Below are 144,179 nucleotides of genomic sequence, written 5' to 3'. Positions count from 1 at the left end.
GTTTTCGTCCAGGATATCCCTGTACTTGGCCGCATTCATCTTTCCCTCAATTGCAACTAGTCGTCCTGTCCCTGCAGCTGAAAAACACCCCCACAGCATGATGGTGCCACCACCATGCTTCACTGTTGGGACTGTATTGGACAGGTGATGAGCAGTGCCTGGTTTTCTCCACACATACCGCTTAGAATTAAGGCCAAAAAGTTCTATCTTGGTCTCATCAGACCAGAGAATCTTATTTCTCACCATCTTGGAGTCGTTCGGGTGTTTTTTTAGCAAACTCCATGCGGACTTTCATGTGTCTTGCACTGAGGAGAGGCTTCCGTTGGGCCACTCTGCCAGCTTTCTCCCATCTCCTGACTGCATCTCTGGAGCTCAGCCACAGTGATCTTTGGGTTCTTCTTTACCTCTCCCACCAAGGCTCTTCTCCCCCGATAGCTCAGTTTGGCCGGACGGCCAGCTCTAGGAAGGGTTCTGGTCGTCCCAAACGTCTTCCATTTAAGGATTATGGAGGCCACTGTGCTCTTAGGAACCTTAAGTGCAGCAGAATTTTTTTTTGTAACCTTGGCCAGATCTGTGCCTTGCCACAATTCTGTCTCTGAGATCTTCAGACAGTTCCTTTGACCTCATGATTCTCATTTGCTCTGACATGCACTGTGAGCTGTAAGGTCTTATATAGACAGGTGTGTGGCTTTCCTAATCAAGTCCAACCAGTATAATCAAACACAGCTGGACTCAAATGAAGATGTAGAACAATATACCAAAGAGTGAAAAATGTAAGGGGGTCTAGATACTTTCCTTCCCCACTGTATACACAGTGCCTCGAAAAAGTATTCACACCTGTTAAAATTTACCACATTTTGTCATGTTACAACCAAAAACGTAAATGTATTTTATTGGGATTTTATGTGATAGACCAACACAAAGTGGCACATAATTATGAAGAAGAAGGAAAATGATAAATGGTTTTCAACATTTTTTACAAATAAATATCTGAAAAGAGTGGTGTGCATTTGTATTCAGCCCCCCCGAGTCAATACTTTGTAGAACCACCTTTCACTGAAATTACAGCTTCAAGTCTTTTTGGGCAGGTCTCTACCAGCTTTGCACATCTAGGAGAATGAAATGTTTGCCCATTCTTCTTTGCAAAATAGCTCAAGCTCTGTCAGAGTGGATGGAGAGCCTTTGACTGGGCCATTATAACACATGAATATGCTGTGATCCAAACCATTCCATTGTAGCTCTGGCTGTATGTTTAGGTCAATGCCATGCTGGAAGGTGAACCTCCGCCCCAGTCTCAAGTCTTTTGCAGACTAACATGTTTTCTTCTAATGCCGCGTACACACGACCAGACTTTATGGTATACTTTGTTCGGCGGACCGGAGGCCGTCGGACAATCCGATCGTGTGTAGGCTCCCGCGGACTTCTTTTTCCCAAAAGTCCGACGGACCTAGAAATTAAACAAGTTTCAAATCTTTCCTTCGTAACTCCGCCGGACTCAGTTCCTGACGGAAAGCCTGTTCATCTGTATGCTGGTCAGACGGACCAGATACGACGCAAGGGCAGGGTACTGCATCTCGCGCTCGCTGCAATAGGAAAAACAAATGTTCCTATTGCGTAGAGCGCAGGGCATACCAGGCCCCTAGGTTTGGTATGGATTTTAAGGGGAACCCCCTACGCCGAAAATACGGTGTGGGGTCCCCCCCAAAATCCATACCAGACCCCCGATCCGAGCATGCTGCCCGGCCAGTCAGGAAAGGGGGTGGGGGCGAGCGAGCGCCCCCCCCCTCCTGAATTGTACCAGGCCGCATGTCCTCAACATGGGGGTTGGGTGCTTTGGGGCAAGGGGGGCGCCCTGTGGCCCCCGCCACCCCAAAGCACCTTGTCCCCATGTTGATGAGGACAAGGGCCTCTTCCCGACAACCCTGGCCGTTGGTTGTCGGGGTCTGGGGGCGGGGGGCTTATCGGATTCCGGGAGCCCCCTTAAATAAGAAGGCCCTCAGATTCCGGCCCCCCCACCCTATGTGAATGAGTATGGGGCACATAGGGTGGTTAACAGAGTTATTTTATTGTAACCTAAACCTGCTTCTCCACAACTTTATCCCTGACCTGTCTGATGTGTTCCTTAGCCTTCATGATGCTGTTTGTTCACTAAGGTTCTCTAACAAACCTCTGAGGGCTTCACAGAACGGCTGTATTTATACTGAGATTAAATTACACACAAGTCGACTCTATTTACTAATTAGATAACTTCTGAAGGTAATTGGTTCCACTAAATTTTAGTTAGGGGTAGCAGAGTAATGGGGGCTGAATACAAATGCATGCCACACTTTTCACATATTTATTTGTAAAAAAATTTGAAAAAAATATATATATAATTTTCCTTCCACTTCACAATTATGTGCCACTTCTTGTTGGTCTATCACATAAAATCCCAATTAAATACATTTACATTGTTGGTTGTAACATGACAAAATGTGGAAAATTTCAAGGGGTATGAATACTTTTTCAAGGTACTGTACATAAATGCAATTGCATTGCTCAAATATCTTCTGGAGGCAACACAGGTCTCTTAATTGGCTGATAGGGGATGTCGTGGTTCTGTGCATGCACATGGAATCAGTCATTCCGACACAGCTGTAGTGTACATTCAATATTAGACTGCGAGCGAGCATGCAAGTGTGTCTTATTGCAGAACAGGCATAGCATATCTCTTCTGCAATAAAAAGCTACCTACATGCAATTATTTAGATGTAGATTTTGTTTACTTTAACCACTTCAGCCCCGGAAAGATTTACCCCCTTAATGACCAGAGCACTTTTTACAATTTGGCACTGCGCTGCTTTAACTGGTAATTGCGCAGTCGCTGTACACAAACGAAATTTGCGTCCTTTTTTCCCACAAATAGAGCTTTCTTTTGGTGGTATTTGATCACCTCTGGTATTTTTATTTTTTGCGATAGAGACGAAAAAAAAAGAAAATTTAAAAAAAAATGATATTTTCTACTTTGTTGTAAAAAATCCAATAAACTAAATTTTATGCCCTGTACACACGGTCGGATTTTCCGACGGAAAATGTGCGATCGGAGCTTGTTGTCGGAAATTCCGAACGTGTGTGGGCTCCATCGGACTTTTTCCATTGGATTTTCTGACACACAAAGTTTGAGAGCAGGCTATAAATTTTTCCGACAAAATCCGATCGCGTCAATTCCAAACGTGTGTGGACAATTCCGACGCACAAAGTGCCACACATGCTCAGAATAAATTCCAAGACGGAACTGCTCGGTCTGGTAAAATTAGCGTTCGGAATGGATATAGCACTTTTGTCACGCTGCAATGTTTTAAAATGTTTAATGCAGCGCACTCTCTTCTTCTTTATAATGCTAGAAGAATGAAGTTGTTTTGCTGCTCATATTCACACAGAGTTCTCACAAACTTCTTTCTTTATTATTTCTCGTGATTTCATCAATATAATATTTTTATTTGTCACATCTACCGAAAAAATATTATTTTTTTGATGTTTTTATATGAAATATGTTTTTTTTTTGATTTTTTTAAAGCCTGATCCTGTGTTTTCTTTTTCTTTTTTTTTTTTTTACTCCAGAATAGTTTTGTGTGTCAAGTTACCACAACTCCATTATTATCTTGTATTATTGAATCTCAAGGAGATTGTTTGGGGTCTCTTGTTAATTTGACATTGTATTTTTTAAATGTACCTGCCTCCTCACAAACAAACTGTCCTTTTTGAAGGAAAACACACACAGGCAAGTATAATAAAACAAATCAAAAATTTATTAAGGGCTCATAACCAAAGAAAGAGGGAGGCAACGCTGGAGAAACAGCAGAAATTGGCAAAGCCTTTGGTCCCCAGGACACACATCAATTATTTCCTGCAAAATTGTTGGCCTGAGTAGTCCATATATAAAGGAGTACAATCTGGTCCAGAAGTCCAAGAGATCATGAATAGCAGCAGATGACATGTATGTCCCCAGGCTGTGGTCATACAAGAGCCTGCATCTTTTGTCAGACCAGACTGAATCCAGGTCATCACTCTCTGGTCTTCCTTCCACGCTGTGTCTGTGATGGTGGAGTTGTGGCAGGAGGAGGAGGATGATGCAACTCACTCAGGTGGGTATTGGGTGTGATTTCTCCCCTCAACACCTTATTTAATGTTTGATAAATTAGTTCCTCACACATGAGGCGTTGGCCCTCCTGCATGCCCTGCAGTTTGGTGGCAGCCATGCAGGCAAAGACCTCTTCACGAGTGGGGGTGGCTCTGAGGGACGCAGAAGCCTCCTGAATCAGCCTGAGTGCTGAATCCTCCACTTTACTCCCCTTCCTGGGTCTTTGTTTGGAAGGCGGAGGGGAGGGACCTGCGATTCTGTCAGGCTCCTACTGGGCCGGGCCTTCTCCTGGCTGCCACTGAGCCCCGCCTCCTCCTGGCTACCACTAACTAATCCTGTGTGCCACATTCCAGCCTCCTCCTGGCTGAGGTGTTCCTGTGTATGAAAAAGGGACATAGTTTTAGTTTTTTCTTCATCAATCACACACAAATTTCATTTCATGACTGCAAATTGAATGTTAACAAATATAACAGACTATCATTCTGAGCCCAGCATTTTTCATTCTTGTCCCAATTATTTTTGGCCACTACTGTCTATTGATATGTAAAACACTTTATTAAATCAGCAATTAGTGATCAATAATAACATCTAGGAAACATCATTTATTTCTTGACCAGAAATCTGTAGAACAATGCTATACCTGGCTCCAGCTGGGCTCCTCCACTTCTTTCTGGTTGGAAGTCCCAGGTTGGACATCGGAAGCCTCAGCTGGGTCGGAAGATAGGGTGGAAGGAAGAGTGGAAGGAAGGGTTGAGAGGGATTCCCTGACTTCAGTCTGGTCTGACAGAAAACAAAGTCTCTCATAGTACCACAGCCTGGGGACATAAATGTCATCTGCTGCAGCTCTGGATCTCTGGGAATCCTGGACCTTCTTGCGCTCCCTAAGATATGTGCTCCTCAGGCCACCAATTTTTGCTTTTAAATAGGGGATGGTTGCTGTGGGGACCACCGGCTTCACCAACTCCAGCAGTTTCTCCACCGCTGCCTGCCTCTTTTGTTTATGATTATAATGCGGGTGTTTCACCTGCCACAGACAGGGCAGCTCCCTGTACTTGTCTATGAACAGGGGGAGGAAGTTGTGGTCACTGAAGCCATCCATTTTATCTGCAATACACAAGACAAACCCTAATGTCAGGCTAAAGTTTCCTAATCTTGTCCCAATATAGGCCTCAATCTATAAGCAGTATAGGCCCAAGTTTAAATGTTACCTTCGTTATCAAGATCGGCGCTTCCTATACTCCTTCCTCCGCTCACAGATCGTACATACGACGCACGCGTGTTACGCTTTATATACACTGCGCATGCGTGAAACTCCGCCCGCCCGACGTTCTTTCTAGTCTATTCCGCGCCCCTTCTCGTTCGGAGCAGTGGGGGAGAGCACATGGCGGAGACAGAGCAGGTGCGTGCTAATTACAGCAGCGAGGAGGAGGTGGAGGAAAGGCCGGAGCCAGAAACGTCACGATCCCAGAGGAGACGATTTAAGGCATCAAATATGGCCTTTGTGGAGATGGTGGAGATGGTCGACATACTGAAGAGGGCCGACTATGACGGGAAGTATGGACCTTACACCAACCCCAATGTCATGGACACATTATTCGTTCGGCCAATAAAACACCATGTTTTGTTCAGATGCAGTTCAATACATTTTTTCTGGCCTACTGCTCTTAAAATAATTTTGGTGTCTAGATGGGTTTGTAACTAGAATGAAATGCAAACTAGATTCTGTGTAAGGAGAGGACACTCAGCAGCTGTTTACACATCTGGACGCTGGAGCACTAGTGTGGGACACAAGAACACCCTTTTTATTAGGGGGCCCACACAGGTGCTTCAGTGTATACTATAGGGGTGTCTCCATCTGTGAAGCTTGTACAAAACAGGTACCGTATTTATCGGCGTATAACACGCACCGGCGTATAACACGCACCCCAATTTAGGAGGGAATTTTAAGGAAAAAAAAACTTTTAGGAGGGAAGTTGAAGGGAAAAAAACTTACATTTAAATGCCCATCATTGCAGCCTTCTCAGTGCAGCCTTGCCCCAGTGCAGCCATGTCAGTGCAGCCATGTCAGTGCAGCCTTCCCCAGTGCAGCCTTGTCAGTGCAGCCATGTCAGTGCAGCCATGTCAGTGCAGCCTTGTCAGTGCAGCCTTCCCCAGTACAGCCTTGTCAGTGCAGCCATGTCAGTGCAGCCATGTCAGTGCAGCCTTGTCAGTGCAGCCTTCCCCAGTGCAGCCTTGTCAGTGCAGCCATGTCAGTGCAGCCATGTCTGTGCAGCCTTCCCCAGTGCAGCCTTCCCCAGTGCAGCCTTGCCCCAGTGCAGCCTTCGATCAACGGTCCCTGCTTCCTGGGCTTCAAAATCGCCGACCGCGATTTGAAAATGGCGCCGCCGGCGCCGAAATACACAGAGCCGGTCCTCGGCTCTTTCCGGCGGCTCTCGTTTACTTTCGGCTCCACTCGTAGTCCCGAGCGGAGCTATCCGAGTAGGTTCGGATAGCTCCGCTCGGGACTATGAGTGGAGCCGAAAGTAAACGAGAGCCGCCGGAAAGAGCCGAGGACCGGCTCTGTGTATTTCGGCGCCGGCGGCGCCATTTTCAAATCGCGGTCGGCGATTTTGAAGTTTTGACAGCTCGGGATCGCAGGATATCGGCGTATAACACGCACCTGCGACTTTCCCCTGATTTTAAGGGGAAAAAAGTGCGTGTTATACGCCGATAAATACGGTAAGTATTCAAGCTTGAAAAAGGTAAACAATATTTCTTCATCTTGGAACTCTGCCAAAACAGACAATTGTACCCCACTTCCAAGCAATGTTTCATATTCCTATTTCTGCCATCAAATATCTGTGTGCTAAGTATACCTATTTTTTTTTACATAGGGGAGAAAAGACTCGGAGGACACCACTCATCAGAGGAGACAACAGACCCCCCACCTCATGAACAAGTGGAAATGCCACAAAGCCAACCAGAGGAGGAGGAGGAGGGAGACGTGATGGAAATTGTCACCACAACAGGTGAGTGTCTGCGACCGCAGACTCAGGTAAGAGATGGATGCCGGGATATTTATAATTAATGGTGCGTTTTTGTTTCTATATTTTAGGTGATCGTGATGTTGTGGATGAAGTTCATTTCACCAGTGAAAGTGCCCAGATTGTGATCGGGGAGATCATGGGATGTAATAGGGACTTGGAAAACATCAAGCAAAACATCAATGATGTTCAAAACAAAATAAAGAACATCACTGATGTTTTAGGGAGAGATTGAAACCCCTCGAAATCCCTAATTTTTTAGGCTTTCTTTCCCGAAAACTTTTTTCACATTTGTAACACATTCTCAAAAAGCCAAATTTTGAAGATGCACACAGTGTGTCAACATGTGCTATCTGCCATGACGGGAAATCAATGTACGCGTTTTGGGGGTGCAACCCCTTCCCATAATAAAGTAGCTGAGAGGAAGGGGTTGCACCCACAAAACACGTCCATTGATCCCCCATGATGGCAGCTAGCACATGTTGACATTCGGCAATTTTTGTGCATCTTCAAAATTTGGCTTTTCCAGGGGGGACTTGACCCCATCTAAACGCAATATCAAACACAGTTTATAAATACTCATGTCTGATATTGCCTTCAATTTCTACAAAAGTTGAACTTTGTAAGTTCCAGATTTGTGTATTTCTTGTTGGTTTTAAACATGCCTGTTTTACCTTAAAAGCACATTTCTACTTTTAGTAATGTGACCTAAAAATGTGTTATACAACAAACATGTTGGTTTGTTTTAAAAACCTTTTTTAAATACACATGTGATTGTGCTTGTATTAAAAAGATTGATAATCAACAATGTGTGGCTTCTTCTTTCAATGCTCATAAACATTTTTTTGTGGTAAAATTGGTGTTTTCAGTGACAATGGTGGTTACTTCCTAAGGACTAATGCCGCGTACACACGAGCGGACTTTCCGGCATACTTGGTCCGGCGGACCAGAGTGTGCCGGACAATCCGCCCGTGTGTGGGCGGCGGCGGACTTTTCCGGCGGACTTCTTCCCAAAAGCCCGCCGGACCTAGATTTTAAACATGTTTGAAATCTTTCCGTCGGACTCAGTTTCGGGTGGAAAGTCCGCTCGTGTGTGTGCTGGTCCGACGGAAAGCCCGCTCGTGTGTAGGCTGGTCCGACAGACCAAATACGACACGAGGGGATGGTATTGCATCTCGCGCTCGCTGCAATAGGAAAAACAAATCTTCCTATTGCGGCGAGCGCGGGGCATACCAGGCCCTTAGGTCTGGTATGGATTATAAAGGGGAACCCCGCTACGCCGAAAAAACGGCGTGGGGTCCCCCTAAAATCCATACCAGACCCCGATCCGAGCACGCAGCCTGGCCGGTCAGGAAAGGGGGTGGGGACGAGCGAGCGCCCCCCCCCCTCCTGAACCGTACCAGGCCGCATGCCCTCAACATGGGGGGTGGGTGCTTTGGGGGAGGGGGGCGCCCTGCGCCCCCCCCCCCCAAAGCACCTTGTCCCCATGTTGATGAGGACAAGGGCCTCTTCCCGACAACCCTGGCCGTTGGTTGTCGGGGTCTGCGGGCGGGGGCTTATCGGAATCTGGGAGCCCCCTTTAATAAGGGGGCCCCCAGATCCCGGCCCCCCACCCTATGTAAATGAGTATGGGGTACATGGTACCCCTACCCATTTACCTAGGAAAAAAGTGTAAGTAATAAAACACACTACACAGGTTTTTAAAATATTTTATTAAACAGCTCCGGGGGGGGGATCTTCCTCCGGCTTCGGGGGTCTTCTTCCGGCTTCGGGGGTCCCTCCGCTTCATCTTCTCCCGGCGTCCGGTTGGTTCTTCTCCGCTCTCCGGCCTCTTCTCCCGGTGTCGCAGGTCTTCGGCCGGCCCCTCCGCTCTCTTCATGTAGCTCTATTGCGAGCGGAGGTCCGGACTTCTGGGCTTCTTGGCTTCTTGGCTTCTTGGCTTCTCTTCTCTTCCCCCAGATGTTGACACGACGCTCTCTCCGGCTGGACTGGTCTCTGAGGGCTGCGTTGTGACTTATATAGGCGGAGACCCCGCCCCCATATGATGTCACAGTCCCTGGGCATGCTGGGACTGTGACGTTTTAGGGGGCGTGGTCGACCACGCCCCCTAAAACGTCACAGTCCCAGCATGCCCAGGGACTGTGACATCATATGGGGGCGGGGTCTCCGCCTATATAAGTCACAACGCAGCCCTCAGAGACCAGTCCAGCCGGAGAGAGCGTCGTGTCAACATCTGGGGGAAGAGAAGAGAAGAGAAGCCAAGAAGCCAAGAAGCCAAGAAGCCCAGAAGTCCGGACCTCCGCTCGCAATAGAGCTACATGAAGAGAGCGGAGGGGCCGGCCGAAGACCTGCGACACCGGGAGAAGAGGCCGGAGAGCGGAGAAGAACCAACCGGACGCCGGGAGAAGATGAAGCGGAGGGACCCCCGAAGCCGGAAGAAGACCCCCGAAGCCGGAGGAAGATCCCCCCCCCGGAGCTGTTTAATAAAATATTTTAAAAACCTGTGTAGTGTGTTTTATTACTTACACTTTTTTCCTAGGTAAATGGGTAGGGGTACCATGTACCCCATACTCATTTACATAGGGTGGGGGGCCGGGATCTGGGGGCCCCCTTATTAAAGGGGGCTCCCAGATTCCGATAAGCCCCCGCCCGCAGACCCCGACAACCAACGGCCAGGGTTGTCGGGAAGAGGCCCTTGTCCTCATCAACATGGGGACAAGGTGCTTTGGGGGGGGGGGGGCGCAGGGCGCCCCCCTCCCCCAAAGCACCCACCCCCCATGTTGAGGGCATGCGGCCTGGTACGGTTCAGGAGGGGGGGGGCGCTCGCTCGTCCCCACCCCCTTTCCTGACCGGCCAGGCTGCGTGCTCGGATCGGGGTCTGGTATGGATTTTAGGGGGACCCCACGCCGTTTTTTCGGCGTAGCGGGGTTCCCCTTTATAATCCATACCAGACCTAAGGGCCTGGTATGCCCCGCGACGGGGCTAGCAAGGTGTCAATCTCGCCGATAAAAGCGGCAAGATTGACATCCTTTTCTAGTCCCGTCGCACCTGAGTCACGTTCAAAATGAACGGACTTGTCCGTGTGTGGGCAAGTCCGTTCATTCTGAAAGTCCGCCGGAACTCCGGCGAAAGTCCGTCGGAAAGACGGGCGGACTTAGCCCGCCGGAAAGTCCCGGCGTGTGTGGGCAAGTCCGTCCGTTTTAAAGTCCGGCGCACCTGGCGGACAAAGTCCGTCGGAAAGTGTGCCGGACCAAGTAGGATAGAAAGTCCGCTCGTGTGTACGCGGCATAATCCACTTTGCACTACAAGTGTAGTTTCAGTGCAGTCTCAAGTGCACTTGTAGTGCAAAGTGTCTTTGCCTTTAGGAAATAACACCCAACAGTGCTTTTTAATTTTACACAATCACGCCATTTTCAGGACTCCCCAAATTGCAGTTATGGTCAGCTAAAAGAAACACAAGCAGTAAATGTAAGCAAATATTTGTTCAGTTTTAAAAAATGTCTCAGACATTGTCTGGCATATTGATGGCCCCCCTACCCGTAAAGTATTCCATGTATCTTATATGGACCTCGCGGGCACTCAGGGGGGGCAAGCCAGGACAGCCAGCTTCAAGCGCCGTCATGGTTGGTTCATTGAGATTAATTCTGGCTTCAGGCCCAACTGAACCAGCATAGTTCACAGAATTTCTCCTTAAAAAGTTGTGGAGAACACAGCAAACCAGGATGATGTGATTGAATTTATACTCCGCCATGTGTATCGGTGTAAGAAATAGGCGGAACCGGCTGGCCATTATTCCAAACATGTTCTCCACCACTCTTCTGGCTCTGGCCAGCCAGTAATTAAAAACCCTCTGGTCCGGGGTGAGGGTCCTCATAGGGAATGGCCGCATAAGATGGTCCCCCAGCGCAAACGCTTCATCCGCAATGAAGACGAATGGGAGTCCTTCCGCATTGTCTTCTGGAGGTGGCAAGTCCAAGCTGCCATTCTGGAGACGCCTGTAGAACTCCGAGTGGGTAATGACTCCACCATCTGACATCTGGCCATTCTTCCCCACGTCCACATACAGGAACTCGTAAGTAGCTGACACTACCGGCAACATCACAATACTGTTAAACCCCTTGTAGTTGTAATAGTATGACCCCGAGTTGGGTGGTGGGACGATGTGGATGTGTTTCCCATCAATTGCCCCTCCGCAGTTAGGAAAGTCAAAGTCAAAGTCAAAGTGGGAGGCCACAGTCTGCCATTCCTGTGGGTTGGAAGGAAACTGTGGAGTCAAACAAGAAAAAAAAAAAAATTTGCACATAAACATTAAAAGCAGATTAGACACAAACATTCTTGGCCAACATCAGTATAACATTTATTTTGGGGAGTATTTAAAGACAAAGGTATAAGGTCCACCTATCAGATTCCTCCCCCCTCTCATGGGCCATTTAAAAAAATGTATGGGGGGAGATATTTTGGACAGGTAACCCTCTCCACTTCATTGAGAGATGAATGCCTAAATAATGTGTATTACTTTGGCCAGTCCCTCCTTACTTTACACTATTGGCAGCTCACTGGACAGGTAAGAAGTGTCATAATACAAAGATATAAATACACACTGTACACATTTTAGCACATTTTTACATTCTGCTATTACCTATCAAGATAATAATAGGATACAAAAACTTTAAACAGTACCATTTGAAAGTATTCAGGCAGGCCCTTGCACTACATGCTTTGGGGAATTCATCCATAAATCTGACCACAAAAGAGGTGGGTATAGTGTGTATGGGTTTGGCAAAGTCAGCAGACATAGGATTGGTATCAGCTGAGTTAGCAGTTGGGGGGAGGAAGGGTTCCAAATAATTTTGGGACCCAAAAAAAAAGCCTCTGGCACTCTGCCAGAGTTTAAAGCACATATCACAATTTTCAACATTTTAGGGGGTATTTAGGGTAAAGCACTACTATGGAGCTGACAAAATACATTGTTAAGTGACTACACGAGGTGAATATAGGCCCAGGAGAGCATGCGGTGGAGGTAAGTGAAGGCAAATATGTATGAAGGACAAAAAAAGATTACATAAAAATCCTGCATGCATGAGGACAAAGGGGACATTCACAGCATATTACAATCATGGTAATTAGGGAATGAGGAAAGAAATACAATATATTATCAAACATTAAATACAATAAAATGTGATGTTAAAGGATAAAAATCTTACCTTAATATAGTCCTTCTGCGGGACCTGGATGATGGCAGAACAGGTCTCTGGGATAATGATCCCCAGAGCCTGGGGGGAGATGCCTGTCGAGAACTTAAGGTCCTGCAGGCTTCTCCCCGTCGCCAAGTACCGCAGGGTGCCGACTAGCCTCTGCTCCGGAGTGATGGCTTGCCTCATGCAGGTATCCTGCCTGCTGATATAGGGGGTCAGCAAAGCCAACAAACGGTGAAATACAGGGTCCGTCATCCGGAGAAAGTTCCTGAAATTGTCAGGATTATTCTCAGGGATCTCACGGAGCAAAGTCATGTGACAGAACTGGTCATCCTGGAGCAACCAATTCTTGGTCCATGAACTCCTCCCCACCCTGTTCATGGACTGGGCTTGTGTCAAAGTAAGGACCCAAACACCAAGCCCCCGCACAGCATGAACTCTACGATGAGTATGTACACGCAACATGGCTAGAAAACGGTCGGCTGGTCAGAACGAAATAACAGAACGCACTGAAGAACAGCAAGGCCTGTGAAGAGCGACCTGAAAATCAGTAACGAACTAACAGGAACACAATGACAAGTCAATGGTAACTCGCTGCACGCACTGAAGACCAGATACAAACCCACAAGCACAAACTGAACAGCAGAAATACGATTTGAAAACCACGAGTCTGAAAAAGTGCGAATCGTCTCTCACCAAACTTTTACTAACACGAGATTAGCAAAAGGAGCCCAAAGGGTGACGCGCTTAGTCTTGAACTGCCCTTTTATAGTCTCGTCGTACGTGGTGGACGTCACCGCGTTCTTGGCGTTCGGAAATTCCGACAACTTTGTGCGACCGTGTGTATGCAAAACAAGTTTGAGCCAACATCTGTCGGAAAAAATGCATGGATTTTGTTGTCCGAATGTCCCATCAATGTCCGACCATGTGTACGGGGAATTAGTCTTACATTTAGGCCAAAATATATTCAGCCACATGTCTTGGCTTAAAAAAAAATTCAATAAGCATATATTTATTGGTTTGCGCAAAGGTTATAGTGTCTACAAACTATTGTACATTTACTGGAATTTACGCAGCTTTTAGTTTATGACTACCTATCTCATTTCGTGAGGTGCTAAAATGGCAGGGCAGTACAAAACCCCTCCAAATTACCCCTTTTTGGAAAGTAGACACCCCAAGGAATTTGCTGGGAGACATGTTGAGCCCATTGAATATTTTATTTTTTTGTCATGGGTGATTGAAAAATGCCAAAAAAAAAAAAAAAAAAGGTGGTGATTGGTTTTCGGGGACCTGTACGTGGCTAGGCTCCCAAAAAGTCTTATGCCCCGTACACACGGTCGGACTTTGTTCGGACATTCCGACAACAAAATCCTAGGATTTTTTCCGACGGATGTTGGCTCAAACTTGTTTTGCTTACACACGGTCGCACAAAGTTGTCGGAATTTCCGATCGACAACCACGCGGTCACGTACACCACGTACGACGAGACTAGAAAAGGCCGGTTCAGAACCAAGCGCGGCACCCTTTGGGCTCCTTTTGCTAATCTCGTGTTAGTAAAAGTTTGGTGAGAGACGATTCGCGCTTTTTCAGACTCGTGGCTTTCAGATCGTTTTCTGCTGTTCAGTTTGTGCTTGTGGGTTTGTATCTGCTCTTCAGTACGTGCAGTCAGTTCGTATCAGAGTTTTCTGTGTGATCTTGCCTGCTCGTTGCTGTTTTTCAGGTCGCTCTTCACAGGCCTTGCTGTTCTTCAGTGCGTTCTGTTACTTCGTTCTGAGCAGCCGACCATTTTCTAGCCATGTTTCGTATGCGTACTCCTCGTAGAGTTCGTGCTGTGCGGGGGCTTGGTGTTGGGGTCCTGACCTTGACACAAGTCCAGTCCATGAACAGGGTGGGGAGGAGTTCATGGACCAAGAATTGGTTGCTCCAGCGTGACCAGTTCTCTCATATGCCTTTGCTCCGTGAGATCCGTGAGAATAATCCTGATGATTTCAGGAACTTTCTCAGGATGACGGACCCCGTGTTTCACCGTTTGTTGGCTTTGCTGACCCCTTATATTAGCAGGCAGGATACCTGCATTAGGCAAGCCATCACTCCGGAGCAGAGGTTGGTCGCTACCTTGCGGTATTTGGCCACAGGGAGAAGCCTGCAGGACCTCAAGTTCTCGACAGGCATCTCCCCCCAGGCTCTTCTTTGTGGACATTTACTGCTTGTGTTTGTTTGAGCTGACCCTGACAGAAATGTGTGGAGTGCAGAAAATGTCGTGATTGTGTAACCTTTTACAAAGCACTGTTGGCTGTTATTTACTAAATGCAAAGACACTTTTCACTACAAGTGCACTTGCAACTGCACTGAAACTGCACTTGTAGTGCAAAGTGGATTTCCCCTTAGGAAATAACCCCCATTTTCTCATAAAACAACAATTACATCACCCCAAAAGTGCTGTAGCATGAGACAATAATCCACACATTCTTGATGAACAATCTTTTTAATACCTGCACAATCACATGTGCATTTACCCAAGGTTTTTCTGACAAACCAACATGTTTGTTGTATAACAATTTTTGTGGTGTCATTATCCAAAATCAAAATGTGCATTTTATAGAAAACAGGCCTGTGTAAAACCCACAAGAAAGACACAAATCTTGATCTTACAAAGTTCACATTTGGTAGAACTGGAAGGCAATATCAGACATGAGTATTTAGGAACTGTGTTTGATATTGCGTTCAGATGGGGGGAAATCACCCCTGGAAAAGCCAAATTTGGAAGATGCACACAAATTTCCCAATGTCAACATGTGCTAGCTGCCATCACGGGGGATCAAGGGATGTGTTTTGGGGGAGAAAGCCCTTCCTCACCGCTACTTTATTATTGAGGAAGGGGTTGCACCCCCAAAACGCGTCCATTGATCTCCCGTGATGGCAGATAGCACATGTTGACACACTGTGTGCATCCTCCAAATTTGGCTTTGGGAAAAATCACAAAAACATTTAGCACATTGTAGCACACAAAAGAAGAAAGTGATTTGGAGGGGTTTTAAACTCGCTCCAAAACATCAATGATGTTTTTATATTTTGGAATAACATCATTGATGTTTTGCTTGATGTTTTCCAATTGTAAATTACACCCCATGATCTCCCCGATCACGATCTGGGCACTTTCGGATGTGAAAGGATCTGGATCCACAACCTCACGATCACCTAAAAAGAGAGGAAACCCAAAATAAATTAGGTCTAAAAAATATGCCGCCATCCATCTCTTATCGGAGCCTGTGGTTGCAGACACTCACCTGTTGTGGTGACTACTTCCACCACGTCTTCTTCCTCCTGCTCAGCTTGTGTTGGGTGGATTTCCCCTTCTTCCAGAGGGGGGAGGGGCTATGGTCTCCTCGGATGAGGGGTGTCCTCCGAGTCTTTTCTCCCCTATGTAAAACAAAAATGGTATAATTAGCACACAGATATTTAATGTCAGAACTATAAAGATGAAACATTGCTTGGAAGTGGGGTACAATTGTCTATTTTAGCAGAGTTCCAAGATGTAGCTTTTTTAGTGCCCTTTGTCAAGCTGCAATACTTTACCTGTTTGGTAAAAGCTTCACAGATGTAGCCCCCCCTATAGTATACACTGGGGCACCTGTGTGGCCCCCCTAATAAAAATGGTGTTCTTGTGTCCCACACTAGTGATCCAGTGTCCAGATGTGAAAACAGCTGCTCAGTGTCCTCTCCTTACACACAATCTAGTTTGCATTTCATTCTAGTAACAAAGCCATCTACACAACCCAATTCTTTGAAGACAAGTATAGGGCGTCAAAATGGTGGCCAAATGCATATGGCCTAAACAATGGTATTTTATCGTCCGAAATAACAATGTGTGATCCGAATGAAAAATGTGCCCATGAACATGAAAGTTGCCATTTTAAACTGTACAACAGTTCCTAAAAGCACATGGAGCAGCACGAACGTAATAAACATAAAGAATAGGAACACAGCACAACTACTTACTTTTTTGCAGCAATCTCCGGATCTTTCTGTACTGCTCGTGTTCTCGTAATTTCAGGTCCGACCACCGCTTCCTGAGCTGATCTTTCGATCGTCGTACCCCGAATTTCCGGTGCAGACTCCTGACCACTTTCGCCATGATCTTGGCCTTTCTGACATTGGGGTTGGGGTAAGGCCCATACTTTCCATCATAGTCGGCCTTCTTCAGGATATCCACCATCTCCAACATCTCCCCAAAGGACATATTTGAGTCCTTTAATCTCCTTCTGAATCGGGACGTTTCAGGCTCCAGCCTTTCCTCCTCCTCCTCCTCGTTGCTACAATTAGCACGATCCTGCTGTCTATCCGCCATGTGCTCTTCCCCCACTGCGCCGAACGAAAAGGGGCGGGGAATAGACTAGAAAGAACATCAGGGGCGGGCGGAGTTATACGCATGCGCAGTGTGTATAAATCGTAACGCGCGCGTCTTACGTACGATCTGTGAGCTGAGGAAGGAGCATCGGAGACGCCGATCGTGCTAACGAAAGTAGGATCTAAACTTGGGCCTATACTGCTTCGAAATGGGAGCCTATATTGTAACAAGATTAGGGGAATTTGGCCTGACATTAGGCTTTGTCTTGTGTTTTGTCTTACAGAGAAAATGGATGGGTTCAACGACCACAATTTCCTGCCCCTGTTCATAGACAAGTACAGGAAGCTGCCCTGTCTGTGGCAAGTGAGACACCCCCACTATAATCACAAACAGAAGAGGCAGGCAGCGCTGGAGAAACTGCTGGAGTTGGTGAAGCCGGTGGTCCCCACAGCAACCATCCCTTATTTGAAAGCTAAAATTGGTGGCCTGAGGAGCACTTATCTTAGGGAGCGCAAGAAGGTCACAGATTCCCAGAGGTCCGGAGCTGCAGCAGATGACGTTTATGTCCCCAGGCTGTGGTACTATGAGAGACTGCGATTTCTGTCAGACCACACTGAAGTCAGGGAATCCCTCTCCACTCTTCCTTCCACTCTTCCTTCCACCCCAGCTGAGGCTTCCGATGGCCAAAATGGGCCTTCCAGCCAGGAAGAAGTGGAGGAGCCCAGCTGGAGTCAGGTATAGCATTCTTCAACAGATTTCTGGGCAATAAAGAAATTATGTTTACTAGATGTTATTATTGATCACTAATTGCTGATTGAAAGTGTTTTACATATCAATAGACAGTAGTGGGCACCCAAAATTGGGAAAAGAATGAAAACTGCTGGGCTCAGAAGGATAGTCTGTTATATTTGTTAACATTCAATTTGCAGCAGTCAGGAGGTGAAAATTGTGTGTGATTGATGAATAAAAAACTAAAACTATGTCCCTTTTTCATACACAGGAAGACCTCAGCCAGGAGGAGGCTGTGGAATGTGGCAGTCAGGAGGAGGCGGGGATTATTAGTGTCAGCCAGGAGGAGGCGGGGATTAGTGGCAGCCAGGAGGAGGCGGGGCTAAGTGGCAGCCAAGAGAAGCCTGGGACAAGTCGCAGCCTGACTGAGTCTCAGGTCCCTCCCCTCCGCCTGCCATATAAACGAGCCAGGAAGGCCACTCCGAGTCCCGTGCAGGATTCAGCGTACAGGCTGATCCAGGAGGCTTCTGCGTCCCTCAGAGCCTTCCCCAGTCCAGAAGAGGCCTTTGCCTGCATGGCTGCCACAAAATTGCAGGGCATGCAGGAGGGTCAACGCAAGATCTCTGAGGACCTGATTTATAAAGTCCTTCGTAAGGGGGAGAGTGGGGAACTGACACACAAGACGGATGTCATTGAGAGGGACGATCCTCCTCCTCCTCCTGCTGCCACAACTCCACCACCACAGCCAAAGCCTGTAAGGAAGCGTGGAAGGAAGACCAAAGAGTGATTGCCCTGGGTTCAGTCTGGTCTGACAAAAGATGCAGTCTCTCGTATGACCACAGCCTGGGGACACAGATGTCATCTGCTGCTTTCCGGATCTCTGGGACTTCTGGACCAGACTGCCCTCCCTTATGATATGGACTCCTCAGGCCACCAATTTTGCTTTTAAATAATTGATGTCTGCCCTGGGGGTCCCAGGCTTCACCCACTTCTGCAGTTTCTCCAGCGTTGCCTCCCTCTTTGTTTAGTTGTGAGCCCTTACTAAAATTTTTTTGGGTAAATTCTACTCTCCTGTGTGTGTTTTCATCCAAAAAGGACAGTTTGTTGGTGACGATTCAGGTACATTTCTAAAGTACAATGTGAAATTAACAAGGGACAACAACACCAAACAATCTCCTACAGATTAAATAGAACAACATATCAATGGTGTTGTGGGAACTTGTCACCAAAAACACACACAAACATTTTCGGGAATACAAATCAAAATCACCAAAAAAAAAAAAAAATAAAAAAGAGAAACACAAAAAAAGAATCTACATTAAAGTCCAAAAAAAACAAAAAATTTTGTTGTCAGATGTGAGAAATCAAAATATATTGAGGGAATCCCGATAAATAGTAACAAAATAAGTTTGTGAGAAGTGTGTGTGAACATGAGCAGCAAAACTACTTAATTCTTGTGACATTATAAAGAAGAAGAGAGTGCGCTGTATTAAACCATTTTGAACATTGCAGCGTGACGAAAGTGCTGTATCCATTCCGAACGCTACGTTTACCAGAACGAGCTGTCCCGTGTCGGAATTTCTTCTGAGCATGCGTGGCACTTTGTGCGTCGGAACAGGCCACACACGGTTGGAATTGACGCGATCGGATTTTGTTGTCGGAAAATTTTATCTCCTGCTATCCAACTTTGTGTGTCGGAAAATCCGATGGAAAATGTCCGATGGCGCCCACACACGGTCGGAATTTCCGACAACACGCTCCGATCGGACATTGTCCATCGGAAAATCCGACCATGTGTACGGGGCATAACACATGTGGTATCCCCGTGCTCAGGAGAAGCAGCAGAATGCATTTTGGGGTGTAATTTCATATATAACCATGTGTGTGCAATATATCATTTACTTGCATTATGTAAAAAAACAACAACAAAAAACAAATACATTGTAATTTTCCCAAAACTTATGGCAAAATATAAAATATTCCATGGACTCAACATGCCTCTCAGCAAATAGCTTGGGTTGTCTACTTTCCAAAAATAGGTCATTTGGTGGTGGTGGTGGTGGTGGTGGTGGGGGGGGGGGTTTGAACTGTCCTGGCATTTTATGCCCAAGTACATTAGAAGCTTATGCCACACATCACCCACTCTTCTAACCACTTGAAACACCAAGCCCTGACACTTTTTGTTTACATAAAAAAATAAAAAAATTTTTACTAGAAAATTACTTTGAACCCCCAAACATATATTTATTTTAAAGCAGAGACCCTACAGATTAAAATGGTGTGGTGAGTGTTGAATTTTTTTTTCATAAAGTATTTGAGCAGTGATTTTTCAAACGCAATTTTTGGGGAAAAAAAAAAATGTAATGCACAAAAACACACTATATTGCTCAAATGTTTGGTGAAAAAATAAAAGATGATCTTATGCCAAGTACATAGATATCAAACACGACATGCCTTAAAATTACACACACCCGTGCTGCGGCGACAAACTATATACATTTTTAAAAGCCTTTACAGGTTATCCCTTTAGATTTAGAGAGCAAGTCTACTGCTAGAATTACTGCCCTCGATCTGACGTTTGCGGTGATACCTCACATGCATGGTGCAATCACTGTTTACATACGACACAAGCCACTTGCGTTCACCTTTGCAAGGGGGGAACAGGGGTGCTTTAATTTAATTTATTTTTTAATTATTCATTTTCCTTTTTTTTTTTTTTTTTTTTTTTTTTTTTTACACCGTCTCTTTCATTTTTTTTGTTTTTTCCATTCTTATTGGTATCATAGGGAATGTAAATATCCCCTATATAGCAATATGTAGTGACAGGTACTCTTTTTTGAAACATTTGGGGCCTATTAGACTTTAGATCTCTCCTCAGCCCTTAAAGCATCTGACCACACCAAAATCGGTGTGATAAGATGCTTTCCCAATGGCGCTGTTTATATTCGGCGAAACCGAAGTCATGAAATGCTCATAGCTTCCAGTTTTTTAGACAATAGAGATGATTGGAGCCATCCAAGTCTCCGATCAGCTCTATGGTCAGCTGGCAGAACCCACCGGGGAAACCGAGAAAATCATGGAAGGCGGCGTGCGTGCGCAGGGGGGGTGGACGTTCTCTCCCACTGCTTGTAAGAGCAGTCTAGCAACCAATTAGCCGCTAGATTGCTTTTACATGAAAAAGCCGACCGCCAGCTGAAAAAAAAAAAACTATACCAAGATGATACCAAAACCAGCACGCATCATTCTGGTATAAACACTCAAAGTCCAGCAACATACCAGTACGTCGCTGGTCCTTGGGCATATATTGTAATGTTCTTTTTTTTCCATGCAGGCTGTGGGTTAAATGAAAAAAGAGAACCTAACAGATTTCTTCATTCACATCGATCGGTGGTATGCCCACCATTAGAATACCGCCCTGCATCCACCCACTTCTAATGATGGGCATACATGTACCCTTCTTTTTTTCCATTCAGCCCATGGAAAAAAAAAAAAAAACGAACAGATTCCTCCATTCACATCGATCGATGTGGATGAAGAAATCTCTGCCAAGAAAAGTAAATAAAAATATATGCCGAAGCATAGGGGCAATTCGCCCCTAATGTTCACCCAATGCTAACAATAAATCACAGTATCAATAAAACATTAACTCAATAAAACAACTTTTTTTTTTTTTATTGTAATCTGTGCCAAAAAAAAAAGTAAAAAATATATGACAACGCATAGGGGCAATCCGCCCCTAAATGTCCCCCCCTGCATCCATGCTTAGGTATATATGCTGGGTTTTTTTTAACTGTGGTGGTGAAATCACCTCCTACAGTGCTGGAGTCACAGATTTACGTATCGTGAGAGCAAACCCTGTTGCTGTCAAAATAAATAAACCCATGCTGCAGCTGAATGGCGTATCTGCAAAGCAAATAATGGTTAACAATAAAACACAGTAACAGTACAGTATAACAGTAGAATGACATACATGCAAAGCAAACACAATGAAACACAGTAACAATAAAACATTACAGTTAAGCATAAAATACAGTAAAAAACAGGAGGATAACAATAGAGAGAACAACAATAAAACAACAACTATTTTTTGCTTTTTAATTTGTTATATTTTTCTTTCACTTTTACTGTAACGTTCCAGCTTAGTGTCTCTCAAAATGTGATGGCCCACTAACAACTTTCGAGACCCTGTGTGAAAGTGTGCCCTAGGACTGTGTATGCTGAACCCTATTCTAATACTCAACTAGTGTATGGTAGCAACGGAAACAGTCACTGATGCAGAGACCAGGTTGATCAAGACAGGAGGGACAATAATAGTGGGTGTCACGCCTATATCCACGTTTTCTACAGACACGACATCTTTGGGGTGATCTTTTGGTAGGGGTACCAGGGAGGACATCCAGAAAATGCCTCTCATGCAGCCGGCTCACTACATTTGGATTGGGAAGTTGGGCCACAGCACCATCTGGAAACAGATAGGCTGTGATGATCTCTTCCTGGAATTTACGGAAGGATCCAGTTCTTCCTGACGCTTTGTATAGCACATAAGCATTCAGCTGAGCCAACTGGAATAAATATACAGACTTTTTTTATACCAGCGTCTGGCCCTATGGGCAATTAAGTATGGCACCATCATCTGGTCATTGAAGTCCACCCCTCCCATGTTAAGGTTGTATTCGTGGACACAGAGGGGCTTCTCAACACCAGTCGCCGTTGTAATTTGGGCGTGAATGGAGGACAGAACGAAAACATTCCGTGTGTCCCTCCACTTCACTGCAAGCAATTTAAAAAAGTGGCACGCTTGTGTAATAATTGTCCACGTACCCCTTTCCGAATAAGGGTGACACCAAGTCCCAAACAATCTTACCGCTGCTCCCTATGTAGTCTGGACAGTCATGGGGCTCCACCCTGCTATCTTTTCCCTCGTAAACCAGAAAACTATATGTATAGCCTGTTGCCCTTTCACAGAGCTTATACATCTTGACCCCATTCCTGGCACGCTTGCTGGGGAAAAACTGTTTGAAAGCAAGGCAGCCAGAAAACTTAATCAGGGACTCATCAACGCAGATAACTTGATCGGGATTAAACAAGGCTGCAAATTGTTGGTTGAAGTGGTTTACAAGGGGCTGCATTTTGTGGATCTGATCATATCCAGAGTCAGCCCAAGGACGACAGTTCATTGTCGTTGAAGTGCATGAAACGCAAGATTTGCTCGTATCTAGTCCTGGTCATGAAAGCAAAGAACACGGGCATATGGTGAATTGGGTCAGTGGACCAATATGACCGCAACCCACTCGTTTTAGTAATGAGGAGGGATAGGCCCAGAAAGGTCTTAAATTCGGGAACCGTTATAGGTTACTAGCCAAATTCTCTGGCAAGGTTCAAATTTGGATTTGTGGTGATAAATTGATGAGCATATAAATTGCTTTGGTCCACAATAGATCTGTACAGATCTTCTGTGAAAAATAGCTCTTAACAGTCAAGGGTACTTCTATAAACAAATCTATTGTTTCCACCTGAATTTCAGGCCAGTGAATGGGGGAAGTACGGGCGCTGCAGAAGTGGCAGGCTGCCAATCAGGATTCGCAAACGCATCAGGAAGGACACTATGGGCTCTACGGGCCTGTCTTCGAATTCTTGGTGGCTGCGGGGCACTACTTGTGCTAGCCACCACACCAGCTTGAACTGCACTTATGGGGACTTGTCAGATCACCAAGAGTTACTGCAGTGCTGGTTTGTCTATGACCAGGATGTACTAGGCCGCTAGTGCTTGCCAGTTCACAGAAGGTTGAGCGGCACTAGTACTGGCTCTCTGCTCCATATGAGAACAATGCGGTTGTTGCAACTCAGAAACAGAAGAACGGTGTCGGGTACGCCTGACCTTAGCAGGGACCACTACTCCATCATCAGAGCTATCTGTCAGGGTGCAGCTGCTCTCTACAGGTTTATATACTGAGCCTGAAACTAACAGTGAGGCTTCCCCTTCGCTCTCATCTGTCATGCTCAGCATCGTGTAGGCCTCTTCACTAGTGTACCTCTTTATGGACATTTTGGTCACTAAATTCATAGGTACAGCTAGTGAAACTTACAGGTAAAAGAGCACCTGGTTATCAGCGACTGCTTGAATCTCTATAAAAAATGAACTGTTAGTGCTAGCAGGCATCAGGCGTGACTCTGCTAACGCTGCAGTTTTGTGTGCTGTGATTTGTAAGTGACAGTGATCTACTGATACTGCACTTGGGTGGGCTGGTCTGGGCAGAGGGGCTAAACGCAGGTGCTGGCAGGTGTCTGGGCTTATCCTGCTAACACCGCATTTTTGGGAACACTATACTATTGGGGACACTAGTATAGATCTGATCAGATCAAGGATATTGATCCGTTTAAACACTATTCTAGTAAGGGAGGTGTATGGTGTGTGCATGTGTATTAGTGCTACTGGCAATCAAGGGGTTAAAATCTGACGCTGTCTGGGATTGACGCTAACTGACGCTAACTAGCTAACCCATGACACTAATACAGTGATCAGAAAAAAGATCTGTACTGTAATGCATCAAGTGGCAGGGAGTGAAAGGGTTAATTGGGGTGATCAAGGAGTTAGGGGTTAAACCTTTATTAGGGACTATATGGCAGGTACCCTAAACCTATCTGGGACTACCGCTAACATCCTTAACGCTGATTAGTGTCACAAGTGACACCAGTACAGTGATCAGTGAAAAATCTGAAAACTGCACTTGGTGACACTGTGACAGGGAGTGAAAGTGTTAACTGGGGTGGGTGGTGGAGGGGACGGGCAATGAAGGGGTGAAAAGTGTGTCTATGTGTCCTGGTGTTTGTGTAGTGCTTGGTGTACTCACTATGGATGTCTTCTCCTCGCTCGCTGGAACAGAAAAAGGCTCCACGAGGAGAGATGACATATCCTCTGCCTGTGTTTACATTACACAGGCAGAGGAGGCATTTCATTCGCCAAAACCGATCAGCAGGTCCAGGCCAGAAATTATTGGCTTGGGCCTGTAGATCGATCGGTTCTGTAACAAATCCGATCACCACGGGGACGGCGGGGGCGCGTGTACCCCCTACTCGTGGGTGACGCACCAGTATGGTGGTTCGCGCAGTTGAGCCAACCTGCCACAGTATAATTGCGGTGGCTGGTCGGCAACTGGTTAAAGTATTACTAAACCCACAACAGTAAAATCAGTCTGTATACACAGTAAAGCACGCTTGTTATACTCACTGTGGAACCTAAGAGGTTACTCCTCTGCACTGTGTAAAAAGGCTGTTTGATCCTGTCTTTTCTGACCCTCCCCTTCTTCCATTGTCCCCAATCTATTTGCCGATAGAACAGAGCTTTGGGGACAAGCTGTACATGCTCAGTTATTATTATTATTATACAGGATTTATATAGCGCCAACAGTTTACGCAGCGCTTTACAATATAAAAGGGAGACAATACAGTTATAATACAATAAAATACAAGAGGATTAAGAGGGCCCTGCTCAGAAGAGCTTACAATCTAATAGGGTGGGGCAGGTGGTACAAAAGGTTGTAACTGTGAGGAATGAGCTGGTGGAAGTGGTAGGAGATTAGTTGGAGATGTGATAGGCTTTCCTGAAGAGATGAGTTTTCAGGGATAGCCTGAAGGTAGCAAGAGTAGGGGATTGCCGGATAGATGGAGGTAGCGAGTTCCAGAGGATGGGAGAGGCTCTGGAGAAATCCTGGAGACGAGCATGGGAGGAGGAGATGAGAGAGTTTGAAAGCAGGAGGTCTTGAGAAGAGTGGAGAGGTGGATTTGGGTGATATTTGGAGACAAGATTGGTGATGTAGCTCGGGGCAGAGTTGTGAATGGCTTTGTATGTTGTGGTTAGTATTTTGAATTTAATTCGCTAGGTGATTGGGAGCCAGTGTAGGGATTGGAGGAGAGGGTTGGCAGACACTGAGCGGTTGGTAAGGTGGATAAGTCTGGCAGCAGCATTCAATACACAGTTTGGTGTGTATTGCTAGAGAGGGTGCATGTGATCAGCACAGGGCCAATCAGCACTGTCCAGACAGAGGGTCAGGCGTCCTGTAGCCTCATAGGACAATCAGGGGAGAATGAAAACTCCTCCTACAAGCTGCTGATGAGAAAACAGAGTTAGGTACCTGGTAACTCTTTTTCTAAGAAGTCTTCCAGGGCAGCATCCGAGAGATAGGCTCCTCCTCCCTAAAACAGGAAACACATTAGTCCACCATTATAAATTTCACACTCTTACCTGTGTGCCTCAGTTATGTTAAAGCACCGAAGGAATTCCCTGTAAGCTGCAAGCTCCCCCTCTGTACCTGGTTTTTGTTGTTTCAAGGGTGGGAACTAGTGCTGCCCTGGAAGACTTCTTAGAAAAAGAGTTACCAGGTACCTAACTCTGTTTTCTCGAATCGTCTTCCAGGGCAGCATCCGAGAGGATATATCAAGCAATACTTACTAGGGTGGGGTTAGAGACTGGAGCACTTTACGACCAAATGCTTGGTCTTGGTCAGACAGCTGGTCTATGCGGTAGTGCTTAGCGAAAGTACTGAAGCTCGACCATGTCGCTGCCCTGCAGATCTGCTCCGGAGTTGCCCCTGCTTTCTCTGCGGCCGAGGTTGCCCAGGCTCTAGTTGAGTGCGCTCTGATTTCACTAGGTGGAGTGAGATTCTGTGCCTTATAGGTAATCTGTATGGCCATCCTTATCCATCTGCTGATGGTGCTTTTTGAAGCTTGTTTCCCTCTGTTGATTCCTGCATAGAGGATGAAGAGGGAGGTCGTTCTACGCCATTCTTTTGTTCTTTCGAGATACGCTATGAGCGTGTTCCTTACATCAAGTTTGCTGTAAATGTTTCTTTTCCTACTATCCATGGTTGTTGGAAGTGAGGGTATGACGATGTTTTGGGTTCTGTGAAATGTAGAAGAGACCTTGGGTAGAAAGGCCGGATCTGGAGAGAGAATTATCTTGTCCAGATGTATTAGACAGTATGGTTCTATTGAAGACAGAGCTTGGATCTCACTCACTCTTCTGGCGGATACTAAGGCCAGAAGGAGCGCAGTTTTTAACGTGAGGTTTTTGTCTGAGCTGTCCTCGATAGGTTCAAACGGAGGGGAAAGAAAGCCCTTAAGTACTGTGCCCATGTCCCAGGTGGGAGTTTTGTACAATTTGGCTGGTTTGGATCTTTTAAGAGCTATGAGGAATCGTCTTATCAGCGGGTCTTCCGCTAGTCTAGTATCCATGACCGAGGAAAGTGCTGCAACTTGTACTTTCAGGGTACTTGGTGATATGTTTTTGTCTGCACCATCTTGTAGGAAGTCCAAAACTATTGGAATTATCCCACCGTTGGAGATTGGTCTGTCTTCGTACCAAGAAACAAATTTTTTCCTTATTTTCTCATAGATGGCTCTCGTTACCGGCTTTCTGCTGTTTACGATGGTGTTGATTACTCTGTCTGACAGGCCTTTGTTCTGGAGTTTTACCCTCTCAGTAACCAAGCCGAGAGCTTCGAGATTTTGTGGTTCGGATGGTTGACTGGGCCTTGTGACAGTAGATCCGGGCGGTCCGTCAGTGTCAGCTGAGGTTGTATGCTGAGATTTTTTAAATGACTGAACCATGTTCTCCCCTGTAATGCTGGCTTGAAGGTTTTTAGCGCTTCCCCCACAGCTTTCAGCTCTCTCAAGTTTGAGGAGGCTCGTGCCCATTTGGGTGTCCATTTCCCTTGCGAGAACCGCCCTTCCATGTGGGCTCCCCATCCTAGGGCGCTTGCATCGGTGGTGATGCTGACTGGATTGACTTGAGCCCATCTGCGCCCCTCGATGACCCGAAGTGGGTTGAGCCACCAGTAGAGTGTTTGTTTGACTGTGGCGGGGACGGGAATGGATTTTTCTAGGGATGCTTGCCTGCCATCCCATTGGGACAGAATGTAGTTCTGTAAGGGTCGCATGTGAATTTGTGCCCAGGTGATGGCTGGAATGGAAGACGTCATCAGTCCTAGTATGGACATTCCGTGCCTGATCGTTGTGGAATGGTTCCTTAGCAGGGACGTAATTGCTTGTGTCATTTTTACGTCTTTTCCCTTTGTTAGGAAAATTTTTGACAGTCTGGAGTCCAGCACGTATCCCAGGTACACTACTCTCTGGCTTGGGATCATTTGCGATTTCTCTGCGTTTATTAACCATCCCAGGTTTTGCAGATAGATCATACTCTTGCGCAGGTTGTTTTCTAGGATTGCTGCTGAGTCCGCAAAGAACAGGAGGTCGTCTAAGTATGGTATTATTCCAATACCCTCTTGTCTTAGACCTTTTAGCGCTTCCGCCATTATTTTTGAGAATATTCTTGGAGCCGAGGAGATTCCGAAGGGGAGAGCTGTGTACTGTAGGTGCAGCGTAGCTGCTGGCCCCTGGATTGCGAACCTTAGAAACCTTTGGTGATCCTTCCTTATGGGGACATGTAGGTAGGCATCCTGTAAGTCTAGTGTTGCCATGAATGTCTCCTGCGGTAGGATGTTCCTGATTGAATAGATAGATTCCATTCTGAATCTCTTGTATCTTATTCCTCGGTTGAGTGGTTTGAGGTTTAGTATCAGCCTTAGTTTGCCTGATGGTTTTCTTTTTGCGAAGATGTGTGAGTAGAAGCCCTTCTGTTCCTCCTCTTGGGGAACGTGACAAATCACCTTCTGATCTAATAGTTTCTGTAGGGATTCTAGAAACACCTTTGCTTGATTGCTGTCCTTGGGTAGCATGGTCACTAAGTATTTGGTTGGGGGGCGGTTGGAGAATTCTATTGCGTAACCGTCCGCTATGGTGCGCAGTATGAATTTGTTTTCTGTTATCTCCTCCCATTGGTGGGAGAAAGCCGCCAATCTGCCCCCCACCTGAAGGCAGTCATTGTTTTTTGTTCTTTTGGGTATTAGGCTTGAGGATGAATTCACCTTTGCCTTTCTTGTTTTGTTGACCCCAGTGCTTTTTTGCCCCTGGCTTATTGAATTTCTTGAAATGCCGAAAGGGCGCCTTCCCTTGTCTCTTCTTGGTTTGAGGGAACCCCTTATTTTTTGCTGCAGTCCTATCCAGGACTGTTTCTAGTTCGGGACCAAACAGTAGGTCTCCAGTGAATGGTATGCCACATAAACGGTTCTTGGAAGGTGCACCCCCCCCCCAGGATTTTAACCACAGGGCTCTGCGGGCCGAGTTTAGTAGTGCCGTGGTCCTAGAGGATATTCTGACAGTTTCTGCTGAAGCATCTGCCAAGAAAGCTGCCGCTCTAGTTAGTGTGGGGATGGTTTTAATTAGTTCCTCCCTGGGTGTGTTGTTCTCCAATAGATCTTGCAGCTGGGTTAGCCAGATTAGCAAGGTTCGGGCTGTGCAGGTGGAAGCAATAGCCGGATTTAGGTTTGCCGCACCTGCTTCCCATGCCCTTTTCAGGAGAGCTTCTATTTTCTTGTCCATGGGGTCGCTGAGGGTACCTGCGTCATCAAAAGCCAAGTCCGATTTGTTCGTGATTTTTGCCAGAGAGGCATCCACCTTGGGGCATTTAGCCCAGGTTTTGGTGTCTGCTTCCGCAAACGGGTATCTGCGTTTGATTGTGGCGGGGATGAAAAGCTTTTTCTCTGGGTCTTCCCATTCCTTTTTGACTATGTCTTTAAGTGTTTGGTGTACCGGGAACGTTCTTGGCTTCTTGGGCTGGAGCCCTTTGTACATTCTGTCATGCATAGTGAGTTCTGCGGTTTTCTGTTCTTTAATGCCTAGAGTGTCAGTGATGGCTTTGAGAAGACTGTCTGTGTCCTCAGAAGGAAACAGGTTGCAGTCTGTCGTGTCATCTTCCTCCTCTGAGTCTGAACAGATACCGTCTTCTGATTCAGATTGTTCAGATTCATCTGAATCCACCTCTTGTTCTGCCTGTACCTTGTTCTCCCTTGGAATGTGTGTTCCGCTGGTAGATGGGATACTGGCCTGAGCGACACTTGCTGGCGTTTCTAATTTCTCTATAGCTGAGCGTAGTGGTGCCATGGTGCTCTGAATTTCTTTCTTAAAAGAATTGAGCAGGTCTTTCAAAAATCCCTGTGATTCTTTTGCCACCATTTTGTCTAAGCATTTCTGACACAGGGGCTTTTTCCAATCTGGGGAAAGCCTGTGGCTGCATGAGGCACATGTTTTGCCTTTAGCCTTCCTTTCCTCAGGGGTCTTTGCCTGCAAGCGAGCATAGAGAACAAAAAAAAACCCCGTGAGTTTAGGTGGTCAAAGGAACTGCCTGTAGATAGGCAGTAAAGAGGTTAAGACAGAGATAATTCAAGAATATTCTGGCTTACCTTGGAGCTGTCCTGATTTGCAGGATCTGCAGGGCAGGGTGGGGAAGCGTCAGACATGATCAGCCACCAGGATCCTCTGCTTAGAGGCCTTTTTATCTGCTTCCTGCATAAGCTCCGGCCCCGCCCCCGGCTGACCCCGTGCAGGTTGGTGGACACACCTGCACATGCCGCTGTATTGTAGAGTAACTGTGCTGGTAGTGAGGGGTAGCATTGAACAAATTTGCTATTTGTATTCTGTTTTCTTTCTCTTTTTTTTTTTTTTTTTTTATAAACTTCCCGCCCCTAGGTGTCCCTGCTCTATCTCCGTAGTAGATAGACTACGGGAAAATGGCCGCCAACCCGGAAGCGGAACTTCCTCGGCGCCATCTTGGTACACCCCCGACTTCCTGTAGCGGCCTGTGGCGGTGAGGACGCTGCTGCGCCGCCCGGAGAGCGGTGGATTCGTTTGGGGGGACAGCCGCAGCCACCAGGGACCTAATTTAGAAGGTGCAAAACCCTCCCTGCTAGACCCTCTGCTGCTGAGGTTTTCGGCAGCGGTCGGCGGCGGCGGCGGGGGGGGGGCGCCCATCTATGCATGTATCCATCCCCCCTGGCGGGCTCCAGATTCTGCGGAAAGCCAGAGGGGGGTGCTTGCGGAAGCATACACAGGCCTAACAGCGGCATGGGGTGGGGATGACAGAGTCCTCCTGCAGCCTGGGGGGATGATTGCAGACCCCTCAGTAGGGGCGAAATCTCAGGCTTTGAGCAATGTTGCCCAGTGCTGCGCCTGCTCGCCCTCCCAAAGCCCCTTGGGCTGTATGGGATGCTGGCAGGGGGTCTCCTGCAACAAGCACAGAGACAGGTGAAAATAAAATAACAAACGTTCTTGCAGCTCCTGTGGGTCCGGAGGAAACACAAACAACTGAGGCACACAGGTAAGAGTGTGAAATTTATAATGGTGGACTAATGTGTTTCCTGTTTTAGGGAGGAGGAGCCTATCTCTCGGATGCTGCCCTGGAAGACGATTCGAGAAAAAGGTATTTAGCATCTTATATTTACTAAAAACATTGCATTTCCGTGTTCTGTGTACTGTGGGAGACCAGATATAGTGAATGCAGAGTCCTGGGTTTAGTAACACCTTAAGGTTTAATCAGCTATTAAGGTGAACAGCTGTAAACAGCGCACTTCTTGGTATGTGAGGATGCCCATACCAAGAAGTATGGGCACTCATATCATACCTCCCAACTTTCTGAGATGGGAATGAGGGACACCTAGTAGCAAATGTGTGTAGGCATAGAACACACACACCCTTGCAGGCCCCCCATTAAAGGAGAATTGTACAAAAAAAATTATTGGTTAAACCCACAAGTGCTTTTTTTTACCACTGCTGTTCCTTTATATTGGCTTTTGGCATTTACAGATGCAGCAATTTAAAAATTGGATGAAAGGTTAAGCACTGTAAAACACTTTTTGATAGAGAAGTAGTGCATTTTATATACAGCTATATAGATCAGACCTAAATGAGGGACAAAATGAAAAGGAAAGAGGGACAGAGGAACTTTGTTCCGAATGAGAGACAGTCCCTTGAAATCAGGGACAGTTGGGAGCTATGTGGTAGCTACATATCTGCAGACAGAGATCATCTAAGACACTGCTGTCTGTGACTGCTGTGCTGCTCACTGTTCTACCTGGAGGTTCTAACATGAAAAAGCAAAGCTCTGCCTATAAAAATATGGCCACTTCTATACACAGCAATAGTGCAGAACAAGGTGTAGTCAGTAATGGGAAAAAAGCAGCTGTTGGGAGACCACAGGACACGAATCCTTTGCCCTCTTCCTTCTTTTCTTTAGGCACAGCTTCCAGAGTTCAGTTTCTTTTTAAAAACAACGTATAGTGGTTGCAGTTGGTGATCACAGAAGTCATATCCCAGAGTCCACAAGTTGCAGAAGCACTTAAAGTGGAACTTTAGTCATTTTTTCATCTTCCCATCTATTAAATCTTCTGCCCTTGTGGTTTTAACTTTGGATAGTAAAACATTTTTTTTTCTGCCAGTAAATACCTTATACAGCCCACTTCCTTTCTGGGAAAAAGCCTAGGCGTATGACATCATGCACAGCTCTCTCCCTCACTCTGGTGAGAGCTTGCCAGGAAGGGAGGGGGGATGATTAATAAGAGGGCCAATGAAAGCTGCAGAGCTGGAGGTATGCCTCTGTGTGTAAATCCAGGAAGTGAACAGGCAGCAGCTTCAGCTGCCCACAGTTAAAATGATTGCAGCCAGACTCAGTAAAGGGAGATTTCTGCGGCATGTTTGGCAAGTACAGAATCACAGTATATATAAAATAATATGCAAAGTGGTTGGAGGGAAGCTTCAGAATGGCAAAGATATTTTTATTAAAAATTATGTGAGCAGACTGCAGTTACTCTTTAATGTGGTTGTAAACCTCAGATGTGAAATATGAACAAAGTATATCCCTCTATAGTGTGTACTAGAGCTGCACGATTAATAGTTAAAAGCAAAAAAATCACAATCTCGATTCAAACCCCCTCACGACCCCTATGCAGAATTTACATGATTCATTCACGTAAGAACAGAGATGTTCTCTACTTAGTCCCGTTTCACACCAGTGCGCTGTGTGATAATCTCATGTGATTTGCACCGCACTGCAGTGCAAATCACATGTGATGTGAATTCAGTCATACAGATAGTATGGCTGAATTTGCATCGCATTCGAACCAAACTCGCACAGGACCCTTTTTTTGGTCCGCAACAGAATTGGATCGCATGGGTGTTTACACCCCATGTGATCCGATTCTTGTTCAAACTGACAATTCGCACTGTGATATGCGAACTGATTTGGGGGTATCAGTAACTTTCTATTGACACTCCCAGCAGCACGCATAGTGCAGTGCGACTTGCCTTGCAAGTCAGGTGTGATGCGGGAACCTGCAGTGGATTTGCAGGTTTCCCGCATCGCACTAGTGTGAACCGAGCCTCAAAGCTGTCAAAAAAAAAAAAAAAGCCTGCAAATGTTTATCAACATTGTCAGCGCTGGGAGATAACTATAAACAAAAGTATCTTTTAGGGCCAGTTCACACCACATGCAGTCCACTGCGTTTTCTTTCTGCATCAAAAATGCATGGAAAGGTTATATGGTTTTCAATGGCATAGTTCACTATGTCAGTGCTTGCAGTTCCAGTGCGTTGCATTTCTAGAAAAAAAAAAGAAGTATTACATGCTGAATTTTTCCTGCACTGGAATGCTGTAAATCGCACTGGAACACACTTGTCCTTATTTAAGGTTAAGAAAAAGGAGGGGAAAAAATGCACTTGACTGCATCAAAAACACGCACTCAGAAAAGCATCTGGAACGCATCCGGACTGCGTTTCTATTGTGTCAACTGGCCCTTAGTTCTTTTAGGGCCAGCTCACATCATAGAAACGCAGTCCAGATGCGTTCCAGATGCTTTTCTGAGTGCGTGTTTTTGATGCGTTCCAGTGCGTTTTGATGCATTTTTGGTGCGTTTTTGATGCAGTCCAGTGCTTCCCCCCCCTCTTTTTTCTTAACCTTAAATAAGGACAAGTGTGTTGCAGTGGTTTTTGGTGCATTTAGGTGCGTTCTGATGCGTTCCAGTGCGTTTTTGATGCATTTTACAGCGTTCCAGTACAGTCCAGTGCAGAAAAAATGCAGCATGTTCTACTTTTTTTTCTGGAACTGGAATGCACTGGAACTGTAAGCACTGGTGTGAACTATGCCATTGAAAACCATATAACCTACTTTCTATGCGTTTTTGATGCAGAAAAAAACGCACTGGACTCCATGTGGTGTGAACTGGCCCTTAGATAAGGGGTAGGCAACCTTTGAGATGTGGATATATACCCGGACAACATGGAGAAGATCAAAGATCACCGGGTGCCACCACCGTGTTAATAATAATTAACTAGCAAGCCCTTAATGAAAAGTAAAGACGGCATAAAGAAAACTTAGAAAAATATTATAAAACTAAGGTCACTGTAGAAATATAAACTTAGTCTACCTTAGAATTTAGCTTCATTTAGCTTGTTTACATCAGCATTTCCCTGTTCTTCCTCCCCATGAGACGATTGCGGGTATCCCCGCGGACATCGAGTCCGTGGGACCTGCGATCACACTCACGGAGATCACGGGGGGCGAGCACGCCGCAAGCTGCTTTTTAAAGGGCAACGTACAGGTACGTTAATATGCCTGTACGTGCCCTTCTGCTGACGTATATCGGCTTGAGCCGGTCGGCAAGCGGTTAAAGTGGATGTAAACCAGATTCATGAAATCTGACCTAGGCACATCTATCTGTAGTGTTTACTTATCTGTCTCCAAATCCCTGAGTCCCATGTCTTTCTGCTGTTTCATTACTCTGTTATCAGCATGATAACTTCTGAGAAGTTCTCCAAGATGGGAGGTAAAAGCTGAAATTTTGTGTTGGGGTGGATGCTATAAATAAACTTATCTTGTCACAGCACAGCTCTGAAAGGATCTTCATCTGAGGCTGTTAGATTGTTGTTCTGTGTGAGAAGTGCACTGCTCCTGGAGGAAGGATGTTCTGAACTTCTCCCCCAAGCTCTACTACACCTCCCTACTGATTACCTGCCCACCACTACACAGACACATCATCCTCCTCTCCTGCATTACCACCGAATGCGTCTGTGAGCTGCTGGGGCACTACAAGTACCAGCATGCCAGGAGAGCAGCAGGCAGCAGTGTGTTCAATTAGGCTGATTTCTAGATGTTGTGTGTGTGTGTGTATGTATATGCTTAATGTGTGTGTTTATATATGTATATTGTATATATACTGTGTGTGTCTATGTGTATGTATACTGTGCGTCTGTGCGTATACTGTATGCTCAACAGAAGTCGATCTAACAATCCCATGCCCATGAAAAATCAAATTCTTGGAATTCGGAGGCAGCAGATTGGTGCACTGCTGAGCTCGGCCTCGGATCAGGCAGCAGGGCAGGTAGTGCACACCTGTGTGTGTAGTGTAGTGGGCAGTGTAGTGGGCAGTTTAGTGTGTAGTGGGCAGTTTAGTGTGTAGTGTAGTGGGCAGTGTAGTGGGCAGTTTAGTGTGTAGTGGGCAGTGTAGTGTGTAGTGAGCAGTGTAGTGTGTAGTGGGCAGTTTAGTGTGTAGAGTAGTGGGCAGTGTAGTGTGTAGTGGTCAGTGTAGTGTGTAGTGGGCAGTGTAGTGTGTAGTGGTCAGTGTAGTGTGTAGTGGGCAGTGTAGTGTGTAGTGGGCAGTTTAGTGTGTAGTGGGCAGTGTAGTGTGTAGTTTAGTGTGTAGCGGGCAGTGTAGTGTGTAGTTTAGTGTGTAGTGGGCAGTGTAGTGTGTAGTGGGCAGTGTAGTGTGTAGTGGGCAGTTTAGTGTGTAGTGGGCAGTTTAGCGTGTAGTGGGCAGTGTAGTGTGTAGTGGGCAGTGTAGTGTGTAGTGGGCAGTGTAGTGTGTAGTTTAGTGTGTAGTGGGCAATGTAGTGTGTAGTTTAGTGTGTAGTGGGCAGTTTAGTGTGTAGTGGGCAGTGTAGTGTGTAGTGGGCAGTTTGGTGTGTAGTGGGCAGTTTAGTGTGTAGTGGGCAATGTAGTGTGTAGTGGGCAGTGTAGTGTGTAGTTTAGTGTGTAGTGGGCAGTGTAGTGTGTAGTTGGCAGTGTAGTGTGTAGTGGGCAGTGTAGTGTGTAGTTTAGTGTGTAGTGGGTAGTGTAGTGTGTAGTGGGCAGTGTAGTGTGTAGTGGGCAGTTTAGTGTGTAGTGGGCAGTTTAGCGTGTAGTGGGCAGTTTAGCGTGTAGTGTGTAGTGGGCAGTTTAGTGTGTAGTGAGCAGTGTAGTGTGTAGTGGGCAGTGTAGTGTGTAGTGTAATGTGTAGTGTAGTTTAGTGTGTAGTGGGCAGTTTTGTGTGTAATGGGCAGTGTAGTGTGTAGTGGGCAGTGTAGTGTGTAGTTTAGTGTGTAGTGGGCAGTGTAGTGTGTAGTGGGCAGCTTAGTGTGTAGTGGGCAGTGCAGTGTGTAGTTTAGTGTGTAATGGGCAGTGTAGTGTGTAGTGGGCAGTGTAGTGTGTAGTTTAGTGTGTAGTGGGCAGTGTAGTGTGTAGTTTAGTGTGTAGTGGGCAGTTTAGTGTGTAGTGGGCAGTGTAGTGTGTGGTGGGCAGTTTAGTGTGTAGTGGGCAGTTTAGTGTGTAGTGGGCAATGTAGTGTGTAGTGGGCAGTGTAGTGTGTAGTTTAGTGTGTAGTGGGCAGTGTAGTGTGTAGTTGGCAGTGTAGTGTGTAGTGGGCAGTTTAGTGTGTAGTGGGCAGTTTAGTGTGTAGTGGGCAGTGTAGTGTGTAGTGGGCAGTGTAGTGTGTAGTGGGCAGTGTAGTGTGCAGTTTAGTGTGTAGTGGGCAGTTTAGTGTGTAGTGGGCAGTGTAGTGTGTAGTTTAGTGTGTAGCGGGCAGTGTAGTGTGTAGTTTAGTGTGTAGTGGGCAGTGTAGTGTGTAGTGGGCAGTGTAGTGTGTAGTGGGCAGTTTAGTGTGTAGTGGGCAGTTTAGCGTGTAGTGGGCAGTGTAGTGTGTAGTGGGCAGTGTAGTGTGTAGTGGGCAGTGTAGTGTGTAGTTTAGTGTGTAGTGGGCAATGTAGTGTGTAGTTTAGTGTGTAGTGGGCAGTTTAGTGTGTAGTGGGCAGTGTAGTGTGTAGTGGGCAGTTTGGTGTGTAGTGGGCAGTTTAGTGTGTAGTGGGCAATGTAGTGTGTAGTGGGCAGTGTAGTGTGTAGTTTAGTGTGTAGTGGGCAGTGTAGTGTGTAGTTGGCAGTGTAGTGTGTAGTGGGCAGTGTAGTGTGTAGTTTAGTGTGTAGTGGGTAGTGTAGTGTGTAGTGGGCAGCTTAGTGTGTAGTGGGCAGTGCAGTGTGTAGTTTAGTGTGTAATGGGCAGTGTAGTGTGTAGTGGGCAGTGTAGTGTGTAGTTTAGTGTGTAGTGGGCAGTGTAGTGTGTAGTTTAGTGTGTAGTGGGCAGTTTAGTGTGTAGTGGGCAGTGTAGTGTGTGGTGGGCAGTTTAGTGTGTAGTGGGCAGTTTAGTGTGTAGTGGGCAATGTAGTGTGTAGTGGGCAGTGTAGTGTGTAGTTTAGTGTGTAGTGGGCAGTGCAGTGTGTAGTTGGCAGTGTAGTGTGTAGTGGGCAGTTTAGTGTGTAGTGGGCAGTTTAGTGTGTAGTGGGCAGTGTAGTGTGTAGTGGGCAGTGTAGTGTGTAGTGGGCAGTGTAGTGTGCAGTTTAGTGTGTAGTGGGCAGTTTAGTGTGTAGTGGGCAGTGTAGTGTGTAGTTTAGTGTGTAGCGGGCAGTGTAGTGTGTAGTTTAGTGTGTAGTGGGCAGTGTAGTGTGTAGTGGGCAGTGTAGTGTGTAGTGGGCAGTTTAGTGTGTAGTGGGCAGTTTAGCGTGTAGTGGGCAGTGTAGTGTGTAGTGGGCAGTGTAGTGTGTAGTGGGCAGTGTAGTGTGTAGTTTAGTGTGTAGTGGGCAATGTAGTGTGTAGTTTAGTGTGTAGTGGGCAGTTTAGTGTGTAGTGGGCAGTGTAGTGTGTAGTGGGCAGTTTGGTGTGTAGTGGGCAGTTTAGTGTGTAGTGGGCAATGTAGTGTGTAGTGGGCAGTGTAGTGTGTAGTTTAGTGTGTAGTGGGCAGTGTAGTGTGTAGTTGGCAGTGTAGTGTGTAGTGGGCAGTGTAGTGTGTAGTTTAGTGTGTAGTGGGTAGTGTAGTGTGTAGTGGGCAGTGTAGTGTGTAGTGGGCAGTTTAGTGTGTAGTGGGCAGTTTAGCGTGTAGTGGGCAGTTTAGCGTGTAGTGTGTAGTGGGCAGTTTAGTGTGTAGTGAGCAGTGTAGTGTGTAGTGGGCAGTGTAGTGTGTAGTGTAATGTGTAGTGTAGTTTAGTGTGTAGTGGGCAGTTTTGTGTGTAATGGGCAGTGTAGTGTGTAGTGGGCAGTGTAGTGTGTAGTTTAGTGTGTAGTGGGCAGTGTAGTGTGTAGTGGGCAGCTTATTGTGTAGTGGGCAGTGCAGTGTGTAGTTTAGTGTGTAATGGGCAGTGTAGTGTGTAGTGGGCAGTGTAGTGTGTAGTTTAGTGTGTAGTGGGCAGTGTAGTGTGTAGTTTAGTGTGTAGTGGGCAGTTTAGTGTGTAGTGGGCAGTGTAGTGTGTGGTGGGCAGTTTAGTGTGTAGTGGGCAGTTTAGTGTGTAGTGGGCAATGTAGTGTGTAGTGGGCAGTGTAGTGTGTAGTTTAGTGTGTAGTGGGCAGTGTAGTGTGTAGTTGGCAGTGTAGTGTGTAGTGGGCAGTTTAGTGTGTAGTGGGCAGTTTAGTGTGTAGTGGGCAGTGTAGTGTGTAGTGGGCAGTGTAGTGTGTAGTGGGCAGTGTAGTGTGCAGTTTAGTGTGTAGTGGGCAGTGTAGTGTGTAGTGGGCAGTGTAGTGTGTAGTTTAGTGTGTAGTGGGCAGTGTAGTGGGCAGTGTAGTGTGTAGTGGGCAGTTTAGTGTGTAGTGGGCAGTGTAGTGTGTAGTGAGCAGTGTAGTGTGTAGTGGTCAGTGTAGTTTAGTGTATAGTGGGCAGTGTAGTGTGTAGTGGGCAGTGTAGTGTGTAGTTTAGTGTGTAGTGGGCAGTTTAGTGTGTAGTGGGCAGTGTAGTGTGTAGTTTAGTGTGTAGTGGGCAGTTTAGTGTGTAGTGGGCAGTGTAGTGGGCAGTTTAGTTTGTAGTGGGCAGTGTAGTGTGTAGTGGGCAGTTTAGTGTGTAGTGGGCAGTTTAGTGTGTAGTGGGCAGTTTAGTGTGTAGTGGGCAATGTAGTGTGTAGTGGGCAGTGTAGTGTGTAGTTTGCAGTGTAGTGTGTAGTGGGCAGTTTAGTGTGTAGTGGGCAGTGTAATGTGTAGTGGGCAGTGTAGTGTGCAGTTTAGTGTGTAGTGGGCAGTTTAGTGTGTAGTGGGCAGTGTAGTTGGCAGTGTAGTGTGTAGTTTAGTGTGTAGTGGGCAGTGTAGTGTGTAGTGGGCAGTGTAGTGTGCAGTTTAGTGTGTAGTGGGCAGTGTAGTGTGTAGTGGGCAGTTTAGTGTGTAGTGGGCAGTGTAGTTTAGTGTGTAGTGGGCAGTGTAGTGTGTAGTGGGCAGTGTAGTGTGTGGTGGGCAGTTTAGTGTGTAGTGAGCAGTGTAGTGGGCAGTTTAGTGAGCAGTGTAGTGTGTAGTGGGCAGTGTACTGTTTAGTGTGTAGTGGGCAGTGTAGTGTGTAGTTTAGTGTGTAGTGGGCAGTGTAGTGTGTAGTTTAGTGTGTAGTGGGCAGTTTAGTGTGTAGTGGGCAGTGTAGTGGGCAGTTTAGTGTGTAGTGGGCAGTGTAGTGTGTAGTGGGCAGTTTAGTGTGTAGTGGGCAATGTAGTGTGTAGTGGGCAGTGTAGTGTGTAGTTTAGTGTGTAGTGGGCAGTGTAGTGTGTAGTTGGCAGTGTAGTGTGTAGTGGGCAGTTTAGTGTGTAGTGGGCAGTGTAGTGTGCAGTTTAGTGTGTAGTGGGCAGTTTAGTGTGTAGTGGGCACTGTAGTGTGTAGTGGGCAGTGTAGTGTGTAGTTTAGTGTGTATTGTGTAGTGGGCAGTGTAGTGTGCAGTTTAGTGTGTAGTGGGCAGTGTAGTGTGTAGTGGGCAGTGTAGTGTGTAGTTTAGTGTGTAGTGGGCAGTTAATGTGTAGTGGGCAGTGTAGTGTGTAGTGGGCAGTTTAGTGTGTAGTGGGCAGTTTAGTGTGTAGTGAGCAGTGTAGTGTGTAATGGGCAGTTTAGTGAGCAGTGTAGTGTGTAGTGGGTAGTGTAGTGGGCAGTTTAGTGTGTAGTGAGCAGTGTAGTGTGTAGTGGGCAGTGTAGTGTGTAGTGAGCAGTGTAGTATGTAGTGTAGTGGGCAGTTTAGTGTGTAGTGGGCAGTGTAGTGTAGTGAGCAGTGTGGTGTGTAGTGGGCAGCGTGGTGTGTAGTGGGCAGTGTAGTTTAGTGTGTAGTGAGCAGTGTGGTGATTAGTGGGCAGTGTAGTTTAGTGTGTAGTGGGCAGTGTAGTGTGTAGTGGGCAGTTTAGTGTGTAGTGGGCAGTGTAGTGTGCAGTTTAGTGTGTAGTGGGCAGTGTAGTGTGTAGTGGGCAGTTTAGTGTGTAGTGGGCAGTGTAGTGTGTAGCGAGCAGTGTAGTGGGCAGTGCAGTTTAGTGTGTAGTGGGCAGTGTAGTGTGTAGTGGGCAGTTTAGTGTGTAGTGAGCAGTGTAGTGTGTAGTGGGCAGTTTAGTGAGCAGTGTAGTGTGTAGTGGGTAGTGTAGTGTGTAGTTTAGTCTGTAGTGGGCAGTGTAGTGTGTAGTTTAGTGTGTAGTGAGCAGTTTAGTGTGTAGTGGGCAGTGTAGTGGGCAGTTTAGTGTGTAGTGGGCAGTGTAGTGTGTAGTGGGCAGTTTAGTGTGTAGTGGGCAGTTAAGTGTGTAGTGGGCAATGTAGTGTGTAGTGGGCAGTGTAGTGTGTAGTGGGCAGTGTAGTGTGTAGTGGGCAGTTTAGTGTGTAGTGGGCAGTGTAGTGTGCAGTTTAGTGTGTAGTGGGCAGTTTAGTGTGTAGTGGGCAGTGTAGTGTGCAGTTTAGTGTGTAGTGGGCAGTGTAGTGGGCAGTGTAGTGTGCAGTGGGCAGTTTAGTGTGTAGTGGGCAGTGTAGTGTGTAGTGAGCAGTGTAGTAGGCAGTGTAGTTTAGTGTGTAGTGGGCAGTGTAGTGTGTAGTGGGCAGTGTAGTGTGTAGTTTAGTGTGTAGTAGGCAGTTAATGTGTAGTGGGCAGTGTAGTGGGCAATTTAGTGTGTAGTGGGCAGTTTAATGGGTAGTGAGCAGTGTAGTGTGTAGTGGGCAGTTTAGTGAGCAGTGTAGTGTGTAGTGGGCAGTTTAGTGTGTAGTGTGTAGTGAGCAGTGTAGTGGGCAGTGTAGTGTGTAGTGAGCAGTGTAGTGGGCAGTGTAGTGTGTAGTGAGCAGTGTAGTATGTAGTGTAGTGGGCAGTGTAGTGTAGTGAGCAGTGTGGTGTGTAGTGGGCAGTGTGGTGTGTAGTGGGCAGTGTAGTTTAGTGTGTAGTGAGCAGTGTGGTGTGTAGTGGGCAGTGTAGTTTAGTGTGTAGTGGGCAGTGTAGTGTGTAGTGGGCAGTGTAGTGGGCAGTTTAGTGTGTAGTGGGCAGTGTAGTGTGTAGTGGGCAGTTTATTGTGTAGTGGGCAGTGTAGTGTGTAGTGGGCAGTTTAGTGTGTAGTGGGCAGTGTAGTGTGTAGTGGGCAGTTTAGTGTGTAGTGGGCAGTGTAGTGTGTAGTGGGCAGTTTAGTGTGTAGTGTAGTGTGTAGTGGGCAGTGTAGTGTGTAGTGGGCAGTTTAGTGTGTAGTGGGCAGTTTAGTGTGTAGTGTAGTGTGTAGTGGGCAGTTTAGTGTGTAGTGGGCAGTTTAGTGTGTAGTGTAGTGTGTAGTGGGCAGTTTAGTGTGTAGTGTAGTGTGTAGTGGGCAGTTTAGTGTGGTGTGTAGTGGGCAGTTTAGTGTGTAGTGTAGTGTGTAGTGGGCAGTTTAGTGTGTAGTGTAGTGGGCAGTTTAGTGTGGTGTGTAGTGGGCAGTTTAGTGTGTAGTGTAGTGTGTAGTGGGCAGTTTAGTGTGTAGTGGGCAGTTTAGTGTGTAGTGTAGTGTGTAGTGGGCAGTTTAGTGTGTAGTGTAGTGTGTAGTGGGCAGTTTAGTGTGGTGTGTAGTGGGCAGTTTAGTGTGTAGTGTAGTGTGTAGTGGGCAGTTTAGTGTGTAGTGTAGTGTAGTGGGCAGTTTAGTGTGGTGTGTAGTGGGCAGTTTAGTGTGTAGTGTAGTGTGTAGTGGGCAGTTTAGTGTGTAGTGTAGCGGACAGTGTAGTATAGTGGTTAGTGTAGGAATCAGGTTGGTCGGTACTTTTGTGGGAAGGGACTCGGAGTGCTAAAAGTCCTCAGGTTAGAGGGCTCAAATTACTTGCCTTGCCCCGGGCGCTGACAACGCACGCTACACCACTGGCTGGTAGGCCCCATAATCTCCTATGGCCCGGGGGCCCCATGAGTTGTCAGTCCGCCCCTGATATCGACCATCTGTTTTGAGCACCCCCTGGTGGTGTGTTTACAGTCTTAGCCTGCTGACAAGGGTAATAAGTGTCCCCATTGGAAGATCCCCTTTCTATTCCTGTTTTAGTGACACCTCTAAATATGTTATTTTCTCTCAGATTCAGCTTTGGTGACAATAGCCATGACTGAATGGTGGCTCATGAATGGCTCTCTTTTGATGACAGTTACATTTTACCAACGTATGCCAGAACCCTCTCTAAACCACGCTATAAATCAATACGTGAGTACTGAATTCTTACAAATGAACCAACGTATGCTTCCAGCCTTCTCCTTCCAATCAGCCTGGCGAAACTTCAATTACGTAAAAGCCACGTACTACAATTCCCGCGATGCTTTGCTCTAGGCGTATCATTAACTGCGCCACTGCTTGCTCTTCTCTGCAACCTAACTTAACAGCTGATCCGGCCACTCTCTCCTATTGGCTCCAGCAGCGATCGCTCTGCCAGAGGAGCGCCGCTCATTGGTCCATAACTTCTTTCCTCTCCCAGAGCGCGTTGCCAGGGAGCAGCAGTATGAAGTTAGTACGTCCAGCTGTATTCTACAAGCTACAGATGCGCACTTTGCGTGGCGCAGACCGTCTATTAGTTGATACGTTTACGGCAATTGCGTAGTGGGAGAGTGCCCGTTCTGAGAGACAGCCAGGGAGGTAAACACGGGTAACTGGACTGTCAGGGGGCCTGGCCGTTGGGGAAGGGGGGAACCGATAGAAAAACAATGCACTGGCCGCAGGTATGGCTATGTTCTATATACGTAATCGTTTAGAGAGTGCTGGTATGGTGCAGAGGCTGGGGTCTTTGTAGCACATAAGAGTGCTTGTTGTCCCTGAGGTATATGAGTGGGGTGCTACTATGAACACACATGTGCTGTGTTGGTATGTAGTGATGAATGTGTGTATTTAGACGTATATGTAATGATACGACTAGCAGGAGTTGGGTAATGGAAAGCAGCTAGTCAGAAGTTAAATTACAGGAACAGGCTTCCTCATACCTCTGCATTGCTATATTGTGCATTTATAAATAAAGCTCATTGATACGTCAGTTGTGTTCTTCTGTTCTAGCATGTCTACTGTAACAAATATGCCTCTCATGGGCCGATCTATAAAACCTGGAGCAGAAATGGAGTCGTTGCCTGTAGTAACCGGGCTTTAAAATGCATGACGGAATCCATGGGCAACAACGTCTTATGTTTTTCCCCAGTTCCCACCCCAATGTGTTTTTAGGCCTTTCAAATCATGTTAATGCTTAAAATAGTTTAGGAATCATTTATAGGTATGCGCAGAGGCGCTTGGTTTACCTAATGATGTTTCCATTTTACAGGTGTCCGGGAAACAGGCATGGCAATAATACAGCTTTGGTCCGTGGCACTGTGAATGCCCATGTCTTAGGTCCAGCATGGAAGGAATCAACATCACTCAGGATATCATCCACAGGCAGATCAGGGTATGAAGGACGATACTAAAACATGCAACGTCCAGATGTTTCCTATGTATATGTGTTATGTACGCTCATGTAGGCCAGAATCACACCTGCGCTCACAGGTTAGCCAATAGCCACTGTTGTAAAAGGTGCTAGTTCATGTCTGTCCAATCATATAGCTTATTGGTGACTAGTGAGTAAGGATGGGCTCAGGCGTGTTCGCAGCTCCACATTAGGGTTGCCACCTCATCCTTTTAAACCTGAACACATATGAATTACACAGGTTCTTTGGCTGATTAAGATGGTAATTAAGCTCACCCAGTGTCTTCTCTGCAGTAAATTAGCCTCAGAACCTGTGTATTTCATATGTGTTCGGGTTTAAAGGGATGAGGTGGCAACCCTACTCCACGTGCCCAAGCCCGGCATGAAGCTGACACTCCGCAGCGCTAATCACAGGCAGTAAGACATTTCCAGATCAGCCGCAGATCGCGGAATGTCTCACTGCCTGTGATTAGCCCTGTGGCAGTATAAGCTTCCTGGTGGGCTCGGGCATGTGGAGCTGCGAACACGCCAGAGCCCATCCTTACTAGAGATGGGCTCAAACGTGTTTGGCATCCTAGTCCTAACCCACCTACCCCATCCCGCCAGGGAGCCAACACTGCACACCGCTAATTGCGGTCAGTGAGACATTTCTAGGTATGTGCAGCTGTGGACAGGGAAATGTCTCACTGCCTATGATTAGCGGTGTGCAGTTTTGGCTTCCTGACTAGGATGCCGAACACACCTAAGCCCATCTCTATTGGTGACAATGGCAGAACATGAAAATCACATGATTGTTGAAAATGACACCGAAAGGTGTATATCCAGCTCTAGGGATAATGTACACAAGCATTGCATTTAGGCCTCCAGTGCAGAGCGCAGTGTTTAAAGCCTGGTACACACCACTAGTTCTTTTTCGTTCAACCCAGCATTAGTGCAGCGATCTCCCCTGCTGTTTCTTTGTGTTCTGACAGGGGGACTGCCCCTCCGCCAGAACACTTTGGTCAGCGCTAATCGGAAGTCGGTTGGCTGCTGGTTTTTCAGCATTCTCATTTAACAGAACCCAGCCAAACTGTCAGACCGGGTGCCATACACATGGGCCAAATGTCAGACGTTTTTTTAGTGAACCGGCCAATGTCGCCGACATTTGGCTCGTGTGTACTAGACTTAAGGCCTCTTTTTTTACACAGGCCGGATCCATTTTTCTCAGCAGGTGATCTGTTTGCTGATTCCCTGTAGAACTGAGTGGAGCAGGTGGGTGACAGGTCTGTGTCCACTCCACTTATGCAGAGCAGACACAGCCTGCTCTGCTCTTTTGGGCAGTGGGATGTAAACAGACTGGCTGTCCGTTTTTATATCTAACTGCCTTCTGATCCGGCCAGACGGAGGGGAATGAATCTCCTTCTGTTTTTTTGTTTTTTTTTGCCGGATTGGTTTGGAGGTAGGCAGGTGTAAATGGACAGAAGTCCGTTTTACATCTGCCACTCCATAGAGGTTAATGGAGGGTCTGATTGGGTCCACCTGAAAAACGGACAGACGGACCCGATCGGGCCGCTCATGTGAAAGGGGCCTAAGGCCCCATTTACACCTGAGCGTAGCTTTTTGAGGCAGAAAGTCGTGCGATTTTGGACAGGTCAAAAGGTCACCAATGTAAAAAGCAGAAAAACGCACTAGAAAATCTGCCTAAAAAAAAAAAAGTTCCAGAGCTGGTTTGAGCTTCAGGCATTTTGGAGTGGAGATGTGAACCATCTCCATAGAGAATAATTGATTTCTTTTTTTTTCTCCTCCAGCGTTTTGTAGCTTCAGGCTTCAAGTTACAAAACGCTCATTTGTAAATGGGGCCTTAGGCTCGGTTCACACTGGGGCGACTTGTCAGGCGACCTAGTCGCCTGACAAGTCGCCTCCCGTTCTGTGCTATGGAACCGTTCTAATCGGAGCGACGCAAGTCGCTCCGACTTAGAAAAAGGTTCCTGTATTACTTTGGGGGCGACTTGGGGCGACTTGCATAGACTTCTATGCAGAAGTCGTCTCGCAAGTCGCCCCGGCAGTCGTTTGCAGGTCGCCTCGCTGAGGCGACCTGCAAGTCGTGCCGCCCATGTGTGAACCGAGCCTTAGTGTGATAGGTGATCAGTGCATGCAGCCTGCAAAAATCGGGGATGAGCTCAGGTGTGTTCGGATCCTTGTGTGAAATCACACGAGCAAGCCAGCCAAGAAGCTGTCGCCTTTACTAGGCCAATCTGCAACTAGGGGATTCCCGTCCCCACAACCACATGTCTACAAAGGGCTGGGAATGGTCTGGTCGATTGGCCCAGTACAGTGAGAGCTTCCTATTGGACTTGCCCAGGTGGGTTCAGACCAGGGTCCAAACAGACCCGAGCTCATCTCCAGCAAAAATCAGTGACAAGCTGTGAAATGCGGTGGCTGTACGGAACTTCCTGCAAGTTCCAGTTCATAGACTCATACAGGGACAGATGCACAGCTTTGAACACTGTCTATGTGTTTCCACTTTCCAGGGCTATGCATTTGTCCTTGTACGGATGCACATGTTTGGATGTGTGAGAAGGTCCGTACAGCCTCTTTTGTCTTTCAAGCTGTCATTGATTTTTACAGTAACAACTGTGCATACAACACCTGTGCACACAACACATGTCACAAGCTGTCATTGCTTTTTACAGGAACACCTTTGCACAGAACACCTGTCATTCCCTGGGCATAAATGTGGCCCTCTGCATGGTTGTAGGGGTCTATATGCCTGTGGATGAGGCCTTAAATAAAAGGTGTCAGGAAATGTATTTTTATAATGTGCATTGATATATATTTTTTATGACGTTTTTACACATTATTATCACTTTTTATGTGATAACATGTACAAGCTTTAATCTCTATCAACAGTGTAACCCCAGAGTGCACATGTGTTGATTATTTTATCATTAAAGTTGAACGAAACCCTCTGATTTAAATATTTCCCAAAACAGTCATAATAAAGGCATGTCTTGAATGATAACTGTCACAGTTGCTTGTACTCTCAACCGAACTGTTAAGCCATCAAACAGCTGGTGTCATAGCTGTCACATGTGTAGCATCATGGCAACTGCAGATCAAACAGAGGCTAAAATGGCAGCTTCCTTGGCTGTAAAGGATTGGAGGGTTTATTTCTGCTTTTATTAAATTATTAAAGCGTAACTTCACCCAAAATTGGGAGTCCCGCTTGTTTGTTTGCCTCCTTCCTCTAACAACTGGCACTCTTTTGGGGGCTTTGACAGGTACCCGCTTTCACTTCCAGTCGAATCACCGCAGCAATCCGAGCTGAAGTTCAGTGCGCCCCCCCAGCTTTCTGGGCACATCACAGGTTCCAGAAGATTTTGGGACCATTCACAAAGCCAAAGCGTAACTCACATGCGCAGTGGGAAGCTGGCTGTGAAGCCTTAGGCCGGTTTCCCTAAGGCCCCTTTCACACTGGGGCAGTGGGTGCATCGGCGTTAAAGCGCCGCTATTTTTAGCGACACTTTATCGTCAATTTTGCGTCGCTATTCAGCCGCTAGCGGGGTGCTTTTACCCCCCCGCCAGCGGCCAAGCAAGGGTTAAAACCACCGGAAAGCGCTGCTGCAGCAGCGCTATGCCGGCGGTATAGCTGCACTGCCCCATTGATTTAAATGGGCAGGAGCGATGTATACACTGCTCCTTCATCGCACTAAAGATGCTGCTAGCAGGACTTTTTTTTTTACCGTCCTGCCAGTGCACCACTCCAGTGTGAAAGCCCTCGGGGCTTTCACATTGGAGAGACAGCAGCAGCTCTTTTTAGGGGCTTTGCAGGTGCTATTTTTAGCATTATAGCGCCTGCAAAGCGCCCCAGTATGAAAGGGGTCTTAGGATGCTGGTGCCTAGACCCGAAGCCCATTTAAGCATCAGTCAGGTGAGGACAGCGCTGGATCCCTGAAAAGGTTAGTGTCCTTATATTAAAAGTCAGCAGCAACAGTATTTGTAGCTGTTAATTTTTTGAGGGAGACTGGCGTCAGTTCATAGAAATCTGAATTCCTGTAAATGGACAATTTAAATGGGCATTTAAGCAATGCCTCATGGGACATGTAGTCCTGGGCAGGAGAAGGAACTATGTGATTCTAAAGGCAGAAGTTTTTTTTTTTTTTTTTTTTTTTTTTTTTTTTTTTAACCTTACTATAGGAGCACTCTATACTATACTATAATATATATTTTATTACTAATGTTTCACAGTATAAATTAACCCCTTATGGTAGTGATTATCTGCTGTTTTTGTACTATAAAGAGCTCATTTTTGTTTTTTTAACCCCATCATGACAGGTGATAAAAATGCATGCTGCTGCTTCTAAATGTTTTATGCTGGCCATACATGTATCAATTTACATTCAATGAATGAACAAATGTTTAGAAAATATCACTTGCATTTAACATTCAGTTTTAAAACAAATGTAATTTCTGAACGAAAAACAAATACTCTCTGAAAATTTGTTAGACCAAGAAAAGTTTTCTATTCTACTCCAAATTTTCTCATCACTGTGGTCAACAACGAACGTCAGTTTGACCCCACTAATGATTAGAAAATCCAACAAAATGGAAATTTTCCAAGGCAAAATTTGTTTGTGTATTGTCAGCATAAGTGACAGTAGGCGCAGGGTGTTTGTATCAAGCTACCTGCCTATGACAATGCAGTCTATCGTGCATAATATTATATTACAATCCTGTCTGAAAATCTGCAAAACAGTGTTTTAGGTCCTTTTTTTTTTTTTTTTTTTTTTTTTTTTTTTAAACATTTTTTTTTCTTTGAATAAGAATTTTGATCTCTGAATCTGATGATCTGTACCAGATTCAACCTCTAATAGTATATACTGTATATCTCTCAGAGTGGATTAAATATTATGTTCCCTAACCATATAACTGGTTACTTATATTTACCACTGTATATAGATATCCAAAAATAAACTTTACATATTAACTAAATTGTACACCACACTTCTTTGAGGTTTTTATCCGATTCATCAATATATCGGGCCAACTAATCGATTCTTGAAATAATTGTTAGTTGCAGCCCTAAATTATATCCACCAATTTAACTGTCTCCCAAAATACTTCCATTCAAGACATGCCTCTGGTGATGACTGTCACAGCTGCTAGTGTGCTTATGTTGGCCCTCAGCTGAACTTTCATTACTGGTGTCATAGGTGATCACATGTGCAACACAATGGCAGCTGCAGATCTAAATGGAGGCTAAAATGGCACCCTTCTTGGCTGTACAGATTGGGAGGGTTTAGTTACAAAATCGTAGAATGTCACAAGGGTAAATAAAAATCTAGGAGGAGAACCTGATCACATGATCTGTAAGTCACATGACCATTTTTCCTACAATCACAAAACTCTCTGTACTGCACTAACTAGATGCTGTGGCCTGCATTTTATGAATTGGCCACTAAATGCGGGTGGTGATGTGCATAATTCAGCATGTAACCACCAAGGATATCAGAGAGCTGATAGTGATATCCAATCTTCATTATGAATCGACCCCTAGTTTGGACAACATGTCTGTTATAAACGTATAGCTCAGGCAGGAGACAGGTTAGCTTCCCTGGGGGCCTTATAGCCTGACACTGAGCTGACAACAAAAGGGAACAGATCAAACGCCTATCCCTGAGTGGTAAGGCTGCACAATTACAAAAACTTTGGAGTTGTTTTTCTTGTTTTGGATATTTACTATGTGTGAATGTGAAAGTAATGCCCCGTACACACGGTCGGACTTTGTTTGGACATTCCAACAACAAAATCCATGGATTTTTTCCTACGGATGTTGGCTCAAACTTGTCTTGCATACGCACGGTCACACAAAGTTGTCGGAAAATCCGATCGTTCTAAACGCGGTGACGTAAAACACGTACGTCGGGACTATAAACGGGGCAGTGGCCAATAGCTTTCATCTCTTTATTTATTCTGAGCATGTGTGGCACTTTGTCCATCGGATTTGTGTACACACGATCGGAATTTCTGACAACGGATTTTGTTGTCGGAAAATTTTATATCCTGCTCTCAAACTTTGTGTGTCGGAAATTCCGATGGAAAATGTGTGATGGAGCCTACACACGGTCGGAATTTCCGACAACAAGGTCCTATCACACATTTTCCGTCAGAAAATCCGACCGTGTGTATGGAGCATTAGGCTGCATACACCTGTGTGAGGGCTGTGTTTTGCCTGCATGGGATGCACTGGTGTTCCCTGCATCTGGGTGCAGGCAGTCCCATTCATGTTAACTGGGATGCAGCAGTTGCAAGGACATGCACCCACACCAACACGGATGTGTCATGCATCCCATTAAGATGAATAGGACTGCCTGTACACTGTTGCACGGAACACCTGTGCAGGCACAACAGAGCCCCCACATGGGTGTATACTTAATTGTTATCCATGAGTGTAAATTTTTATAAATGTCCTAGTTTCTGTGTACTGTAGATAGATACATACAGCAGGTAAAATAAGTATTGAACACGTCACCATTTTTCTAGGTAAATATATTTCTAAAGGTGCTAGTGACATGACATTTTCATCACATGTTAGTAACAACCCATGCAATTCATACAACAAATAAGTTCAGAAATTAAGTTATGTATAATAAAATGGAATGACACAGGGAAAAGGTATTGAACATGCTAACTGAAATTTATTTAATACTTTGTACAAAATCCTTTGTTGGTAATGGCAGCTTCAAGACACCTCCTGTATGGAGAAACTAGTCTCATGCATTGCTCAGGTGTGATTTTGGCCCATTCTTCCACACAGTCTTCTAATCTTGAAGGTTATGTGGGCCTCTTCTATGAACTCTGATCTTTAGTTCTTTCCATAGATTTTCTATTGGATTGAAGCCAGGTGATTGGCTGGGCCATTCTAGCAGCTTTCTTTTCTTTTTTTTTAAACCAATTGAGAGTTTCCTTGGCTTTGTGTTTGGGATTATTGTCTTGCTGAAATGTCCGCCCTCATTTCATCTTCATCATTCTGGTAGATGGCAGCAGATTTTTTTTATCAAGAATGTCAGATACATTTTTCTATTCATCCTTCCTTCAATAACATGAAGTTTGCCGGTACCGTATACTGAAAAACAGCCCCACACCATGATGTTCCCACCTCCAAACTTCACTGTTGGTATAGTGTTTTTGGGGTGATGTGCATTGCCATTTGTCCTTCAAACATGGTGTGTATTACGACATCCAATGATGCATGGTGAGTGTGCATACAGGCCATGGCGGTTGAGTGCATTACTTATTTTTTTCTTTGAAACAATTGTACCTGTTAATTCCAGGTCTTTCTGAAGCTCTCCATAAGTGGTCCTTGGCTCTTGGATAACTCTTCAGATAATTCTTTTTCACTTGTCTGTCAGAAATCTTGCGAGGAGCACCTGGTCATGGCTGATTTATGGTGAAATTATGTTCTTTCCACTTACGGATTATGGCCCCAACAGTGCCTACTGGAACATTCAGAAGTTTAGTGCTCCTTCAGTAACCAATGCCATCAGTATGTTTTGCAACAGCCAAAGTTGTGAAGGTCTTGAGAGAGCTCTTTGCTTTTATCCATCATGAGATGTTTCCTGTGTGACACCTTGATAATAAGACACCTTTTTATACCGGTAGGCCATCAGTTGAGACTGAACCAGCTGATATTAATTTGCACTGACAAGGGGCAGGATTGCTTTCTACTTACTGATTGTTTTCAGCTGGTGTCTTAGCTTTCCATGCCTTTTTTTCACCTCCCTTTCTTCATGTTTTCAATACTTTTTTCCTTTTGTCAGTACATTTTATTACACATAACTTAATTTCTGAACTTATTTGTTTTGGTTTCTTTGTATGTATGGATTGCATGAGTTGTTACCGACGTGCTGAAAATGTCATGTCAATAGCACCTTTAGAAATATATTTACCTAGAAAAATAGTGAGGTGTTAATACTTATTTTACCCACTGTATGCGCATGGAGGCAGACACATTTGCTATTTTTACATGTGCATGGTTTTATTTTTTGCCTGTTAGTTCTTTGCTTTCCTGCCTGCCTTCCTGTCTGTCATTGTAAGTCAGTGGGTTAGGTCTTACCTGCATGAAATCTGTAAAACCCTTTTAATCTAAGCAAATTATCTTGATGATCATTGACAGTGGTTAAAGACAGGAAGATTTCCCTGGAAACAATAGGGATAACAAATCTATATGTTCTCAAATGGGTCACATGTCTGCCAACTCACTCCAAGATTCACTTGACATTGGCAATGGCAAGTGTACAGTGTTTTGATCAGGTTTGGGTCTGATTAATTTAGGAAGACTTCTTGAATGATTACTAAGGCCCTTTCAAACTACTGCGACTTTGCTGCGATTTCAGGGAGACTTAAGTTCTATCAACCTGCACTTGCATCAAAGTCAGACCAGTAGTGCAGGGACTATTTTGAAATCGGCACGACTGTCATTGGAAATCGCGGGGAACGACTTGTCCTGCGACTTTGCAGTTCCAAGTCGCAGGGCAAGTCGTACAAGTGTGAAAGGGGCCTAAAACCCCTGACTGCCTGAGGTATTTACAGTTGTCCTCTAAGAATTCGGTAACAGATAATTGCAGGTGGTCTTTAGGTTGCCCACTCTATGTAGTCCCCCGTTATCTCCTTAAAAATCTGCCCTGTTCTGTTTTGTACATTGGAGTGGCAGGGCATGGTGTATAAGATTATTTTTTTAAAAATCAGATCATTTTCTGTGTCCCTTAGAGAACCCATGAATACAGTATAGTCACACAAGGCAATGTGTACGGTATCATAATGGAGGATAACTGAAAGATGTTCAAACTCCATAAAGCTGAACATGGGCATTAAAAGGTAGTAGGATACACATGCATGATCCAATCACATTCAGGCAGCAGGAGCGTTCTGTCAAACTTCTGTCAGAATTGAGTATATAAGCCACACTGGCAGACACTGCCAGCTCCATCCAAAATTGTGGTTCCAGCAAGTTTTGACAGGGAAAAGAAAAAGTAAGAAGAAACATTGCAGGACATATTTGCAAAACAAGGCATTTCCCCATGTTTTATTCCTTTAAAGACCCTGCAAGTACAGAAGAATGTCAAAAACAAACAAAAATTCCCCACTCACTTGCCAGTCAGCCTGCAACAAACCAAACTGACCCTGTGTAACAGTTCATGTTAAAAACAAGAGGTTTAATTGCACACATTTTTACAGGGATGCACTGGATACCTTCAGCTGGCATTGTGCCCTTGCTGGGTGTTCTGTGCGTCCCTGTACCTTTTTGAGGGGTGGGCTCCCTCCAGGCATATCTGCCCTTAATCTATCCATTACTATATATGCTCTAACTTGAGAGACTCTCAAAATTATAGTGTTAAGACTGCAGTAGACTAGGGTGCCTTGACATGGCCACTGCAGCTTGGGCATACTGTATATTTGCAAATGTGTGCAATTAAACCCCTTGATTTTAACCACCCGCGGACCGCACACTATAGAGATACTGCAGCAGGGCGGCCACTCCGCACCGGATCCCGTACCTAGTACGTGATACGAGTGGCGGGGTAGAGAGCACACCTGCTGCCCTGACTGTGCTGCAATTGGCTGCAGCATCGACCAATCAGTGGCCAGCACCTGCCGATTGGCTCCGGACATTACTGAAGAGAGTCCTGTGTAGGTAAACAAACACAAGGCTCTCTTCTGACAGCAGCAATGTGCAAAGCAGAAAGAAAAAACATCACACACAGTAACACACGTTGGCCACACATTTTAAAGAAGAAGTAAAACTTCCATCTTTAAGTTTTGCCTATAGGTAAGCCTATAATAAGGCTTGCCTATAGGTAGTGTAAATGTCTCCTAAACATGCACCGTTTAGTAGATATTTACTGAACATACAGCCAGTCAAATCACTGGCGCATGTGCTCTGAAGGAGTGGCCACCCTTCCAGTTTTTTCAGAGCCCTGTGCTGTGACCGGAGGCTCCTGTCCGCATGCACGGGATGGCTAGTCACAGAGCCAAAGTCCGCAAACCAGGAAGGAAGACCGGGTGAAGATGGACACCATTGTTTTGAGGTAAGTTTCACATAATGTGCTAGTATGCAGTGCATAGTAGCACATTATGCCTTTGCCTTGCAGGTAAGAAAAAAGCACTTTACAACTGCTTTAACCCCTTGATCACCCTAGATGGTTACCACTTTCCTGCCAATATCATTAGTGCAGTGACAGTGCATATTTTTAGCCATGATAACTGTATTGGTGTCACTGGTTCCCCAAAAAGTGTCAGTTAGGTGTCCAATTTGTCCGCCGCAATATCACAGTCCTGCTATATGTCGCTGATCACCGCCATTACTAGTAAAAAAAATGTAAAATAAATAAAAATTCCACAAATATGTCCCATGGTTTGTAGACTCTATAACTTTTGCACAAACCAATCAATATATCCAATATATATTGTGATTTATTATTTTTACCAAAAATATGTAGCAGAATACATTTTGACCTGAATTGATGAAGAAATTTGATTGTTCACATTTTTTTTTATTGGATATGTTTTATAGCAGAAAGTAAAACATTGTTTGTTTTTTTTCTTTTGTTTTTTTTCAAAATCGTCAGTCTTTTTTTTGTTTAGAGTGCAAAAAAAACCACAGGTTGATCCAATACTACCAAAAAAAAACAATATTTGTGGGGGCGTGGACATACATTTTATCTGGGTACAGTGTCGCACGACCGCGCAATTGTCAGTTAAAGTAACGCAGTGCCATATCGCAAAAAATGGCCTGGTCATGAAGGAGGGGGTAAATCTTTCAGAGCTGAAGTGGTTAAAATGAACCCTTATGCCCTGTACACACGGTCGGATTTTCCGACGGAAAATGTGCGATCGGAGCGTGTTGTCCGAAAATCCAACCGTGTGTGGGCTCCATCTGACTTTTTCCATCGGATTTTCCAACACACAAAGTTTGAGAGCAGGCTATAAAATTTTCCGACAACAAAATCCGATCGCATCAATTCCAACCGTGTGTGGACAATTCCGACGCACAAAGTGTCACGCATGCTCAGAAGAAATTCCGAGACGGAACAGCTCGGTCTGGTAAAATTCGTGGTCGGAATGGATAGAGCACTTTCGTCAGGCTGCAATGTTAAAAATTGTTTAATGCAGCGCACTCTCTTCTTTATAATGCTAGAAGAATAAAGTAGTTTTGCTGCTCATATTCACACAGAGTTCTTACAAACTTATTTCTTTATTATTTATCATGATCCCCTCAATATATTTTGATTTGTCACATCTGAAAAAAATTTTTTTTGGTTATTTTTTTTTTTTTGGGTTTTACTCCAGAATATTTTTGTGTGTGTTTTGTGTGTCAAGTTACCACAACACCATTATTTTGTATTATTTAATCTCAAGGAGATTGCTTGGTTTTGGTGTCCCTTGTTAATTTCACATTGTATTTTTGAAATGTACCTGCCTCCTCACAAACAAACTGTCCTTTTTGAAATGGAAACACACATAGGTGAGGAAAATTGAAGCAAAAATTCCTTTATTAAGGGCTCAGAACCAAACAAAGAGGGAGGCAACGCTGGAGAAACAGCAGAAATTGGCGAAGCCTTGGACCCCAGGGCAGACATCAATTATTTTACGGCAAAATTGGTGGCCTGAGGAGTCCTTATGTAAGGGGGTGCAGTCTGGTCCAGAAGTCCCAGAGATCATGAAAGCAGCAGATGACATCTATGTCCCCAGGCTGTGGTACTACAAGAGCCTGCATATTTTGCCAGACCAGATTGAACCCAGGTCATCACTCTCTGGTCTTCCTTCCACGCTTCCTTCCCGGTTGTGGCTCTGGTGTTGGAGATGTGGCAGGAGGAGGAGTAGGACCTGGAGGAGGAGGAGGAGGAGGAGGAGGACCATGGGTGAGGTGACAAATGTGGGTTGCACATGTGAGTAGGCCCCTCAACCCCTTATTTAGAGCTTCCAAAATTAAAAACTCACATAGGAGTCATTGGCCCTCCTCCATCTGCATCATTTTGCATGCAGTTATGCCAGCAAAGTCCTCCTCCACACTGTGGGGTGTTCTGAGGGCCTCAGTAGCCTTCCAAAAGAGGCCTATGGCAGCCTCCTCCAGGTTACTCCTCTTCCTGCCACTTTGTCTTTGAAGGCGGAGGGTAGGGACCTGGATATCAGGCAGCCTGCTTGGCCTGGCCACCTCCTGGCTGAGACTTCCCTGTGTATGAAAAAGGGACATGGTTTTAGTTTTTGCATCATCAATCACAATCATAAATTAGTACTCCTAACTAACATCTATTTAACATCATTGATTGGACAACCAGAAATATTTAGAAGAATGCTATACCTGGCTCAAGCTGGGCTCCTCCACATGTTGCTGCCTGGAAGGCCCAGGTTGGGCGTCAGAAGCCTCAGCTGGGGGTGAAGAAAGCGTGGATGGAAGAGTGGAGAGTGCTGGCCTGGGTTCAGTCTGACCTGCCAGAAAATGCAGCCTGTCATAGTACCACAGCCTGGGGACATAAATGGCATCTGCAGCTCCTGATCTCTGGGAATCCTAGACCTTCTTGTGCTCCCTTAGATAAGTAATCCTCAGGCCACCAATTAGGATCTTCAAATAGATGATATCTGCCGTGGGGATCACCGACTTCACAAATTGCATCAACTTATCCAGCGCTGCCTTCCTCTTTGTTTGGTTCTTATATTCAGGGTGGTTTATCTGCCACAGACAGGGCAGGTCCCTGAATATATCAATGAAGATTGGCATAAAGTCCTGATCCTTCAAGATATCCATTTTCACTGCAAGACACAACACAAGACAAACCCTAATGTCAGCCTAAAGTCTTCTAAACTTGTGCAAATACAGGCCTCAATCTAGAAGCAGTATAGGCCCAATGTTAAATCTTACCTTCGCTATCACGATCGGCGCCTCTGTAACTCCTTCCTCCGCTCACAGATCGTACGTACTACGCATGCGTATTACGCTTTATAGACACTGCGCATGCGTGAAACTTCGCCCGCCCCTGACGTTCTTTCTAGTCTATTCCCCGCCCCTTCTCGTTCGGCGCAGTGGGGGAAGAGCACATGGCGGAGACACAGCAGGTGTCAGATAATTACTACAACGAGGAGGAGGAAAGCCCGGAGCCTGAAACGCCCCGATCCAGAAGGAGACGATTTAAGGCATCAAATTTGTCCTTTGGGGAGATGTTGGAGATGGTGGACATCCTGAAGAAGCTCGACTATGACAGGAAGTATGGACCTTACCCCAACCCCAATGTCAGAAAGGCCAAGATCATGGCAAAAGTGGTCAAAAGTCTTCACCGGAATTTCGGGGTACGTCGATCGAAAGATCAGTTCAGGAAGCGGAGGGTGGACCTCAAATTAAGGGAGCATGAGCAGTACAGAAGGATCAGGAGAGTGCTGCAAAAAAGTAAGTAGTTGTCCTGTGTTCCTATTCTTTATGTTTATTAGGTTCGTGCTGTTCCATGTGCTTTTCTTAACTGTTGTACAGTTTAAAATGGCAACTTTCATGTTCATGGACACATTATTCGTTCGTATGAAACATTGTTCATTTGGCCTAGAACACACCATTGTTTTGGCCATATGCATTTTAAAACATTTTTTATGGCCTACTTGTCTGAAAATAATTTGGTTGTGTAGATGGGTTTGTAACTAGAATGAAATGCAAACTAGATTCTGTGTAAGGAGAGGACACTCAGCAGCAGTTTTCACATCTGGATGCTGGAGCACTAGTGTGGGACACAAGAACACCCTTTTTATTAGGGGGCCCCACACAGGGGCTCCAGTGTATACTATAGGGGTGTCTCCATCTGTGAAGCTTGTACAAAACAGGTAAGTATTCAAGCTTGACAAAGGACAATAAAATTTCAACATCTTGGAACTCAGCCAAAATAGACAATTGTACCCCACTTCCAAGCAATGTTTCATATTTATAGTTCTGCCGTCAAATATCTGTGTGCTATACCTATTTGTTTTTACATAGGGGATAAAAGACTCGGACACCCCTCATCCGAGGAGACCACAGGCCCCCCACCTCTGGAAGAAGGGGAAATTCACCCAAGCAGAGCAGGAGGAGGAAGACGTGGTGGAAATTGTCACCACAACAGGTGAGTGTCTGCGACCACAGGCTCAGGTAGGAGATGGATGCCGGCATATTTATAATACATGGTGTGTTTTTGTTTCTATCTTTTTAGGTGATCGAGATGTTGTGGATCCAGGGCATTTCACCTCTGAAAGTGCACAGATCCTGATCGGGGAGATCATGGGGTGTAATAGGGACTTGGAAAACATCCAGAAAAACATTAATGATGTTCAAAAAAAAAATGAAGAACATCATTGATGTTTTAGGGAGAGTTTAAAACAAATCCAAATCCCTTTGTTTTTTGTGAGCTAAAAATTTATACCATTTTTTGACATATTTGCAAAAAAGCCAAATTTTGAAGATGCACACAGTGTGTCAACATGTGCTATCTGCCATCACTGGAGATCAATGGACGCGTTTTGGGGGTGCAACCCCATCCTCAATAATAAAGTAGCTGTGAGGAAGGGGTTGCACCCCAAAAACACGTCCCTTGATCCCCCGTGATGGCAGCTAGCACATGTTAACATTCGGCAATTTGTGTGCATCTTCAAAATTTGGCTTTTCCTGGGGTGACTTCACCCCATCTGAACGCAATATCAAACACAGTTTGTAAATACTCATGTATGATATTGCCTTCAAGTTCTCCCAAATGTGAACTTTGTAAGTTCAAGATTTGTGTCTTTCTTGTTGGTTTTAAATGGACATTGCTACTTTTTCGAATGTGACCCCAAAAATTGTTATACAGCAAACATGTCGGTTTGTTTTAAAAACCTTTTTCTAAATGCACATGTGATTGTGCTGGTATTAAAAAGATTGTTAATCAAGAATGTGTGGATTATTGTTTCAACGCTCCAAAACTTTTGTTGTGCTCTAATTGGTGTTTTCAGTGACAATGGGGGTTATGTCCTAAGGGCAAATCCACTTTGCACTACAAGTGCAGTTTCAACTGCACTTGTAGTGCAAAGTGTCTTTGCCTTTAGTAAATAACACCCAACAGTGCTTTGTAATGTTACACAATCACACCATTTTCAGGACTCGCCACATTTCTGTCAGGGTCAGCTAAAAAGAAACACAAGCAGTAAATTTCAACAAAGATTTTAGTAGTTTATTTTTTTTTTATTTGAAAAAGGTTTCAGACATTGTCTGGCATATTGATAGCCCCCCTACCCGCAAAGTAATCAAGGTATCTTAGCCGGACATCACGGGCACTCAGGGGGGGGCAAGCCAGGATGGCCACTTTCGAGCGCCGTCAGGGTTGTTTCGTTTAGAATTCCAGCCTCAGGCCCAACTGGGCCAGCATAGTTGGCAGAATGTTGCCGTAAAAAGTTGTGTAGAACACAGCACGCCAGGATGATATGATTCAGTTTGTACTCCGCCATGTGTATGGGTGTAAGAAATAGGTGGAACCAGCTGGCCATGATTCCAAACGTGTTCTCCACCACTCTTCTGGCTCTGGCCAGCCGGTAATTAAAAACCCTCTGGTCCGGGGTGAGGGTCCTCATAGGGAATGGCCGCATAAGATGGTCCCCCAGCGCAAACGCTTCATCCGCAACGAAGACGAATGGGAGTCCTTCCACATTGTCTTCTGGAGGTGGCAAGTCCAAGCTGCCATTCTGTAGACACCTGTAGAACTCCCTCTGGGCGATGACTCCACCATCAGACATCCGGCCATTCTTCCCCACGTCCACATACAGGAACGCGTAAGTAGCCGACACCACCGCCAACATCACAATACTATTGAACCCCTTATGGTTGAAATAGTATGACCCCGAGTTGGGTGGTGGGACGATGTGGACGTGTTTCCCATCAATTAGTTAGGAAAGTTCCACCGCTGGGCAAAGTGGGAGGCCACAGTCTGCCATTCCTGTGGGTTGGAAGGAAACTGTGGAGTCAAACAAGAAAAAAAAAATTTAGTCATTTTGCACATAATCAGGGAAAGCAGATTAGACACAAACATTCTTGGCCAACATCAAGATGACCTTTATTTGAGGGAGTTTTTAAAGACCAAAGCATAAGGTACACCTATCAGATTCCCCCTCCCCCCTCTCATGGGCCATTTCTAACATTTTAGGGGGGGGGGCTCTTGGACAGGTAACCCTCTCCACTTCATTGAGAGATGAATGCCTAAATAATGTGTATTTCTTTGGCCAGCCCCTCCTTTGTTACACTATTGACAGCCCACTGGACAGATAAGAAGTGTCATAATACAAAGATATAAATACAAATTGTACACATTTGAGCACATTTGGAAATTCCGCTATTACCTATCAAGATAATAATAGGATACAAAAACTTTAAACAGTACCATTTGAAAGTATTCAGGCAGGCCCTTGCACTACATGCTTTGGGGAATTCATCCATACATCTGACCACGAAAAGAGATGGGTATAGTGTGTATGGGTTTGGCAAAGTCAGCAGATAGATGATTAAGGATAGATAGAGAATTTGTATCAGCTGACTTAGCAGTTGGGGGGAGGGAGAGTTCCAAATGATTTGGGGACCCCCCAAAAAAAAGCCTCTGGCACTCTGCCAGAATTTAAAGCACAAATAACATTTTAAAACATTTTAGGGGGTGTTTGGGGTAAAGCACTACTATGGAGCTGATAAAATACATTGTTAAGTGACTACATGAGGTGAATATAGGGCTAGGAGACCATGCTGGGGAGGTAAGTGAAGGCAAATATGTATGAAGGACAAAAAAAAAATTAAAGAAAAATCCAACATGCATGAGGACAAAGGGGACATTCACAGCATATTCCAATCATGGTAATTAGGGAATGAGGAAAGAAATACAATATATTAACTAGGGGTGCGCATCTTCACTGGCCTCACGATTCGATTCGATTACGATTATCAAGTCAACGATTCGATTCGATTCCGCGATGCATCACGATGCATCACGATTACAGCGCAAGTCCACAGGTGCTCATGGTTTTCATCAAAAAAAATTAAAGTAGTCAGGAGAACTCCATTTTTTTTTATTCTATCTGTTCTTAAGAAAAAAAGAGACAGCAGAGGAGCTCCAGGCTCTCTTCCTAAATACTAAAGGAGATGATCAGAGACTGCGGACATGCTACAGGAGATGATCAGAGACTGCAGACAGACATGCTACAGGAGATGATCAGAGACTGCAGACAGACATGCTACAGGAGATGATCAGAGACTGCAGACAGACATGCTACAGGAGATGATCAGAGACTGCAGACAGACATGCTACAGGAGATGATCAGAGACTGCAGACAGACATGCTACAGGAGATGATCATAGACTGCGGACATGCTACAGGAGATGATCAGAGACTGCGGACATGCTACAGGAGATGATCAGAGACTGCGGACATGCTACAGGAGATGGTCACAGACTGCGGACATGCCACAGGAGATGGTCAGACACTGGGGACATGCCACAGGAGATGGTCAGACACTGGGGACATGGCACAGGAGATGGTCAGACACTGGGGACATGGCACAGGAGATGGTCAGACACTGGGGACATGGCACAGGAGATGGTCAGACACTGGGGACATGGCACAGGAGATGGTCAGACACTGGGGACATGGCACAGGAGATGGTCAGACACTGGGGACATGGCACAGGAGATGGTCAGTCACAGCGCCCCCCCCCCCCTCCCTACTTACATGCTGCTCTGGCAGCCTTTAATGAGCAGTGGGGCCGTTGTTCTGCCGGTTGTCACATCTCAGGATCTGCAGTGAATTCTCCCGGGAGAGCACTCCGTGCATAAAGCTGTTTTTAGTGTGTGTATATTCCGGTCATGTGACTCTCGGCCGCGCCTCCCTCCTCTCACGTCTTTCCTGATGTTAGCCCCGCCCGCCTCTCTTCCGACCTGATAGCTCCAGTCAGTGGGCGGAGCTGACACCAGGAGAGACTGAGAGGAGGGAGGCGTGGCTGAGAATCACATGACCGGATTATACACACACTAAAAACAGCTTTATGCACGGAGCGCTCTCCCGGGAGGGGGCGGGGCCAGACATCGATTTTTCGGGTCGCATGCATCGATGCCGCATCGGGGACACCCGAATCGCGATGCATCGATGCTGCGATTAATTTCAGCAGCCCTAATATTAACTAACATTAAATACAATAACGTGATATTAAAGGATAAATCTTACCTTTTTTAATATAGTCCTTCTGCAGGACCTGGATGATGGCAGAACAGATCTCTGGGATAATGATCCCCAGAGCCTGGGGGGAAATGCCTGTCGAGAATTTGAGGTCCTGCAGGCTTCTCCCCGTCGCCAATTACCGCAGGGTGGCGACTAGTCTCTGCTCCTGAGTGATGGCTTGCCTCATGCAGGTATCCTGCCTGCTAATATAAGGGGTCAGCAAAGCCAACAAATGGTGAAATATGGGGTCCGTCATCCGGAGAAAGTTCCTGAAATCATCAGGATTATTCTCACGGAGCAAAGGCATATGACAGAACTGGTCACGCTGGAGCAACCAATTCTTGGTCCATGAACTCCTGTTCATGGACTGGACTTGTGTCAAGGTCAGGACCCCAACACCAAGCCCCCGCACAGCACGAACTCTACGAGGAGTACGTATACACAACATGGGTAGAAAACGGTCGGCTGCTCAGAACGAAGTAACAGAACGCACTGAAGAACAGCAAGGCCTGTGAAGAGCGACCTGAAAATCAGTAACGAACGAACAAGAACACAATGATAAATCAATGCAAACTCACTGCACGCACTGAAGAGCAGATACAAACCCACAAGCACAAACTGAACCGCAGAAAACGATCTGAAAGCCACGAGTCTGAAAAAGTGCGAATCGTCTTTCACCAAACTTTTACTAACACGAGATTAGCAAAAGGAGCCCAAAGGGTGCCGCGCTTGGTTCGGACCTGCCCTTTTCTAGTCTCGTCGTACGTGGTGTACGTCACCGCGTTCTTGGCGATTGGAAATTCCGACAACTTTGTGCGACCGTGTGTATGCAAAACAAGTTTAAGCCAACATCCGTCGGAAAAAATCCATGGATTTTGTTGTCGGAATGTCCAATCGTGTGTACGGGGCATTAGTCAGGGTCAATTTTGTTTTTGTTGCAGGCTAGCTGGTAAGTGAGCTGAGAATGTTTGTTTTTAGTTTTTGACATGCGTTTCCCTATCATGGTCACCTTTGTTGAAAAGGCTAGCTGTAATTTGGGGTGGTTGCCATTTGTAAAGTACAGAAGAATACCTGTTGATCTGCCAGAAATGCACTCAGCTCCCAAGTCCTGTTGTGTGCTGAAAACGCACAGCATTTTTGTGAACTGAGTGGTGTCAGCCTGTCCAGTTTTCTTTTGCTAAACTACTTAAACAGAACCATCTCCTATTCTGCACTACATAGAGGCTAATCGTTCTATAGTCCTAGGATAACAATTAGAAGGCTTAATTAGAGTCATTGAGATAACACAATAAGTATAAACAAGACACAGGAGAGCTCTGAATTTATGACAAGACAGCTTTAATTACATTCTTGCCTTTTAATAAAGTATGTCCCACAATGTGCTGACTACTGGATTCTGTAAAAATTGTCACTCCAGTGCTGCCCTGTCATCTTCCCGCTCCTGAACATCTGGCAGCAGGATTCTCTCCCCCATTCACAGAGTGTGTTACAGGCAGTGCAATCGGTGAAAGAACTTTTCTTGGTGGAGGGGACGTGCCCCTGTCAGATCATCTTTAGTGCAGCTGAGCCCAGAAATCCGAAGTGGTTAACCCCAACAGTGCCAGGGGTTCAGCAGGAGGAAGAGTACAGGACAACCTTGCAGTGAAGATTTCTACAGAATCCAGCAGCCTGCACAGTGGGGCATACTATACCACATGTAAGTAATGTAACTAAAGTGGTAGAGAAGAAAATGTTTTAGCTAAACTTCAGCTTTAAAGTGGTTATAAAGTCAGAAGGTTTGTTTTATCTTACTGCATTCTATGCAGTAAAATAAAATACCTTCTGTGTGCAGCAGCCCCCCTAATACTTACCTGAGCCCATCTCTATCCAGCGATGTTGCAGGAGAGAGTCGACTGCCCCGGGTTCTTCCTCCTCATTGGCTGAGACAGCAGCAGAACGTCATTGGCTCCCCCTGCTGTCAATCAGTCAGTGAGCCAATGAGAACATAGAGGAGGCAGGGCCTAGCCAAATGGACACAGGGAGCTGCGGCTCAGGTGCCCCCATAGCAAGCTGCTTGCTGAGGGGGCACTCAGCAGGGGGGAGGGGCTAGGAGAGCCGAAGAGGGATGCCAGAACAAGAGCATCGGGACTTCTCTGTGCAAAACCACTGCACAGAGCAGGTAAGTATAACGTGTTTGTTATTTTTAACAAAAAAAAGTAGTATCACTTTTTAGCATCACTTTAAGTATCTTTTTGTAGCGGAACCTCAGAAATTCTATGAGCGGTGATGAAGCCTTAGTTAATTATGCTTTCATAAATTTTGTATGAGTATTGAAAATTAAAAAAACTGCATAAGGAACTTTTTTTGACAGCATCAACAAAACAGATGGCATTAGAAAAACATACACCTGCCACCCTACCCTCATCAATCACATCTTGTATCTAATGTGTTTACCTTCTTGGATTCGGAAGCTGACAGCAGCCCATGACTAGATCAATTATCAGCAGGAACAGCCTAAAGTGACTTTCCTTTGCAGATAAAACTAACCATACATTTTGTTACTAGTGCAGATGATTCAATGACTCCTAGTGATGATCGAGCAGTTTGAGGTTTATGAAGAAAAGATGAAAATTCTGTGAGTGATGAATGTCTCTTGCATGGGTTATAGAAGTTTTCTAAAACTTCTAGCTCCTATAGATTATTATCCCAATGTGGCTTTCATGGCAGAATGATCATTGAAGTGTTGAACAGATCTGTCAGCTTTATACTTACGTGAGTCCGTTTTCTAGCAATTTCAACTCCTTTTTGAAATTCTGATCAAACAGACCAACACAGCCTACCGCTAACCCTGCCATGTGTGTTTAAATATAATTGTTGGTGGTAGGTGTTCCTGATGCATTTAATTATTTTTGCTATAGTCTTTGAGAATGCATTCAAATGATAAAAACACTCTGTATGTATGGTCATTCTTAGTGAAAAATCTGCCCTTCCTTGCTTAGGTCAACAAAATAGCCACAATCTCCTACCCAAGTCAACTAATTAACAAATGCAGGTCACTGATAGAAAGAGGTTTGGTAATCCAGTAATACAGATATATTTTTATCATACTGGAAAATTTCTATGTGCAGCAAACTGCTCCCAAGATGCTCACAAATGCTTCTCAACATCCTTTTATTTACAATTACACAGCCCAGTTATTGCAGATGATACTCAGATCAGTTGCATCACGTGTTCCTTCAAGCCATGCAAAAATTCTTGCACTGATTAAATGTAACATTTGCATAATGTGGTATTAAACCCAAAAGGAATTTATTTATTATATTGCAGCCTACCAGTTTTTTAGATGTGGTGGCTGCATTCATTTTTTTTTAGGCTTTCTTTCTTTTATTTTAATCTGGTGATCCAGCCAGTAGGACTGTTTATCAAAAGAACAAACTCTCCTTGAAATGTAGCAGCTACAGGGATTAGACAAACCATTTGCAACTGACAAGGGTGCTTTCAATGGTCAGGTTTTATTTATTTATGTAAGATCTTTATCCCAAAAGGGAAAAAAAAAATGTTTGCTGTAACTGCATATAAAGTGTTATCTGAAGTTTGGCTTTGATTTGCTAGTGTATTTAAATGTCCAAAGGTGCTCCTGTTCTCCTTCATTCCGAGTGGGGACACTCCAGTACAGGAGGTGTATTACTGGCCAGATCCCCAGGTGAAAACAGAAGGGAAAAAAAAGCCTAAAAAAACAAATGTAGACACCACATCTAATGATTGGTAAGCTGCAATATATTACATTTTTGGTTTTGGGTTTAAAAACAATTTAAAGGAACCAGCCAAGATGGAAAAATGCATGCGTGAGAGCTATCATCCTTATTCTTCCTTCACTACTTAATAGGTCATTGACCTGAGAAGCATGTGCATATCTGTTGGAAAACTACATGTGAATATGTTCACTTGGGTCAGTAAGTTATAAAGCAGTGAAGCCATAACTAGGATGAAACTGAGGAACCTGCAGCTTCGAAAGCTATTCAGCAATTGCAGGTCACATATTCCTACCTTGACATATTCACTTTAAAGTGATAGTAAACCCCCATTTATGAAATCTGATCTGGGCACATATATCTGTAGTGTTTCGCTCGCCAAAGCCCTAAGTGCTGTGTCTTTCTGCTGCTCTGTTCCTCTGTTATAAGCATGATAACTTTTGACAAGCTCTCCAACACAGGAGATCAAAGCAGGCCGAAAATTTGTGTCCGGGAGGGAGCTTAGAGATAGATAAGCAGAGAGCTTGTCTATCCACAGTACAGCAAGTTTCTTCGTTCCTCTGCCAGTGTGGAGGGGGGTGTGTTCCTTTCCTCCCAATCAGCTCACACAGTGTATGCCTAGACTGCCCTCTCATTTCTGAAACAGGAGGAAAGATTTGTAACTCCATCTGCACTCTCTAAAGAATATATAAATGGAAAGACAGCAGATATACATGTAAAACTTATGTAGGAGGGTTTGTTTCATCTCTGTGTATCATCTGAGGCCAGTCACTTCACTGGGTATAGGAGAGGGTTTACATCCACTTTAAGCTTGTTTATCAGATTCATTTTGTATTATGCTAAAATTCTGTATTATGCTAAAATATAAATTAATCAAATACATAAATGTATTGTTTCTACCCTAGGAAAGGAAAGCTAGAAGCTTTCAGAGAAATCATCATGTATCAGATCCTTTAATTCGTCGACTGGGACTAGAGGCAGAACTACAGGTAATCTTTCTGGGAATTTGACTTTGTGGATGCTGAATGAGACTGGCAAGAAGACCTTTTTAATTATTTTACAAGCCCTTACCCATTAAATAATCTGTATTCTAAATTAATTTCAAACCATGTCAGTGATGGACCTATTCAAAACAGTTTGGTTAGAGGGATTAATGGAGAGGAATGATGAAGATACTAAAGTTGGGAACATATCCAGTAAAGCTCCGTTCACACTTGTACGACTTGTCATGCAACTTTGAACATCAAAGTCGCATGACAAGTTATTCCCCCATGTTTTCCAATGATAAGCTTTCCTATATGTGCGACTTAAAGTTGCAGCGACTTTAAAGTGGTTCATGCACTACTTTGGTCCAACTTTCATGCAGCTTAAGGCCCATAGACCTCAATGTTAGCCCTCAAAAGTTGCATGAAAGTCGTACCTGAATGTTATACAATGCAACAATTGTCCATTATCACTGGTCAAAGTCATGTTCAAGTTGCACCCATCCAAAGTCGGCGCAACTTTGGAATTGTGTGAATGGAGCCTAACTCAAACAGTGGATCGCACAGCTGGAAACAGAAGTTGTCAGAAACAAGTGGATGCTTCAAAATATCCTACTTATTGAGTCAAAGTATTGAAACAAGAAGATCAGTACAATAACATAAAAGCCAGCATTTTCAGAAGAGGTCAGTAATATCAACCTCCACATTTCTCTCCTGATAGATTTGAGGAAATTCTAATGGGATGAGATACATATGCTGCCAATTGCCCCTATAAGGTACATTGAAAAATGTAATTTAGTAGGGTGCCCATATACAGTATCTATACAACGTGTGCAAAGTTCTTGTCCTATTCTTTCATCACAAGACACTCATGGGCAAATGTACTGACACTGATAGTTTTAAAGTAAAGCTGAGACTGTAAACAAAGAAAAAAGCCGGGTTTGGGTGATTCTTTATTCACAATGTAAAGAACAAAGTAAGTCATAAGAATTTAATGTTATATGTGGTTTATAACAATGGTGGGACCAAAGATTTTACAGCCTTCTATGTTACCCCAACATTTCATATTCCTGATTTACCATGTACTTTGTATGAAAAAGTGTCCTGTTCTTTGTATTGCTTCCTTTGTGTGAGATCCCTGGTGTTCCTGCCAGTCCCTCTGCTTTCCTAATATAAACTGACCACACTAGGCATGAGAGCACAGTTTTCTGTCTGTGCTGAGAACTAAGCCTGCTCTCCTCCAATAATTAGACTTGTGCTGACATGCCCCCCTGCACAGCCATTCAGCCTAGATCAGCGTTCTACTGTTTCTCTTCCCCCAGCTCTCTAAGCTCCTTATGCAGCTGAGAACAGAGGGTATGTGATCACTTTTTTTTTTTTTTTGTTTGTTTTTGTTTTATTAAAGGGGGTATTTATAATTTTTTATAATTTGTGTATGTATGTATATATATATATATATATATATATATATATATATATATATATATATATATACACAAATGTTTTTTGCCTTTCATTTCTATTTTAAACTGAATGAATTGTTTTTTACAATAGCAACCAGTCCAGTTTCATCTTGTCTTGGTCTAACCAGCATGGTACATTATGATTGAATGGGTTACTGCATTTGAGAATTAGTACTGTCCATTGAGTAAGGGCGATTAACAAATATGAATGGTGGGCACACAGTTATCCAAATAAAGAGAGTAGAGTTATGTCTGCATATTTTATAATAAAATTAAGATGGGGTTGTACTAGGTGTAGGAGGTTTGAAGATGGCTACATTTATTCAATTCTGATTTTACAATCTCCTTTTAGGTTTTCCAACAAATGTGTAGTTCAGGAGTCTTAACTGTATAAAAAATTTAAATTAATTATGTAGGTAGCTAAAAGATTTTTCGGTCTGAATTTAATGTGCATGGACAACCTAATGGGGATTTTGCAGATACTGCGTAATCTGGTTATTAATGTGTATGGTAGCTTACTAGATCTCTAGGTACACATGCATGAATTTAGCAAAAAAAAAAAAAAAAAAAATGAAAATTGGTCTCAAAAGCTGAAAAATGCATGTCTACCATGTACAGTAAAACCAAGTAAATACAAGCTTTTTTTTATTTATTTATTTCATTTTTTTTATTTTTTTTTTTTTAAATCCTGATTCAATTTGCAAGCGTTGTCTCGCAAGATGAGCAGGATACAAGCCTCTGGGGTGTGCAGTACGGCATTTGGCCAGAGGTGCGGGGGCGCCGGTGACGCTCGGAGACACTCGGAAAAGCTCTGTTCCCGAGTGTCTCTGTGTGGTCTCCGAGTGTTTCCGAGTGTCTCCGGTGCCCCCCCCACCTCTTTCCACATGCGGTACTGCATACACCAGCAGTAAAACTGGAACGAATTATCTGAGTTTCCATTGATTCCTATGGGCAAACTCGCTTTGATATACGAGTGCTTTGGATTACAAGCATGCTTCTGGACCGAATTATGCTCATAATCCAAAGTAATACTGTACTATATTTTTATGTTGACATTCTCAAGAAGGAAATTGAGAAGGTACAACTCAATTTACAAACAACCAAACAATCTGAGTTCAGGAGGGACCTGGCCGATTTTGAAAAAGATCAGGTGTTTGATTTAACCATAAGGAGGGGAAGAAGTGGGTCCAGTAGGAGAGGACAAAGGTCCTGATCAAGAGGTAGGCAGGAGAGACTTGGGGATGAGCAAAAAGTTGAGGGGATCCCAAAAACTGTGACTTTTTTGGAACAGGAGGGGGAGGATGTCTCGGAAAACCGCCCCTCCCCCAGAAAACTTCACAAAACCAAAAAGCAAACAACAAGAGCAAGCCCTAGGAACACAGACAGGGTCACATACACACAGTCAGAGGAGGCAGAGCCTGCTCAGGAGCTACCGGAAACTGACATGAAAGTCATTAACCTTTCTACTTTTCCACTTGCCCCAAATCACATTAGCCTTCTCCAAAAAGGAATGTCGTTCTCACCTTCCGTTAACATGGATGAATTTTCAGTTTATAAAGATGTGGCTTTATTCCTACGAAAGGTACTTTTTAGAACCCTATATCAAAATAGGGATGCACCGCCTTCTGGGGACACACAATTTAAGTACAGAGGATCAACAAGCCCTTGATATCCTAAATGCTCTATTAGAGGAGAACGAAAATCTGGATGCCCCAAGTTGCCCCACTAGACGAATAGCTGATCTGACAATACGCTCTACCAAAATTCCTTCCCTAAGCAAAAATCGATGGCTTTACCTTTTCCTGGAAATGGTCCAGAAAGACTTGAGTAAAGTCGACTGGACACAAAAAGGAAAGTATAACCTAACAAAGGATGAGCGAGCCGCTCTGATGGAACTGAGGAAGGCAAAAAACATTATTTTAAAGAAGAGCGATAAAGGGGGAAATGTTGTCCTGATGGATGACAATTTCTTTGAGACAGAAGCAAAACGACTATTGGGTGACTCCTCAACGCACAGGAAACTTGACCGAGACCCTTTCCCTAAGGTGGTACAGAAGCCAAATGGCATCCTTACTGAAGCAAAGGAGGCAGCTATACTCAGCCAATGGGAGTTTGAACACCTAGTTCAATGTGCCTACTTTTTATATTATTCCAAAAGTGCACAAATGTCCCGAAAAACCACCTGGTAGGCCAATAGTCTCGGCAATCAAGGGTCCTTTGGAGAAAGTTGGGATATACCTGGACTCTCTCCTCAAAGAGATGGTTACCAGCCTCAGATCTTACGTACAAGACACCCGTCATGTACTATCGAAGATAGCTGATTTGGAGAATATTGGAGACTGCCTACTTGTAGGAGTAGACGTTGAGTCTCTCTACACCTCAATCCCACATGAATGTGGCATTCAAGCAGTGAAGGTCTTTCTTGAATTGAAATATCCAGAATTTGGATCTCAGAACGAGTTCTTAATAGAACTATTGGAATTCGCTCTGAAGAATAATTTCTTCCAGTTCTCTTCACACTATTACCAACAGATTAGGGGCACTTCGATGGGGGCCGCATGGGCACCAGCATACGCGTGCCTCCATCTTGGGCTATGGGAAGAGGAAGATGTTTTCACGTCACTAATGTACTCAGAACATGTGCATACATGGCTGAGGTACATAGATGATGCATTGGTCATCTGGAAGGGTACTAGAGAGGAAGTGCATACTTTCATCAACCTTCTAAATAAGAATGATCGTAACATTCGGTTAACTTATATTGTCGATGAGAAACAAATACCCTTCCTGGACCAGTACTTTTTGTAAAAAAACATCGGCCAATACTCTTTTAAGAGCTGATAGTCATCATCCCCCTTGGCTCAAAAATGGGATTCCGGTTGGCCAATTTCTAAGGATTAAAAGGAACTGTACCCGAAAAAGTGACCTAAAAAAGGAAAACGCTGACCTTCTTTTATAAAAGGTTCCGTGAACGAGGAAATTCCCATGGACAAATCTTACAGGGCAGGGTCAAAGCAGCATGCAGAAACAGAGAAAGTCTGCTTGCTTTGAAACCAACCCCAAAAAAAGAAAAACATGCTGACCCAAGCCCAGTAAGAATGATTACCCCTTACGGTGCCCAGTTGGAATCCATTCGTAGTATCTTGAAAAAACACTGGGGAATATTGCTGAATGGTCCTGGAATGAAGGAAATTGTAGGAATGTCGCCCAATTTAGTGGCAAAGAGGGCTAGAAATCTAGGGGACATTCTTATTCAATCAGAATTTGTAAAAGAGCCAAGCTCTAATTGGCTTTCGAATTACCCCAGGAGCAAAGGGATGTATCCATGCAGTGGGTGTCAAGTCTGCCCATTTGTGGACAGAACTACTATGTTCCACAATGCCCATGGACAGCAATCCTTTGAGATCCGGGATCTCATCATCTGTTCAACATAAGTAATTTATATGCTCACCTGTCAATGTCCAAAGATCTATGTTGGTAAAACCAAGAGATCTCTTAGGACTCGGATAGGTGAGCATTTACGTGAAATCAGGGGTGAGAGAGAAAGAGACTCAGAAAGGTCTCAGGAAAAACCACTAGCAAAGCACTTTGCCTTATACCATCAAGGCAAACCAGATGGGGGGACTTCAATCATATCCTCCTATAGAAGAAGAGGTGGATCTACCGATTGGGGTCCCTCGCTCCTTGGGGACTCAACACAGAGTTGAATTTACAGGTCTTTTTGGAAACTTAGGTAACCATCGTCTTTACCCCTTTATGATCAATACTCATGGTCTCTCCAGGTGGCAATCCCTACCTACTTATATTTGTGTTCACCCTTCTCATTTTCCTTCGTATTCTATTCTATTCTCTTTTCATGTCCCAAGTCTTGTTAAGGTTTTAGTTTATGATACTGTGTTTGTATCAAATTAATATAAAGAATGGCTGGGTTAAGTTTGATAGATCAATTTATTTATTGATAGATCAATATATACAAGAGAAGTTGCCTGTAGTAAAAATGTCATATCGCTGACCCTGCTATTTTGAGACTAAAAAACTTTGAGATTTCAAAGACACCTTGAACTTGCAGCCCCATGACAGCACAAAATATCGGAATAGATAAATGAAAGGAGATTTCACGTGGACTGTTCAATTTTATGGGAACCACTTCAGTTAGAAAGCGAAAGCATGAACCAGGCTTATTATGTATACAACAATGTGGGTGGCACTGTCGGGATGGTTCAGTAAATAAAAGGAAGCGACAGCCCCCAGCCACGCCTAGTCCAGACGAAGCTACACTAATTGGTTAGCGAAACGCGTTAATGTCACAGCGGTCATGTGACGCCAGCCCCAACGACACGCCCCATATCAACTACACCGCGGGATAGGAGAAGTGGGCTCCATCAACACTCGGCTTACACGCCACAGCTCACCGGCTTTACAAGCCTCGTACACTCAGCGGCTCCGCTGTGACAAGAGGGGATCATCTCATTATACGTGAGCCGCTAAGCAGTCACTGACGTGAGGAGACCTTGATCTGTGTATGGATGGAATGGGAAGCCTATATCAGCTACAAAGGTGGTAATGTACCGAAGCCCCATCTATTTCTCTTTCTCCTCTCCCATCTCAACTGAACTGGTCATTAGCAATTGTTGAAATAGCATGTGCCATAAATCAACGGCCTAAGCGTTCAAATGGAAAGATTATCACAAATGTCATTTGACTTGACAAGCAGAATTTTACAGTGACAGCCCTTGGTGGCTATATATGCATGCTATTTCTTTGGACATAATTATACGAGTTTGCAGGATAGGATTTGAATCTGCTGTTAGCTATATGACTTGTAGGACATTTGTGAAATAGCAGCAACTAGAGGATGCCTGGAGTTCATACTGAAGGAATCTTCCTGTAACTTGTCCTTATACTAAGGGATGTAATACAACTTTTAAGGCAACATGAAAATTTCCATATAGCAGTGTTTCAATTATCCATGAGACCGCATAACTTATCCAACCCATCTTGCACATATTTTATTAGCCATTCGTTGATATCATGCTTTAGGAGCCCCCGGGGGGCCACTCACAGTGACTTTGTTAGGAATCCCTTCGGGGATAATAGAATCTGGGATCATTCCCATTTTCCCCTTTTCATACATGTCGTGTACATCCATGTGATTTTATCGCATATCAATTTCATTGTGAATGGCAGACTGGTGTCCGGACCTGTTGTGTTGTGGTTGGTTTTATGTTTTTGTATGATGTGTTTATGTGTGTGTCTTTCCTTCTTACTGTAAGTGTTCACTATATTTTGCTTTCTTGGGTGATCTTCTGCGGAAGCACCTGGCGAAGCTTGCAGTGTGTAGCTGTTTTCATCTAATACAGGTGTATTTTAATGATTTTTGTAGCACGTTCCAAATATGGATATAATGCGTTTTGTAATGTTATAGATACATACCCAGGTGTAGACTATTTGTTGCCTAAGTAGTCACCTTTGATCCCGGTAGAGATACCGGGACCTGTTTCTTTTATATATTTTTATGTTGCTGCACTGTTCTACATTCGAATTAAAGTCTGTTTGCTTTTGTTTCTATAATCTTATGTAGGGGCATACTGGTTGTGTCAACTGCCTGGAATGGAACGAGAAGGGGGAGTAAGTATCTTGTGCAAAAGAATGTGTTACTTTCTGTGCTCCTCTTTGTTTTATCTGTTTATTTGTCTTGTGAAAGATCTTACATGTCCATTAAAAAACTATATTACCTCCTTTGTCACAAAAACATTGGTTTCTGTATTTTAGAGTGTGAAATGGACATGTATGGACAATATGAGCATTTTCACATTGCTCCAACTGTTAATTATGGGCACTACATTCTTTCCGTGAGAATGTCCACATGCATGAAGCTGCTCCCCGAATACCTTCCCCCTTGCAAATCCATTTAAAACTCACCTAAAACACATGCAAAATGAGTGACGATGTGGTTAAAGTGAAGCATCACCTGCCCATTATAAACTGGAGTAAAAGTGCCTCCCGATGGCCCACCCCCCAGCCAGGTATACTTGTCCATCTGTGCTTGCACTCACCCCCTTCCTGCTAAAGGAATACACTCTGAGTAAATATTGATGTTGGAGATTACCTGGGTGGATATCATCACTGCACCTCACAAGACAGTGTTTGGAATGGTGATTGGCTGCTCAGGTCTGAGCACTGTCACAAGGAGTAGGTCACATACTCCCCATACTCAGAAGCCCCAGTCCATTGGAGCAACAGTACAAGGGCTCTGATGGAGCAGATATGTGACGACAGAGTGCTGAAAGGTGAGTTTATCTTGCTATCGGGTGAGGCACTTTAAGACAAAGTGATTTTGAAGTGATTTGAAAAGAAAAAAAACATCCATTTTAAAGTGGAACAAAACCCATCAATTTAACAGTTTCAAAAAACAGTTGCATTCCCGGTATGTGCAGGGAATGGGACTGTCACATTGATTGTACTCTCAACCAAACTGTCAAACCATCAAATAGCTGGTGTCCTAACTAATCACATAGTACAGGATCGTGGCAGTTGAAGATCAAACAGAGGCCAAGATGGCAGCACCTTGCCTACAAGTGATAGGAGGATTTAGTTCTGCTTTAAAGTAAACAGAGAAATATGAACATGCTAGTTCCCTGGCAAGTATGCTTATGACAGTAGGGCACAGCTCCTTTTTTTTTTTTTTTTTTTTTTTTTTTTTAATGAAATTATGTGTATGTTAAAGTCTTTTAACAAAACTTGTGTGTAATGTAAGTCTTTCTTAATATTTTCTATTTGGGAAGTTTATGGGGTACGGACAGTTTTTTTTTTTTTTTTTAATATTGAGTCTCCTATTGGGATGTACCCTGTAAAGGTTTATGTTTGGGACTAGCCCAGTACTTTGTATAAAAGTCAGCAATGGCAGCCTTGATGTTTCTCTCAGGAAAGGATTCTTTTAAAGATACAGTAGGTCTGAATGGGCCCTAAATGTGTTGAACTGTTTGAACTAACCTGTGTGATCTGATTGGGGAGATTTTACCTTCAATGAGTCTATTATGAGCCCTCGAGTATTTGTTTTAAGTACCCCTTTTCTCCTTCAGACTTGGTTATTTAAACCCATATATGTATTCTATTCTCTTTTGTGCAGCTTGCTGGCCTCTGGCTCAGATGACCAGCATATGATGCTTTGGGATCCATTTCATCATAAGAAACTTCTGTCTATGCATACAGGGCACACTGCAAACATCTTCTCTGTCAAGGTGAGCAGTGTCACATGGGTGGATACTTGCAAAGTCATATACAATATAGTGGTTGACATAGCTTTCCTTTGTGGGGCCCGAAGTTGCTTGATCTCATGAACAAGCTCCACCAACTATCATTTTTCTTTCCGTTGTCAGGGCTACCTGGCCACCAATGCAGCCTCGTGAGACAGCAGAAAGGCAGTTGGCAGGGCTTAACAATAATTTTAAAGTGACATTAAGTGATATTCTTAGGCTACATTCATACTAGCCTCGTGTTTTTTTTTTTTTTTTTTTTTTTTCCCTTCTCTAAAAATAAAAAACGTTACACTTACCTGCCCTGTGCAGTGGTTTTGCACAGAGCAGCTCTGATCCTCCTCTTCTCGGGTCCTTATTCTGCTCTCCTGGCTCCTCCCTCCTGACGAGTGCCCCCACAGCAAGCAGCTTGCTATGGGGGCGCCACAAGCCGAGCTGCAGCTCCGTGTGTTCATTTAGTTAGGGAGCCCCGGTTCGGCCCCGCCCCCTCTTTTGATCGGCTAACTGACTTTGATTGACAGCAGCGGAAGCCAATGGTGCCACAGCTGTGTCTCAGCCAACCAGGAGGGAGCGTCACAGATGGCCGAGGCACTCGTGGACATCGCTGGACAATGATGGGGCTCAGGTAAGTATGAGGGGGTGCTGGGGCAGCTACTGCACACACAAGTTTTTTTATCTTAATGCATTAAGATAAAAAAACCTTCTGCCTTTACAACTCCTTTTAGGGCTTGTGTGAATTGTAGCAGCGGTTCTCATCGGCTAGGTGTGGCTGCCAGCCCCGTTCACTATTATGACAGGTTGCCAGCATACACAGCTGTTTGTGGCTCTTTGCACAGCCAATGATTACCTGCGGTTATCGCTGCTGGATGCATGGCGACCTTGTAAATATACAGTATGAAAAAAAACAATGAAAGCTTCCACACTACCTTTTAATAAAATGTGTAAATATATAATGTGATATGCTAAAAGTTAAATATTCTGCTCACACCTACATGCCTTCCCACAAAGTCGTGTAAACAAATAGCAATAATTATGCGATGTTCCCTAGGGGTATAATACTATATAAAGCTCTCTGTAACACAATGTTCCTATACATACATATACAACGTGCTTAAGAACAATACTATATCCAAACTATAAATCTAACCAATAATCCAAATTCAAATTTAGTGATAAGGTGATCAATAATATAAAAGTCTGTGAATATAGCTGCTATAGTCCCAATGCCACTTTTTTAAGACCGAGTACAAGTACCAATACTTTTTTTTTTTCAAGTACTCGCCGATACAGATTACCGATACTTTTTTTTTTTTTTTTTTTTTTTTTTTTTTTAATATCGTGACAGTGGCACTGTGCAGCACTGATGAGGTGTGGACTGTGTCAGTAGCTTTTTTTTTTTTTTTTTTTGTCTAAATATATGTATTCTTTATAATGCTTTCTTTTTTTTGGGGGGGGGGGGGCAGTCAGTGTTTATTCTATTTTATTTTTTACTTCAGAATATTTATTTATTGCAATGGTTTTTGTTTGTTTTTTTTTGTTTTTATTCAACCCTGTTGGGGGGTAGGGGGGCTCTAAACAGACCCCTGACATCTTCCCATTGAGACATGGAAAGGATAGAGATTCCCCAGTCCCTTTCTCTGCAGCCTCAGCTGCACTGAAGATGAATGGAGAGGAGACAGGCTCCTCTCCATTCATCCATTCATAAACTGAAGTATCGTAAACACAGTTTACGATGCTCAGTTTATAAATGGACAGAGTCAGTAATCACTCAGAAAAGGAAGGAGCTGGTAGATGGCATATTTACGGCTCCTTCCTCCATTTTTCCATGCTGAAAGATCTGGGTGGGGGGGTGGGGGGTACCGGAGAAGCGCATGGAGGGGGAGCAGAGGGGGACATGGGGGGACCGGAGGAGCACATGGGGGGGGGGGGCTGGGACTGGAGGAGCCCATGAAGGAACACAGAGGGGAGCCGGGGGAGCATACAAGGAACACTCAGGAACAATCGGTGCTGGGGAAGTTAAAATTAACCGATCTCCCTGTGTTCTTCTCCTCCTCTCCCCTCCCCTCCGTTGCTTTCAGCTGCTTTATTGAAAGCCACACAGAGAGATTGGTGATTATAACTTCCCCCGCTGCCGCACTGATTGTTCAGTTATTGGACTAGGCATCGGGAGCATTTGCAGGAGTATAAGTACACCTGCAAATACTCGGTATTGGGACCAATACTAATAGAAAGTGTCTTGTTCCCGAGTGTGACTATCTGTGTCCAAACGATATCTTCCTCTACTTTGTGTTCAAATAGTATCACAAAGCTACACCAACATGCAAGTGGATCCTGCCACCTTTACTCCAATGGGCTCAACTCAGGATATGGACCTAAAAAAACATAGGTTATTAGGTCTGATGAGATTTCTCCCCACATGGGGTAGAAGTGTGATCACCTTCATCTTCCTAGATATTCTTAGGGATGATTTCTTTCTTTATGTTAAACTTGATTGTCTATTTGTTTACTAGGCGAGCCACGACAAAATGGCTGCCACAATTGTTATTGGTCTCTTGACGACTTTACGTTTCGATTGTTATTGGTTACATTTATAATTTGGACATAATATTGTTCTTAAGCACGTTTTGTATGTATCTATAGAGCATTGTGCCACATAGTGAGCTTTATATAGGATTATACCCCTAGGGAGCGCTGCATAATTATTGCTATTTGTTTACATGACCTTGTAATATAGTGAATAGGGCCAGCGGCCACATCTTTCTGCTGAGAGCCGCAGCAGAAATCTGTGATTCCTGCTGCTACTTTTCGCACCAGCCCTAATCACCGGTGTGAATGTAGCCTTATTCTCCAAAAATAACCTATATACATCCATTACTCAATGGCTCTGTAACTTATTTTTTTATTAAATTGTTTTTCACTGTGTTTTTCTGCCCTCTTGTAACCATCTCTGTAGGTTCCCAAACCTCTCATTTTTTTTCCCCTCACTCCCGGAACAAGCAGTGCACTTTAGTTGCAGTCATGTGGACTGCTGTATGCCCATTATACATTCCATAGTCCTTAATCCGTCTTGGGAGTGAGTAAGAGAGGGAGCCTACATTCGTACCATGTACAGTGGGACTATGAGGAACAAACATAGCCTTCCTCTATTAGGAAGTCTGATCAAAGCATAAAACAAGTGCATATTTGGAGAACGCTGAGAGCAATAGACGTTATTTCTCTTTCGTTCATTGACAGACACAGCGCTCCATTATTCTGAACCATAGGGTTATACCGCCCCCTCCAGGAGTAGGACACTAGACAGAAAAAAAGACTTGGCTACGCCTATGGGTAGTCCTAGGTGGTATACCCCCCTCTCCTCTTCTATAGGCCTTTCAGGTTTTTTTCTGCCTAGTCAGAAGTAAGGACCTAGTTCCCTGCTGGGATCTCTAGTCCAGGGGATTTTTTTGTTTTTGTTATTTTCTTTTTTCCTGGATTTTTCTCCGGTGAGATCTACAATCAACTGTCGGGCTGGGCGACGGGCTGAACACTAAGATCCAGTGGTCTCCCTAGTCTGGCCAGCGAGCGCATGCAGACCGCAGCTACGCGTTAGGTCGGCCGCGACATAGCCCCACTGAATGGGGGTTGGCCCTGCGAATTAAATGTCTTGCGAGGTCGCATACGACCAGGTATCTGCCTGATTCGTAGCGATCCTCATGGCCCACACAACAGCCCCCCACTTTTTGGATACACTGTCCCCACCTTCCATCCTCGGGGTTGCTACTGGGGGGTGTCCCTTGGGCCCGCCTGCTGCAGTTGGGCCTAGGTGGGGGATGACCAGACGTCCACGTTCAGGGGACCCTTCCGTAATTTAGTTTCCGTTCAGGGTGGCCCTTCCATAATTTAGGCCACGGCTTTGCAGCCTGCCGACCGGGTGCTGGGTAGGCGACCCCAGGGCAGGCGGTGGAGGCTGCCGCTTTCTGTTTTTGGGTGTCTGCCCTCTGTTCAGCGGCTCAAACTGGTCCAGTCCCCTCACAGGCCGCGCACTCGCGGCAGGTGGCCTAAAGTTTAGGCCGCAGATTTTGCACCCTACTAGGCCACTGCTTTTGCAGCCTGCTAGGCCTTGTGGCCGCCTCTTACCAGAGGGGCGGCGCTGTGGGGGCTCTGAGGACTATCTCCTTTTTGGGGGTCTGTTAGGTGGGCCTGGTGTGGATTCTCCTGGCGCTCCATGTGAGGGGCCTCGGTGCCTCGTGTGGGCGGCATCCATCGTTGCCCCCTATGTGGGCCCTCGGTTGGCGCCCCCCTGTGAGGGCCCTCAGTCAGCCACTTCCCTCCTTTAGAAGTGGACTGTTCCACCAGTAGTGGACCCCCCCATCTCTAGGCTGCTCAAGGCAACCATGTTTCCAATAGAGGAATCTCTGGCTTCTAAAGATCCAACTGACATACCTGAACGGGGAGCAGAATGCCCCTGCCTTTGCTGCATTGGCAGACCTGTTGGTCTAGACGCTGCAGTTTGTCTGCTATGCCTCTCGGCCGCAGTTCCCCTGGTTGCTGAGCTCTCTGTTTCCACAGTGGTGCTTAGACATATATTGTGGGGGGCTACCCTGGATGACATCATTACGCGTTTTGATTTTGTCCGGTTACAAGATAGTTTTCCGGCCTTGTTCCTCAAATAGTTTTTTTTGCTTCCAATGTGCATCTGTCGCCGGACCCTTTGCTGTTCTCCTCGAGGGGCTGTGCAAGCCCTGTTGCTTCAAGGTGTTATTGTCCCGGTTCCCGTGTCGGGAACAGTTTCAGGGGTTCTATTCAAACCTGTTCACAGTCCAAAAGATGGAGGACATGGTACGTCCAATTATGGACCTCAAGGCCCTGACCTGCCTTGTGTGGGTACAGAAATTCAGGATGGAGGCCGTCTGCACGGCGGTGGCACCCCTTCATCATGGGGACTTTCTGGCTTCTATCAACATCACAAATGCTTACTTATGCATTCCACTATGTGCCCGACCCCAGCACATCCTCCCTCCATTTTGCCATGGGTGCTGAGCATTATCAGCATGTTGTGTTGCCTTTTGGTCTTGCCACCACTCCTCTGGTGTTCACGAGGTGTTGGCCCCAGATCTGGCGTCGTTAAGTCAGTGGGGGTTTGCAGTATTGGGCTGCCTTGACGATCTTCTTCTGCGAGTTCTCGACTACTTCGAGGGGCAACGTAGCTCCTATACAGACCTTGACAGATTTCAGTTGGCTTCTATACTATCTGAAGTCTGCTTTGGCCCCTTCCAGAACATTGTATTATCTGAGCCTGACCCGGGCTTCAGCTCTGACCAGAGTGTTTCTTCCCAGAGTGTTTCTTTACAACTCCAGAATTTGCATGCTGCATTTTAATTTACTGTTGCCCAGCAGGATTCCATTTGCACAGTTCCATACAAGCTCCCTTCAGGGAGATCCTGGCATAATGGGACAATCGGATTCGGCTGAGCCAGGAAACCAGAGGTTCCCTGGTCTGGTGGCTTCGCTCTCCCGTTCTTCGGCAGTGTAAATCCTTTCTCCCCTTGTATTGAACAGGGTGACCACCAATGCCAGTCTGTCTGGGTGGGGAGGTGTCCTGGGACTGAGCTCTGCTCAGGGTCGTTGACGCTGATGAAATCCGGACTACCGAGCAATATCCTGGAACTTCGAGCGATCAGTCAATGTCTAGATCATGTACAGATCCAGTCGGACAATGCAACGGCGGTGGCTTATGTCAATCACCAGGGCGACCAAATAGGTGTTGCCAGTATCCTCTGGTGGGCAGAACGTCTTGCTCCGGCCCTCTCCAATGTACGCATTCCAGGAGTTGAATACTGACAAGCGGATGCCTCAGTCGGCTAGTGTTGGACCACGGGGTGGACTCTTCACCGCCTGTGTTTCATCGGATATGTCTCCGATGGGGCACTCCTGAGGTAGATCTGTTTGCGTCCTGGCTCAACAGAACTGTACCAAGGTTTCTGGCAAGGTCATGGGATCCTCTGGTGGGCACCTCAATCGCTCTGGTGGCCCATGGGGCCGGTAACGTTTGCTCTGCGCCTTTCCTCCTCTCCAGCTTCTGCTGTGGCTTTTGCGTAGGATCACGGCCGTGGAGAATCCGGTCAATCTATTGGCTCCGAATAGGTCCCGTCGGTCTGGGTACGCCAACCGGGTGCACCAGGTCACCGATGTTCCTTGGCAACTGCCTCTCAGGGAGGATCTACTGTCCCAAGGGCCGTTCTTCCATCCTGCTTTAGAGTCGCTGGTTTTAACAGCCTGGCTGTGATGAGCCAGGTGCTGCAGTTCCGACGCTGCTGATGGCTAGGGAGTCTACCTCTAGGAGGTTCTACCTCCGGATGTTGAAAGCGCTTATATCCTGGTGTGAGTCACCGGGCATTCATCCTCGTTCTTTCTCGGTGGCTCCGATTCTGACCTCCCTTCACGGGGGAGTTGAGCAGGAATGGGCCTCGAGTACCATCAAGGGCCAGGTGTCAGCCTGGGTGGTCTTCAGCGTCCCCTGGTTTCGCACTCCCTGGTGCGTACCTTTTTTATTCAAGGGGTTTGACGTCTGGTTCCACCGGTGCAGGCTCTTCTACCGCCGCGGGATCTGAACTTGGTGATTTCGGTTCTACAGAAGCCTCTCTTTTAATATACTCGGCAGATTCCACAGCTTACTCTGTCTCGGAAGGTGGCATCTTGATGGTTATCAACTCTGCTCGCAGGGTGTCGGAAATGGTGGTGTTCTCTTTTCGTACACCTTACCCAGTGTTACTCAAGGTTAACGTGGTTCTTCGCCCTTTTCCATCGTTCCTTCCTCGGATTTCCCCTTGAGTAAGGACTTTGTGTTGCCTTCCTTGTGTCCCTGGTCAACACATCCTAAGGATGTGCCTTATCTGCCCTAGATGTGGTTTGGGGGATTCGAGTGTATTTGGCAGCCACTGAGTCTTTTTGGAGGTCAAGCTCACTGTGATCATGGACGGGCCAAGGAAGGGGCTGTCTGCTTCTTCTGCGACCATTTCTGGATGGATCAGACAGATGATGACTCTGGTCTATTCTGTCAGGGATCGGGTTCCTCCTTTCCCTGTTATGGCGCATTCTTCTCGGGCGCTTAGTGCCTTTTGGGCCTTCTATCATGAGGCGGCCACTTGGTCGTCGGTGTACACTTTCACAACGTTCTACGAAGTGAATGTGTTGGCATCTGCGGATGCCTCTTTTGGCCGTAAGGTTTTGCAGGCTGCTGTTTAGAGGGTCTATTCCCTCTTGAAGGGGTATTCGTTCAGGTTGGGCTCCAGTTTGTTCTGTGTTGAGCTCCTGTTACCTGGTTGGCTCTTGTATTAGCCTTGGGATTTTTCGTCGTCCCACCCTTAATGTTTGGCACCGCTTTGGGACGTTCCTATGTTTCTGAATAATGGAGCGCTGTGTCTGTCAATGAACGAAAGAGAAAATGGGATTTTTGACTTACCGTAAAATCCATTTCTCTGAGTTCATTGACAGACACAGCACCCACCCCTCTAAGGAGTTTTATTACTTCTGAGACTGCTTGTTACTAAACTGAAGGCCTATAGCAGAGAGGGGGGTATATACCACCTAGGAATGCGCACGTCTTTTTTTTTTTCTGCCTAGTGTCCTACTCTTGTAGGGGGCTGTATAACCCTATGGTTCTGAATAATGGAGTACTGTGTCTGTCAATGAACTTGGAGAAATGGATTTTACGGTAAGTCAAAAATCCAAATTTTTTTTTTTTGAGTCAAGAATACATACTTTTGTAGAATTTTTTTTGGTTTTTCAGAACTTTGGGTCAATTTAAGTCATTAGCAGTGTTTTCTTTAGCATGCCACATCACATGTCTGTGTCAGAGATCTCATTATACCCCCAGTCTGCCCTGTGCATACAAGCATATTTTTACTAGCTTTAATAACCTACTTACTCTGCCTATTATTAAACTTCTTTTTTTTTCTTTTTTTTTTTTTTTCTTTTTTTCTCTTCATGATCAGTTCCTCCCACACACTGGCGATCGCATCTTGATAACTGGGGCAGCAGATGCCAAGGTTCATGTTCATGATGTGAACTCAAAAGAAACCCTCCATGTTTTTTCAGAACATACCAACCGAGTAAAGCGCGTTGCCACTGCTCCTATGTGGCCCAATACTTTCTGGAGTGCAGCAGAGGATGGCTTAATCCGGTAAGGGGAGAACTAAACGTCCAGGCAAACTGCTAATTACACAGAAGAAATATAAAAAAAGCAGCTTTCTACAGTTGTAGACTGTAAAATTATTACAGTGGTATCCTCTTTCCACCCCGCTTTCTGATGACTATACAGTGAAATACCAGGAGACTGAAGAAGTCATGCCTATGCTCACTCATCCTGTCAGCATGTTCATTGTCATTACATTTACAGTTCTGCTGTATAGGGGGCTGCAAGAGGCTGATGTCAATTAAAATTCACAAGTTGCTTTAAAAACTAAATACATTTTAGGCAGACCTAAAATATCTTATCTCTAACTGAAACATTGCAAGTTAAAGATTCATGCATACAGTGCCTTGAAAAAGTATTCATACCCATTGAAATTTTCCACATTTTGTCATGTAACAACCAAAAACATAAATGTATTTTATTGGGATTTTATGTGATAGACCAATACAAAGTGGCACATAATTGTGCAGTGGAAGGAAAATGATAAATGGTTTTCAAAATTTTTTACAAATATTATGTGAAAAATGTAGTGTGCATTTGTATTCAGCCTCCCTGAGTCAATACTTTGTAGAACCACCTTTCACTAAAATTACAGCTGCAAGTCTTTTAGAGTATGTCCCTACCAGCTTTGCACACCTAGAGAGTGAAACGTTTGCCCATTCTTCTTTGCAAAATAGTTCAAGCTCTGTCAGAGTGGATGGGAGAGCCTTTGACTGGGCCATTATAACACATAAATATGCTTTGATCTAAACCATTCCATTATAGCTCTGGCTGTATGTTTAGGGTCAATGCCATGCTGGAAGGTGAACCTCCGCCCCAGTCTTAAGTCTTTTTTGCAGACTCCAACAGGTTTTCTTCTAAGATTGTCCTATGTTTGGCTCCATCCGTCTTCCCATCAACTCTGACCAGCTTCCCTGTCCCTGCTGAAGAAAAGCTTCCCTACGGCATGATTCACGGTGGGGATGGGGTGTTCAGGATAATGTGCAGTGTTTAGTTTTCCGCCATACATAGCTTTTTGCTTTTAGGCCAAAAAGTTCAATTTTGGTCTCATCTGACCAGAGCACCTTCTTCCACATGTTTGCTGTGTCCTCCACATGGCTTCTTGCAAACTGCAAATGGGACTTCCTATGGCTTTCTTTCAACAATGGCTTTCTTCTTGCCACTCTTCCATAAAGGGCAGATTTGTGGAGTGCACGACCAAAAGTTGCCTTGTGGACAGATTCTGCCGCCTGATCTGTGGATCTCTGCAGCTCCTCCAGAGTTACCATAGGCCTCTTGGCTGCTTCTCTGATTTAATGCTCTCCTTGCCCAGCCTGTCGGTTTAGGTGGACGGCCATGTCTTGGTAGGTTTGCAGTTGTGCAATACTCTTTCCATTTTCGAATGATGGATTGAACAGTGCTCCGTGAGATGTTCAAAGCTTGGGATATTTTTTTATGACCTAACCCTGCTTTAACCACTTCAATACCAGGCACTTAGACACCTTCCCGCCCAGCCCAATTTTCACCTTTCAGCGCTGTTGCAATTTGAATGACAATTGCACGGCCATGCTACACTGTACCCAAACAATTTTTTTATCATTTTGTTCCCACAAATAGAGCTTTCTTTTGGTGGTATTTGATCACCTCTGCGGTTTTTATTTTTTGCGCAACAAATAAAAAAAGACCGAAAATTTCGAAAAAAAACAAGTTTTTCTTTGTTTCTGTTAAATTTTTTTGTAAATAAGTACGCTTTCTCCTTCAATAATGGGCACTGATATAGCTGCACTGATGGGCACTGATACGGCGGCACTGATGGGCACCGATGAGGTGGCACCAATGAGGTGGCACTGATGAGGTGGCACTAACGGGCACTGATGATGGGCACTGATAGGCGGCACTGATGGGCACTGATAGGTGGCACTGATGGGCACTGATAGGTGGCACTGGTATGCGGCACTGATGGGCACTCATAGGTGACACCGATGGGCACACATAGGCGGCACTGATGGGCACTGGTAGGTGGCATTGATTGGCATATATGGGTGGCACTGATGGGTACTTATGTGTGGCACTGATGTGTGGCACTGATGGGCACTGATAGGTGGGCACTGATGGGCACAGATGGGCACTGACAGGTGGCACCGATGGGCACTGACAGGTGGCACCGATGGGCAATGACAGGTGGCACTGATATAGCATTGCTGGGCAGATCTGGTCATTGCTGGGCAGATCTTTGGCATAATAGTGCCAATCAGTGCCCATTTGTGGGCACTGATTGGCACAGATTGGGCACATGTGGATGGCCATGGGGTACATACCTGGCCATCCACGTTGCCCCTTCCCTGGTGGTCCTAGTGGCATCCCTGGTAGTCCAGTGGGGTGATCTGCGGGGGGGCTGCGCTGATAAACAATCAGCGCAGACCCCCCCTGCCAGGAGAGCCGCCGATCTGCTCTCCTCTACTTGCGTCTGTCAGACGCGAGTGAGGAAGAGCCGATCAACGGCTCTTCCTATTGACAGCGTGATCAGCCGTGATTGGACACGGCTGATCACGTGGTAAAGAGCCTCCGCCGGAGGCTTTTTACCAAGATCAGTGTAGCGGTGTGTCAGACTGACACACCGCTCCACCGATCGCCGCGATTCGCGCCCCCGGGGGCGCGCTGCGGCATGTTATCCTGCTGGACGTCATATGACCTCCAGTCAGGATAACACAACCACTTCCCGGACGTCAATCCACTATAGGGCGGGCGGGAAGTGGTTAAACTTCACAATTTTATGCCTGACCTGTCTGGTGTGTTCCTTGGCCTTCCTGATGCTGTTTGCTCACTAAGGTTCTCTAACAAACCTCTGAGGGCTTCACAGAACAGCTATATTTATGCAGGGATTAAATTACACACAGGTGGACTCTATTTACTAATTAGGTGACTTCTGAAGGCAATTGGTTCCACTAGATTTTAGTTAGGGGTATCAGAGTAAAGGGGGCTGAATACAAATGCAACGCCACACTTTTCAGAAATGTATTTGTAAAAAATATTAAAAGCTATTTTATTATTTTCCTTCCGCTTCACAATTATGTGCCACTTTGTGTTGGTCTATCACATAAAATCCCAATAAAACACATTTACATTTTTGGTTGAAACATGACAAAATGTGGAAAATTTCAGGGAGTATGAACACTTTTTAAAGGCACTGTACATCTCAAAAACCTGGCATTTTTACAGGGGCGTGTAGACTTTTTATATCCACTGTTCTCATCAAAGGACCAGACAAGTCTTTTTGAAATGCTTGCTAACGGACTTTTGGTAATACAACTCTCCAATTTTTCTACTTTTTTTTTTTTTTTTAATTTTTGTTAAACACACATAAAATGGTCTTTTAATTAATTTCTTTCTTTACCAAATGTAGGCAATATGACCTAAGAGAGAGCAGTACTCATTCAGATGTCTTGATTGATTTGACGGAGTATTGTGGCCAATTAGTAGAAGCAAAATGTGTAAGCATCAGTCCTCAGGATAATAACTGCTTGGCTGTTGGAGCCAGCGGGCCCTTTGTGAGGCTGTACGATATTCGAATGATTCACGGCCACAGGTGAGTAATTGCTGGTCTTTGGAGGAGATAACAAAGAGACTATTGCTATGTTCAGATGTTTCTTTCTTTTACTGTTTGCACTGTAGGAAGAATCTTCAGCAGACACAATCTGGACTACATACATTTTGCTCGAGGCAAAAGCCTATCCCTGATGGAGCAGCACAGTATTATGTAGCAGGTGGGACCATAGTCTGTTCTTAAAATGTATTGTAACCCAAGAACAAAAAATATATATTGCAACTTACCAGTGCTTGGATGTGGTGGCTGCAATAACTTTCTTTTATTTTTCAGTTTTTTATTTTTTTTTTTAATTTCTCCGTGTGATGTTACAAAATAGGTGATAAAAAAAAAACAATTGCCCCAGTCCTAGTTTCAGATGCTTCCAGGAGGTACAGGTGTCATCAACCATGCCTTAGAGCTGCCTCTTAGCCTCGATTCACACAGGGGCAACACGACTTCAGTGCGACTTTGCAAGGCGACTTCAGCACGGCTTCAACGCGACTTTAAGCAACTTACAACGCAATTTCAAGTCGCCTCCAGGATAGGCGACTTTGGCTGTGGCCAATCACAGAATAATCAGCTCTCTGAGAGGGAGGGGTTTTCCGGGGTAAAATAATTTCTTTCCTGTAAAGTCGCTTCAATATAGATGGAGATCCGACTTGGAGGCGACTTCCATTGAATTCTATGGGTACAGGTCGCCTAGAAGTCGGATTGAAGTAGTACAGGAACCTTTTCTGAAGTTGGAGCGACTTCAGTAGGGTAAATTAAGACGCTCTCATTAACTATAATGCAAATCTCAAAGTAAAGCAACTTGGGGCGACTTGAGGGCTTACAAGTCGGATCCCAAGTCATTGTAGTGTGAACTGACCCTTAGGATAGCTGAGTGCTTGGAATCCTGTGAGAATGCACCCAAACCCATTTCAGGAGTACAAACTGTACCTGTGGGATTTTGAGTGTCCATTGGGCATCAGCTCAGTAAAGCTCTGTGATGTCACTGGTATCTCCTGGAATTGGCAGAATCCAGAACTGAGGAGTTTTTAATTTTTTTTTTTTATTTTTTTGTGCAGCTAATTTTGTTTTGTGTGAATGGGCTGGTAGGGAAGTGTACCTACCATTTGGATAAAGGGGCCGCTTTAACAGACCAAAAGGGAGCAAATAAGAGAAGTTCATTGATAGGGTTTATAAAGCCTTTAAATTTCCTCATTTCATCTATTTTGGTTTCCAGTTTGGACAACCACCCTTTAGCTTTTTACATATTCATCAATATACTATTTCTTTAGGGTTTCCAAAACTATAGGCAATATAATTGTCAAGACTCTATGGGAGAAAATGAATCCTCCAAATTCCAAATTTGTGTTTTTTATTTTCTATTTCTGTTTTTATCTATTTTCAGACTGTTTTTAGGGAATGATTAGGGGTACAATATATCCTATAGTTATTCACCCTGGAGGGATGGTAACTCGGGCCCCTCTATTAAGGGGGTTTCCAGATTCCGATAAGTCATCCCCCCCACAACCACCAGGAAAGGTTGTGGGGAAGAGGCCCTTGTTCTCACAAGCATGGAGACTAGGTGTGCCCCCCCCCCCCCCCCCACACCTCTTTCCTACATGCTCAGTCTGGTATGGATTTAGGAGGGGAGCTCATGCCATATATTTTTTATTTTCTTTTTTGCTTATCGCCATGAGGTTGTCACCCCCCATCTCCCCCCCCCCCCCCTCTCAAAATCAATTTTGGAGCCAAACGTCCTGATGTGGATTGGGGGGAATTTTATGTTTTGTTTAGATTCTGCTGTCAGCAGAGATGAGTCATGGTTGTTCGGATGCTGGCAGGTGCCAATGCAAAAATGGATTTTGTCAGTTTACATTTGTTTACCTTCATTCGGGTCCCCTTAAACAGAACAGGACAGAGACTTGTTCCATTTAAAAAAAAAAATGGACATGAACAGATGAGGATGAAAAATTAATGAGCATCCATTTACATCTGCTTGCCAATAGAAATGCATTGCTTTACATTTTTTATCCGTCAACGGATTGAAAAACGGATAGATGTATTGCCTGCATAAAAGAGGCTTAATGTTTCTCCAAGTCAACCTGTGGTTTATGTGATGTACCAGCCATTTTATTGTTTTGCTTGTTCACTGTCCAACTACCCCCCATTTCTTTAATGGAATCCCCCTGATCACTGAACACTATTTTTCTTTAGGCCACCTTCCAGTCAAGCTACCAGATTACAACAACCGGTTACGTGTTTTAGTGGCCACCTATGTAACCTTCAGTCCAGATGGAACTGAGCTATTGGTCAACATGGGAGGGGAGCAGGTAAGTAAATTTGTAAATATATTATTTTTATTTCTCGATCAACTTTTCCTGATGTGTGAAATTACTTTGTTCCCTAGGTCTATCTGTTTGATTTAACGTTCAAGCAAAGACCTTGCACGTTTTTACTGCCTAAATCCCACCATAACTCTGGAGGTAAGGATTTACTTTTTTTCATATATTATAACTAAAGATACAGTATCTCACAAAAGTGAGTACACCCCTCACATTTTTGTAAATATTTATATCTTTTTTCATGTGACAACACTGAAGAAATGACACTTTGGTACAATGTAAAGTAGTGAGTGTTCAGATTGTATAATAGTGTAAATTTGCTGTCCCCTCAAAATAACTCAACACACAGCCATTAATGTCTAAACCTCTGGCAACAAAAGTGAGTACACCCCTAAGTGAAAATGTCCAAATTGGGCCCAATTAGCAATTTTCCCTCCCTGGTGTCATGTGACTCGTTAATGTTACAAGGTCTTAGGTGTGAATGGGGAGCAGGTGTGTTAAATTTGGTGTCATCACTCTCACTCTCTCACACTGGTCACTGAAAGTTCAACATGGCAATTAACTCTCTGCGGAGCTGAAAAAAGAATTGTTGCTCTACATAAAGATGGCCTAGGCTATAAGAAGATTGCCAAGACCTTGAAACTGAGCTGCAGCATGGTGGCCAAGACCATACAGCAGTTTAACAGGACAGGTTCCACTCAGAACAGGCCTCCCCATGGTCGAACAAAGAAGTTGAGTGCATGTGCTCAGCATCATATCCAGAGGTTGCCTTTGGGAAATAGACATATGAGTGCTGCCAGCATTGCTACAGAGGTTGAAGGGGTGGAGGGTCAGCCTGTCAGTGCTCAGACTATACGCCACACTCAGCATCAAATTGGTCTGCATGGCTGTCATCCCAGAAGGAAGCCTCTTCTAAAGATGATGCACAAGAAAACCCGCAAACAGTTTTCTGAAGACAAGCAGACTAAGGACATGTATTACTGGAACCATGTCCTGTAGTCTGATGAGACCAAGATAAATGTGTTTGGTTGTTTAGATGGTGTCAAGCATGTGTGGTGGCAACCAGGTAAGGAGTACAAAGACAAGTGTGTCTTGCCTACAGTCAAGCATGGTGGTGGTGGAAGTGTCTTGGTCTGGGGCTGCATGAGTGCTGATGGCACTGGGGAGCTACAGTTCATTGAGGGAGCCATGAAACATGTACTGTGACATATTGAAGCAGAGCATGATCCCCTCCCTTTGGAGACTGGGCCGCTGGGCAGTATTCCAACATAACCCCAAACACGCCTCCAAGACGACCACTGCCTTGCTAAAAAAGCTGAGGGTAAAGATGATGGATTGGCCAAGCATGTCTCCAGACCTAAACCCTATTGAGCATCTGTGGGGCATCCTTAAATGGAAGGTGCGCAAGGTCTCTAACATCCACCAGCTCCGTGATGTCATCATGGAGGAGTGGAAGAGGACTCCAGTGGCAACCTGTGAAGCTCTGGTGAAGTCCATGCCCAAGAGGGTTAAGGCAGTGCTTCAAAATAATGGTGGCTACACAAAATATTGACACTTTGGGCCCAATTTGGACAATTTCACTTAGGGATGTGCTCACTTTTGTTGCCAGCGGCTTAGACATTAATGGCTGTGTGTTGAGTTATTTTGAGGGGACGGCAAATTTTCACTGTTATTCAAGCTGTACACTCACTACTCTACATTGTAGCAAAGTGTCATTTCTTGAGTGTTGTCACATGAAAAGTTATAATAAAATATTTACAAAAATGTGAGGAGTGTACCCCTTACATGTGATGTAAATTAGAGCTTAATGTATTTATTTTAATACCAACACTGCCTTCATCAACCACTTGGTTACCAGCCCCGTAATACCCAGGCCATTTTTAGTTTGACCAACAATTATTTTGTCACGTAATGCTTTACCTAAATGAGTTTATATAATTTTTTTTTTTTTTTTTTAGACAGATAGAGGTTTCTTTTTTGTAATTTATTAACCACTTTTTTATATATTAATATAAAAAAAAAAAATACCCAAAAAAATGACTTTCTGTTAAAATAAAAATGCCAAAATAGAATGAAAAACCCAGAAAGGACACTTTTGGAAAGCAGACACCCTAAGGTGAATTCATTTTTTGCCTTAAAGGATAAGTTCACCTTTGGGAACATGTTATATTTTAGTGTTCACCATATAACATGTTCCCAGGGCTGCAGCCACCACCCGCTGACCCCCGCCCCCCGGCAGCAGTACGGAGAGAAGTTCCCCATGCTAGTTTTTATAGAAGCGCGGCCATACAGGGCTCTGCCTACACAGCCGCGTCATTCATACACAGTGATTTGTGTATGAATGAACTACAAGTCCCAACAGCCATAGCGGCTGTCAGCTTGTAATCCTCAATGAACTATGACAGCGCTGTGGAGCACTGTGGTAGTTCATTGAGTCTTCCTGTCAGCAAGTATCAGGTTACCTGTATGGGATGTACAGGTAGGCAGATACACTGACAGTGTGCAGGAGATCTGCATGGCATTAGCGATCTCCTGATCGCTGGTTCAATGCTTTACAGGCTCTGAATACAAAAAATAACTGCACATTTTTTTAACTGCAAAATGTGTATTTATTATTTTTTATGTAAAAGTGAACTTTTTTTTTTTGGAACTGAACAAACATGTCAATACTGAGGGTGTTAACATGGAGCTTGAGAATGCTGCAATAGATACATTAATGTACAGGTCATACATAGAGGAAGTGAAGGGGTTAACATACTGGTCACACAGTTCCAGGATGAAGGTGAAGGGGGTAAAACTCAGATGGGCAGAATAAGGGAGGTTAACTTACTGGTCGTAGGGACAATATTAGCTATAGTATGTGTAAGGGCGATAGGGTTTAAAAAAAAATGTGCAACAGAATAGAATGTAGCTGCTGGTCCATTCGTTCTGTCTTATGATAGCTGGGTATACAGCGATTACCTGGCGGATCGGCTACCCGACGGCTATTTATCCAGTGTGTTCCTAAATGGCATTGGATAAATAAAAGGCTGCCGATCTGCCATTGAAAAATCTATTGCGGTACAGAAGGAGTTACAATATAACAATCAATTTGGTTTAAAAAATGTATTTATTTAAATTAATGATATGGTTCCAAAATAACGTTTAATGCTTTACAGAGTACACTGAAGCATTAATGCCTACTAATAAGGTGCCTACCGTAGCCATGCAGATATTCACATACATAATAGTGTAAGTCCTGCTAAAATATTTTTTGACTGCTAACTGGGCCTCTGTTAGGGAGATTTGACTCTCATGGGAGGAGGAGACCTTATCGTGCATAAGGTTCGCATTGTCTGCCTCCATTCTTTGTGGTTTCCTTTCATGGTTTGAAAAATTTCAAAAAATATCCACAGAAACACAAATAAAAATAAAAAGGATTTTCTTTGGTCAAGTAGGGGAAGGTTAGCTTTTTATTGCCATCTGTGTCCTTGTTGCAAATTTTCCCTTACTTTCTGTCTGGTTAAACCTTGGTTTACCTAAACTTAAACCTGGTTAAACCTTTGTTACTGAGGACAGTAAGTGAGGGTGAATCACTCCCTAATGGAGCGCCAAACAGCTGTAAACTCGTTAGTGGTTCTAACCCTTTTTCTTTCTATGTAAAACTAAACTAACCACTTGCCGATCGCCTAACTGGGGAAAAACGTCATTACTTTGATGTTTAATACTGGGTTTATGCCTGCAGCTAGATGCCATAACCCTGGTATAATTTTTTCCACTCAGGCACCAGTCTTTTTGATAAAAGTGGTCAGAGCTGCCTCACTTTCCGATGGTTTCTGAGCTTACCTGGATGACCAGTAACTCTGAAAAACGATCCGGCGGTGGCTGAGCACAGAGTTGAGCGAAGGAAAGATGGCCTCCGCTCATCTCTATGGCCTAGGAGGACCGAAGCTATTATTTTATTTTTTATCTTTTAAGGGTAGAGGAGAGAGTTGGGGTCTTTTAGCCCCCAGATGGCGCCTTAAAAAGAATCTGTCATGCTGTAATGTAAAACATTTTTTTTGATGGGAAAGTGTGAAAAAAAAATGTAAAGCTCCCCTGTCCCTGGATACTTGTGCACAGTGGTGAACGCATACGTAGGTAACGCCCACATATGTAAACTGTGTTCACACCACACGTGAGGTATCAGTGCGAACGTCAGAGCGAGAGCAATAATTCTAGCACTAGACCTCCTGTGGTTACCTGTAGAAATTTTAAAAGCGTCGCCTATGTAGATTTTTAAGTACCGTAGTTTGGTGCCATTCCACGAGCAAGCACAATTTAAAGCATGATATGTTGGGTATCTACTTGGCATAACATCATCTTTCACTTTTTACAAAAAAAAATCGAGTATATATTTTGTTTTTTTTCATTCATTAAAGTGTATTTTTTTTCCCCAAAAATTGTGTTTGTAAAACTGGTAACATCAAAAATTGCAATGACCGCCATTTTATTCTCTACGGTCTCTACTAAAAATATATATACATGTATGGGGGTTCCAAGTAATTTTCTAGCAAAAAATACAGATTTTTACTTGTAAACAAGTGTCAGAAAAAGGCCCGATCAGCAAGTGGCTAAAAAGGTTTTGGCTGAACATACTCTATAAAGCAGAACTAAACCCAACTGATTTAACTGTTTCCCAAAACCGTTGCATTCAAGGCATGCCATAAATTATAGCTGTTACAAGGTGATTATGCTCTCAACCAAACTGTAAAGCTATCAAATGGCTGGTGCCATAACTGATCATGTGTTCTGCACCATGGCAACTGCAAATCAAACGGAGGTTAAGATGACAGCTTTCTTGGATTTAAAGGAGAGGAGGGTTTAGTTACGCTTTAAGGTTCTTTGGATTGTATTTGATAGCCTACCAGTATATTTTTGAACTGTAGCAGAAAACTAAACAACTTGAATGAAACCATGACAAATGGTGGAAGAACATACAGACTTTATGCAGATAGTGTCTCTCATCCTCCTATGATAACTTGAGATCTACAATGAGCTTCTTGGTTCTCAGTTGTCAGGGCTGGGCTCAGCCCTTCCTTCTCTGAGCTGGCCTATCAGCTGTCGGCTAATTGCCAGCTCCTATCTCTTCACAGTTACTCAGCTGTTGATGATATCCTGCTCGTCAGTCCTGCCTACATAAGCCGTCCAGTCCAGAGGTTCTCTGCCTTCGCCTTGGTCAACATCACAGAAACAATCTCCTGCAATCCTGTTCAAGACCTACTTTGCTGACATCCCTTCTGGCTCCAGATCCTGCTTGCTGTTCCACTACTTTGATCCCTGATTTCTGGCTTGGCTGACTATCCGTTCTGGTTACTGAACTTTGGCTATGTTTTGACTTGTTTAATAAAAAAAGTAAAAAGAACAAACGTTGTCAAAGTTCAGTAACCGGAACACTTAAAGACTAAACCTTTTTCTGACACTTGTTGCTTACAAGTTAAAATCTGTATTTTCTGCTAGAAAATTACTTGGAACCCCAAAACATATATATATATAAATTGTTTAGCAGAGACCTTAGAGAATAAAATGGCGGTTGTTGCAATATTTTATGTCGTACTGTATTTGCGCAGCGTTTTTTCAATCACCATTTTTTTAAAAAGAATACACTCTAATGAATTTTAGAAACAAACTAAACCGTAAAGTTAGCCCAATTTTTTTGTATAATGTGAAAGATGATGTTGCACCACAAGAATCGTGATCTTTATTCTAAGCAAAAAGATCATGATTCTCATTTTAGCCAGAGTTGTACAGCTCTAATCCAAAACAAAAAATAGTAGTTTCACTTGAATGTGATAGAAGATTGTGTAAGGTAGTAGGTTTAGTATATTTATTTGTACTATTGATTTTATAAGTGAATTTTGTACTTTCAGAAGTTCAGAATGGGAAAACCACAAGCAATGGACTTAGTTTGTACAGTAATGGTTTGCGTGTCAGTGATGCCAAGACCGTGGTGGGGTAGGAGCATCTCTTATGAAACATTTTTTTGTATTCAGTCTCTTGTCTAAAGTGAAAGTCAAGGCACCACAAAAAATGCATTGCACAGTAGCGAAATCACCACCACATGCATTAAAAACCTTCACAAAAATAGGTAGAACCAAAAACGCTTTTAATATCTATTTTGAAGATGCAGTTTAAGAGGAAGGATCACTGCAAATGTTGGGTTTAATAACGTGTGACATAATCTGGAGAGATTTTTCTGTTATTCCAGTGGCACAACACTGAGAGGAACTAGCGTATCAATCAGCTTCTGCAGGCTGAGGGAAAGGGGTAGAGATGCCAATGTCATTGGAAATCTCTACCTCTACTGCACACTACAAGCTGTTGTGGCATTGGACATGATTGGACTGCTGCTTTTTAACTGTGATGCCCCCACTACAGCACATAGGAAGTGTTACAAGTAATGCTTGCAAAGGTGACTCACAAATGCCAAAATACCATCCAGTGACATAAAAAAATTTCATCTGGGCAAAAAAAAATGTCAGTCGTGTGTGTGTGTGTGTGTGTGTGTGTGTGTGTGTGTGTGTGTGTGTGTGTGTGTGTAATAAGGAAATGATATAAAAACACATAGGGACATATTTGTAAAACAGTGAATGTGAATTTATCAGTTCTTTACTACAGGGAAATCTTCCTGGTGCATATGTTTTCTTTTACTGCCGGTGATTGATTCACCGGCAGTAAAAGTTTGGTAAATGTCATATTCACTGCTTTATAAACATCAGGTCAGGGTAAATATAACATTTAGTGAAGCAGCACTAAAAAATAACTCGAAAACAATACTTAAATATAAAGTGCTAATAATATGCAAATATCTTACTTCTCAATGTGCAATACAATGACATCAAAGAAACTGAGCTAACAGATCAGTACAAGGATAGGTGATCCAATAATAAAGTGTATCCAAAGTATCAAAAAATAGTCTCTTTTGAGTGTATAAATACAATTTTTTGCATAAAACTGAAAAAGGGAGAAGGAAAGGAAACAGTCCAATTGCAGATAAAATATGATGGCTTGTAGATATCCTTCTCCAATCCACACCCTGTGTGTGCTAGCCTCTCACCTTAAAGATAGACCCCAAATGGATCTAGTCGTGAATCAACAGATGTATAACACCGATATGTTCTTTTCCTCCTCCGTGGGTATATCTTGGACAAATGATCACTGCAATATCAAGGCTGATTCTCCATAGAATCCAAGTTTCACGACCAGCTCCTTTAAAACATTGTCGCCAAGACAGTAGATGAGTCCAGTCTTGGAATCAGCGGAACGTTAAGATCACCCCCAAGAATTAGGTTGGTGGTACCGAAAGACTTTAAGTGGGCTGTCACACATGAGAGGAAGCGCATGCATGATGGAATATGACGCTTCCTGGAAGGCCACATGATGATACAAGAAGTCAGGGCTCACAAAGCATTTTTTTAAATTTTGAACTGAGAGGTGAAGATTCAAAGCTGCCATGGACTAGCAGCGCTTCTTCTCATGTGTGGCAGCCCACTTAAAGTCTTTCGGTACCTCCAACCTAATTCTTGGGGGTGATCTTAACGTTCCGCAGGCAACACTATAGAAGTTCAGCAGCTTTATATTTACCTCTTGCATTAAGCATTTTATTACTCGTATCGTTTACACTTCTATTAGCGCATTAGTACTTCACTTATACATCAGGTCAGGGTAGTTAACTCCCATTTGTGAGCAGAGCCTGGTTTAATAGATAACATATTTTCTGTGTTCATTGAGGGACACAGCTTAACGATAAAGACCAACCTAGGGTTGTATTGCCGCCCAAATTAGAAATGGACACTGGGCACATAGAAAGCTGACAAACAGCCCCCTTATAGCTATAACACCTGCCACCTCACCTGTTCAGTTTAACTTAGTGTCTTTAGGTGAATGGGTGTTTCATTCCCTTAAGCTATATTTCTTGTTCATACATCACAGGACACAGAGGCTTGGTAATTACTTAGTGGGTTAGATAGTACCTTCAGGTGATTGCACACTGGTAACCCTAATTACAAAGTGAGTTCCTCCCCTATAAAACCCCTCCCATATAGAGAGTACCTCAGTTTTTTTGCCAATGTCTAAGGTGGTTGGTCACGTTGAAGATGTGCTAAGAAGAAGGCTCTGTTTGATGGTCTGCGAGGGCCTAGGAGTTGTACAACCGGATCCATACCTCGGGCCAATACTAAAACGCCTAAGATGGATGGTACCCGGGCCTCGTAATAAGAAGAAACAAGGTTTTGCCTGTAATGTCTCTCCTTGGAGGTCTGGGCTCTGGGATCCAGGCTTTGGTGTACTAATGTAACAGTGGCACAAAAAGTTTCTGGCAGAGCCTTCTACAGGTCCAGGGAAGAGGATCCTGTGAGTAGGATCCCAGAACCCTGAAGGTTGGCACGAGGCTACCCGCCGTGATGGGTGAAGGCTTGAATCTGTCTGTCCTCAGCAGTTCCTGCAGTGGGGATAAGGTAAGTGAAGACACTCCTAAAGTTTACACATTATGGATTATCTTCTGTGAGTAGTTCTATGTCTTACCAGGTTTCTGCCACTAGAGGGAGTAAGAGACATACCTGGTGTAGACAAAAAAGATAATATTCCAGGGAGAGTCATAAAAAACATTGACCTCCCTGGAACAAAGACAGCTACTATAGGTGTAGAGGGCAATGATGGGAGAGTAAGTAAAATACAAAATTTATTGAAATATCAAAAACTAAAATTACACAACAGTATGTTCCTATAAAGGGGATTTAATTGGAGCCGGCCCTACATACATCAATAAAAAGGCATAACAGATGCATAGTAACATGTGGTATGCCCATAAGACAGACACATAGACAATAGACATACAATGACATACAAATAATACATACGGTGCAGGCGCCTAAGTAACCGCGGATGCACAGGATCCCTAATGGCAAAAACGCCAATAAGAAATGAAAAAACAAAATAAATTAATTATAAAGGGATACTGTGCATGCGTGACCCCCAGGGTGGTGGAGGACTAATAGGTAAAATTACCAAGAGAAAAACTGCTTCACAAGAGGTTGTTATTCTGTAGTCTCCACAGAGTGCTAGTAGTTCTTACTGGATGGGATGAAGAAAAATCAAAAAGTATAATTGCATGCGCATGCTACAGGCATTTCATTCAAAAAGGTCCATTCAAGAAGATAGATGAAAAAAAGATAACTCCGAAATCTCTAACAGAATATATTCAAATAAAGGTGAATCAGTGGACACACACTGCTTTAATGACTGCTGCCAAATGTTAGAAGCCTTGTTCGGGATGAGGTAGATAGTGGTAATTTAAATCTGCCTTTTAGTTGTAAATGCGTATCAGCTACCAATGGCTCAATGTCCATCACTGTGGGCTACCCCAGAATCTATGTTCATACCAAGGCCGTGCAGATCATATATTGCAAGAGACCAATGCAAATATGCAAGTTTAAACAGATGCTGGTTTCAGTTACGTTACCGTCCTCTTTACCAATACAGGACTGTTGTACAGGGCTGTTTGCCACGATCTCCTGCACTTCCGCAGCGGCAAGCCGGCTCCATAGCATCTCCGACCGTCATAGGGAGATTCAGCCACAGGTGCTCTTTAGATCGTACGGCAGTGTACTTGCGTGTTGGCTGGCACACAACTGGTTTGTTTAATCAGGCTGTAGCAATAACATATGGCAGGTCACACCCTCATCGGTAGCAATTCCATCTAAGAAGATTTGATTTTCCTTTTCAAAAGTCTCCGCCTCCCATTTGGATTGGGAGATAACTGTAGCGGCGTCTGCAAGCCAAGATTACGTCGACGCGTTTCGCAACGTCATGTCACGTAGCTTCAACTGGAAGTATACCTGGTGTATACTTGCATGCCTTCCAGGATACATGCTCAGTGAAGCTGGTCTATGAATGCTGCTCACCTCCTCCGCTGCAGGCTCTGCTACGTAAACACAAAAGAGGGGGATCCCACGCAGTCCGGAACAGTGATTGCAATTTACACTAGTACCTCTGCTTTGCAGCTTAGGACTATGTCTCCTCATAAGAGGGCTTCAGGGAGAGGTAAGAGGCACCAGAAAATCACTGCCTACATCTAGGGGTTCTGTACATGCCTGCAGGATACCATCCCTCCCCCTGCAAGAATGGAGGCAGCCTCACAGGATGAGTCTGTACCCCTGTCAGATTTTGCAGCCTCTCCCAATGTTTCAGTCCCTGTTTATGTCACAGAAGACGCTTTAAAGGCTGCATTGGATGGTTTAGAAGGAAGGATTACTACCTTTTGTCAAAGCTTCCTTAAAAAAATAGCATGAAATGGGGTAGATCCCCTCCCTCTGCTTTGGGTTTCCTATCGGATGAGCATTCTGATAATGAGGAAAGATCCCTATCTGTGGATAGGGATCAGGTGCAGTCAGACGAATCGGGGGAAGAGGAGAAGCTCTCTTCTACCTCCCAGGCCTTCAAAGCGCAGGTGCAATACTATACTGAATCGGTGCGTTCCACATACAGATTGCCCTCTACTGAGGCTGCCATTTCCCCTGTTTCCTCCATGGGGTCCCGGAAATCCCAACAGGTTGCGTATGCCTTCCCAACTCATCCTTTACTGGATGAATTGTTGTATGAGGACTGGGGTCACCCAGATAAACTATTTTCTCCTCCTAAAAGGTTTTCTATGCTTTTATCCGGTGGAGGAAAGTTTCACCAAGAAATGGGGAGTCCCAGCCATAGATGCAGCTGTTTCTTGTGTGAATAATTGCCTGACCTGTCCTGTGACCAATGCTCAAGGGTTTAAGGATCCAACTGACAAAAAGCTGGAAACTTTATTTAAAACCTCTTTCTCTTTGGCGGGCGCTGTGGTCCAGCCTACGGTTGCAGCAATTGGCATGTGCCAGTTCCTCAAGGAACAAATGAAGCAGGTGCTTAGCCTCCTTTCCACTGATAAGGCCGAGGTTTATGCAGAACCTTCTAAAGCCTTGTGTATCATGGTTGATGCCATTATGGATTCTGCTCAGCAAGCATCTCTTTTCACTCTCCTGCTGGTACACATGTGCAGGTCCCTTTGGCTTTAGCTGAAGCTTCATGCAAAGCATTTTTAACTGGGTTCCCGTTTCGTGGAGGACGCCTGTTTGGGGATGATCTGAAAAAATATATCCAGAAGATTACCAGGGGTAAAACCACATTGTTACCGGTCAAAACGAAGAGTAGACGTTCTCTGTCCCCAGCCCCTGGAGCCTCATCCTCCAGGCAGTGGCGACGGCCCCCCCAATCAAATACTAGGGGAAAGGTCCAAGTCAAGCCCAAGGGCATATAAACCTTGAGGTCCAAGATCTGGTAAACGGAACCCCAAAGCCTCCCTATGAAGGGGCGCCCCTGCTCGGCCGAGTGGGGGGGAAGGCTACTGCAGTTTGCAGGCACCCGGCGGGAAGAGATTCAGGACAGATGGTTAGCCTCCACAGTGTCTCTGGGCTACAAGCTAGAGTTCCGGGAGCTTCTGCCATCTCGTTTTCTAAGGTTGAGAGTCCCCAGGGATCCAGAAAAAAGAAGGTCCTTACTTCTGGCCTTAGAACGTCTGTTATGCCAAGGGGTAATTATAGAGGTGGCCCGGAAGAACAAGGCTCAGGGTTCTACTCCAAACCTTTTTACGGTTCCAAAACCAAACGGAGATGTCAGATCTATTCTGGATCTAAAAGACCTGAATCAATTTCTAGACATTCGTCCTTTCTGTGTGGAGTCTATCCGCTCAGTAGTCTCCACCTTTCAGGGGGGAGAATTCCTGGCAACAATAGACCTCAAAGATGCATATTTGCATGTGCCAATATTTCCCGCTCGCCAGAAATTCCTAAGGTTTGCGGTGGATCAGCACCACTTTCAATTTGTCGCCCTTCCTTTTGGTCTTGCTACCGCTCCTCGAGTGTTCACAAAAGTTCTAGCCCTTCCCCTGGCAAATCTAAGGGTTCTGGGCATAACTGTGACAGCTTATCTGAACGATTTGCTACTCATAGAACAGTCTGTAACACGCCTAAGACACAATGTGCTCTGCACGGTAAAGTACTTAAAGTACCTAGGCTGGGTCCTCAATCTAGAGAAATCCTCCTTGCAGCTCCTAAAAAGGCTGGAGTATTTGGGCATGGTCATAGACATAGTCCAAAGCAGAGTGTTCTTACCAAGGTCAAAAGCCAGGGCCATAAAAGATTTGGTCCGGGTAGTCTCAGCAAAGAGAAATCCCTCTATCCGATTATGTATGAGTCTATTGGGGAAGATGGTCGCCTCCTTTGAGTCTGTCCCTTACGCCCAGTTTCACTCGAGACCTTTACAAAACAACATCCTCTCTGCCTGGAACAAGAGGGTTCAAGCCTTGGACCTTCCTATGTGCCTATCCCCAGGGGTGCGCCAGAGCCTCAATTGGTGGTTACTGACCAAGAATCTATTAAAAGGAAAGTCCTTTGTCCCAGTTACTTGGAAATTCGTAACCACCGATGCCAGCCTACTGTGCTGGGGTGCAGTTCTGGAAGAAGCTTCTACCCAGGGAAGATGGTCCAGAGCCGAAAAGCTCTTGCCCATCAACATTCTGGAAATTCGGGCAATTTGTTTAGTCCTCAAGGTCTGGACTTTCAGACTACAAGGTCATCCTGTCCAGATACAGCCCGACAATGCCACGGCTGTGGCTTATATCAATCGCCAAGGAGGCACCAGGAGCCTGGATGCCGAAAAGGAGGTGGGCAAAAGGGCATATTCCTTGCCTGTCTGCGGTCTTTATTCCAGGGGTAGAAAATTGGCAAGCGGATTTTCTAAGCCGTCAGCAGCTGTGTCCAGGAGAATGGTCTCTACACCCTGACATATTTCAGACCATATGTCAAAACTGGGGTACCCCGGATGTAGATCTGTTTGCGTCCAGGTTCAACAAAAAACTGGACAGCTTTGTGTCAAGAACAAAGGATCTGCTAGAACAAGGGTCAGATGCCTTAACGATTCCATGGGATCGGTACTCTCTGATCTATGCCTTTCCTCCAATTCCGCTTCTTCCGTGGTTCCTTCGGAGGGTCAAAAGGGAAGCAAAGTCAGTCATTCTGGTGGCCCCGACTTAGCCCAGACGACCTTGGCATGCAGAGATTGTAAAGATGGCAGTGGGAAGACCTTGGGTTCTACCGCTGCGTCCAGATCTTCTCTCACAAGGTCCAATATTCCATCCTGCTTTACGAAGTCTGAATTTAACGGTTGAGACCCACATTCTGCAAAGCCGTGGGCTCTCAGAATCAGTCCTTTTCACTCTGATTAATGCTAGGAAGCCGTCCTCCAGGCTCATCTACTAGAGAATCTGGAAGGCATATGTTTCCTGGTGTGAACTTAGTGGGTGGCATCCTAGAAAGTATGCCATTAGCAGGATTGTTGCCTTTCTTCGGTTAGTGCTCGAAGCCAGCCTCATTTCAATGCCTATCAAGGTCCAGATCTCGGCCTTGTCAGTATTCTTTCAAAGGCCACTTGCCTCACATTCCCTAGTCCGGGCCTTTATTCAGGGGGCACTGCGCTTGAATCCGCCAGTCAAACCTCCTGTGTGCCCATGGGATCTGACTTTGGTTTTGTCCGTTTTTGCAAGAACAACCCTTTGAACCATTGCACCATGCTTCTTTAGTTCTTCTGACAAAGAAACTGGTCTATTTGGTAGCCATTTCCTCGGCTAGAAGGGTATCAGAATTAGCAGCTTTTTCTTGTAAAGAGCCATATTTGATTATTCACAAAGACAGGGTGGTATTGCGTCCTCACCCGACTTTTTTACCTAAGGTGGTTTCAGGATTCCATCTCAATCAAGATGTGGTCCTACCGTCCTTTTTTTCCAGAGCCGCTGTATGCGGAAGAGGAGTTATTAAACTCTCTAGATGTTGTAAGAGCAGTCAGTATCTATCTGCAGGCAATCGCTCAGATACGAAAGACTGATTGTTTATTCTGCCAGGAGACCCCAGAAAGGGCCAGGCAGTGTCTAAATCCACTATTTCCAGATGGATTTGGCAAGTTATTATTCAGGCCTATGTTATAAAGGAGAAGATTCCTCCTTTTCAGGTTAAGGCACACTCAATTAGAGTGGTTAGTGCTTCATGGGCAGTGCATCACCAGGCCTCCAAGACTCAGATCTGCAAGGCTGCAACTTGGTCTTCAGTCCATACATTCACTAGATTCTATCAGGTGGATGTAAGAGGGCATGAGGATGCCGCCTTCGGGCGCAGTGTGCTGCAGGCAGAAGTGTAGATCCTCTTGTCCGTTGGTGGTCTATGTATTTTCTGATCTGTGTCTCCCTCCCCTCAATTTGGGCATTGCTTTAGGACATCCCACTAAGTAATTACCAAGCCTCTGTATCCCCTGATGTATGAACAAGAAAATAGGATTTTTAAATACAGCTTACCTGTAAAATCCTTTTCTTGGGAATACATCACGGGACACAGAGCTCCCGCCCCTCTATGGGATTATACGTTGGGGTACTTATTGCTTTGCTACAAAACTGAGGTAATCTCCATATGGGATGGGTTATATAGGGGAGGAACTCACTTTCTAATTAGGGTTACCAGTGTGCATACTTATTACCAAGTAATTACCAAGCCTCTGTGTCCCGTGATGTATTCCCAAGAAAAGGATTTTACAGGTAAGCTGTATTTAAAAATCCTATTTTTCTTTTTTCTTTTTTTTTTTTTTTTTTTTTTTTTTTTTTGCTTGAATTGTCAGATTTTTTTTTTTATACTATCAACAGCTACTGGTAAATTCAGGCCAGCCATTAGAAGCCCTGAAAGTCTCTTCACTTAGCCATCAATCGCAGCTTTTACCAGTTCATTAGGTATACTGATGTTCTCTACAACTGTTCTGCAGTCAGCAGGAGAAATTCATGTTTTAGTTCACACAGAACTCCACAATTCACGTCAAGACAGTATTGCTGGGAATTCCTTGCGGAGTTAGTGTGACCAGAACTGTAGTAGTTTTATCTATCCCCTTGTCTTCTCTACCCAGCACGCCCCAGTTTTTTGTTTCCTAGGAGGTTGGACACTTTTTTTTTTTTTTTGCTTTGCATCAAAAAGTCTAATTCTTTCTAGCCTTTCTTGCTCCTTGGACTTTTTTCCTGTAGGACTTCAGTCAAGATTCCTTGTTACATTTAAGCTTGGGATACATCTACGTAGCAGCTATACAGGTCAGCATTTCCTCAGAAATAAAGGCTGTACATTGACCCTGCTGGACTGGACATACAATGTGACTTCAGGCACTGGCTCTAAATTAGGATGCCTTCTACACTGTTAGTTAGCTTCAAAGTTTTTATCCTTGAGTAATGCTAAATTCCTGATGATATCTGGTACCCCTCAGCTTCCCTTCTCTCCAGAGAAACTCTTGCTATTCCCCACCCTTACCAGTGGGTAATTCACTTGCTGGGGTGTCCCATACCTGGTGCCTCAGTCTGATTCTCCAGAACAGGTAGTCCTCGCTTCATTGGGGGAATCCCTTTTGTAAGTCAGCTTTCTAAGTTGGGCTTAGCTAGGACATCACCTAGGGTGCAGGCCCTTTACCTCTGGGAAAGTTTAGGAGTCCTCCCTGTGTCAGGACAAGTGGCCTAGTCCCTACTTCTTTAGGGACAATGTATTGGCATCTGGACCTCCTCAATTGGTGATTTCTGCAGTAAAAGTTTGGGAAAAGTTTGTGCACTTTCTCTCCTGCACGGCAGGCAGACATCACTGGAGGGCTCCAATGCCCTCCATGATTCCCTGCAGGATTGTAAGTGGTCAGAACACTCTGGGTTCCTGCTGAAGGTATCCTCTGTCTGTGATCGAGTATTTCCTTTGGCCCTTGTGGGACCTGATCACCTGCAGTAGACTCCTGCTATGGCTGATTCTTAGTACCATGTGCTGTGCTCCTGCTTAGGCAGGTCCTGCAGAGTTTCCCTGTCAGGCACCAGAGACACCTCAAAGTGGTAATGTAGATGAGTTCTGCTCCTTTTGTTCTTCTGCGCCAGTCTGAGGTTGCAGTACCCATGTACCTTTTGTGCATCCCCTTCTTTAGTCAGGCTTACTGCAGGGTATGTACTCTTGAGTTTTCTACCAGCCTCAAGAGCCAGTTAGCTGAGATTTTATGCTTAAATATTTCTAAGTTCCTTGATATTTTGTTTGTAAGATTATTGCCTTTTTTTTTTTTTTTAAATCATGGAACCTTCATTTTCTGAATCCTAAGAGTTAGAAGTGTAAGGCTTGGGACTTCACATGTATACTGGTCTTCTCTTCACACCTGTTCTTGCCCCTTTTGTCTCAATGTTTTTTTGTCTGTTGACTACATCATGTTGTGGTGATCCACTTTTGGTGGGTTTTGGGGCTCACAGGCTTTTCCTGGTTATGACTCTGTGTCCCTTAAGGTGGAGCGTTCCGCAGTTTAGCAGTGATCTCTTCTGTCCTGGTCTTGATCAACAAATTGATTCTCTTTGGCCTTCAGTGGGTCATTAGCAGCTTTCCCTGTCTTGCAGGGGGCTTTTTTTCACCTGCTTCAGATTTGGATGTTGGTCCCTCAGGTAGTTCTGAGTTAGACAATTCCCTGTCCCTTATGGGCCTGTCATTGGCTGTTATCCACCCGCAGCTGTACTTGTTTTGGATGTCACAACTGTTTCTGAATTGCTGTGTCCCTCAATGGATGATAAAGGAAATGACATTTTTGTACTTACCATAAATCCTATTTCTTGGAGTCCATTGAAGTGTATAGGTCTCACCTCTGTGATTTGCTCTTGTCTGTAATACTCCTTTTCTACAAAGCTGAGGCATGGGTAAAAAATTATACTGGGGGGTTGGCTTACAATTTTTCTGTTTTCCAGTGTCCCAACCGCCTGTAGGTGGCAGTATAGCTTGACTGTTTCTGAATTTCAGGGGCCTTTAATGGACACAAGTCAGTTTTACAGAAAATACAAAAATTATATTGTCATTTTATCGTGCTCTATTTATGTGTCATTCTGGCAGCAGGGCACTGTTTATGCCTAAATTACCATTTACCGTTTTCCGTTTAGGGCTAGCTAGTATGCACACATCCATATCTTTCCATTTCATTATACAGTGGGGACGGAAAGTATTCAGACCCCCTTAAATTTTTCACTCTTTGTTATATTGCAGCCATTTGCTAAAATCATTTAAGTTCATTTTTTTCCTCATTAATGTACACACAGCACCCCATATTGACAGAAAAACACAGAATTGTTGACATTTTTGCACATTTATTAAAAAAGAAAAACTGAAATATCACATGGTCCTAAGTATTCAGACCCTTTGCTCAGTATTTAGTAGAAGCACCCTTTTGATCTAATACAGCCATGAGTCTTTTTGAGAAAGATGCAACATGTTTTTCACACCTGGATTTGGGGATCCTCTGCCATTCCTCCCTTCAGAACCTCTCCAGTTCTGTCAGGTTGGATGGTAAACTTTGGTGGACAGCCATTTTTAGGTCTCTCCAGAGATGCTCAATTGGGTTTAAGTCAGGGTTCTGGCTGAGCCATTCAAGAACAGTCACGGAGTTGTTGTGAAGCCACTCCTTCATTATTTTAGCTGTGTGCTTGGGGTCATTGTCTTGTTGGAAGGTAAACCTTCGGCCCAGTCTGAGGTCCTTAGCACTCTGGAGAAGGTTTTCGTCCAGGATATCCCGGTACTTGGCCGCATTCATCTTTCCCTCAATTGCAACCAGTCATCCTGTACCTGCAGCTAAAAAACACCCCCACAGCATGATGCTGCCACCACCATGCTTCACTGTTGGGACTGTATTGGACAGGTGATGAGCAGTGCCTGGTTTTCTCCACACATGCCGCTTAGAATTAAGGCCAAAAAGTTCTATCTTGGTCTCATCAGACCAGAGAATCTTATTTCTCACCATCTTGGGAGTCCTTCAGGTGTGTTTTAGCAAACTCCATGCAGGCTTTCATGTGTCTTGCACTGAGAGGCTTCCGTCAGGCCACTCTGCCATAAACCCAGACTGGTGGAGGGCTGCAGTGATATTTGATTTTCTACAACTTTCTCCCATCTCCCGACTGCATCTCTGAAGCTCAGCCACAGTGATCTTTGGGTTCTTCTTTACCTCTCTCACCAAGGCTCTTCTCCCCCGATAGCTCAGTTTGGCCAGACGGCCAGCTCTAGAAAGGGTTCTGGTCGTCCCAAACATCTTCCATTTAAGGATTATGGAGGCCACTGTGCTCTTAGGAACCTTAAGTGCAGCAGAAATGTTTTTGTAACCTTGGCCAGATCTGTGCCTTGCCATAATTCTGTCTCTGAGCTCTTCGGGCAGTTCCTTTTGACCTCATGATTCTTATTTGCTCTGACATGCACTGTGAGCTGTAAGGTCTTATATAGACAGGTGTGTGGCTTTCCTAATCGAGTCCAATCAGCATAATCAAACACAGCTGGACTCAAATGAAGGTGTAGAACTATCGCAAGGATGATCAGAATAAATGGACAGCACCTAAGTTAAATATATGAGTGTCACAGCAAAGGGTCTGACTACTTAGGACCATGTGATATTTCAGTTTTTCTTCTTTAATAAATCTGCAAAAATGTCAACAATTCTGTGTTTTTCTGTCAATATGGGGTGCTGTGTGTACATTAATGAGGAAAAAAATGAACTTAAATGATTTTAGCAAATGGCTGCAATATAACAAAGAGTGAAAAATGTAAGGGGGTCTGAATACTTTCCGTCCCCACTGTATATTTTCCCTTCTCTTCTGCCAGGGTCAATGGAGTGGTACTTGGCCTTGCATTCAGGGGTTTCTACGCATCCATGGCAAACCAAAGGATCCAAGCCTGCAGTTAAACCTACCACAACATGAAGGTCTGCCCCGCCAGTTGCATTTGGCCGATGGCTTTGACAGAGATTTAGGAAACGGTTTGCAGAGACCTCTTGGGACCTATTGAAATAAGGGATGCGTATTTACACATTCCTATATTACCAGATCATCAGAGATATTTTTTTTGTTTTAACCTTACCTTTGCTCAGAGAATGTTCACAAAGGTCCTCACATTTAGTTGTGAGTCATCTTCGTCTTCAGATACTTAAACAATGTGTTGTGCATTCAGACCTCTCTGGCCTTGGAACTCCAATGTGTCTATCACACTGCAGACCCTGGAGGACTTTTTTTAATGTATCCTTAATATTGTGAAGTCATCTCTTATTCATCATAAAACTTAGAGCACTTGGGCCTTCCCCTGGATACCCGTTGGGTCAAGTGGTTTTTGCTCCAGAAAAAGTTGATTGAACTGCAGGGTCAGGTTCTGCAACTTCAATCCCAATGTGTTTTTTCCCTGCAGAGTTGCATGCAAGTGCTAGGACTAATGGTATCCATTTTTGAAGTGGTTCCATTTGATTGGTAGAGATAGTCTATACTTTCCTTGGCAGACTTTAAAGTTCCAGCAATCTCCATGATGCACATTGCACATGGAGAACTGGCAGATAGATTTTGTTAGCAGACTAAATCTGTACCTGGGAGAGTGGGTCAGTTCATCAGGGGGTGTTCCAGGACACGTGACCACATTGTGTGATGTCGGATGTGAATTTGCTAGCTTCTTGGTTCAACAAGAAACTGGACAGCTGTCTTCTCTGTGGAACCTGACAGTGGATGCAGCAAATACCCTGGTGGCATTGTATGATCTATATGCCCTGAGCTACATCTTTACTTCGTCTACTTAGAAGAATCAAGGCCGAAGGTATTCCAGTCATTCTCATAGCTCCAGCTTGGCCTTGGAGAGTGCAGTACACCAACCTCGTTGATCTGTTAGCCAGCGTTTTGTGGCCTCTGCCAGATTGGCAAGACTGGTTATCCTAAGGACCAATATTCCATCATGATTCTTGTTCTTTCTCAGACAGCTTGGCTTTTGAAACCCTGGTTCTCAGTAGTAGCACTTAAAATTCAGTTATCTGACCATGCTTATAGTTGTGTATCTTTCAGAGTGTGATATGCCAACCTTGTTGGCGTGTTAGCCATCACTCCATAGCCTATACCAGATGGGCCAAATTAGTTATGTCGAGGACCGATTTCACAACCCCCCCCCCCCTTCATTTTGTTGCTTTCTTGGTAAGCCTGGCTGTTGAAACCTTGGTTCTCAATGATAGCACTTTGGATTCAGCTTACCTGACAATGCTTAAAGTGTACCACTGCACATGGAAGTCTTATTTTCACTGGTGTGAGTTTCTGGAGGTTTCCCAATGTGCCTTTTTAATAGGCCGAGTTCTTTCTTTTCATCCAGTTGGGGTAGAACAACATTGTCATCAAAGGTTAGATGTCTGCCCTGTCTGTCCTTTTTAAACATCCTCTGGCTAAAAATTAGCTGGTTCGTACTCTCATCAAAGGAGTTGCATACGTTTTCTTCCCCTGTCAGAACTCCCTTACAACCTTGGTATTTGAATCTAGCATTGTTTGTGCTACAAAGATCCCCATTCAAACCCTTTTCTTAGGCAATTCTATCTCTTAAGGTAGACTACATTGTGGCCATTACTTATGCCACAAGGGTTTCTGAGTTGTAAGCATAGTTCTTTATGGAACTCCATTTGATCTTAGTCAAAGATTATGTTACCTATCCTGTGTCCAGCATAAGTTCACCTCAGGAAGATCTCTCTCCATCGTCTGGATGTAGCAAGAGCGATCAGGGTTTTCCTTTTGGCCAGTACTTCTATCAGACCAAAAAGAGTGTATACGATGTCAACATCCCGTGTGTGTGTGTGTGTGTGTGTGTGTGTGTGTATATATCTCACACAGTGGGTAAAATAAGTATTAAACACGTCACCATTTTTCTAGATAAATATATTTCTAAAGGTGCTATTGACATGACGTTTTCACCACATGTTGGTAACAACCCATGCAATCCATACATACAAAGAAACCAAAACAAATATGTTCAGAAAATAAGTTATGTGTAATAAAATGGAATGACACAGGGAAAAAGTATTGAACACATGAAGAATGGGAGGCGCAAAAAAGGCTTGGAATGCCATAATGCCAGCTGAAATCTATCAGTAATTAGAAAACAATCCTGCCCCTTGTCATTTCAAATTCATATCAGCTGGTTCAGTCTCAACTGATGGCCTTTGGAAAAGGTGTCTCATTACCAAGGTGTCACACAAGAAACATCTCATGATGGGTAAAAGGAAAGAGCTCTCAAGACTTTTGCAACCTTAATGTTGCAAAACATACTGATGGCATTGGTTACTGAAGGAGTTCCAAATTTCCGAATGTTTCAGCGAGCGCTGTTGGGGCCATAATCCGGAAGGGGAAATAACAACATTTCACCATAAACCAGCCACGAGCAGGTGCTCCTTGCAAGTTTTAACAGAGGAGTGAAAAGAATAATCAGAAGAGTTATCCAAGAGCCAAGGACCACTTGTAGAGAGCTTCAGAAAGACCTGGAATTAGCAGGTACAATTGTTTTAAAAAAAAAAACAATAAGTAACGGACTCAACCGCCATGGCCTGTATGCACGCTCACCTTGCAAAACTCCATTGCTATAAAAAAAAAAATCATGTTGAAGCTCGTTTAAAGTTTGGAACACAACATTTAGACAAGCCTGTGAAATATTGGGAGAATATAGTCTGGTCAGATGAGACCAAAATTTAACTCTTAAACTGGATGCCATAATACACACCATGTTTGGAGGTCAAATGGCACTGCACATCACACCAAAAACACCATATCAGTGAAGTTTGGAGGTGGGAACATCATGGTGTGGGGCTGTTTTTCAGCATACAGTACTGACAAACGTCATATCGCTGAAGGATGAATGAATGGAAAAACATTCTTGATAAAAATCTGCTGCCATCTACCAGAATTATAAAGATGAAACAAGGGTGGACATTTCAGCAAGACAACAATCCCAAACACAAAGCCAAGGAAACTCTCAATTGGTTTCAAAGAGAGAAAATAAAACTGCTAGAATGGCCCCTCCAATCACCAGACTTGAATCCAATAGAAAATCTATGGAAAGAATTAAAGATTAGAGTTTCTCCATACGGGAGGTGTTTTGAAGAAGCTGTCATTACCAACAAAGGATTTTGTTTGAAGTACTAAATAAATTTCAGTTAGCATGTTTTTTCCCTGTGTAATTCCATTTTAGTACACATAACTTAATTTCTGAACTTATATGTTTTGGTTTCTCTGTATGTATGGATTGCATGTGTTACCAAAATATGGTGAAAATTTTATGTCAATAGCACTTTTAGAAATATATTTACCTAGAATGGCGATGTATTCAATACTTATTTTACCTGATATATATATATATATATATATATATATATATATATATATATATATATATATATATATATATATATATATATATATATATATATATATATAATATATATATTCATAAAAGTACACCCCTCACATTTTTGTAAATAATTTATTCGATCTTTTTGATGTGACAACACTGAAGAAATGCTACTTTGCTACAATGTAAAGTAGTGAGTGTACAACTTGAATAACAGTCTGAATTTGCTGTCCCCTCAAAATAACTCAACACACAGCCATTAATGTCTAAACTGCTGGCAACAAAAGTGTGTACACCCCTAAGTGAGAATGTCCAAATTGGGCCCAATTAGCCATTTTTCCTCCCTGGTGTCATGCGACTCGTTAGTGGTACAAGGTCTCAGGTGTGTTAATTTTGGTGTTAACGCTCTCTCTCTCTCTCATACTGGTCACTTGAAGTTCAACATGGCACCTCATGTCAAAGAACTCTGAGGATCTGAACAAAAGAATTGTTGCTCTACATAAAGATGGCCTAGGCTGGGGGCGTAGCCTGGACATGACTGACTGAGGATGTGGATCTACAGAGCTCCCGGTCCTCTCACGATATACCCCGGCCAGATACATTACTTTTTTCCGCAGATTAGATGATGCCCTCCCCGCGGATGTGGAGCTTGACCGGATCCACAGAGCCCTGGGTCCCAAATCTGCCATTCCTGACTGACCGCAGGATGTGATCTGTAGAATTCACCACTACAGGCATAAAATGTGGGAGGCTGGAGACATCGAGTTTGATGGGGCGGTGTGAAAATCCTGCCTGATCTTTCAAAAGCTACCCTGCACAGACATGCCTTGCTCCGCCCCGTCCTGGAGCTGTCCCGTAGGCTTGGCGCTACGTAGAGGTGGGGATAACCCCTCTCTGTACATTTCAGGAAGGACCAATGATCTTTTACCCTCCGCACCCCTGGCGACCCCCGGGCTTGCTTTCTGTTTTTACAGGCAGATCCTATTACAGTTTCAAATCGGCTTCTGTTTCTTCCGCAGTCATCTGGCTGACCAGGCTCAGCGGCACCTTGGAGAAATCCTTGGCGACATCGATCCGGTCGGATATCAAGGCTGCACTCGCCAGAGGAGCCACGCGAGTCCTGAAGCAGCTCTCTGTGCACCTTACACTTGCTACCTAATGTAACTGCCATCACAATGCCTGGAGACACATATTCCTTTTTGGAGTGCCGTGGAGCCCTGCTATTAGATGTCACTTGTGGCGGGTAAGTGCCGTTGCACCAGAAGCGCTGTGACTGCTGTCGTAGCAATGTTTTTAGTGGGCTGGATTCCCAAATATTTTTGCCTCCCTCGGGAAGGTGTATTTCATTCACATCTCTTTACCAGTAAGGAACTTACTCGCCAGGACTCTTTGCAGAAGATTCCCGGAAGTCGCTGACATGCTGCTCGCTCCCCTATACCCTTAAGCTCAGCGGGGGGTCTTAGTGCCTCAATGTTTTTGACTATCTCACCAGAGCTGTATTGCAGGATATGATGACTTTAACACTCTCACCTTGTTACTGATTCTTTGATCATTTTGATTATATGTTGTACTGCAGGGGTTAATTTTCAGAATAGGAGATATATATAGAGATTTTAGCCATCCCACCATGCATGTGTGGCTACTGGAGACGCGGGACTGACTCCAGTTGTTCCTCCTTCTCCCCCCTAGTTGCCTGGGGAGGGTGAGGAGTGCATCTCCCGAGTTGGTGTGGAGGGAGATCCCGCCCCCCCCAATATAGCTACCACCAGGGGAGTTGGACAGGCCTTCCTTATCCCTGATACGCTGTGCTGTGCACCGGCCCCTATGACTGGCGTCAGGGTGACCGGAGCCCCCGCCCTCCTTCTCATAGTGATGTTCCATGCCGAGGCTATGAGCAGGACCATCAGAGGGTTATTGTATCTTCTTTCACATATACATAGTCTTCAGGTGATGCCACTCTGTGATGACTCTGTAAGAGAACTGTTGCGCTCCGTGCACACTCATGCGCGCATAGGGTACTCTTTGGAGCGCAGATGCGCCAATGCACGTGCGCAAAGGAGTGTGCGCGTCCACGCGCCCCTTTGGCGCCAGACGGCCTATTTAAGGGGCGCACTGACTGTAACAGATGCTGACTGATCTTCAGCTGTTCCTGAATCAGTATCCTGTGTTCCTGCTTGCCTGCCTGATATCCGTTGTTGAACCCTTGGCTTCCCCTGACCTTGCTTCTGGACTCTCCCTCATCTTGATTACTGGTTCCTGATTCCGGCTTCCTATTTGACTCTGCTCCTGCCTGATGATTTGGTACCTTGCTGCCTGCCTGCTTCCGAACCCAGCTATCCCTGTGACTTCGCTCCTGTCTCATGTTTGGCTCCAAGCTGCCTGCCAAGTTGCTGCCTCTCCGCTCCTGCGATCTGCTGCGACTTCCTGCATTCCCAAAGTCCCATCATCTGCTTCAAGCTTCCAGGGCTACATCTGCAGGCACTCATGTTCCTCCTTTCCTTTTGGTCCTTCTGTTTCCATTAGCGGGACCCGGGTTGGAGATGCAAGGGAGGCCGACCTCGTCAATTCAGACTCCGATAAGGTACGTGACAGTATCAGTCAGCCAGCAGTGGAGTCTGAAAGGGAGGCCTCGCCTGTTATGGACATCTGCCGATCAATTTCTGCACTAGCCCATACTGTACGGAATCTCCAAGAGGACCTGAGCCAGATGGAAGATCGTCTACCGAACCTGCTTGATGTTTCATCTGCCTCTACCCACCTTGCTCTTGTGAATTCTTCTGTGCAAACAGACTTCTGCCTGCTCAGTGAAACCTCTCTGCCTCCTGAACCCAGAGTACCCTTGCCTGAGCATTTTTCAGGGGAACGCAAACTGTTCCGTACTTTCCAAAATGCCTGTGAACTTTTTTTTTCCTTGCTACCCCAACTTTCTCATCTGAGAGTATTAAAGTGGGATTTATCATTACACTCCTACGAAATGAACCACTCTCCTGGGCTCATCGTCTTAGAGAACAACATTATCCGGCCTTGTCTACCACTGACTCCTTCTTTTCAGCCATGTCCCAGCTGTATGCTGATCCCTTCCTCCAACAGACTGCTGAATCCACACTTGATAAACGCCAACAAGGCTTAAGATCCGTAGAAGACTATAACTGATTTCCATGTCTGGAGTTTAGATACACAGTGGAATAAAGCCGCTCTACATCATCAATTTCATCTTGGACACTCTGACACATTAAAAGACGAACTTGCCCGAGTAGGAGTACCATCATCCCTGGAAGATCTGATCCATCTTGTCATCCAAATCGACCGTCGATTGCGTGAAAGGCAATCTGAGAAGGCTAATACCAGGCCATCTACTTCCTTGAGAGTTTTTGCTTGTGTTTCTGCATTCACTTCCAGGTTACCAAGGGGACCCCACAAGAATAAGGAGCACCTTGAGTCTCCCCGCAGAAGCTTTCTAAGACCACCTCAGTCTCCCTCTGAATGCCACCGGCGATTACATGACAGACTATGCTTTTACTGCGGAGTGGCAGGTCATTTCATTCAGACTTGTCCCATAAGACCTGCCAAGCCCACTCCTACATCACCTCACATAATGCATCTTCCTGGGAGGGATCTGCTACATCTCCCTCTTTTGCTCCAGTTTCAGTTGCCGGGAAGGACTATTCCTGTAACCGCAATTATAGACTCAGAAGCCTGCAGTTGTGTTGTGGACTCAGTCTTTGTCACCTTACATCAACTTCCTGTATGCACCAAAAGGCAAGGATTTACTGTGCATCTTGCAGAGACTGTACCCATTCTCTGCCAGACTTCCTCAGATCATCAGGAACTTCTCCGTTTGGATGTCATAACTTCCCCCATGTTTCCTGTTATCCTGGGGTTACCTTGGCTGAGGGCCCATAACCCTCATATTGACTGGCTCACTGGTGATATGTCCTTTTCCTGTAATTGTCAGAGACATTGCTACCCAGAAAAGTCTGCTAATCCTGCTCCTCTCCTCAGCATCCACTCGGACCCCGACACTATGAAGTTAGTACCCGTAGCTTATCATGAATTCCTGGATGTTTTTAATAAAAAGAATGCAGAAAACTCTTCCTCCCCACCGGACTTACGATTGTTCCATTGAACTTTTACCAGGGGCAGAGATTCCTTTCGGCCGAATTTACCCTCTCTTGAAACCCGAACTAGAGGCCTTACGCAAATACATAGATGAAAGTCTGGGAAAAGGTTTCATTCGGGCCTCCTCCTCTCCTGCAGGGGCCGGTATCTTCTTTGTGGAGAAAAAAGATCACTCCCTGAGGCCCTGTATTGACTATCGTAATCTTAATAAAATAACCATCAAGAACCGGTACCCACTTCCATTAATTCCCGAGTTGTTCCAGAGACTGCGTGGAGCACAAGTCTTTTCCAAACTCGATCTGAGAGGTGCCTACAATTTGGTTCGAATCAGAAAGGGAGATGAATGGAAGACTGCCTTCAGGACACGTTTTGGACATTTTGAATACCTAGTCATGCCCTTTTGGTTTCTGCAACACCCCAGCCACCTTTCAGCACCTGGTAAATGACGTTATTCAGGACTTCCTTGACCTGTTCATCATTGTCTATCTCGATGATATTCTTATCTTTTCTGTCTCAATCAAAGTTCATCGTACCCATGTGAAGAAAGTTTTGAGTAAACTTCGTAAACATCACCTCTATGCCAAGGCTGAAAAGTGCGACTTTGAAAACCAGACCATACAATTTCTGGGACATGGTATCTCCATGGATCCCCAGAAAGTCGCCGCTGTCTTGGAATGGCCAGCTCCTACAGACCGGAAGGCGGTACAAAGGTTTGTGGGATTCGCTAATTTTTATTGGAAATTCATTAAGAACTTTTCTGGCATTATCTCTGCTATTACCCTTTTGACTAAACAGCATGTTCCTTTCCGGTGGAGTACAGAAGCACAAACATCTTTCGAGCAGTTAAAAGCTTTGTTCACCTCAGCCCCCATCTTAAAACATCGTGATCCATCCTTGCCCTACATTCTGGAGGTAGACGCCTCTGAAGACGCTGTGGGGGCCATATTATCGCAGCGACAGGGTCCTAAGTCTCTACTCCATCCTGTGGCGTTCTTCTCCAAGAAATTGAATTCATCTGAGAAAAAGTATGATGTAGAGGACCGGGAATTGTTGGCCATTAAAGCTGCCCTCGAGGAGTGGCATTACCTGTTAGGTGCTCTGCACCCTATACTCATCTTCACCGACCACAAGAACCTCGAGTATCTGAGAACAGCTAAAAGGCTTAGACCTCGGCAGGCAAGATGGGCATTGTTCTTCTCCCGCTTCACATTCCACATAACTTTCCACCCTGGTTCAAAGAATGGTGAACTAGACGCGCTGTCGCGCATGTTTCATGATCCTGTTCGTCCCTCGGACGTTGTTGGAACACCCCCCTTCCCAAGACTTACCCCTCCAGCTAAAGGACGGTCTTTATTACCATAAGGAACAGGTCTTTGTCCCGGAGCAGTTTAGAGTTTCTATCCTGAGGCGTTGCCACGATCATCCTTTGGCGGGCCATTTTGGGATCCACAAGAGTATCAACCTAATTTCCCGTTCTTTTTGGTGGCCAGACTTGATTCAGGACTGTAAAAGTTATGTCAAATCCTGTGTGACATGTCAACGCAATAAGACTGATTGAGCCAAGACTTGGGCTCTATTAGAATGTCTTCCTGTGCCTAAGAAACCATGGAGCATGATATCCATGGATTTCATTGTTGAGCTCCCCCATCTGAGAACTTTACCACCATATTTGTCGTGGTCGATCGTCTGACCAAGATGGCACACTTTATACCCTTGCAAGGAACCCCTTCTGCCGCAGAGACTGCTTCCATGTTCATCCGAGAGATAGTGAGGCTACATGGTATCCCCGACAATATCACCTCTGATCGAGGGGTACAGTTCACTTCCAGATTTGGGAGATCTCTCTGTGAAGCCTTGAACATCGAGCTTGGTCTGTCCACTGCTTACCACCCTCAAACTAATGGACAGACGGAGAGAACCAACCAGACTTTGGAACAATACTTGCGTTGCTTCTCCTCTTTCTCACACGACGATTGGTCACCTCTGCTTCCGCTAGCGGAATTTGCATATAAAAATTCCATCCACTCTGCTACTAAACGAACTACTACTACTGTCTATACTTTGTTTTTGAAAGTGTCACTTATTTTGTATTATGCTGCCCTGAACAAGATCAAACATTTAACCTTATTCTGTTGCTCCCTCTTGCACTGCAATATGTCCAGGCCAGTTGTAAAACCCCACCCCCCACAAGCTTGGTTTTATCAGCTTCTAATTGAACAATTTTGATTCCCCCCCCCACACCTTCCCACTATAAATTTAGTTCATTTCTTGGGACGGCTGGCGAGGGTTTAGGCTGGTCACTCCGTGCACAAAGTGTCACACCGGCAACAAGTGTTTGGCACTTGGACACGGGCACTTTGACTAAGGCACTGCTACAAAAAAGTAAGTACAGACATTATTGTTCCACAGCTATTTTGCAGGAAGTTCCACTTCATTCTCTAACTTTCCTCAGCCTTCCTTCTATTAGCCTGTCCCCACCCTCTAAAATGCTCACACTAATCCTTGTTATAACGTCCTCTCTCCTCAAACTCTCATTTCTTTATCCCCCCTCTCCAGCCCCCAACCTTTACATATCTCCCTCTTTTCTGCCCACTCAAAATTACTCCACTTACCACCTCCTGCTCATTCTAAGCCCACACAGTATCACCACGTCCATTCCACCACAGGATCTTCCCTCCTATAAATCCCACTCCCGCCTTACCACCCTCACCCTCCTACTACTCCTAATGTCTGGGGACATCACACCCAATTCCCAACGCCAAGATTGGCCATCTACCTCCTCCAACAGTAGTCGTAACTTCAACCTTCTCATCCCAATTCCCTGATTCCACAAGTCAGCCCCCCTCTTTCTTGTGCCCGCTCAGTCTTCAACAAACTAGTTTCTGTCAATGACCTTTTCCTCTCCAAATCCCTTGATCTATGTGCTATACCGAAACCTGGCTCCAGGAATTCAACACTACCGCTCCAGCTGCCCTGTCCCACAGTGGCCTTCTCTGGACTCACTCCACCAGACCCAGTGGACGAAAAGGAGGTGGTGTCGGACTTCTCCTCTCCCCACAATGCACCTTCCAGGTACTTCCCACACCTCCCTCTCTTTCCCCCTGCTCTTTCGAAATGCACTGCATTCGTCTTTTCTCTCCAGCTTGTCTGAGGGTTGCAGTCATTTATCGGCCTCCTGGACCAGTGTCACGCTTTCTAGATGACTTCTCTGCATGGCTACCCTATTTTCTCTCATCCGAAGTGCCTGCCATCATCCTAGGTGACTTTAACATTCCAATCAATGTTAATAATGCTACCACTTCTAAACTACTCAACCTAACCTCCTCTTTTAACCTAACACAATGGACACAAACCACCACTCACTCCAACGGCAACACTCTTGACCTTGTATTCTCCCATCGCTGCACTCCCTGCAATCTCTCCAACGCACCCTTTCCTCTCTCTGATCACAACCTTATCCGTTTCACACTCTCCTTGTCTCCTATATCCCATGCTGCCAACCCACAAACCACTACCTGCAGGAACCTTCACAACCTTCCCTTCTTCACTCTGCTACTGATGGCCTTTATGACAAAATCGCACCCCTGTCCTGCCCAGACCTAACCACTTCCATCTACAACACCACGTTGTCGTCCTCCCTAGACGTACTTGCTCCTCTTTCTACATGCAGAACCAGGCCCCATCTGCCACAACCCTGGCAAACAGACGACACCAGAAGTCTCAAGAGACACAGCCGTGCTCTTGAGCGAGCATCGCGTAAATCTAAATCCCTGCAAGATTTTACCCTCTACAAATCTGCCCTTCTCAAATACAACTCCTGCCTCCACACTGCTAAACAAACCTATTACAACACTCTCATCAAAACCCTCTCATCCAAACCTAGTCAACTCTTTTCTACCCATAATTCTTTACTTCACCCCCCACTGCCCCCACCCACCAACTTGCTTACTGCTCAACATATTGCCAACTACTTCAATAGCAAAATCAACACAATTCGCCAGGAGATATCCAGCATTCAAATTCCTCCCCTACCCAACATATCAGGTCCAACACCACACTCAATACTCTCCTCCTTTTGCCCAGTTACCACAGAAGAAGTTGATAAACTCCTCTCCATGGCCCACCTCACTACATTTCCCCTGGACCCTGTCCCCTCTTAATTACTGCGACCACCTTCCCACTCTATCCTCAACTCCCTAACCCACATCTTCAACCTCTCCCTCTCCTCCGGCACCTTTCCTTCCCTACTCAAACATGCACTGGTTACCCCCATACTCAAAAAACCCTCACTAGACCCCACCTGTTTGAATAACTTAAGACCTAGCTCCCTGCTCCCATTTGCCTCCAAGCTCATCGAACGCCTTGTTCATGACCAAATGAGTCGCTACCTCACGGACAACAACCTTCTCGACCCCCTACAGTCTGGCTTCCGACCACAACATTCTACTGAAACTGCCCTACTAAAACTCACCAATGACCTAATAACTGCCAAAACCAATGGCCACTACTCCATACTCATACTTTTAGACCTCTCTGCTGCCTTTGACACGGTTGCTCCTCAGCAAATTACACTCCCTTGGCCTCAGTGATCCTGCATTATCCTGGTTCTCCTACTACCTATCTCAGCGCACTTTCAGTGTCACTTACAACTCCATCTCCTCCGCTCCCCTTCCTCTTTCTGTTGGGGTACCCCAAGGCTCCGTCCTTGGGCCTCTCCTTTTCTCACTCTATACCTCTTCCCTGGGCCAGTTGATAACCTCCCATAGCTTCCAATACCACCTCCTAAGCCAATGACACACAGATCTATCTCTCCACTCCTCAACTCACCCCCTCTATCTCCTCACGGATCTCAAACTTGCTGAAAGACATATCGGTATGGATGTCACACCACTTCCTCAAACTTAATCTTTCTAAAACTGAGCTTGTTATATTTCCTCCTTCACGGTCCCCCTCCTGTGACTTCACCATTAATATCAACACAACCATTGGTCCCTCCACACATGCCAGGGTCCTGGGTGTAATCCTGGACTCTGACCTCTCCTTCAGCCCCCATATCCAATCACTGGCTAAATCCTGCCGCCTTAACCTCCGTAACATCTCCAGAATTCGACCCTTCCTGATTAATGACACCACAAAGCAACTTATTCACTCCTTGATTATTTCCCGCCTCGACTACTGCAACTCTCTCCTTAATGGCCTACCCTTAAGCAGGCTATCCCCCTTCAGTCTAATGCTGCTGCTAGACTAATATACCTCACTAATCAATCCGTGACTGCTGCTCCTCTCTGCCAATCCTTTCACTGGCTTCCCCTACCCCACCGTGTAAAATTCAGAATGCTAACCATAACATACAAGGCCATTCAAAACATCGCCCCCATCTACATCACCAACCTCATCTGCAGATATCGCCCAAATCGCCCCCCTCCGCTCCTCCAAGGACCTCCTGCTCTCTAGCTCCCTTGTTACCTCCTCCCATGCTCGCCTTCAGGACTTCTCCAGAGCCTCTCCCATCCTCTGGAATTCCCTGCCCCAGTATGTCCGATGAGCCCCTACCCTGTCCACCTTTAGGAGATCCCTGAAAACTCATTTATTCAGGGAAGCCTATCCCACACCCACATAACTGTCCCTGAGCCACCCCCATCAAATCATTCTTTGCAGCTATTACCTTTTGTACCACCACCCCCTCCCTTTAGAATGTAAGCTCTACGGGCAGGGCCCTCCTGCACCTTTTGTATTGAACTGTACTGTAATTGTGTTGTCCCCCTTATACATTGTAAAGCGCTGCGTAAACTGTTGGCGCTATATAAATCTCGTATAATAATAATAAACACCCTTTTTCGCCAATTATGGATACCACCCTTCCTTTTTGCCTGAATTACCCGTGGAATCTTCTGTGCCTGCTGTCCAAGACAGATTGAGTTTAACGCCAACAACAAATTGCTTCAGGACACCATCTCTAAGGCTCAGGCTAACAACAAAAGATTTTTTGACAGGAAAAAGAGGGGTAACTTGAATCTGAAACCAGGAGACAAGGTCTGGCTTTCCACTGCTAATTTGAAACTTAAGTGTCCCTCCAAGAAACTTGGTCCAAAATACCTGGGGCCCTTTCCTGTAAAAAGAAGGATCAACTCTGTGGCCTTTGAACTAATCTTACCAAGGAACCTAAAGATTCACCCTGTTTTCCATATCTCTTTATTGAAGACATCAGTGCCCAATCCCTTTCCCAACCGGGATCCGGAAAAAACCCTCCTCTGCTCGTTGAGGGCAGTGAAGAGTTTGAAGTAGAACCCGTTCTTGACTCTAGAACCAGGAATGGCCTAATACAGTTTCTGATTAAATGGAAGGGCTATGGCCCTGAGGACAATTCTTGGGAACCAGCTTTTAATGTACATGCCCCATGAAAGGTACGAGTATTTTTTCAGCTCCATCCAGAGAAGAAGCCCCTGAAGGGCATCCGGAGGCTGCCCATAAGGAGGGGGCAATGTAAGAGAACTGTTGCGCTCCGTGCACACTTGCGCACGCATGCGCGCATAAGGAACACTTTGGATCGTCCACGCGCCCCTTTGGCGCCAGACAGCCTATTTAAGGGGCGCACTGACTGTAACAGATGCTGACTGATCTTCAGCTGTTCCTGTACCAGTATCCTGTGTTCCTGCTTGCCTGCCTGATATCCGTTGTTGAACCCTTGGCTTCCCTGACCTTGCTTCTGGACTCTCCCTCATCTTGATTACTGGTTCCTGATTCCGGCTTCCTATTTGACTCTGCTTCTGCCTGATGTTTTGGTACCTTGCTGCCCGCCTGCTTTCGAACCCGGCTATCCCTGTGACTTCGCTCCTGTCTCATGTTTGGCTCCAAGTCGCTGCATCTCCGCTCCTGTGATCTGCTGTGACTTCCTGCATTCCCAAAGTCGCATCATCTGCTTCAAGCTTCCAGGGCTACATCTGCAGGCACTTGTGTTCCTCCTTTCCTTTGGGTCCTTCTGTTTCCATTCTCAGCGGGACTCGGGTTGGAGATACAAGGGAGGCCGACCTCGTTACTTCAAACTCCGATAAGATACGTGACAGCCTCTTAAGATGATATGCCCCTTGTTTCATCCCTAATACTATGACACTTTTATAAACCTTTTATATGCATTACAATGTCTTCACTAGCTGGTGAGACAGTGATAGCTCACAGCAAGTTTTCTGTCTTGTCTTTTGCATTTTGCAAGGTTAGATGCCAGCTGGGAGTTGTGCGGTGTCTGTGCCTCGCCCCCAGGAGACCGCAATCCCCCCTCTCTCCTCGAGGGGGTGGTCTGTTGGGGGGGGAGGCGTGGACATTGTTGACCCCTGCTCTGTTGGGTTCCTTGCTATCACCTCCTCCTTAAATACTGTTTTACTGTTAATGCTGTATGCATTGATGTTTTATGTTAACTCATCTTGGTTGGGGTGGGCTTTGGATGCTCTCCCAGAGCCTGGTCTGACTGCTCCCCCACATAAGCCATAGCACACTTACTCGACGATAGTTGGGGAGTGTGTTTCTTCTTTTTTGTTTTGCAATTGGCGGCTGCCAATTTTAGTATTAAGGAATTGTGAGTGACGGACTTTACCTCCGTCCTTCACTCCTCTTCTCTTCTTGGACCTGCCGTGAGACTGTGCTGGATACAGAGGGATGTTTTGCTTTTTTCAAGGGTCTCATCAGGGGGAAGGGGGGGGTGCAACTGACACTGGCAATAATCTATGCGCCTAATGATCACCAGGATATCTTTTTCTGTAACATCTTAACCAAATTGTTGGATTTTAAAGAGAAGCAGTTGATCCTCGGCAGAGACTTTAATGTCCAACCGACCCCTGCAGTTGATACCTCTTCGGGCTCCTCCTTTATCACTACTGGCTCCCACAGACTAATCACGCAAGCCCTACATAGAGCCCAACTGATTGACGATTGGCGGTTACAACACTCGGGGGAAGAGACTACACGTTCTACTCATCCCCTCATAAAGTCTACACAAGAATTCATTTCTTCCTGATCCCACACAATCAACTACATGCTGTACGAGAAACCTCCATTGGGTCAATAACGTGGTTGGACCATGCTCCTATCTCATTGACCTAGGCCCTGTCAGAGGTCGCTTCCCCGGTGACACGCCCATGGAGACTCAATAAAAAGCCTCCTACAGGTGCCAGAAATACTGGCGGAGATCACTAGAGAATTGACATTTTTACTTTCAGATGAATGTTACACCAGACCGTGACCCGGGGATAGTGTGGGAAGCTCACAAAGCTGTGATCAGGGGTATATTCATTAAGCACGGCACCCAAATCAAACGGGAAAGAGGGAAACAGTTGACCGTGCTACTTACCAAACTTCATGTTCTGGAATCCTAACACAAATCTGCCCCCTCCCAGACCCTAGACAACGAACTTAACTCTCTAAGAGGTCAGATTAATGACTTATTACGTTATAAAGCCAAGGAGGCATTGCAGACATGTCGCAAGATAAGTTACGAATACGGTGACAAATGCAAAAAAACCTTATGCCCCGTACACAGGAGCGGAATTTCCATCAAACAAAGTGTGATGGGAGCTTTTGGTCGGATATTCCGACCGTGTGTATGCTCCAACTTTTTCTGTCTGAATTTCCTCCAGCAAAAGATTGAGAGCTGGTTCTCTATTTTGCCCACGCAGATTTCACAGGTTTTTAGAGACTTTTACGCCTCCCTTTACAACTTGGTTCCCAAACACAAATAGACAAATGCATTCAATCGTCTCAGGTCCCTACACTCTCACTCGAGCTCCGTGAAGAGCTTGATGCACCAATGAATAAAAATAAATAAAATACTGCGCTAGAAAAACACAAAAATTTAAAAAAAGCTGCAACAAAAACCATCTAATATCCCTATGGTGCAAATAAGTAGTATAAAAATAAGTTGCGCTAGAAATAAACAATCACACTTAAAGTGACACAAACTGAGAATAACAAATATTGCAATGATGATCATTCAAACAAATGTCCATATGCACAATTAAAATCAAATGGTCATGAATGCATAACTTAATTGATATATGGAGAGATGAATATAGATGAACAGCAAAGTCCTCTAGGGTTGTGTATTCCAATGTCCATCACCATTCACTGAGGATAAGGTTTGAATGGAAAGAGGAAGATGGGACACAATCTGAAGAAAGAAACTCTATAAGTGGGAACCCTTAACAGAACGGGTGGACCCCCTTAAGAGCAGAGTCAAACACACAAGCAGATTGAGCCCTCTGCAGGGACAGGAATGTCTTCGGATGCCTCCGAACCCTAGGCGTTTTCAATGATGAACAACGATCGCTTCAATGAGATGCAGAAAAAGCCTGGCAGACAGACACTTCAGTCTGTAAAGAGACACACTTGGACCCGAAGCCACGAGTGCAAAAAAACGAAGGGACTCCAATCGTGTAGTAACGTTAGAAAAGTGAGCCTTTAATACTAAAAGAATGAACGGTGACATCTGATGAAGCACCAATGAAGCTAGAAGAGTTAGAACAAGCCATTGATTCAACCGGGAAAGGCTCCAGGCCCAGACGGTTTTACTCTTCAATATTATCGTACCATGCTTCCGATCCTGGGCCCTCACATGTTGGACCTGTTCAACGACCTTGGAACATCAGCGTTCCTACCCAGACACTTTGAGGGCACAAATCTCCATCATCCATAAAAAAAAAAAAAAGGGACCCGTCCTCGTGCGCCAGTTATAGGCCCATTTCTGTCTTGAACATTGACCTTAAACTGTTCACTAAGATCATCTCGACCCGTTTAGCGCGACACTTACAAAACTTAGTCCCCTTGAACCAAGTGGGTTTTGTCCCCACCAGGGAGGCAAAGGATAACACAACTAAAGTTCTCAACCTTCTCCATGTTGTCAGTTCAACCCGCATGCCATGTGTCTTTCTTAGTACGGGCACAGAGAAAGCGTTCGATCAGGTGAATTGGCAATATATGTTCTCGGTCCTTCGACATTTCGGCCTAGGGGACACTATCATTAACTGGATCACAAGACTTTACTCCAACCCTACAGCTCAAGTTAAGACCAACAGAGTCCTATCCAAACCTTTCCCTATTAAGAATGGGACCAGATGGGGGTGCCCACTTTCCCCAGTTATTTGCTTTGTCACTTGAACCATTCAACCTAAAAATAAACTTTAACAAATCGGAAGCAATGGGAATCGGGATACCCCCTGCCGTCTATCAGAGTTGAAGTTGTGATTCAGTTTTAAATGGGCGGACACGGCTTTAAATTATTTGGGTACTTATAGTCAGGTCCATAAATATTGGGACATCGCCACAATTCTAATCTTTTTGGCTCTATACACCACCACAATGGATTTGAAATGAAACGAAAAAGATGTGCTTTAACTGCAGACTTTCAGCTTTAATTTGAGGGTATTTACATCCAAATCAGGTGAACGGTGTAGGAATTACGATAGTTTGTATATGTGCCTCCCACTTTTTAAGGGACCAAAAGTAATGGGACAATTAGCTGCTCAGCTGTTCCATGGCCAGGTGTGTGTTATTCCCTCATTATTCCATTTACAAGGGGTAGATAAAAGGTCCAGAGTTCATTTCAAGTGTGCTATTTGCATTTGGAATCTGCTGCTGTCAACTCTCAATATGAGATCCAAAGAGCTGTCACTATCAGTGAAGCAAGCCATCATTAGGCTGAACAAAACAAACACATCAGAGAGATAGCAAAAAACATTAGGTGTGGCCAAATCAACTGTTTGGAACATCCTTAAAAAGAAAGAACGCACCGGTGAGCTCAGCAACACCAAAAGACCCGGAAGACCACGGAAAACAACTGTGGTGGATGTCCGAAGAATTCTTTCCCTGGTGAAGAAAACACCCTTCACAACAGGTGGCCAGATCAAGAACACTCTGTATATTCCTGCGACTATTAAACGCACATTTGCACACAACTCTTGGTATAAGGCCTACACTCTTGGTTTGGCAGATGCAACCTACTAAAGATGTGCATCCTACCGAAATTCCTCTTTTACTCCAAGCCTTGCCAGTTAAAATACCTCTTTCCTGTTTTAAACGGGTCCATTCCCTCTTCATTAAGTTTGTATGGGCACATAAAAAAAACACACCTCCCTCGCCATTTGCTCTCCTTAGCCAAACAATATGGTTGCCTAGCCCTGCCTGAGATACGGCTATACTATCAAGCGGTTCATTTTGGTAAGATTATTGGTGCCATCACCGCTGCTCTAAGTTATGGGTACAGATGCAGGCTCAAACTAACATTCCGCTGAAGGGAGCTCTATGGTGTTTCGACCATACAAACCCCTCTTTGAAATCTCACCCTCTACGACACTCCAGATAAGCTCACAGGTTAGCATACAGAATTTCCCTCTCTTCTCCAGACTCCCCATTGCTCCCTATTATGGGAAACCCACAGTTCTCCACTATTCTTGACCCCCATACACTTCAAACTATGCAACAATTGAGTAGAGTTCAGGCATCCCATTTTTTAATGGGGGGACAATGACCTTCCATAGAAGTGTTGGGGAACGCTACAGGCCCCTTTCAATTGCACTCTGGACAGCACTCCAATTGCGACATTTGCTCCATACCTTGCCTAACCCGCAAGGCTTTGACCATCCACTGACAATCTTTGAGGAGTATTGCTCTAAGGAAGGCACCCTCACACAGGTCTTATCCAAAACATATTCCCTACTGAATTGTCCGAACACACTTGGGCTCTGTTTCCACTACTGCGAGTTGTGTGATTTGACACATGTGAAGTCGCATGACAAGTCAAAACCCATGTATTTCAATGGTCCTTGTTCAAATTGGTGTTCAAATTGGTGCGACTCAAGTCGCAGCAACTCTACAAAAGGTTTTTGCACTACTTTGTTCCGACTTTGGTGCGACTTGTCCTCACATGCTTTTCACCGGTCGCATGACATTGCATTGCAAAGTCGCACTGTACATCGCGCGACTTTGGGGTTGCAATAGTGGAAACAGAGCCTAACCGTTTGTAGACAAATGGGAAATAGAACTGCAACGTAAATTTTCACCTGCCCAGCTACAACATCTATTCTCGGATTCTCGATAAAATTCTCAGTCTGTACAAAAATTCAAGAGACCAACTATAAACTTTTAACAAGGTGGTATCTAACTCCTCACTTCTTACATAAATACTACCCTGCTACTACTGACCGCTGCTGGAGATGCCTAGGGGATAGAGGGACGTTGCTCCACGTATTCTGGTCATGTCCTAAATTGACCCATTTTTGGGCGACAGTTAGAGACATTACCCAAAAATTCACAGAATACAAGATTCCTGGTGATCCAGCCTTTTTCCTGTTGCACGTCTCTACCATTTAAGCCAAACTATATAAAAAATCCATCGTATGCCATCTCTTGAATGCTGCAAAGTCCTGTATCCCACTCCATTGGAAGAAACAATTTCCACCACCTACTGCTGACTGGCTCCATAAAGTGGAAGATATTAATAGAATGGAGGATGCGGTTCTCACCGTGCAACATCAACAAGAAAAATACTCGAAACCGTGGGGGCTTTGGAATCAGTTTGTCCTCTCTGCAGAGGGTACAGACCTCTTTGGAACATAATGTCAATGAGTTCCATGACCTGTTCTCCTTGGTCGTCCGGAGCTAATGTAACTCTGACCCACTTCACACCCCCCCTCCCTTTCCTTTCTCTTCCTGTCCTTCGTGTTTCCCCTCTCATCTCTCCTAATTGTTCTTTGGTTTATTAAATAAGAGAAAATAGGTAATAGGCAAATTCGGATCCTACCCCACTATTCGTTTTTCACCTTTTTTTTATATATTACTGACAATGAATACATTTGCATTAAACCATCTTGACATTATTAATAGAGGTTCTGTTCAGAATATCTACATTATTCTATTTTAATCTTTCTATAATCTTTCTGTCAATTCATTGTCTGTTATACCTGATTTCACATAATGTCTGTAGTGACCTGTTTTCGCCTGTTGTGGGCTTCAATAAATATTATATTTGAAAAAAAAGGTGGCCTAGGCTATAAGAAGATTGCCCAGACCCTGAAACTGAGCTGCAGCACGGTGGACAAGACCATACAGCAGTTTAACAGGACAGGTTCCACTCATATCCAAAGGTTGTCTCTGGGAAATAGACGTGTAAGTGCTGCCAGCATTGCTGCAGAGGTTGAAGGGGTGGGGGGTCAGCCTGTCAGTGCTCGGACCATACGCCGCACATTTCATCAAATTGGTCTGCATGGTTGTCGTCCCAGAAGGAAACCTCTTCTAATGATGATTCAGAAGAAAGCCCACAAACAGTTTGCTAAAGACCAACAGACTAAGGACATGAATTACTGGAACCATGTCCTGTGGTCCGATGAGACCAAGATAAACTTATTTGGTTCAGATGGGGTCAAGCGTGCTTGGCGGCAATCAGGTGAGAAGTACAAAGACAGGTGTGTCTGCCTACAGCAAGCATGGTGGTGGGAAGGCCATGGTCTGGGGCTGCATGAGTGTTGCCGGCAGTGGGGAGCTACAGTTCATTGCGGGAACCATGAATGCCAACATGTACTGTGACATACTGAAGCAGAGCATGATCCCCTCCCTTTGGAGACTGGGCCGAAGGGCAGTATTCCAACATAATGACCCCAAACACACCTCCAAGTCAACCACTGCCTTCCTAAAGCTGAGGGTAAAGCTGATGGACTAGCCAAGCTTGTCTCCAGACCTAAACCCTATTAAGCATCTATGGGGCATCCTCAAATGGAAGGTGGAGGAGGGCAAGGTCTCTTAACATCCACCAGCTCCTTGATGTCATCATGGAGGAGTGGAAGAGGACTCCAGTGGCAACTCTGGTGAACACCATGCCCAAGAGGATTAAGGCAGTGCTGGAAAATAATGGTCACACAAAATATTGACACTTTGAGCCCAATTTGGACATTTTCACTTAGGGGTGTAGTCACTTTTGTTGCAAGTGGTTTAGACATTAATGGCTGTGTGAGTTATTTTGAGGGGACAGCAAATTTACACTGGTATGCAAGCTGTACACTCACTACTTTATATTGTAGCAAAGTGGCATTTCTTCAGTGTTGTCACATGAAAAGATATAATAAAATATTTACAAAAATGTGAGGGGTGAACTCACTTTTGTGAGATTGTGTGTGTGTGTGTGTGTGTGTGTATACACATCAGAGTGCATACAGTATAATAAAAGTAGTAGGTTTTTATTTAAACAGTCATAAAATAGTACATAATTGAGCCCGAGACAAGACTCACATTTAGTAAAACACTACATAATCATGTTCATATTCCCTATGTTGCTTGTCTATCATTCTGAATAATAACACTTTCTTCTAAAAGTCTAATATAACAAAATCACAACATTATTGGAGAAAGATGAGTAATCAGTTGTATGCTTTTTGTTGATTTGCAGTTCCTTCAGGATTTAATAGTGGGTATACATTATAAAGTACAAAAAAACTATGAATAGAATAAAGAAACTATCCATAATTACAAATATCAATATCCAGAACATTGCTGTTTCTACCTCCATAGATGCTAGTTTTGGTAAAAAGGCTCTCCAAGTAGTTATTTAATGCCCTTGTTTTTCCTTCTTGTTTTGTTCGTTCTTGTTGGGCTCTTTCATCTGTGTGTGTTTTGGTTTGCCACTCCTCTGTTCTGCTTCTGTGATGTCATGTTCTGTAATAGGTGCATCCAGAAGCTCCACCTGCTCTCGGTTCAGCTGGGGGAACTGTATGGAAGATAAATACGAACGAATCTCTCTTTGTGTGTATGTGCTCTGAGACTTGTATAGGTTGTCATAAAATTGTCTAAATTGAGCTGCCACATGTCCCGGGTCTGTTTTATATTACTCTCTTCTGGGTCAGCTAGCGATACGACTGGGGGGTTATCGTCTATGTGGGCCAGATATGCCAACAGTCTCCCAGCCCTTTCTCCCTGTTCGTACACCCTCTGCCTACAGAAAAAGACACGCTGTTTTGCCTTCTCTATGCATAGTTGCGTGACTAGACGTGTCTGCAGTTTCACTCTTTCTAGGTTTTCAAGGGATGGGCTGGAGCTATATGCCTCCTCTAATTCCCGTGGTTTGTCAGAGGTTTGTTGAAGTATAGTATTAGACTCTCTCTTTAGCCTGTTTTATTCTGGAGGACAAAATTCTACGAGCATGGTTTTTAAAATCATCCCAGTGTGTGTTAAGTGTAGGAGGCCCCTGTGTCCTTTCCAAAAAGAAAGAGTAGTTCCCTGGCAATGGAGTCATGGTCCGAAAAAAGGGATAGCCAGTAAGGGTTTAGTCGCCACTGCCTGACAGGAGAGGCTGTCTGCAAAGATGCCATCAGCCAGCACGGAGAGTGGTCTGACAGGATCCTGGGAGCAAATCCTGAGCCCATAACCTTAGGCAGCAGGGCCCTCGAAACAAGTATATAGTCTATCCTGGACATGGTATTATGACTTACTGAGTGGCAGGTATATGCTCTAGTCGTGGGGGGTTTGCATGTCTCCAGACGTCTATAAGAGCAAATTCGGTCAGTGTACGGTATAGCCTAGTGTGAAGTGGTTCGCCCTGTCTGGGTTCAGCCTGTACTGGTCTGTCCAGGGATGGAGTCATTGTGTGATTAAAGTCTCCCAAGCATACTACTGGTATGGATGGGTACATCGCTATAAATGCAAGGCCTTCTGCAACCACATCCGACCTGTATGGAGGGGGGATATCGCTAGCCAATATCAACAAGGGTTCTCCCCTCAGAAGTGCATGTAGAAAGAGGTATCTGCCCTGCCGATCCGACACCATGGAGATCAGCTCAAAGGGTGTAGATTTTGCCACCAGCACAGTTACCCCTCTAGACATATTTGTGTGAGTACTATGGTAGGGCCGCCTGTAAGTGGCCTGTGACATGCGTTTTCCACCAACACGATGATATCTACTCTCTGACCTTTCAGATACTGTAGTACCGCTGTCCTTTTTAATCTTATCTCACATGCCCCGCACATTCCACATCATAAATTTAATGTCTGCCATGGTGTTCGTTTGCATACAGATTGCAGGTGCATCGGCAGGGCAGCACTCCTCCGAATACCCGCGACAATACAGACATTTCCTAACCCAATAGATATATTGCATATGTAAGTGCTTGTTCAAAAACATTCCAAGTAAGTAACCATTGCACAACGGTGCTAACATTCCCAATGCTCAGATCAAGGCATCTGGCATTTTCCTTCCCTCCCAGCTTCTCACCCCCCCCCCCCAACTTGGTGGAAGTATACATTCCCTTGCAACCTGTATATGCGGCTTCCAGCCAACAACGTTAGCTGGAGGTACAGTACTTTGTATTTGGTGCGCTGTAAAGTTCAGGTAAAGGAGAAAAAATAAAGGTTGCAAACATGTTGGGGACGATTTTCCACTGTATGAAGCATGGAAAGGACTTGAGGCAAGTTTGATGTGTCTCTTTCTCTGTCTGGGTGAGACTCTCGCTGCAAAGATATATCATCATCTTGGTATATTAGTGTTGTGGGGCCTCTGCCCTATAAAAGTCTCCTCTTTTGTGCTGTGGGGATAGTATATCACTCACGGTAGTAAACTCTGTGGGTCAAGCAGCCTCAGGCCCAAAGCCGCGTAACCAGGGGTATTAGCAGGCTGTAGTCCTCCTCCCTCCCAAGGGGTACAACCTAGGGAAAAAAAGGGGGGGAGGGGTAAGGCCTTTGTGCGAAAAAATAAATTATGAGATGTGACTACCTCACCACAGCGAAAGTTACAGATAGAGAAATGGTGGGGCCCGCCATCCTCTGCCAATGTCAACAGTACTCACAGTAACTGGCCGTGTGCTCGATTATCCGTCTGGACGTCCGTGTTGATTCAGCCACTGTGCTGCCGCCCTCGGGTCTTCAAAAAATAGGACTTTGACAACCTCCTCCACTCTGGCCGGAAACAACATGGCAAATTTAAGGTGTAAAAAATAAAAAGAAAAACTGCGCTGCAGAGCAAAAAAGGTCAAAGGTAAAAGCTGCACACAAAATACACCAATATCTGTGTATACCATGAAAAATAAAAAATAAATAAAGTGCGCTAATTATATGAAAATACACACATAGATGTGAATACATGTGGGTGGTAGTAAAAACCCCAATCTACTGAGAGCAAGTAAATGACTCCATGAGTGGTAGAAATATATAAGTGCAAAACATAAAAACTCAAATAAAAAGAAGAAACAAAAAATGTGTACATGTGAAGTACAATGATATTAATAGCGTGAAAATCTAAAAATCAAACAAACTCAGTCCATGGGTTCAAACATAAAAAGTTCATCAGTGAAAAAAAGCTTCCATCCACTATACAGCTCAGCAGCAACTAATCCCCCTATGAGTGGATTGACAAAGGAGAGAGATGTGCAGGATGGTGCAAATCCACTGACGGTGACGCCAATAAGTGAGAAAGTGATAAAGGTGGACTCTTACCCTCCGTGTTGGACCCCCTCCTTGGCAGGGTCTATCAGGCATGCAGATTTTTGCCCTCTGCAGGGACCGTGTAATGAGGGCAAAAATCTGCATGCCTGATAGACCCTGCCAAGGAGGGGGTCCAACACAGGGGTAAGAGTCCACCTTTATCACTTTCTCACTTATTGGCGTCACCGTCAGTGGATTTGCACCATCCTGCACATCTCTCTCCTTTGTCAATCCACTCATAGGGGGATTAGTTGCTGCTGAGCTGTATAGTGGATGGAAGCTTTTTTTCACTGATGAACTTTTTATGTTTGAACCCATGGACTGAGTTTGTTTGATTTTCAGATTTTTACGCTATTAATATCATTGTACTTCACATGTACACATTTTTTGTTTCTTCTTTTTATTTGAGTTTTTATGTTTTGCACTTATATATTTCTACCACTCATGGAGTCATTTACTTGCTCTCAGTAGATTGGGGTTTTTATTACCACCCACATGTATTCACATCTATGTGTGTATTTTCATATAATTAGCGCACTTTATTTAAATTTAAGGTGTGCCACCCTGAGCCGCCTCTTTACATCTTGGAACTGTGCACGCTTTCTTTGGACTTCATTAGAGAAATTAGGGAACACTGCAACATGACCGTTGCCCAGGGTGATGTTGCCTTTCTCTTTGGTCAGCCGCAGGATTTTATCTCTGTCTTTGAAGTTAAGGAATTTGGCAATAAAGGTCCTGGGGGGGGGGCTCCCACAGGTGGAGGTTTAGTTGGGATGCGGTGCGCCCGTTCCACTGCGAACATGGCGAAAAAGGCTTCTCTTCCAAAACGTTGAATCAGAAGGGATTCCAAGTATTCTGCAGGGTTGGTACCTTCCGCCTTTTCAGGTAAACCGATGAACCGGAGGTGACAGCGCATTAAACAATTCTCCATATCATCTTGGTGTGCGTGTAATTGATGGATTTGGCGTTGCAGGTCCTCCGTAGTGTGGCTCAGGGGGTGCAGGATGTCCTCTGCCGCTCCAATGCGCGTCTCTGCTTCAGTTACCCTATCTTTTACCTTGGATAAGTCTTGTCGTAGCAGGGAGATGTCAATCTTGACCTCATCTATTTTGGCAGTGAGTGTTCCCTGCAGCGTTGCAATGGCATCTAAGACCTTGGCAGTGTCCGCACTCTGATGAACCGTCGCCAAGCATGCGCCGTCTCCATCTTTGGCCTGCGGGATTTGGTCCTGATGGCGGTACTTCGCCACCTTATCCACCGCCGCAGAGGTCCTTTTCGGCGGGGACATATTCCCTTGCTGCTCCGATTTATCTATCCCCATGCCTTCTCCAGGTGCAGCAAGATGGTCGCTGCTCCGGATACTGGGCCAGAGCAACGTTCTGTATTCACGACAGGTGCAGGCTGTAGGTGTCCCTCGTCAGCGAGAGCAGGCAGCCCAAAGCTCCCTCCGGAAGGGGGTCGGTCCTGGGATATTCAGAAAGGCCTGAAAACTCACCAGGGAACCGCCGGGTGGAGCAAGATGGCCGCCGCTCTGGATAACAGGCCGGCGCCACGGACTGTCCTAAGGCAAATTTCAGCTGTGGGTGTACTGTGACAGACTCAGACTTTGGCTGAGAGTGCTGATCGGGAGTCGGTCGCTGCTGGTTTTCCAGCATGCACGTCTGACAGAAACCGGCCGAACGGCTGGCTTCTGTCGGACAGATTGACATACAAACGAGCAGAATGCCGGCTATTTTTTTTTTTTTTTTTTTTACCGCCAAATGTCTCCCGACATTCTGCCTGCATGTACAGGCTTAAGGGACATCAAGCTGTGTTTGTTAATGGACAATAGAGGAAATAGGATTTTTGTAGTCACTGTAATCCTTCTCTTGGAGTCCAGTTCAAATACCACGTCCTGCCCTCATGTGCAGTTGTTCTCTTTTGATTGCTGAACCTGAGTGGGTGGGAGGGGTGAGTTATAGCCCTAAGAGGGCTGGCCTTCAGTTTTCTTTGTGGCATAGGTCCATTTCTCCTGTAGGCAGCGGTATAACCTTAGGTTTCTTAACATTGTTAAGCTGTGTCCCTCAATGGACTCTGAGAAAAAGATTTTATAGTGAGTACTAAAATCCTAATATAACCTTTAAATCCAAATTTCACCAGTGAGTAAATGAGAAGTAAAGGAAAAAAGCCAAACCAAAACTCCTCCAATCATTGGATTTTGATATGTTTTAGATAAGAAAAGGTGCACTAATGTAGAATATGGCAAAGCTTTATTCAGAATGAGAGATTCCATGTTCTAAGACAGGTGCAATTCAAAGATAATCAAGATTTGTAGCAAAGGTGAGAAACCTTGAAAGGCAGACAAAAATATTCTGCTTTCATCCCGGAAAGAAGGGTGGAATATAAAAACAAGCAACTGATCATGAAAAAAGAGTGCTCACTAGTTTGTACACAAGAATACTCAAGTAAAACACACAATATACTGAACATCTGGAGTGGTGTGTTTTGTTTTTTTCAGTTGCAGCGCTGCTGGTAAAAAGGCACTTTACAATGCTGCACAGTTTAGTAATTGCTTTCACAGAACAACATATGCTCTGTACCCCCAGTCCACCCTTTATATAGGCCATGACTCCTGTTTATCGGTGGCTAAATATACTGTATAATGGGACTTAAAGTGTCAAAAAACAACATATTCTCACATGCTATAATACTGCAACTTCTTGTTATATTGTGTTCATGGTTCATAAGTGGTAAAATGAAACATCAACTGTTATTTTAAAAAGGATTTATGCTGAGCAATAAGGTAAGTCAGGCTGATTAGAGGTAAAGATTGCAAAAGATAAAAAAAAAATTGCCTTGACAAACTCTCTGCTTTCAGTATTTCCTATTTACAACCAATATTGTGCCATTAAATTTACGTCATCTTTTTTTCTGCCTACATATTTAATCTATATATTATTACCAAATGTAAATTTATTTGTCACATCTGTTCTACTGCCCATACTTAGGACAACAAATGAGCTGCCACCACATCTAGAAAAGGTGAAGCAAAAAGCCAATGATGCATTTGCACGACAACAGTGGAGCCAAGCAATTGAGTTGTATAGCCAAGCCATGCAGAGTGCCCCTCGTAGTGCTATGTTATTTGGAAATCGGGCAGCGGCATATATGAAGCGCAAGTGGTAAGTACAAGAGATTTTTGTGTTCTCCGGATAGTGTTTTTGGATACAGTGCTTTTTCTCATACTTCTTCCTCTCTGCTGTTAGGGATGGAGATCACTATGATGCTCTAAGAGACTGCCTTCAAGCATTAGCGCTGAACCCAGCCCATCTCAAAGCTCACTTTCGACTAGCCCGCTGCTTATTTGAGCTCCGCTATGTCTCTGAAGCACTGGATTGTTTGGAGGAGTTCAAAGCCAAGTTTCCAGAGCAGGCACAAAGCAGTGCATGTGATGCACTTGACAGGGATATCAGGGTTGCCTTATTCTCCAAAAATGACAACCGTAAGCATTCTTTGCGTCAGTATGTTTTTTATTATGTCTTATATTTTTAATTCTATATACAGTGGGGCAAAAAAGTATTTAGTCAGCCACCAAAAGTTCTCCCACTTAAAAAGATGAGAGAGGCCTGTAATTGTCATTATAGGTATACCTCAACTATGAGAGTCAAAATGTGGAAACAAATCCAGACAATCACATTGTCTGATTTTTTTAAAGAATTTATTTGCAAATTATGGTGGAAAATAAGTATTTGGTCACCTACAAACAAGCAAGATTTCTCGCTCTCACAGACCCGTATCTTCTTCTTTAAGAGGCTCCTCTGTCCTCCACTTATTACCTGTATTAATGGCACCTGTTTGAACTTGTTATCAGTATACCTGTCCACAACCTCAAACAGTCACACTCCAAACTCCACTATGGTGAAGACCAAAGAGCTGTCGAAGGACACCAGAAACAAAATTGTAGACCTGCACCAGGCTGGGAAGACTGAATCTGCAATAGGCAAGCAGCTTGGTGTGAAGAAATCAACTGTGGGAGCAATAATTAGAAAATGGAAGACATACAAGACCACTGATAATCTCCCTCGATCTGGGGCTCCACGCAAGATCTCACCCCGTGGGGTCAAAATGATCACAAGAACGGTGAGCAAAAATCCCAGAACCACACGGGGGACTTAGTGAATGACCTGCAGAGAGCTGGGACCAACGTAACAAAGGCTACCATCAGTAACACACTACACCGCCAGGAACTCAGATCCTGCAGTGCCAGACGTGTCCCCCTGCTTAAGCCAGTACATGTCCGGGCCCGTCTGAGGTTTGCTAGAGAGCATTTGGATGATCCAGAAGAGGATTGGGAGAATGTCATATGGTCAGATGAAACCAAAGTAGAACTGTTTTGGTAGAAACACAACTCGTCGTGTTTGGAGGAGCGGGTGGATTGCAACATCATGCTTTGGGGCTGTTTCTCTGCAAAGGGAACAGGACGACTGATCCGTGTACATGAAAGAATGAATGGGGCAATGTATCGTGAGATTTTGAGTGCAAACCTCCTCCCATCAGCAAGGGCATTGAAGATGAAATGTGGCTGGGTCTTTCAGCATGACAATGATCCCAAACACACTGCCCGGGCAACGAAGGAGTGGCTTTGTAAGAAGCATTTCAAGGTCCTGGAGTGGCCTAGCCAGTCTCCAGATCTCAACCCTATAGAAAACCTTTGAAGGGAGTTGAAAGTCCGTGTTGCCCAGCGACAGCCCCAAAACATCACTGCTCTAGAGGAGATCTGCATGGAGGAATGGGCCAACATACCAGGAACAGCGTGTGACAACCTTGTGAAGACTTACAGAAAACGTTTGACCTCTGTCATTGCCAACAAAGGATATATAACAAAGTATTGAGATGAACTTTTGATATTGACCAAATACTTATTTTCCACCATAATTTGGAAATAAATTCTTTCAAAAATCAGACAATGTGATTGTCTGGATTTGTTTCCACATTTTGTCTCTTATAATTGAGGTATACCTATGATGACAATTACAGGCCTCTCTCATCTTTTTAAGTGGGAGAACTTGCACAATTGGTGGCTGACTAAATACTTTTTTGCCCCACTGTAACATTAATGATTTTGTTTACATGGTTTCAGCATTTTTCTTTTATCGAACGCATTTTTACTTGATTAGACTTGTTTCTTAAAGCATCTCGGCTTCTACTCAGGCAGCCACAGGTGCCGGAGAACATCTTAAAGATCTTGTACCCAAGCCTCAGATAACTGCCTTTCATTTTAGACCACTGAATGGAGCTCTTCTTTAACGGGATAAAACAAAGCATATCTCTCATTTTAAAGTTAAAGGATAACTGTGCTTGAAAGTAAAAGTAAAGTTGTCTCTTTGACTATTCCCCCACTCCAGAAGTATATTTACCTTCATCAGATGGCTGCGGCCTGCAGGAATTCTCAGGGATTCCAGGTGTAGATAAAAAAAGATAACTGTACTTTCTGTAAAAGCACAGCAATCCTGTAGGATAAGTAAGGTTTCTGTCTGTTTTTCAGGCGGACCCAATTGGACCACCTGTTGTCCTCCTATGGGGCAGCAGAAGTCAGCAGACATATGTCTGCTCTCACCCACCGGCATCCGATCCACTAAAAACAGATGGATGTAGATATGTTCACCATCCGTCCAGCGGTTCCGATGACAATCGGATGGAAATGGACATGCATTCTGTTTCCATCTGACCACCCCAAAGAAAACATCGGGCTGTGTCCGGGTCCGCTCTGCATAGCAGAGTGGACACTGACCTGTCATAAGCCTGCTCGCTCAGCAGGGATCAGCAGAGAGATCCCTCGCTGAGCAGGCGGATGCTCTTGGACGGATTTTCACCCCATATGAAAAGGGCCTTACAAATACATTGAAAGGCAAGTGTGTAAAATTTTATGTCATGTCCAGAATTATTTTAGGGTAAACACTGAAATAATAACTGAAAATATGTTTTTTGTTGTAGCGCTTCATACTAAAAAAATTCAAGTGGGTGAATATTCATGCAGGCTTTTATATTCAAATCCATGTTTATTTTACCTTTTTGTTTATTCTTTTCCAGACCTTTTATGTGTTTTAGCCTTTCTCCTTATCATGCAATCATTTGTCCTTCTGTTTCTTCCACAGAGGACGATAAAAAAGGAGGCTCTGTTCGCCTTCGCTCAGGGGGCAGGAAGGATTCCCTATCTGAGGATGAACTGCTGCTGAGAGAACGAAGCCTGGATTATAAGCACAGATACTGTGGCCATTGTAATACTACTACAGACATTAAGGAAGCCAGCTTCATGGGAAGGTAACTCAATTACAGTAAAACCTTGGTTTGAAAGTAACTTGGTTTCAGAGCGTTTTGCAGGACAAGCAACATTTTTTAATACATTTTGACTTGATATACAAGCGATGTCTTCATATACAAGTAGCGTAATGTCACAACTGAGTATAAAAGAGAAGCGAGGCGCCTCTAAGTGTAGCAATATGGTTACATTTAATGAAGGTACAACATTTATCAAGTCACGTGGTTGATGATTAAAACAGGCACATCCAAGTATGCAGGCATCCGGGGTAAAGCTGTCCACATAAACCACCCTCATCACCGCCATTGGTGTCGTCCCTTCCATGCTGTGCTTTTAGATCGCTCTACTGCAGGGTAGTCTTCCCGGTCACGATTTCAGACTTACAGCGGTGAGAGCCGGCGGTGCCAAGGATGGTCTATGTGGACAGCTTTACCCTGGATGCCTGCATACTTAGATGTGCCTCTTTTATTCATCAATCATGTGAGTTGCTAAATGTTGGACCTTCATTAAATGTAACCATATTGCTACACTTGGAGGTGCCTCTCTTCTCTTTTATACTCTGTAGCTCCTGCTGTATTTTGCTTCTAATCCCCTTGTGGAAACTGCCATTTATTGATGGACATTTTATGGTTGCACAACTTAACACATTGCTACAATCTTTTTATGTGGACTATAAACTGAAGGACTTATGAATAAATGGTTGTGGAAATAATCATTTGAATTTCCATTATTTCTTATGGGGACATTCGCTTTGATATACAAGTGCTTTGGATACAAGCATGCTTCCGGAACGAATTATGCTCGCAATGCAGTTTTACTATACAAGTTTTATAAGTTAATGGCTGGTGTAGAGGGTCAGCCTGGGGCAGGGTTAAGAAGGGGTTAATTGATGAGGGCTGGTACTTCCCCTTCAGACCTGCTTATTGCCAGCTGGACTGAAAGTGTCAGAGAGGAGCTGTTTGAGTAGGAGAGAGAGACACAGCAGCACCCTGTCTGAAAAGATCCTATGCTGGATTGTGTACTTGCTGGGTGAGCTTAACCACGTAAAAGACTGTAGCTCTGATTAAAGCCATGAACTATTGCCTGTAAGCCTGTATGCTGCGGAACTGTGAGCTGTACCTGTATGACAAGACAAGCCTGTCGTGTCTTTTGTTTGTTTGTTTTTGCCAGTTTGCTGAATAAAGCCATTTTTATTTTACTGGACTGTCTTTGAGCCGGCTGTTCACCCCTCTGATCCCCTACACTGGGAAAACATATGCTTGCTTATGCTATATGGAACAGTACACTGACTGCTGATAGAGTTTACCATAATACTTTTAGTTGCTCAAATTATTTATCATATTTACTGTAGTTTATAGCCAACTGTTTATGTTGTAGTTTAGGAAGTCTTCTGACTAAAAAGATACTGCATAATTGCAGTTTTTAGGATGTAGAAGAATGGTAAAACTTAGTCAAAGCCTTAAATTTTGGAGAACGTTTTCTCTTTCAGCGCTGCATTTTATTATGCAGAAGAAAAAATGTTTGCATACTGTAAACCATTATTATAACTTTGAGATAAAATTTAAGTCTGGTTGGGATGGACAGAAATTAGCACAATGGCTCTGTTTTCAGAAAATATTCTGGATAACATTGCACACACCTATGTGAGAGTTTTACAAGTACAATATCATCCAGCGCATTTAATGTATTTGATTGGCCCTTGGGTTTTTTTAAATAAATGTATTTATTTAATTGTTTGTCTTTATCTTTAAATTTTTCCTTTCTTTTTCTTCAGGTTCAGGATAGATCAGGTTAGGTGGGACCTGATCTTGCCCCAGTGTGCACTCCTGCTACAAAAGATCTCTTTCGCTAAAAACGCTGCTAAACTCCTGTAGGAGCTGCTAAACTCCTGTAGGAGAAAAAACTTCTTTAAAGGATAAGTTCACCTTTTGACAAAATATTATAAATGCACGTTGTTGCAGGAGCCTGTAAAGTACTGCACCGGCGATCAGCAGATTGCTGATGCCATGCAGATCTCCTACCGACCTGTCAGTGTATCTGCTTGCTTGTACTTGCTGACAGGAAGTATCAGTGAAGTACCACAGCATTCACAGTCCGTGGTAGTTCATTAAGACCTACAAGCTGACAGCTGCTAGGGCTGTCGGGACTTGTAGGTTTCCATTAACAGAACACTGAGCATGAATGACGCGGCCAGGTGGGCAGAGCCCTGCACAGCCACGTTTTTTTTTTATTGTGACAGGAAGCGGGGGGAGAAGATCCCCTGCAGGGGGGGTGGAGGGGGACTGGTCCTTTTCATAACATGTTACACCCTGATATATGCGTAACATGTTATGAAAGGTGAACTTATCCTTTAAGCTTACAGTGTGCATGAGGCCTTAATTTAACTTTGTTTTAAAATAGAATCTGGAACTCAAGTGGTTAACACGTGTGAATGTTTACTACTGTTTCTGCATTTATATGTTTTTGTTGGTTTACTGTTTTCCCATCATTGGAGTTTCTTTGTTTTGTTTTGCAGCAATGCTCAGTACATAGTGAGTGGATCAGATGATGGGTCATTTTTCATATGGGAAAAGGAGACTTGTGCACTCATTAGGGTTTTGCAAGGAGATGAGTCCATAGTTAATTGTCTACAGCCGCACCCAAGTTACTGTTTCCTAGCAACGAGTGGTATTGACCCTGTTGTGCGACTATGGAGCCCACGTCCTGAGGTGGGTAAAACATAGGATATAGAGTTTTATTTTGGAACGTGTAGTGAAATGTGGTCGATTGCACATATAGATAATTTATAAAAGATTTTTTTTTTTTTTTTTTACTTTTCCCCACTATCTAATGAAATAATAATTTGGTTATCTATACTAAGCTCAGCCTGCCGCACATTTTTTTTGATGGTAAAAAAATTGTAATGCAATATTGGTCTCATGCATCACCAAGAGCTAGTGGAAACATTACTGCAAGCATTGGTCAAACATTTTGTACTGTAAAAAATGCAATTATTTTCTATTGTGGAGCAATAAAAAGATAAATGTGCTTGTGTCCATATGTAATACGTAGATATTCAAAATATTATCAGTCTTCAAGTATGGACATGCAGCATCTTGCAACTTGGAAATTCACTATAAAATGCATGATCCAACATAAAGAGGTTATATATAACAGTGAGCTGATACAGATATCTGCTCTCCCCAGGACACAGCTTTGACTACTGTACACTTCACCTGTAGTTTACATGTTATTCATAAAATGCAGAGTGCAGTGTGAAGCCTAAATTGTCCAAGAAAATGTCCTCATAGATCAGTCAATGATAAGAAAAGAGCCTGATCACACCTGTGGAATCAGTCTCCGTCTCACGTCATACTTGCCTCAAAATCATTCGAGTGGCCTCCACAAATTGTTTTCATCTCAGTCAGTTGATCTTCATTACACTGGTGGTACATGCACAATAACATTTTAAAGAGTTCTGTGGGACCATTTCTTGAAGCAGGTGCTGTTGGTGCCCCATAACAACACTTCATATTTATTGGTGGGTGGAATTCTCCTTCAAGTGTACAAATAATTTTTGCTGTTATTTTTTGTTATATAATACTGTCCACATTACAAACTTTACTGTTTTTCTGATTGCAGAGCGAAGGCACTGACAAGCGAGTGGTGCAGGATATGGAGGGTGCCTGCCAAGCTAACCAGCGGAGAATGAATGCTGACCCACTAGAAGTAATGCTTCTGAACATGGGCTACAGAATTACAGGACTCAGTGGTGGGGGCCCAGCATCTGGTGATGGGGGATCAGACGATGAGGATTCTGCTGAAGGACAAGTGCAATGTCGGCCCAGCTAACCCTGACAGGAGAAAGTGTGTAGGATATAGGGTGGATACCTTTTATTTAGAAAGGCTTGACCATATTTTAATGGCCACTCATCTTGCTTTTAAAGCAGTCTGTGCAGAGCAACGTACCTCATAATGTCTAGGATAAAGAACATGGAGGCATAGAAACCACTGCTTCCATGCCACCACCGGATCAAATGTCTTGACCAATGACTAGGCATCTGCTCATGCTCAAAATCCAGAATAAATTGGATGCTGAATAATGCACACCTTATTTTCTGGCGTTTGGAATTTCATAGGTGTGAACATAATAGAATGGATACTACTCAGATGCAATAGTACCAACGTGTGCAACCTTGGGAATTTATGGATGCCAACTAGTTTCTTGATTGGTGAACTGACTTTCCGGCTTGAAAAATGAAACTAGGATTGCTTTAGACAACTGAATAAAATAAGGAAATAGCTATGACCAGACTAATGTACCTCACACACGATTTGTAGAATATGTGAGGAGTGAGGTGATTTTTATGATGGCCTCTAAACAAATAAGGGCGGTTGTGTGGATATGTGCTTTTGTGATGCTATTTAAGTGTTTTCTTTTTCAAAACTTTACAATCTGGAAGGGTGATCTGTAGATGGCATTTCCAAAGTTAGCCAATATGAAGGCCTCTTTCAATGTTCCAGAATATGTAATAGACCCATCTAGTTGGTTTAAAAAAAATTAAGTTTGAAGAGTGCCTGCTGTGACTTATTAATGAGCCCTAACTGAATAAAGTGGTTGGTACACACAGTACCAAATTCTCACCCTGTTCATTTAACAACAGGAAAAATCTGTCATAGACCTGTGATTGACTCCAGTCAATTTGTATTTGATGTACATCTACAAATAAAAAAACTTTATTTCTGAGCAGAAGTTACAGGGTTTGTAAATTATACTATTGTTTGTTATAAACGTTCTTATAATTGTGTATCTCTTATAGTAGAATTTTAATGGAAACCTAAAAATGCTGTGAATTGATCCATAATTCGTAGCACATACACTTTTTAGAAGCCTGTATACCAGAATAAACTGCTCCCTTGATAGTATTCTATCACCAGTGAGATCTTCAATCCAGCATACACATCTCACTTGATGGTATCCATTTCCCCATGAAATGTGCACCTCATTGCACACACAGCTTTCTCCCCATTTTCAGACTTTCTACAGACAGGTAGCAGAGGAACTGGCTTGGTTAAAGCAATGGTTCCTGATTGTATTCATCCTAGAGTTCTATGAGAACTTAAGGATAATTGTTGGACCATTAACAG

At 44.5% G+C, this 144,179-nt stretch overlaps 1 protein-coding gene across 3 annotated transcripts; it reads left to right on the top strand.

Moving 5' to 3' along the window:
* The first annotated feature begins 42,267 nt into the window (after nucleotides 1-42,267).
* WDTC1 (WD and tetratricopeptide repeats 1) lies at nucleotides 42,268-143,778 on the top strand. Of its 3 annotated transcripts, none has more exons than XM_073616179.1 (16): nucleotides 42,268-42,422; nucleotides 43,093-43,215; nucleotides 66,085-66,168; nucleotides 73,207-73,253; nucleotides 74,755-74,866; nucleotides 82,855-83,042; nucleotides 86,437-86,619; nucleotides 86,706-86,797; nucleotides 88,822-88,937; nucleotides 89,015-89,090; nucleotides 94,838-94,922; nucleotides 135,742-135,915; nucleotides 136,000-136,235; nucleotides 138,889-139,054; nucleotides 141,568-141,760; nucleotides 142,674-143,778. In XM_073616179.1, the coding sequence occupies exons 2-16, from the start codon at nucleotides 43,168-43,170 to the stop codon at nucleotides 142,881-142,883; spliced, it is 2,010 nt and encodes a 669-aa protein (XP_073472280.1). In that variant the 5' UTR covers nucleotides 42,268-42,422; nucleotides 43,093-43,167; the 3' UTR covers nucleotides 142,884-143,778. The 3 variants fall into 3 exon arrangements, with proteins under 3 accessions (XP_073472280.1, XP_073472279.1, XP_073472281.1); XM_073616178.1 differs by having other exon boundaries at nucleotides 42,284-42,505; XM_073616180.1 differs by lacking the exons at nucleotides 42,268-42,422; nucleotides 43,093-43,215 and adding an exon at nucleotides 66,884-66,938 and having other exon boundaries at nucleotides 66,103-66,168.
* The last annotated feature ends 401 nt before the right edge of the window (nucleotides 143,779-144,179 follow it).

This window comes from Aquarana catesbeiana, linkage group LG02 (assembly GCF_042186555.1).
Source record: "Aquarana catesbeiana isolate 2022-GZ linkage group LG02, ASM4218655v1, whole genome shotgun sequence".
NCBI classification, from domain to species: Eukaryota; Metazoa; Chordata; class Amphibia; order Anura; family Ranidae; genus Aquarana; species Aquarana catesbeiana.
The sequence above is the reverse complement of the archived record's forward strand: the minus strand, read 5'-3'. Positions and strand labels throughout refer to the sequence as shown.

What these genes read in the sequence shown, in the direction of transcription:
- WDTC1 (XM_073616179.1), top strand. Translation starts at nt 43,168, where the DNA reads ATGGAAGGAATCAACATCACTCAGGATATCATCCACAGGCAGATCAGG. An exon ending in TCATCCACAGGCAGATCAGG is followed by an intron (nt 43,216 to 66,084) that starts GTATGAAGGACG and finishes TTTCTACCCTAG; the next exon opens with GAAAGGAAAGCTAGAAGCTT. An exon ending in AGCACAGTATTATGTAGCAG is followed by an intron (nt 86,798 to 88,821) that starts GTGGGACCATAG and finishes ATTTTTCTTTAG; the next exon opens with GCCACCTTCCAGTCAAGCTA.